At 46.4% G+C, this 125,216-nt stretch overlaps 11 protein-coding genes and 3 long non-coding RNA genes across 23 annotated transcripts; 9 read left to right on the plus strand and 5 right to left on the minus strand.

Annotated features, from left to right (window-relative positions):
- Positions 1 to 4,665: 4,665 nt before the first annotated feature.
- LOC105188775 (uncharacterized) lies at positions 4,666 to 15,765 on the minus strand (the record flags this gene model as incomplete). Its single annotated transcript, XM_083287589.1, is given in 6 exon segments — positions 4,666 to 4,797; positions 4,799 to 4,839; positions 4,842 to 4,893; positions 4,895 to 4,974; positions 5,040 to 5,329; positions 15,737 to 15,765. Coding segments are annotated over 6 exon segments (624 nt in total), but the record flags the coding sequence as incomplete, so codon positions are not given.
- Positions 15,766 to 18,118: 2,353 nt separating this feature from the next.
- LOC112588992 (uncharacterized) lies at positions 18,119 to 20,720 on the plus strand. The gene is made up of 4 exons (XR_003113161.1): positions 18,119 to 18,619; positions 19,352 to 19,521; positions 19,617 to 19,834; positions 20,260 to 20,720. It is a non-coding gene; the product is annotated as an uncharacterized LOC112588992 (long non-coding RNA).
- Positions 20,721 to 20,758: 38 nt separating this feature from the next.
- Positions 20,759 to 22,212, plus strand: LOC109504361 (uncharacterized). The gene is made up of 2 exons (XR_002163003.2): positions 20,759 to 20,971; positions 21,356 to 22,212. It is a non-coding gene; the product is annotated as an uncharacterized LOC109504361 (long non-coding RNA).
- A 719-nt stretch (positions 22,213 to 22,931) lies between these two features.
- Positions 22,932 to 24,498, minus strand: Gclm (Glutamate-cysteine ligase modifier subunit). Its single transcript, XM_011150353.3, has 6 exons — positions 24,143 to 24,498; positions 23,904 to 23,966; positions 23,708 to 23,825; positions 23,448 to 23,647; positions 23,232 to 23,346; positions 22,932 to 23,140 (listed from the first exon to the last, which is right to left on the minus strand). Exons 1-6 carry the CDS (start codon positions 24,230 to 24,232, stop codon positions 22,989 to 22,991), a joined length of 738 nt encoding a protein of 245 aa, XP_011148655.1. The 5' UTR covers positions 24,233 to 24,498; the 3' UTR covers positions 22,932 to 22,988.
- Positions 24,499 to 25,110: 612 nt separating this feature from the next.
- LOC105188735 (transmembrane protein 14C) lies at positions 25,111 to 26,132 on the plus strand. Its single transcript, XM_011150352.3, has 3 exons — positions 25,111 to 25,462; positions 25,651 to 25,840; positions 25,922 to 26,132. The coding sequence occupies exons 1-3, from the start codon at positions 25,387 to 25,389 to the stop codon at positions 25,980 to 25,982; spliced, it is 327 nt and encodes a 108-aa protein (XP_011148654.1). The 5' UTR covers positions 25,111 to 25,386; the 3' UTR covers positions 25,983 to 26,132.
- Positions 26,133 to 28,744: 2,612 nt separating this feature from the next.
- Positions 28,745 to 29,072, plus strand: LOC112588997 (uncharacterized). The gene is made up of 2 exons (XR_003113168.1): positions 28,745 to 28,780; positions 29,013 to 29,072. It is a non-coding gene; the product is annotated as an uncharacterized LOC112588997 (long non-coding RNA).
- An 8,805-nt stretch (positions 29,073 to 37,877) lies between these two features.
- LOC105185532 (lymphoid-specific helicase) lies at positions 37,878 to 42,962 on the plus strand. Its single transcript, XM_011145118.3, has 8 exons — positions 37,878 to 38,170; positions 38,638 to 38,978; positions 39,091 to 39,674; positions 39,974 to 40,632; positions 40,713 to 41,107; positions 41,194 to 41,449; positions 41,536 to 41,623; positions 41,941 to 42,962. The coding sequence occupies exons 1-8, from the start codon at positions 38,068 to 38,070 to the stop codon at positions 41,942 to 41,944; spliced, it is 2,430 nt and encodes an 809-aa protein (XP_011143420.1). The 5' UTR covers positions 37,878 to 38,067; the 3' UTR covers positions 41,945 to 42,962.
- LOC105185533 (uncharacterized protein KIAA1841 homolog) lies at positions 42,207 to 48,623 on the minus strand. Of its 2 annotated transcripts, none has more exons than XM_019842513.2 (10): positions 48,342 to 48,623; positions 47,991 to 48,074; positions 46,936 to 47,719; positions 46,484 to 46,864; positions 44,650 to 44,916; positions 44,231 to 44,525; positions 43,817 to 44,045; positions 43,389 to 43,650; positions 43,136 to 43,320; positions 42,207 to 42,370 (listed from the first exon to the last, which is right to left on the minus strand). In XM_019842513.2, the coding sequence occupies exons 2-10, from the start codon at positions 48,067 to 48,069 to the stop codon at positions 42,261 to 42,263; spliced, it is 2,592 nt and encodes an 863-aa protein (XP_019698072.1). In that variant the 5' UTR covers positions 48,070 to 48,074; positions 48,342 to 48,623; the 3' UTR covers positions 42,207 to 42,260. The 2 variants fall into 2 exon arrangements, with proteins under 2 accessions (XP_019698072.1, XP_019698071.1); XM_019842512.2 differs by having other exon boundaries at positions 47,991 to 48,126; positions 48,201 to 48,623.
- Positions 48,624 to 52,012: 3,389 nt separating this feature from the next.
- nero (deoxyhypusine hydroxylase nero) lies at positions 52,013 to 53,946 on the plus strand. 2 transcript variants are annotated; one of them, XM_011145116.3, is made up of 4 exons: positions 52,013 to 52,095; positions 52,629 to 52,959; positions 53,076 to 53,396; positions 53,472 to 53,946. In XM_011145116.3, the coding sequence occupies exons 2-4, from the start codon at positions 52,680 to 52,682 to the stop codon at positions 53,783 to 53,785; spliced, it is 915 nt and encodes a 304-aa protein (XP_011143418.1). In that variant the 5' UTR covers positions 52,013 to 52,095; positions 52,629 to 52,679; the 3' UTR covers positions 53,786 to 53,946. The 2 variants fall into 2 exon arrangements, with proteins under 2 accessions (XP_011143418.1, XP_011143417.1); XM_011145115.3 differs by having other exon boundaries at positions 52,058 to 52,445.
- Positions 53,947 to 55,590: 1,644 nt separating this feature from the next.
- On the plus strand, positions 55,591 to 97,399 carry LOC105185536 (uncharacterized). Of its 4 annotated transcripts, none has more exons than XM_025300485.1 (28): positions 55,591 to 56,255; positions 60,581 to 61,002; positions 61,422 to 61,709; positions 62,083 to 63,855; positions 70,170 to 70,334; positions 71,150 to 71,335; positions 71,878 to 72,054; positions 72,280 to 72,445; positions 73,161 to 73,272; positions 73,387 to 73,507; positions 77,899 to 77,950; positions 78,039 to 78,226; positions 78,508 to 78,698; positions 78,816 to 78,963; positions 79,410 to 79,588; positions 79,664 to 79,817; positions 80,023 to 80,234; positions 86,024 to 86,139; positions 87,274 to 87,560; positions 87,655 to 87,792; positions 88,080 to 88,529; positions 92,804 to 93,052; positions 94,125 to 94,226; positions 94,474 to 94,643; positions 95,064 to 95,259; positions 95,376 to 95,524; positions 95,775 to 95,933; positions 96,001 to 97,399. In XM_025300485.1, exons 2-28 carry the CDS (start codon positions 60,772 to 60,774, stop codon positions 96,119 to 96,121), a joined length of 6,480 nt encoding a protein of 2,159 aa, XP_025156270.1. In that variant the 5' UTR covers positions 55,591 to 56,255; positions 60,581 to 60,771; the 3' UTR covers positions 96,122 to 97,399. The 4 variants fall into 4 exon arrangements, with proteins under 4 accessions (XP_025156270.1, XP_025156271.1, XP_019698068.1 ...); XM_025300486.1 differs by having other exon boundaries at positions 55,591 to 56,145; XM_019842509.2 differs by lacking the exon at positions 87,655 to 87,792 and having other exon boundaries at positions 55,593 to 56,255.
- On the minus strand, positions 63,849 to 108,426 carry LOC105185530 (carbohydrate sulfotransferase 13). The gene is made up of 7 exons (XM_025300490.1): positions 108,393 to 108,426; positions 108,152 to 108,266; positions 66,536 to 66,828; positions 66,334 to 66,482; positions 65,902 to 66,233; positions 65,631 to 65,830; positions 63,849 to 65,455 (listed from the first exon to the last, which is right to left on the minus strand). The coding sequence occupies exons 2-7, from the start codon at positions 108,198 to 108,200 to the stop codon at positions 65,225 to 65,227; spliced, it is 1,254 nt and encodes a 417-aa protein (XP_025156275.1). The 5' UTR covers positions 108,201 to 108,266; positions 108,393 to 108,426; the 3' UTR covers positions 63,849 to 65,224.
- LOC112588999 (uncharacterized) lies at positions 98,739 to 101,361 on the plus strand. Its single transcript, XM_025300489.1, has 7 exons — positions 98,739 to 98,973; positions 99,061 to 99,308; positions 99,564 to 99,740; positions 99,806 to 100,133; positions 100,218 to 100,360; positions 100,510 to 100,634; positions 101,179 to 101,361. Exons 1-7 carry the CDS (start codon positions 98,802 to 98,804, stop codon positions 101,342 to 101,344), a joined length of 1,359 nt encoding a protein of 452 aa, XP_025156274.1. The 5' UTR covers positions 98,739 to 98,801; the 3' UTR covers positions 101,345 to 101,361.
- Positions 101,401 to 106,453, plus strand: LOC105185535 (cilia- and flagella-associated protein 70). Its single transcript, XM_025300491.1, has 11 exons — positions 101,401 to 101,535; positions 101,597 to 101,740; positions 102,034 to 102,219; positions 102,792 to 102,925; positions 103,158 to 103,312; positions 103,462 to 103,625; positions 103,972 to 104,118; positions 104,188 to 104,318; positions 104,419 to 104,539; positions 105,968 to 106,067; positions 106,236 to 106,453. Exons 2-11 carry the CDS (start codon positions 101,681 to 101,683, stop codon positions 106,343 to 106,345), a joined length of 1,308 nt encoding a protein of 435 aa, XP_025156276.1. The 5' UTR covers positions 101,401 to 101,535; positions 101,597 to 101,680; the 3' UTR covers positions 106,346 to 106,453.
- A 1,049-nt stretch (positions 108,427 to 109,475) lies between the features above and the next one.
- Positions 109,476 to 112,353, minus strand: LOC105185528 (paired amphipathic helix protein Sin3a). 5 transcript variants are annotated; one of them, XM_011145112.2, is made up of 8 exons: positions 112,157 to 112,352; positions 111,788 to 112,045; positions 111,541 to 111,708; positions 111,212 to 111,364; positions 110,882 to 111,062; positions 110,719 to 110,777; positions 110,463 to 110,553; positions 110,209 to 110,379 (listed from the first exon to the last, which is right to left on the minus strand). In XM_011145112.2, exons 3-7 carry the CDS (start codon positions 111,706 to 111,708, stop codon positions 110,512 to 110,514), a joined length of 603 nt encoding a protein of 200 aa, XP_011143414.1. In that variant the 5' UTR covers positions 111,788 to 112,045; positions 112,157 to 112,352; the 3' UTR covers positions 110,209 to 110,379; positions 110,463 to 110,511. The 5 variants fall into 5 exon arrangements, with proteins under 5 accessions (XP_011143413.1, XP_011143411.1, XP_011143412.1 ...); XM_011145113.2 differs by having other exon boundaries at positions 110,225 to 110,379; positions 110,492 to 110,553; positions 112,157 to 112,353; XM_011145111.2 differs by having other exon boundaries at positions 109,476 to 110,379; positions 110,492 to 110,553; positions 110,719 to 111,062.
- Between the last annotated feature and the right edge of the window lie 12,863 nt (positions 112,354 to 125,216).

Here is a 125,216-nt window from a genome sequence, read left to right on the forward strand (position 1 = left end):
GTAGATACATGGGTGTACCTGGCGGGAGAAGGTGCCCCGCGCGAGTAAGCGAGCGAGCGAGCGAGCGAGCGAGCGAGCGAACGAGTGCCCCCCTCGAGGCACCGCGAGCGCAGCCTCGCGGTTCCGCCCGTGCATAGGCGGCATGCATCTCTCGGAGCTCTCGCGCCATCGCCATCGCGCCAGAGCGCCAGAGCGCCAGAGCGCGGGGGAGAGGAAAATTGGCGGAAAGTGCGGGAAAAATTGGGAGATCCAGGGGCGGCGTCCCAAACCGGGAAATTGAAAGATCCGAAGGCGGCGTCGCGGCCGGCCTCCGACGGTGGTTCTCGGAGCGGCCGAGAGATATCCCGAGCGCGACGATAATTGGCCGATACGAGATTAACTGACAATCGGACGTCGAAGATATTTAGCGATCGCGCTTTTCGCACGCCTGTCGAGTGCGCTCTTTAGCGCGTTAATTATACGTTCCGGGAAAATGAAATTTCGCTGCGAAACGCGCCGCCATCAGAGAGAGGGCCGCCTCGAGCGCGCACGCTAATCATTTGGCGCGTGTAACTCAAAGCGCGCGCTCTATTGTGCGTTTCGACAGTCGATCTCCCGTAGCCTCGTATAGGTATCCGCAAATGTCATTGGAATATGAGATATTGCGAGACACGGCGGCGGCCGTTCGCACGCGGGAGCCGTCGTCGCTCGTGACGCGCGGAATGCGAGGCGCGGATTCTCGATTTTGCTTTTTAAATTTTCGTACGTCGGGGGTTCACAATGCCGCGTTACGTAATCGAAGCGCGTAGGAAGCACAGATTGATTAGCACACGAGAGGAGAAAGGTTGCGGCCATATAGATTGGCGGTGGCTCTGTGCGCGAGAATCGCGCGAGTGCGAGAGCGAGCGATCGTGCGCGCGCGCGCGCGCGCGAAGCGGAGCCGCGCGCCGAGACCACGTGGGTGTCATCACACGCGCGTGAAAAAAAAGCCGAGATTATAGACACACACTACGTACTCTCTAACACTGCCTAGGCCAGTGATTCTCAAAAGGAAGGTGCGCCGAAGGTTCGAATTCGCGGTCGCGCGAGTGCCATAAAACGAGATTCTCGCGCCTCTTCGTTGTCCCTTTGTCGCACGCTCCATTTAATTTCACCTCGTCTTAATATCCCCTGAAAGCACGCGCGCTCGCGCGCCTCCACCTCGCCGAGAGCGCGCCTACAGCCTACGGAGCGGACGCGATAGTTCGCGGAATAATCCGCGAACTAATCTGTTTTTAATACGGCGCGCAGCTCGCCCTGCGCGCCAGACAATGCCGCGCCGCGAGCAAAAAAAGTTTGAGAACCATTGGCCTAGAGTGTAAGAGGAGTGTGGGCACGCACCGCAATATCGCCAAGGGACGGTGCATAAAGGATCCCGATAGCAATGACTATAAATTCACTCTAAGCGCAGGGTCTAAATATAAACTACGTGCGCGAGAGCGGCTCCGTTGTGTTCCCGCGGAAAAATCGCATATTTATCCTACCATCCTCATTACCGTTATTATTATTATTATTATTATTATTATTATATTGTTATTATTTTCTGGTCTTTCATGATTATACGCCCTACGTGTTCCCTCCTGGTCCTGCATTAACGCGATGCACCTGCCTCGCTTTAACGCATCGTTAACATCGGACGCTTCGTTACGTCGAACTTTGTCCTGCGAAAAAGCACATACACGCGAGCAGCGACGTCCGCGGCCGCTGCGGCAAGAGAGAAAAAATTTGCGAGTTTTCGCATATTTGCACGCCCACGTGTGCGCGCGTGGAAAATTCTCAGTCTTTCTTCCTTTCTCTCTCTCTCTCTCTCTCTCTCTCTCTCTCTCTCTCTCTCTCTCTCTTTCTCTTTCTCCCTCTCTCTTCTCATCTGCCTCGCGGCAATTCTGTATCGCGCAAATGACGCTCAAAGCCAAATAACGTCGGCGAATTCGACTGAATCAATCGTCGCGAAAGCATGTCCAGAGAGAGAGAGAGAGAGAGAGAGAGAGAGAGAGAGAGAGAGAGAGAGAGAGAGAGAGAGAGAGAGAGAGAGAGAGAGAGAGAGAGAAGAGAGAGAGAGAGAGAGAGAGAGAGAGAGAGAGAGAGAGAGAGCGGCTCGCACGAGCCGCGATTTGCGTTTCCGCGCGCGCGGTGCACGTGTGCAGAGCGCGCGCGAGAGAATCCGTCTAGCGTAGCGACCGACACGCTATAGTGAATGTAAAACCGAGCGTACGAACTGAATATTTAAAAGATTATAAAGCAAGTGGCGCGCGAGAGGAGAGGATTCCGCCGGGCGATACGCCGAGTGGCCGAGTCGGTCGTAAGACTCGCTCGCAAGAGCCGGCGGCCGCGCGGCACGTCGGCACTGCCCTTTCGATAATACGATCGATATCGATCTCGATGACGTAGCCGGCTCTCGTACGCCACCTGAGCGCGCGGTGGTAACGAAAAAGAATTTCCACGAAATTCCCCGCGCGTTAATCCGTCACGCGGACAATCGCGACGGCCGAGAGCGGCCTGCAAACTGCCCGAGACCGTCGATCGTGCGCGCGCGCGCGCACGCGCTCGAGCATATTGTTGTTATTATTATCACGCGTATATCTATACGCGTGTATATTATCACGTTACCTCTCGCGAGAGGCGCCTGAAAATAGAGGCGGAACAGTAAACAGCAGTAAACGGCGGGATATATACGACATCCGAAGAACCGTAAAGTAAACTGAGAAAAACATTACGCTCGGCCGGCCGGCCGGCCGACCGTCACTCACCTGAACGCAGGTATGTATATGAAACGATATAAGTGCATTGTGCTCGTTAATGCGCCAGCGAGCGCGTAATGCTTGCGTATGCGCATAAATATTTATGCTGTTCGGCTGAACAATCCCTAAAACGAAATGAAGTCTCTATAGCCGTGACGGGAGAGAACGTCGGGTATTATCTTTGATATTCCCCTTGCGATTTCCACCCCTCCCCCTCCCCCCCCCCCCGCGATGCGTTGCCACCTCGTCGACGCGGACTTTGCTCCCTTTCGCGCTCCCTCGCGTCGCGGTCCGACTAGCGAATCTTATCTTTCCGTTCTTCTCGTCTCTCGTAACGATACCACGAATTTTATACTTTGCGTAAAAGCTGTTATTTTCTTCTGCCGTCTCAAGGTGTTTCTCTCTCTCTCTCAACAGATGTGGCTCAATCAGGCAGCTCACTTTACTTTCAATTGTCGAATATCGACAATTAAATTCGCGTTAGTCGGGCTAGTCGGACGCAAAACAATGTCGAGAATGAGGAATAAAATATGTTAACAAAATTAAGGATGCCTCTTGTTGATGCACGGAGAGTGTACCTCCCTTTTTTCACTCTGCCTCTTTTTTCGAGACGCAGAATAGCGTAAAGAGAGAGAGAGAGAGAGAGAGAGAGAGAGAGAGAGAGAGAGAGAGAGAGAGAGAGAGAGAGAGAGAGAGAAGAGTTATCACGGTCCAGCTAAAATTTACAATATTTGTCGAGACGCGTGTTTACAGTCTGGGATCGAGGTATCGAAAAGAAAGAGAAAAAGAGCTTTAAAATAAAGGGTTTTTCAGATCTAAGGCTGATACCGCACGTAACAGCCTATGCGTCCGCCTCTGCGGGCCCATTACCGCGAGCTATTACCGTCGATATTCCCGACTATCGACTGGGATCTCCGAATCCGTCCTGCGCAACGTCGCCCACGCTCTCGCTCATCGAAGCTCGCGTGTCTCTCCCGCTGACGTCCGCGACGAACGCGACTTCGGGAAAGCCGCTGATGCGTGTACGCGCCGCCAACAGCGAGGAGCGAACCGATTCAATCGATGGTGAAGCGGTAAAGAGCGTCCGCCGCCACGGAGCGAATATATTCGCGTCGTCGTGTGTTTATGCCGGCGCGTACTCGGAGCGGCAGGAGCGACAGGACGAAGGTGACATTTGTTGTATTCTAAGAACGATTCTCCCGAGAATACGAGTGGCACACGACGGAGCGCGCAAAGAATGCGATTCGATAAAGATATAGTACAAACGTCAAAAACGCGTAGCGTAGCGCGTCAGGTCGATCAACTGATAGAACCGATAGAAAAATGAAAAAAATAAAGAGGGTGAAGGGGAAGGGGAGAAAGTTTCCGCCCAGGCAGCAAATGACACACGATAAGAAACAAACGTAATCTAGCGAGAATATTAAAGCCAAATATACACACATAAATACAAGAGCGAGGCGATCAAGAGAGGTGAGTCCAAGGAGCCACCGAGAGAGCGTGAGAGAGAGAGAGAGAGAGAGAGAGAGAGAGAGAGAGAGAGAGAGAGAGAGAGAGAGAGAGAGAGAGGGAGAGAAGGGGAAGGGGAGAGAAGAAGAACGAGCAAGCGGGTGAGCGAGAAAAGGAGACGATACGCAAAGTGAGAGAGAGAAAGAGAGAGAGAGAGAGAGAGGGAGAGAGAGGGAGAGAGAGAGAGAGAGAGAGAAGGAGAAGAAAAGAGCAAGAGGAAAGACGCAGGAGCGGACGAAAGGAGAGACGACGGACTCGCTCGAGCCGAACGCGCTTCTCTCTCGCGGCCTGAGCGGAGACAGATAGACGGGGGGGAAGAGCGAGAGCTAGAGCGAGAGAGAGAGAGAGAGAGAGAGAGAGAGAGAGAGAGAGAGCGAGAGAGAGAGAGAGAGAGAGAGAGAGAGAGAGAGAAAGAAAGAGAGAGGGAGAGACAGACCGCGGCGTGCACACGGTGTGTTCCCTCTCCACCGGGTAACACACAACGTGCACGTGCATCAGGGCGTGCGCGCGTGTGCGTGTACAAAGTAGGTCCACGGAGCGGAGGAGAGACGGCGAATGAATATCGCCGTCCCCTCGCGGCCGGTGCGACCAATCCGCGCCAAGCGCGAGCTGCGTGAAGGCGGAACGCGGTACTCTTCGCGTATATCCGCGTATTTATTATTCAGTTTGCAAATACGTGGCAAAAATGATCTCTCTCCGGCGCGCTCGCTCACTCGCTCGCTCGCTCGCACGCTCGCCCGCATCGGCCGGCTGGATCTCTCGCGCGCGGCCGCGCGCACCTCTCTCTGCCGCGGCCACGGCCCGCGGAGCCGGGAGGTGGAGCCAGAAGGCAGAAGGAGCAGGGCAACGACGAGATATCGGCCGTTAATTTGTTAGAAACGCCACCGGCACGGCCGATTGCGCCGCGTGCACGCCTGCCCGAGTGCGTGCGTAAGTGCGTAAATGCGTGTGCACACGCGCACTGCAAACGCGGCGGCCAGCCCCATTTGGGGGACCCCCCGACGTTGTCGTCGTTATCGTCTGCGATGCCGCGAGACGACGAATGGACTACCGATCGGCGCCGCGTCCTTTTTTATCCTTTTTTTTTTCGTGACGTCGATTTTGCACGAGGAAATCGCGTGTTTTCGAGCAGACGCTCGCGCAATCACCGGTCCGCGAGGTGTCTTATTCATGAACGTCGTTGCGGCGCACGCAACTCGCGATAAAACGTCGTGTTAATTGGCTTGGTGCGTTAAACAACGGTGGTCGGGAGAAATCGCGTCGCCGCGCCGCGCCAGGCCGGCGCGTTCGAACGGAAAAAAGGAGCAGCGTCGGGCCGCTCGCTCTCCTCTATGCAAAACACCGCGCGTACTCGCACCGGCGTACGGTCCGTTTTTCTACGAACGCGTGTACTCGCACCATGGTCAGTTACACCTTCCCACCCGTGTTCTCCGCACGCCATAACATTTCCGCACTTTACGCTCGCGGTCGATATCATCTCTCTCTCTCACTTCTTTCGCGCTCGCCTCGCGAGCGAGCTCTTGGAAGTTCGCCTGCGTCCGGATTCCGCGCGATTTAATTGCTCGATGGTAATTACAAAATTGCGATGGCACGGCCGATCATCGCGTGTCGCTAATTTCGATGGCTCACGTGTAGACGCGGCTCACGCTGCGCGCGTGTGCTTACGAAAATGCATACGCGATGAGCGTCGTTCGTGATGAGCGTGAGAGGGAGAATCGGCACGGGCGGCACGGGCGGAAATATTAAGGAAGTCGCGCCTGGCAAGTGATACGGTCCAGCACTGGTCAGACGTACGCCGAATTCAAGCTGCGCGGACTCGCGTGAGAGACGCTCTTCCAGCTGTCAGCCCGGATTGCTGATAGCTACGATTGAGCTACGTTCGTCGACGTATAATTTCCGAGAGCTTAACAAGACGACGTTCAGAGAAGAAATTCAATCTCGACTTCTCGAATTAGATGAAGCATATTTATAATCCCGGATTGCCTTGCTTGATGATTGAAACGAGGAGATCGACGAGGAGATCATCTTGGTTATGGAATTTCCGGGAAATTAACAAGGTTTGAGAAATACATTTAGTTCTGGTCTTTTAAAAATTCACCAAGCATGATTCAAGATTAATATTTCGTTATTAACGTTTGCGAGATGGAGTATGGCAAGCTTTCGACCGCGAGATTGACAGTCGAGATAGAAGCGATTACTCAAGGCTCGACTCAATTTTCGGTCTGCCGAGATTCGTGCGTCGTCGACACCACGCTAAATCGCAATGTGCGACAGAGAGAACTGCGCGTTTCCCGCCGAGTTCCCCGTTCGTGGCGTTTAAAAAACGTACGGTTCAAAGTTCAAGGCACTTTACGCCCTACTTCCTCCGCGGCTGCTTCGTTCGAGCCGTAAAACGGCCTCTCCCCGAGGATAGGCACGAATTAGAATACCCTGGAATTCGCAAAAGTCACACTCGAGCTGGCAACCGCTTGGCGCGGGCGCAAGAGCCCGCGGTGTTTCGACCTTTTCTTTCGACACGTCTCCTTTCCTCTCTTCGCAACGGTGCGTTTTAATATACGTCCTCGTGTGCGAGGGCGTCGACGATCGCTCTATCGAGATGCTCACAGCACACCTTTGTAGCGCGGCACTTTTCTACATATGATTATCTATCTCGTCTCAGAGATATACGACTTCCTTTCCGAGGATTGCTGATTGCAAGAATTCGACATATTCCGATCTTGACTCTCTCTGTTCCGATCGATCCCAATTTTCCTCAAACTGTAATCTTCAATCTGCAGTATTGCCATCCGACTTGAATCGAGGCTTTTCAAGGAAATGCGGTTCACGATCTTTTACCGCGAATCTCCGTTTTCCCGATGCAACAAGGCGGCGCGTACGCCCCCCTCCTCCCCCCCTCTCTCTCTCTCTCTCCCTCTCTCTCTCTCTCTCTCTCTCTCTTCCGGCCACGAGGACATTAAAGGCTGATTTTCCGAGCGAGTCGTCAGGAGAGCGCGCGGCAACTTACACACTTGCGGCGCAAAACGGGAACGTTGTGAAAGCCCCGGCGCGGTGCGGTGGGTCTTCGGCCTCGTCTTCGTCCTCTCGACGCCGCCCCACGTCTCCTCGTTCCTCCGCGGCGACGACGACGGCGACGCGGCGGCGGCGGCGGCGGCGGCGGCGGCGGTGGCAGCGGCGGCGGCGACGACGGCGGCGGCGGCCCTCCTCGCTAGGAAATAAGAAATTTTCTTGAGAGATGCGAGGCTCTCTCGGCGCGAGGGAGGAGGCCTAGCCAAGCGAACATAGTTAATTTAGATTGTATCGCGTGAGAAGCAGGAAATGACGAAATATCCTGAGTGCTGACTTATACACTGCCGCCGCCGCCGCCGCCGCCGCCGCCGCCGCCTCGTGTGTGCCTGCCATCGTGCCTCCATCGCGCGCGCTGCTCCTCGACCTCAGAGCCGCGGCTCTGCTACGGCTTCGACACGCAAGGATGATACTCTGTCTCTTCTGTCCTTCTTCTCCTCCGTTTTTCTTTTCCCCCTCATCGCGCATCCTACTCCGACTAGCTACGACGCTCGAACGGTGTCGCAGCCCTTTCGACGAAAAAGAGCATCGCGCGGCCGGCGTGTCGCTTTGACGTTCAAACGTCGCGAGGATATCGAGAGGATATCGAGAGTACGACAAGAGCGCGAGATTCGACGGAGCACGACCTCAGAAACTCACTGCTTGAACTCATTTCACGCGAGAGACGTTTCAGAGACGTCGAACGTCACGCCGATCGTTGACTCACTGAGAAACTCTGCGAACGTTTCCACCCGGCGATGACTTCGCCAAGACTGACTTGTCAGTGGCGTTTTTGCAATCTTTAATATCTCTACAACGAAACTTCCTGTTTTTTGTTCGTTTCAAGTTTAGATTGGATTCGTCCGGTTTAGAGACCATTTAATTATTAGCAGATTCGAATTCCCAGCGCGAGGCGAGACGTCGCCTTTGAAACAATCGGCTTTGGCAGATCACACGGCGAGAATCGTCTCTTCAATTATCATTCCGTCGCACTCTTTCGGACTCGTCGACGCGTGTGCATTGTGAGGAATTGGGCATGGCTGTCAGACGGTCTGCCAGGTCGTACCCCGTGGAAATCTCGTCGGTGCACTAAAGGAAGTGACGCGGGAATAATTTGTCACACGTGATTGGAGACGGCGTATAATGAAGGCTCGGGTTCCGAGTACAACGCCATCGGTTGCTCGAACGCTCGACCGTACGCGAGCGCGATATTTATACTTCGGCGTGTGCATTTAACGCATTAATCATGCGAGGCACTTCTCGCGGCGATCGCGACGAGCGGTCGCTACCTTTCGCGTCACGGAGCTTCGTCGATCCGAGGAAAGAAAAAAGGAAAAATATCTTCCAACGTGAATAATCAGTTCGAGTAAACTCGCACTCGCACTTCGCGCGAGGAAGAGTAACGACGAACAAATCTGCCAATTATTATTATTATCCGCAGAAGCGCGATATTCCTCCTTCGTCCTCTCTCCCTCTCCCTTTTCTTTCTTCACCTTTACGAGCAGCGAATAATGTTAGTTTATGGTAATGTATTCGCGTGTGCAGAGGCGCGGATGCACGTACGATGATACTTCGCTGTCAGCAAGGTGTAACGAACGTCGATGCGCAAGGTCACTCCATACTTCGCTGTCACAAGGTGAATGAAGACGTTCGTCTATAAGGCGTTATAAATAGACACACGGGTACACCGTGCTTAATTCCGCGCACGAAACCGGGTTTTCTCCGTCACACTCCCATGGAGCTTGGTCACCTGGAGGAGGAGTCACTATGCCCAATTAACCCTTTGAGAACCGTACGCTCGCCGGGCATTACCGCTTCCGACGTTGCATCAGTTCTTTTTTTCGCCGTACGATTTTAGCGAGTCCGCCATCCGAATCGCGCGATGGCAGGGGAAAACATGAAGAAACAAAGGAGAGGCGGAGAGAAAGGATGCTGCGAGTGACAAGATCGCGGAGGGACTGTGAACGAAATTGTCGGTCGCTGATCGAAAATATTCCAGTCGGTGTAGCCGAAAGCGCAAAACGGCCGCTTTCGATTCGATCGCCGCTCGCCGCGTTTTCATATCAACGCGCCTCAATCGACGACGACCGCTGCAGTCGCGTGCACGCTACGATCCCATTTCTCCGCGTGAGCTCTCAACTGGAGAGCGAAGTCGGCAGCGACTGTTTAATCTCTCACCTGTGACCCAGACGGTTCGCGATACGCGTCCGCGAATGATGAACGACTCCCGATGAGAGCGTACAACACAACACGGAAAGCCGAGCGACGCGACGAGCTTTCGCGACGAGACACGAGAATCCTGCAGCCTGCGTATAATAATTCTCCCGCGTGTAATTTTCAGCGCGGCAGAAGAAAACGACTGAGAGAATGACGCGCGCTTTTCCAGCGGGGAAAGCTGTCGCGCGCGTAACGAGGAGCGAGCGAACGGCGAAAATCGAGGATAGGACGCTCGCGCTCTTGGAACGTCGGGTCCTGGAAAAACGCAGGACACGCATCTCGGCGGACGTCGGTCGTAGACCGGTGAAAGAACGGAAAAATCAGAAATGCCGGGAGAGAGAGAGGGGAGGAAGGGGGGGGATTCGCGGAGGGATGAGCCGAGCGGTTGCATGAGCGCTACCGTACGCGTCGATAATATTCCACAGGCTCATTAGCGATCCAGGAACGCCAGCACTCCTCCCCCCCGCGTGTTGGAGTAATTATCTGTTACAACGTAGCCTCGTAGGTAGGTACGGCGTATAACAGCAGATCAGCGCAACGATTAAGCTCAAAAATAGTTCATGGGAACCGCGGTAAGCTAATCTCCATCGCATTAGTGTTGTTCCATACGTATAAAATGCCTTTCCGAGGAGGAAGCAGCTGCACGCACCTTTACCGCTCGCGGGGTCATCACTTTCGAAACACTTCGCGCCTCTTCGCGCGTCCTCCGCCGAGGAGGTACCGCGCGAAATCCGCGCTCGCACCTGCAGATCACTCTCTAGTCTCGGTTTCTATCGGACCTTCGATCGTAGCGATTGCGATCCGTATTCGTCGCTCGATCAACGCCGATCGTCGACTCTTCGCGGTGATGACGCTAATTGCCGTAGCTGTGTTCGCGTCTTGATATCGCGTCTCGAGTCTGGCTTCCTGGATCCCTCCATATCGCGATATTAAATTTCCGTCTATCTCTTCTCTCCTCCCCTCTCTCTCTCTCTCTCTCTCTCTTTCTCTCTCTCTTTCTCTCTCTCTTTCAAATATTGGCCTACGAATTAATGTGAGACCCTCGGCTTGCTACCGTACGATAATCGAGATCGCGTGCACGGAATCGTGCGCGTCGTTCGGTGTCTCTCGAAATCTACGAGCGCTCCTGGTGAGACAGGTCGGGTCCACCTCGCAGCCGCGGAAAAATGACGAGTTCGCCATTGGCAATCTACCCCGGTGTACATGTCGGCGCATGCATACAGGGTGTACTATCGCGAGCCATCGCGGACCTCAAGTTAAAGTTCCAACGACAGGTCGTTCGGTCGTGCGCCGTGTACTCTTCGCGCTCTTCCTCAACCTTCAACAGCAAACCCCTCCGGTGACCTTCCAAGTCATCCGACTGGAGTATGCCAACTTCCGCTCGAAATATGCCCAGCTACCGGCGCCACCGGGGCTCGGATCGCGCCGCAGAGCGAGCTCACTCGCGACTCGAGGAAAGATCGAATCCCGTCGGGGAGCCGCCGAGACGTCTCCGCGGAGACGGAATCGGTCTCGAGGTCGGGCCGAGGGAATCATAAGTCGCTCGGCTGCGTCGCGGAACACCCTGTATAAGCTAGCTGCCGTGAGTCGTACCTCTCTACGGTACCTACCACCCGCAACCGACAACAGGCCAAGCCGGGGCAGAGTCTTAGGCCAGGCCAGGCCGAGCAAGAGTCGTGTAAGAAGGGGTTAAGAAACTCTCGAACTGAAGTGCCTACACCGGAAGCAGGGGCCTTGCTTTCTGGGCTAATAACCGTACCCACATCGACACGCGGGATCTGCGTGCGCGCGTACACGCTTAGAGGTAAGAGAGAGGGACGGAGGGCAAGAGGGGGAGAGAGAGAGAGAGAGAGAGAGAGCGAGCGTGAGAGGGTTGGAGGAGAAGAGGGAGAAGGAGAAGGAGATGGAGGAGAGGGGTCGGAAGCGATGGGAGAGAGAGGAGAGGGAGAGAGGTGTAATATAGCGCGGCGGGGCTCCTTTATGCGTGCGCGTATATACAGGTATGCGCGCACACACACACACACACACACACACACACACACACACACACACACATACACACACGAAGCAGCCCGATGACGCACACAGGTGTGCAGGGACCCCTTATCAGCATGCAAAGCTAGATTTTATGTGCGATCGAATGCCAAGCTGCGGGATTCGTACGTAAATCGCAATCGAGTTACTTGCACGCGAGCCGAGCGCCCGGGAAAATCTCGTGCGTGCGTGCGTGCGTGCGTGCGTGAGCGAACGAAAAAACCGCCCGTCGTCGCACGATATTTAGACTCGCGCGAGCGAAATCGGAAAGCGCTTTTCGCGGACGTGTTAGAGCGTTCCGAGGAGACCCAAACGGACGCGCGCTTCATTATCCGAACGAGCGAGCGGATTATCGTCGTCGCGATTAAGACGCACGCGGCCGCTTGAGCGACCGTAATGATAATTATCGCGCGTTACAATTACGATCGGCGGTTTCACCACAGCGGCGCATTGGCGGCTGCGCTGGCGCGCTTCATCTCTTCACATTTGCCTTATGCTACCATAATTATAAAATATAATTTCACGTTGTAGCAGCACGCGTAATTTTATGAAATGATGTAGCTCATAAAGCGGAGCTTCTCACCGCGAAGCGGTGAGATTGATTATCGCTCTAACAGTACGGCAGGCGAATCGGCCTCGTAAACAGATAAATCTGCAATTAAATGCGAAATTAACCTGAATACGAGGCGCACACGCGCGATTAGGCATCTCGGGGGCGAAGTAACGTTACGGGATAACAGCGGAGATCCGCGGACAAGCGACATCCGCCTCCGAGGCGTTTCGAAAGGAGGAAAATCGCGGAGCGGTGCGTCCGACTTTGCGAAGATAAAGTTCGACTTTACTGAGAGCGCGTCGCTCACGTTTGAATATTCTTCTGGACCCGTCGCGGGTCTAAAGACGTACCTCGCGCAATCAGACGTGATAACTATCCGACGGTTGCGCAACCGTTGCGGCACTCGAACGCAGCCAGTCTCCGAAGACGGCGCTTACGAGCGTTTCGCGTCGTGCGCAAATGGCGAGCGACCGACTTCGACGAGGACCGGAGTCAACCTTGGCGTATTGGCAATATTTGCTAATATCGCGAAGAATGTTGCTTACTTGCGAAAATCGCCATGTCGGGCAAGGTATTGCGCACTACTACGTGTCATGCGTACAAGTTGCGCTTATAAATTGTACGTTTGCATCGATTTTCAAATTCACCGTCCAAATGGATCGCCTGATAAGTCATTGTCGAGTTACACGTGGGCAAAAGTTCGATTTTAGCCGCAAGCTCCGCAAAAGGTAGTTCTACCGTTGAACCGGCTGAACAGCGACAGTTTGCGACAAACGTAATAATTTTATCGACCCTTCAACATTAGTATGTTAATACACGCGGAATCAATATATATACCTAACGCGACGCGCGATACCCGCCGTCGACATCCGGGTGCACGATCGCGTGCCGTTAATCCCGCGACGCAGGTTTTCGACGGAACCTCCATCGGCCGACGGGGTGCAGTTGTCAAAGGCGAGATTCGTCGGAACGGTAACGCGCTCATTGGTCCAGCGAAACCGACGTAACACCCGCTCTTATTGCGAGAACAGCTCGTTGGAGAACGAAACCCTTATCGCGCGAAACGGTACGCTATCCCGTTTTCTGCTTCCTCCGGTCTCACGCGACGAATCGCGGGCACCCATGTGTGTATGTGTGTGTGTGTCTATATGTAGACGAGCGCGCGCGCGCGCGCGTGTGTGTGTGTGTGTGTATGTACGTGGGATTAGAAGGTTTCGGCCGAGAGACGTGTCCCTATCCTTTTTTAATTCTCTTCTCTTTCGACTTCCCTCTCGTTTCTCCCTCTCTCTCTCTCTCTCTCTCTCTCTCTCGCTCTCGTCCGTCCATCATCCCCTTCCTCCGCGCGTCTTTCCCTCCTACGGCCGCTTGACACATTCGCGCGGAAAAAATGCAGCGGGGCTCTCCCGAGGCCTCTGCCGCCGTATATATAGGAAGGGAGCGGATGTCTGGTGTGTAAGGAACCGCTAAAATGGTGTTCGTTCTTATCCGAAGATCTAGAGCGGCGATGCGAAGAGAGGCACGCGGAGGGCTATACGTAAGGTAAAAGGGGGCTCATGACTGGTTGGTCGGTCGGTTGGTTGGTTGCTTGGTTGGTTGGTTGGTTGGTTGGTTGGTTGGTTACTTGCTTGGTTGTTGGTCGTCTGGTTGGGCTGGTTAGTGCCGTTACCAGAAAGAGGCCACCTAGGTTCGCAACGAGTGCTGAGTTATGCCTCGAACTTTCTTTATAATGAGACACCGGCTATGAAATGACAAACGTAATTAAAGCGAGCAGCCAGCCACCGGAGGTCAGGGATCCTCGAGGATTTTCACAATGGGAAATGTGCGTACCCGCTATCTATCTCCCTCCCTCCAATTCTCCTCTCCCGCTCTCTCTCTCTCTCTTTCTCCCTTTCCTCCTCTCGTCGTCGACGTCGTGATCTGTCTGTCTTCTACCGCGATGTCTTCATTTACACCGGAGAAACGTTACTTCGTATTTATCCTTCGTCGAGCTTATGCCGCGTGCGGATACTTTCATTCACAGGATAAAAGGCTACTTCTTCATTCGCCTTCGGATCATTGTAAAGTTCGCGCGGTTGCGCACGTTGATCGAGTGATCGACACCGCGGCATACAATGACGGTGAGAGAAAGAGAAAGAGAGAGAGAGAGAGAGAGAGAGAGAGAGAGGGACAGAGCGAGAGAAAGAGACGGAAACGATAGAGCGTAAATACGAGGGATTCGGTGTAGCGAGACTTGAACTTATGTGGGACTTTTTCGAACAATCACGAATTCAACCTTGCCCCGTTTTACGCCTCCCCGTGACACAACAATGGCAACGCAATGCTACAACACATTTCACTTTTTCGCAACGCGCGTATACCGGGGAGGGGGGGGGGCCTAAAAGTATTGCGCGATTTCCTCGGCCGCGAGAGAATTCACCTCGTACACACAATGTAGATTGGAATTGGCCATGTACCGTAAAAGACTAATTATCATCTTTCGAAACCCCGGCGCTCGTCTCGCGCCGCGAATCGACTTCTATTCATAGCCGCGAAGGGCGACTTGGCGAGCGCCGTAAACACCGAGACTACGAGCCTCTGCCTCAACAGAGAGAATTGCCTCTCTCTTTCTTTTTTTTTTCCTCCCACCTCCTCCGACAATCCTCCGGAAAAATTGATCGACGAACTCAACGGTCGGTTCGCGCGTGAACAAAAGCGGAGCTTCGAGTGATCCTCCGATCACTCGAGAGACTGATGCTAAACGATCGCCGACGATGAAATACGCTCGAGGCTGTCGGGGATCGATCAATCAATCAGAAACTCGGCAGCGCAAGTTCGTTCAGCGTACCTCGGGTGATCCGCGCGGCACGAGCGCGGCGGAACGCAAGCTCCGTCCGCTTTTTATTATATATCCGCATCCGGCGCGGCGCGGCACGCCGCGATGCATCGGCCTGACAGCCGGCCGGCAGATAAGATAGCCGGGGTATCGGAAGTCGTGTCGCGGTATCGCGCGCGCGGCCGAGCGAAATGCCGAAGCTTATTTATCGATACCCGCGTCTCCTGCGCGCGGAACGTCGCGATGGCGCGGACGGCGAATACTTTTCTGTGATTCCGCCGCGACCCTGCCTACGAGCGAGGGAGGGAGAGAGAGAGAGAGAGAGAGAGAGAGAGAGAGAGAGAGAGAGAGAGAGAGAGAGAGAGAGAGAGAGAGTGAGAGAGAGAGGGAAGGGAAGGGAGAAAAGAAAGGAGAGAGAGAGAGAGAGAGAGAGAGACCGCGTTACATTCCTACCGCGATCCTGCAGTCGGGATCCCCGGGACGACGCTTCTCTCTCGCAGCAGCAACGGCAGCAGCTTGCACCCATCGCGGCTTATTCACGCGCGCCGCGGGGGCTCGCATAAAACTGCTGCCGAGTTCGGTGGGGTCACGGGGATCACGTTAGCCGCGTGCGCGCCCGCGCGATAAAGATCTCGCGTGAATGATTGCCGATGATATTTCACTTAGGGATCGTCAAAGCCTACACGAGCAGCGGCCGAGAGCGGTCCCGATAGCGCGCTATCGGGAATTCCGTCCGGGAACCCTCGGCGAAATGTCGCGCGAGCGCGCGATTTCTCCTCTGCTCCTGCGAGCCAAGCTATCGACAGGTCGCTTTACCTTTCACGATGACCATCATACGACTGCATCTGGCAGATAGCGTCGGTTACGTTTTTCGGCGCAGGAAGTTTCTCAAAGCTCCCTCTCTCTCTCTTCCACTCTCTTCGCGACGGTGTCGAGGCGTCTGAAAAAAGATCGGGAAGATCGAGTAGGTTGCGTCGACGTCGGCCGCCATTAGTGCGACATCGGTGTCGACCAATACCAAAATGAAATACGATTTTGTGACTTCGGTGTCAACAAGTAGTGGTGACATCGAGGTTTGGACTTCTACTCCGAACGCATTACAAACGTCAAGTATACTCTGCGAATGTCGAGTTCGATCTTTCTTGCGCGAGCGTCACGTGCCACGTTTTTCTGCTCAACTTGGGATATTTGCGGGATCGATACGCGTCCGAGATCACGTCCATTTCGTAATCTTTAACGTCGTCGTTACATTGTCGTTGCGCAGGTATAACGCACGATAGAAAAGACGCGCAACGACAAGGTCGCCAAAAGTTATAGAACAGCCATGGGTCCCAGCCAATCGTCGCATCGCTTCTCCTTTCGTTACGAGAGTCGATTCGACGATACATTTAACGTCCATTGGCGGACACGGATACAAACCATACGAATACGAACCATACGAGGACAAGGAGTCTCGGAGGAACCGTTCGTCGGAGCCGCCGTTACCGCCGCGTGCATATTCCGCGTCGCCATTACGAGTGCGATTTCTCAAAGCAAGCGACCGTTGCGAGAACTCGTGCGCGCGCGACTCCGGTGGCGCCACCTCTAGCGAATTACCCGCAGATGCATGAGCGTATTACGCGCCATTACAAAAACCGCCGTCGCATACGCGAAGCGACGAGCTGATATTTATGATTGCCGCTGATGCGCGATCTCGCCGATCAGCGATCAGCATGATCAACGAGGCGACTTTGCAAGGCGGACGCGAAATCAGCTGCCGTCTCCCGATCGCCGTTCGAGTTAACTAAATGCAGCGCAGGCCGATTACTGACACGTGCTGACTATAAACTCACCGTGCTCGTCCGCGACTTCGCTGTCGACGATCGATCTCGCCACTCGCACTTCTCGCCTTCGTTGCCGTCGTCGGAACCGTCGTTCCTTTGTACTCGTTACGAAAATGGACGGTATTAACAATCCGCGATGTTACAGCAGTACGATACCTGAGCGCGGACATGTCGCAATTTCATCCTGGTCGACTGCGAACTATGCGCGTCCGTTAATGACTGACGGAAGCCTGCGTGTGCATGCGTCTGAACGGCCGGTACTTGGGGTAGTATTCACAGTCCGATCTTGCACTTAACGACGTCTTAAGCTTATCTTCAGATTCTCCGGAGCCAATTACAAATAATCCGTACAGTGGCTGGAAAAGAACTTGAAAGATCTAATTGTGCGTTACGAGTTGAGTATCACCAGCTTTTGATTGGCCACTTTTATCGATATCGTATTTATTATTTTGCATGGATCGTTACATTGATCAAAGAGCATCGAGGATAAACCAAAAATTTAAAAATAAGATCAAACTATGAACGCCAGTCGGAGATCTTTTAGCCATTCCGTCTCCTATATGTTATTTATATTTCAAGAACTGAAGTGTACTGTGAAACAATAGCCGCGTTCAGTAGAACAAAGTGATCAGAGAGCGCTTAGTGATTATTGTCTGTGATTGGAGCATTCTTTTAGATTCTTCATAGACCCAGAAATATTTACCAATCAGGAGCGAGATTCAGTGGAAAATCTAGTAATGTTGTCCAACTGTTGAGTCTGCTGAATGCAGCCCATGTATGTATGCATGATAGCTTACCAATCACGCTTGTTTATCAAGATAAACTCCTACCAATAGTGACTCTATTCCTACATTAGTAGAAAACATGGCGAATTGAGAAGAATAAGGGCCAGAGCACAGACTTCTGCATAACGCATAATACACAACGCATAAGAGAATCAACCAATCAGAGTTCTTCATTTCTGTCCTGAGGAGGGAAATGAAGAAAACTAATTGGTTTATTCTCTTATGTGTTATGTATTATGTGTTATGCAAAAGCCTGTGCTCTTGACCTTAGGGCCAGAATACAGACTTCGGGCCAAAGCACAGACTTCTGCATAACGCATAATACATAACGCATAAGAGAATAATAAAACCAATTAGTTTTCTTCATTTCCCTTCCTCCTCAGGACAAAAATGAAGAACTCTGATTGGTTGATTCTCTTATGCGTTGTGTATTATGCGTTATGAAGTCTGTGCTCTGGCCCTTCTGCATAACGCATAATCCACAACGCATAAGAGAATCAACCGATCAGAGTTCTTCATTTTTGTCCTGAGAAGGAAAATGAAGAAAACTAATTGGTTTATTCTCTTATGCGTTATGTATTATGCGTTATGCAAAAGCCTGTGCTTTGGTCCTTTGTGTAACAAAAAGCGTAATATTCTCTTCGTTACTTTCAATGCCACTTTCCTCCAGATAGCGGTTGACACGAAGCTGAACGTCCAATAGGAGGGCTCGTTTTCAAACAATAGTTGGGTTATCTCATTGGACCGGAAGTTTCATCAGCGAGCGAACTTAAAAATCCCCCACATGTTAGCCATCTTTAGCCCGGGGGTGGAGGGGATCGACGACAAGAACGACTGAGCGAGTACCGCGTCTAAGTGTACACTACCGCGATCTAATTAATGACATAATTAACCGCGAAGCGCGATTCCTCGTCACTCGGTTTTTCCCGCGTCGTTTTTCTTGCTGCTCAGCTTTATTCTCGAAGACGAGTCCCGCAACTTTGAGCAAGAAGACCAGAAAGCATACATCCTCCTAATAATTCCTACCTGCACGGCGCTCTTAGCACGTCGCGGGATATTCTCTCCCCTCGGCGCGCCGGTCGTTTCTACAGGTACGTTAAAATCGCGGCTTCTGTGTGCGTAATGCGGTGGACGCGCCTCTCGGTCGGTCGTTGGTTGTCCGACCGACTCTTGACTCGATTTCGCGACCGCAAACTCGGGAAGATATATCTCTCCCCGTGCGAGCGCCTCTCTTCTCTCGCTCCGTCCCGACGAAAGGACCTTCTCCTTCTCGCTCTCCTTTACCGCGAGGCGCTGCCTCGGATTCTCCCTTTCTCTCTCTCTCCCTCTCTCTCTCCCTCTCTCCCTCTCTCTCTCTCTCTCTCTCTGTCTCTCTCTCTCTCTCTCTCTCTCTCGCTCGTTCTCTCTCTCTCTCTCTCTCTCTCTCTCTCTCTCTCCCTTTCTCTCCCTCTTTATCCATGGGGGCCACGAGGCCCCGCCAATGGGACAGGGGGATAGCAGACCCCGTCGCGGAGACAACATAAAGATTTAAGACTGAGAGATGCGCCAATAAACATGCTGCGCCCCGGCTGCAGTCAGCTCGCGCTCTTCTCCGCGCTGCGTTCACCGCTGCTGTTCCGTTTCATTCGGTTTCCGCTCCGTTCTGTTCTGCTCGATTCTGTTCTGTTCTGTTCTGTTCTGTTCCGTTCTGTTCTGTTCTGTTCGCAGCCACCGCATATGCGCGTCGCCTGCGCGCCCGTGAGCGCTTACGCATACAGGGTGTCTCATCTTTAGCGATATTCCGCTGCTCCTCTAATTTTAAAACGACTCGTTTTTTTTTCCAGGACAGGCTGACACCCCGTTTTGATTTCTACCTATCTATCTACCTATCTATCTACTTCTGTCTTGTCTATTTATCATGACACTCTGGTGATTAACTCGAGAGAAAGATAGTCGATCGAGAAACGCGGAAAGCTCGTCACATCCCTCTGGATAGGCTCCTTAAGCGCAATTCGTAAGAATGCTTTCTCAATGTAAAGATTGATTTATTTTAGATCACTCGATCGTTATCATAAATTATTAATGGACGATCCGTCTGTCGTTTTCCAGCACGAGCTGTAATCCGAGAGAGGTGGCCTCTCCGGATAACGAGAAACGCCGGTACACCTGCCAGAGCCTGTTCCTCGACGTTCCCAGCGAACGCGCTTTCGCGCACACCGCGGAAATAAAAGCTTTCAATGCGAAAGGACGGTCGTATACCGCGAAAGTAGTAGATCGGGACGTTGGTCGAGCAAAGCGACAAGGGACTTGAGCTGGACCCACTGTCGGTGCTGCCGACTCCTCTCTCTCTCTCTCTCTCTCTCTCTCTCTCGCTCTCGCTCTCGCTCGCTCGCTCGCTCTCCCTCTGCCTCTTTCTCTGTCTTCCTCCCTCTCTTTCCGTCTTGCTCTTTCTTTCTCCCCGCGCTCCCCGACTTATTTATTCCTTTCTCCGTCGCTGGCTCCCTTTCTTCCTCGACTTCTTCTTCTTCTTCTTCATTTCTGTCCTTTTGCCCGTTTTCTGCTTCCGCAAACGACAGTCGCTTATTTATACCCCGTCTTTGCATCGCGCGCGGGACCGAGCGAGGGTGCTTTTGCGTTTGCCCGCTACTGCCGCGCGCACTAGTGTCGTTACTGTTTACTTCTCGCTTATATTAACTTGATTTTCGTATCTCTAATGTCATGTTTGTAATCCTTACCGTAAAATACGTTTCAGAAGAAAAGGGGAAACAGAAGGCGCAGCGTTTGTCGAAACTTTGGAACGCGAGGTCTCTCAGCGGCACCCTGACCCGTCCTTCTCACTCAAGACAGGTTCCTCGATCAACACGACGAATGAAGGATGCACCACGACTTCCGGATAAATCTCGACGTTTTATTTGTGCGCACAAACACACACAAGCGATCTTCCTCACGAATTATTAGATTATTGAGATCGCGAGACACGGTGCCACACAGAGGTTTACCACACGCACGCACGATATACGTGGCGCGAATACATCGCAGTGCGTGCGCTCGCGACAAAAGCGAGGAGGGTGGAGAGCCGAACAAATAAATGCTGAAAAGAGGAACAAAACCGACATTATGTGGCATTAACATACAAAGTATGTCAGACCCGCGATCCGCAGGCATAACATAGTATCGCGCGGCATACGCTCGCATACCCCGCCTGCTTTTCGCTCTTCGTCGTCGTTGTCGTCGGCGGCGGCGGCGGCGGCGGCAGCGGCGGCGGCGACAGCAGCGGCGGCGGCGACGGCCGTGAGAGCGAAAGAGGAAGGTAGAGCGAATACATACGCTGCTCTCTCACATGTGCATGCGTGCGTACCCGAAAATAAGAATAAAGGAGAAAGACGAAAGGGCGGAAGGAAGCAAAGAAGGAAGGAAGGAAAGAAGGAAGGAATAAGTCGTACCGAGATGCGAGACAGAGAAAGGTATATGAAAGAGGGTGGATATGTCGGCGATAGGCTCGTGCGACAATGAGGAAGAGGTAGTTAGGGAAAAGGGAACGTGGGGGAAGGCGAGCAGTGACGGATTTCTAAATAGTAGGCGCGCTTTTTTTTAAAGGGCACATTCAAGCTGTCGCGTCCGTGTATCGCCGATTATACCCAAATGACATAAGATGTTATAAAATCATTCAGAATGTGTTCAGGACATGCCTTGAGGGGTGTCGTAAGATGTCTTTAAGTATCCAGGATAATCTCAGGATATTTTGTGTCATCTGGATAAGCATACATCTTATATACGCACATTCGCGAAATTTGCATCGGGTTCTTTGTTGTAACAATTTTAATTTGTCATTTTAAACATTCACCAAGTCCTTGCCATTGGTGGGAAGGGGAGAAAAGGAGAGCAAGAGGCGACGTTTACGCGATTCTCCAGTCGTCTGAAGGTCCCCCATCTCCTACCGCTTCGTTGTCTCCCCCGATGTACACGTGTGTCTCTATATGTGTATGTGTGTGCGCGCCACGCGGTGCGGCTCAACGCAAAAGGGCTGCCTGGAGCGGGAGGAGAGGACGCTGGAGAGTAGTAGAACGCGCAGGAAAGGGAAAAGATCCGAGGAGGCAGCAGCAGCAGCAGTAAGCGAAGGCAAAGGGAAAAAACGAAGCGCATATATCGGGGCCGGCCTACGACGCCGACGACGACGACGACGACGACGGCGACGCCGAGGACACACACACGTGCACGCAAAACGAAGGATTCTCCTACTATGTCACCGCCGCCCTACAGGGCTCCTGATCGGCTACCGCTAGCAAGGGCCGCGAACCGCTTGAGGACCAAGCAGGACTGACCCTTTCACCCGCACTATGCTACATTATCTATTTTTATAGAATGAAACAAGTATATATTAAGGGTACCAGAATATGTAATTTCGTATTAGAAAAAAAAATGAAACACACTTAAAAGTAGAAAAAATAAGTGGGGACAAATGAAAGCTGATTACGATGCATAAAATTAGTATACCGGTTCTCATTTATTCTCATTTATTTTTTCTGCTTGTCGCAGATTCAATATTTCGAAAGCTTTCTTTCTAATTCTAATAATGTATATGTAATAAATCGAATATATTTTACCCAAAGTAACGCTAAAAGCGAAAAAATATTGTTTATATACTACTGCTCTCAAATAAATGACTACAAAATACGACAATAATATGACACAATTTGGAACAAAATGGTTTTATTTTCGTAATTTTGAATGTTTTCAAGATCACGCAAAAACATCGACTACATGAGTTATCTTGAAAACGTTCCGGTTGTAACGATCGCTCGTACCCAACGCTACCCGATCCCTTTTCGCTTTTGCGGCTTCACGTTTACCTCTATGCGTTACTACCTACTAGCGAAAATTTACACACGCATCTCAAATTGTATTTCACAATACGTTTAGAAAATGTAGCGCTTCGTGAAATTCAACTTGATTGTCTGTTTATCATAAAAAATTGGACCGAATAACTGTGCAAGCCTGTTACAAACTACTCTGTATTTGTAATTGAGAGTATACGATTTATTCCCTAAATAGGTTATAGACATGAATCTAAAAATGCTACTTGCGATCTTGCTACAAAAAGTTTATACAGGCCTTACAAAATCTCATAATCCCGTAGAAATATGTACGTTAAAATATATTAAAAATGCTAAGAATAATAAATTATAATATTATGTTTATTTCTTTACGAATCTTCCTTGCATAATCTTCAGCAAGTCATACAGAATAATTAATGCAAAATAATCACGGAAGGGTGCCCTATATATATATATATATATATATTTACTATAATATATATATATATTTACTATATAAATATATATATATATTTATATATATATATATATATATTTATTTATTATTATTATTATTTATTATTATTATTAATATATATATATATTACATATATATATTAAATTCCTCACCAATAAACAGAAATAATCTTTAGTGCTATTACTGGCGTTAAGGTTCGGCATTTAACTTATTAACACACACAAAGTACCCTTTTGATGATAAGATACCACGGCATTTGAGATGAACCTGATATCTAGTTAGCCATTGTAAACGAGCGGTATCACCAAAAATCTCTTCCAACACTTCTTGAGGAAGGATTTCTGTAAAGAAAAAGTAGCAAGGTAACAGATAAATGTTATATTTTACAAATGACTGTTTTTCAACTGGAAAACACAATTGGTAAACACTTACGACACGGGTCACTGTGTGTTAATAATTGAATGTCATTTTCCTTGGTGAATGTCTGCAAAGCTGGTGGAACAACACAACACGTGGCTAAGTTAATTTGGACAATATTTGGCTTTATCTAAAAACAACAGATAAAAATAATAGATATGGTAAATTCAATAGTAAATATATTTGAGAATGAGTTATAATGACCATGTTATACAAATAATACATTCTTACATTGGCCCATTGGAACAATTCAATGAATATGTTTGTATTAATATCACTCAAACCAACACTGGCCAGTTTGTTACTTTTCACATATTCTTCTACTACAGACCATATGCGTTTCAACGATGATAATGTATCTTCTGATTCTTCGGTACTTTTGTAAGCTATCACTAAAGATTCTATAATATCCGTATTGAGTGCCTTAAATGCTGTAACAGAATATAATGTTAGAAACACATACAGATACATTATTGCAATAATTAACACACCTTGATCCAATGCTTGTTTTAGTGAATCTTCATCAGGTGAGGGGATAAATACTTTTATAGTAATTTTCAATTCTTTTCTGTCAACGTTTTGTAGACTTATGTCCTCCTTACCATTAATCTAAAATTACAATTAATAAAAATTTCTCAAATACAAAAATATTCTTGATTACATCAAATCATTAGACTATATACATACAATTGTTGCATTATCCCCTTTGCCTTGCTTGTCATTTAGGATAATTTTCAACGCTTCGATTAACTGAAATAAATCAACGAAAAGTATATTAATGTCGCCAGATAGATTCGAAAAAATACGTCATGTACAAAACGACATAACCTTGATGATGATAAATCGATAATTTGTGCTATCGCAATGACTGTTACGTTATTAATTGTTTCGTGCCGGTAGAGAAATGTTATGCAATATTGACTAACCTCATCTGTGGAATTTTGGCTCGCCTTCTTTTTCGCCTCGCTAAGACAGAGTATATTCCCGGTGTTGATCAGCAAATCGTGGGGTACCATATTTGAAGAGTAATAATGATCTCCTCACGGCAAGATATCTTTTGACGTCTCGTTCTGACAGTCAGGGTACTTATACGCTCGTGGCAAAAAGCGACGTAAACGAACGTGACTCTCCTATTTAACCGCAAGAAAGGGACTGAAACTGCTGTACGAAGAGAAAATTCCCGAACAATTTATCAAGTCTAATCGTTGACGCGCGCGATATGTGATTACACTTCGCATTCAAGTATCCTTTATACCGATTACATCAACTTATATCATACTAGAGATTTTAGATAAATCACACGAGTGATTGTTTCCGTCATTAACGAACGCGAAAAATGCGAATTCGGCATGAGTTTCCGTAAACTTTAACGTAATGAATTTTCATAATAATGATTGACAATATTTATCGCCGTGACAGAGAGAATTTCGTGTTAAATTTCATGTGCGGTCAAAAGTCGTTAACAATATTAAAATTGATATTGCAAATATCTTATACTGGTTATAAGTGATATCAGAGTGTTAACGATCATTTTTCCAACTTGATTTTTATTTACAGCATCAAGACAAAAGCAAACGTAGAAAAATATTTTTCACACAATTTTGTTATGATAATGATGATCATCTGATGATAATGAGTATCTTATCTGATATATCCGCATAGAATGTTTCTTATAGAATTGCAATAAACATATTCTCGATCCTGCGAGAACTGTACAATTATATAATTGTAGAATTTGAAGAAATGTCACAATCATAATCATTCGAAGAAATCGATTTTAATGCCAGTATGTGATTGGTCAACAAGCGACGGATGGCATTACCAATGTCATTTTGAACAATCTTGTGTTATCGCATGTTGCTCTTTATTATTAGAAATTACACCGATTTTCGTACAGTGTATAAGAAATATATGGTATTTAATTATCATGTAGCTTCGCGTCGCATCGACAATACGTCGGTAAAAGTGCAACACGGAAAATAGGGAAAAGCTTCTTCTGTGAGTTTGCCATATCGACGTGTTTATATAATTCGTAACGCTTGTGCAAAAGGATACTCCATATCTTGCTTATCATTCCGTGCTCGTTATCGGAAAGTAGATCAATCAATAGATTCTATGCGGCACGTCGATTGTTCTGTGCTGAATCAGTGCTAAATTGGATTTTATCAAAATGACTATCGATATTCCTGCCTTTGCCTACGCCGCTGCGGTTGCTGGCGGTGGAATATTAGGTTACGTGAAATCCAGTGAGTTTATATTATTATGATGACTTTTCATTTTTTATATGTATACGTAATGTCAGCTTCCAAAGTAAAAGCTTGCGACAATTCACAGTTGAGAGTGCATCATTAGCTAAGCACAAGTGTATTGATCATATTTGTAGTGTTTTGATGTACTCACACAGAGTGTTTAAATAATGCCTGACGTTTTCCAGATTCTATTCCTTCCTTGGGAGCTGGTTTACTTTTCGGATCTGTGTTAGGATACGGAGCTTATCAAACTTCACAAGATCCTACTAATGTTGCAATTTTCTTAGGAACCAGTACAGTTCTGGGAAGTTTGATGGGATATCGATATTATAACACTGGCAAAATAATGCCAGCTGGAATGATTGCTACATTAAGGTATTTATTGTTGCTGATGTTATATGTTCTATGTCTTTACAAATTCATACTTATGTATATTAATGTTGAAATTATTTTCAGTGCTATTATGATTATAAGAACAGTTACACGGTACTTCTCACCACCATTGAAAACAGAGTAACATGTATATTCTTTAGTGTTAGAAATATTGCATTTATCAATATTAATGTTTTTAATTCTAAGAACCACAAAATAATAAATCATGAGATCATGAGAATTAATGATATATTTGAGGAAATATTATGTCAAATATACCAAAATATTATGTAAATTGTAAGTTTCTATTAAAATAAAATCCAAAAGATCCATAAAAGTTAACGGTATTGTTAAAATTGATCATCAATGTATTTGACTGGCTGTCATACAAATAACTGGACAGCTAATGACATGGTGACACTGCCGTCTTCATAGAAATAATAGAAACTGGATGCTCATTCTTTGCCTTCTTGTTTATTTTTTTCTATTGCAATATGTTACACTTTTATAAATTGTGAAGAAAGGCAAACAGCATACGGTATATGTTTTTGTGTTTGATCCGTAAGAGCTGATAAATTATTAAAAATACACTACAAGAAAGCAGTATTTCCAATATGTTACTAGATTTCATGAAATCCAATGCCAGAGAGGAACCTGAAAGCGGCCAACACGGTGTTTTCGGCGACACCGACTTTCCGCACTGGGAAAGGGCGCCATCTGCATCCATTTTGATAAGGGAACTGCGATACTACATCCACTTTCAGGACTCGGCGGTAAAATCTGCATGTGGTGGCAGTCCGTGCTACATCCACTTTCAGGCGGTTTATGTCCGTGCTACAACCACAATAGTGTACTTGACAAGCACGGTCTCGCACATTGTTACGCGTTTATAACATGAATTAACATGTTAACATGTGCAAAAAAAAAAAGAATTGACATTGTGTATGATTAATATCATGAAGATCATACGAAGTGTCCGGTAATTAGCTGCCAACTCGAAGTGTGAGGGTAGATTGGGTTGAGACAAACATAAAAGTCCCATAACGTTTTGCGAGATTCGCAATAATTATCGAGTTATTAATGACAGAAATCTGAGGAGTAGAAGCGCGCCGACATAGATGATCGGAGAAGCATTGCAGCTGCTCAGGGCAGCGATCATGAATCTTTTCCCTAGCGTGAACTAATGAAAAGTGAAAAACTTCTGTGAATTAGTGCAAAATGAAAAATTTTATACGAATTTGTGAAAAACGAAACATTTCACACGACAATTGAGTCATTCAACATGGTAGTTGCGTTCTGGATAATTCTTAGAGAATAACAAAGAAATCAAAATGATCAAAATAATAATGTCCGTGTAGTCCGAAGGATATTACATGACACGCAAAATCAATTTGATATTCAGGGTCATCGAAAAGTATCGGACCCCTCTAATATCTTCAGTTAGAATACATTTTGGAGAAAATGTCCAATAGCAAAGTTATATGGTTTCAAGCGGGGAGTGAGACGATGACCTTGACTTTGACCTTGACCATGTCCTTCAAGGTCATTTCAAGGTCAACCTTATTTTTTTAAATGGAACCCCCAACATTTTATTACATATTCTTATAGCTTATCTCGAGAGTTTTCCAAAATATTATAATAAAACATTTTTTCATTAAGTACTTTTTGAGTTATAAAGGTTTGAAGTTAACAATTTGTTAAGTGGTATGTGATTCCGGTCAGTTAAGGCAAGAGTGGTGTGTGATTCCGGCCAGTTAAGGCAAGAGTGGTGTGTGATTCCGACCAGTTAAGGCGAATTTCATTCCAATTGATCAGCTTGGGCAAAACATTCAATTGTACCAAACAATTCACAACAAATGTTCAAATTGTTGCCCTTCAACAGCCTGGCAACATGCCCATCTGTTATAAACAGCTGAAACCGCATTCCGGAACGGCGGTATTAGTTCTATCTCTCGAGTTATTCTCCCTCTTAAATCATCTAAATCTTGCTTGGTGGCATAAACTTTACTTTTCAAGTAACCCCATAAAAAGAAGTCAAGTGGGATCAAGTCCGGAGACCGAGGTGGCCACTCAATATGACCCCTTCGCCCTATTCACCTATCCTGAAAGACCTCATTCAAATATTGACGGACAATGACATTATAATGAGGTGGAGCTCCATCCTGTTGGAAATAAATTTCATCCATATTTCCACCAGCTATGTCTCGAATAGCTGGAACAATTTGTTCACGAAGCATGACTGTGTATACTTGTGCTGTCAAATTGCCTTCAATGAAGAAAGGGCTAACTGGTCTATCATTAAGAATACCAGCCCATACGTTAACTTTTTGTGGATATTGGGTATGATTGTCTCTTTTCCAGTGAGGATTAACGTCATTCCAGTATCTACAATTGTGCCTATTTACATTTCCAGTCAGTTCAAATGTTACCTTATCAGAGAAAACAATATTATTAAGTAATAGAGGATCGTCGACAATCATCTCCATCATAAGATCACAAAATTCGATACGTCTATCAAAATCGTCTTCGGACAACTCTTGGACCAAATGGAGTTTGTATGGATGCCATTTATTCAATTTCAGAATTTTACTGACAGATGCATGACCGATTTCGTGTTCTTGTGCAACGCGATTGATGGAAATGTGGGGACTTTCAACGAAAGACTGTAAAAAATCTAATGCCTTATCATTATTTGTTGCTGTTTTACGTCTACCAATCTTGGGCGGCTTTTAACGTTACCAATGTGCTCGAAACGTTGAATAGTACGGATTACAGTACTTTTGGAGATCCTATTATTTTCATTCCAAAAATTTTCATTAAATAATCGCGTTACTGTTTTATCCCTCTTTGTTGATCTCCCCATCCTCACATCATTAACAATGTTATTCGATCTCTTTCAGAAAGCTCCGCCATTCTTAATTAGAGCAAAGAAGAATTAATCAGGTAAGTGATAGGAAATTGATCTAAATAATTAAGTAGAGAAAAATACTAATTATTAAGTGTTGGTTCAACTATCGATTTGTTTATTTCAACCAGCACTAGCAAAAAGCTCGTTGAGCAACTGAAAATCTAATAGATCAATTAATAATATTTACGAAAAAATTCTGGGCTATTGGAAACAAAATGAAGATGTTTGGGACAATCAATTAAAGTGCAATGGCTTCTTTTGTTACAGAAACAATTTTTGGGGCTGTTCGTTTTCGTCCACGAGGTGACTGCTGCTCGCTAAGAAGAAAACAGCACTGTATCAAAGATTCAAATTAGTGATCCGCATTGTTTGCTCAAGAGCTTGTATTACTATTGGTGCCTGCGAGAGTGAGACAATAAAGATCGGCCCCGCCAACGCTTTCGGGCAGATTCCCGCTAACGCCTTTGGACATCACGCATTCGAGCAGCTTCTCGCGAAGGTTTCACCTTCGGGCAGTTTTCCGGCATAGCCTACTAGCATAACCGCTTGAAGCCGTACAACTTTGCTATTGGACATTTTTCCAAAATGCATTCTTACTGAAAATATTAGGGGGAGCCGACACTTTTCGATTAATGTATTTTCTTTAAACCAATTAATTGGTCTCATTATTTCGCGCACAAAAGTATTAAGGTTATGATTACTGAAAACTAAATAATATTTTACAAGATATTTTACATTTTGTGTCAAAAAATTGTTAACTTCAAACGTTTATAACTCAAAAAGTACTTAATGAAAAAATGTTTCATTATAATATTTTGGAAAGCTCTCGAGATAAGCTATAAGAATATGTAATAAAATGTTGGGAATTCCATTTAAAAAAATAAGGTTGACCTTGAAATGATCTTGAAGGACATGGTCAAGGTTAAAGTTCAGGTCATCATCTTACTCCCCGCTTGAAACCATATAACTTTGCTATTGGACATTTTCTCCAAAATGCATTCTAACTGAAGATATTAGGGGCGTCCGATACTTTTCGATAACCCTGTATATCACCGACGAAAGAAGCGCCCCCATCATAAAATGTGTGACTACTTTGTCACGCTTATATCATCAACTCCCGCATCAATCTCCCACCCTCGATAGAGTCAACGTATGATCATGCGCGAGTTAAGGCTTGTCATGCCCCGAGTGAGCCTGACGATCCCATAATTAATATACATTAATTATATGGCGAAAGTGCCACGCGAAGCACTTCCGCCTGCACCGCACGTGTTACAAGTTAAGCATCACGTCACCCAGCGGAAGTCCAAAAAAGGCAATAGGCAAAGAATGTACGGTCTGCATGGATGAAGGTCGCAAGTGGCGTGATGTTTCCGCAAAATTTGCAAGATTCCCTCGGCGACGAGTCTATAAATCGGCTGCCGTCACCGAAGGAAGAGAGGGCCAGTCCACCGGTCGACCGAACCGGACGTATCTATCTCTAAGACTACAGTTGTAGCGCGCTAGCTAGAGGGCCAAGTCAATAAGACTCCTTTTCTCAAAATAAAACTATGGTTTTATTACAAAAACCTCCTCCGCAACCACTGCCTCGTTAATTGATTCCGCAACAGGCTCTTGCAGACCAACGCGATGTCCAATGAGCGTACAGCTTTTCCGAACGTCACATCCGTCGCACGATAGATCACGTCGTCGCAAAAAAGTTGACTAGGCTGATATTACATTTGTCGTACGACAATCTTTTCGAATACGTTGATTGGTTAACAAACAGAATATTTCTAGGATTGCTTCGCGTACGTCAATCAATGTATCCGAAAAGCTTGTCGTACGACACATGTAATATTAGCCGAAAGGTCATTCTACAATACGTGTCGTAAGTTGTAAGCCGTAAGAACTGACCAATTATAACCGATTATTTTTGTAATAATCGACTATGATTCGCCAATTCTTACGACTTATAACTTACGACACGTATTGTAGAATGACTTTAAGTTTGAAGATTTGTCGCGCGCGATGAGCGATGCCGACCGAGGAGCGAGGTTGCCATTGGCGGAAACAGCATCTCGTCCCGTGCGAACCAATTAGTCTAGTTTTTCTCGTTCTGCCAAGCTTCCACAATATGTGCTCAGGACCAGACGGTTAAATTTATTATGGCAGATTATGAAGATTATGAATACCTCGACGAAAATATAGAAGCAGATATAGAAAATATAGATGTAAGTATAAATAATTATTAATTAGTTTTAGTTATGTTAGGTTAGTCACTGAATGACATCATTTGTTAAACAATAGTCATTTTAAATAAATTCTATTTATATATTAAATTTTCAGCCCAATAAATCTTTAAACTTACAAGCATTTGAAGTATTTGAAGAAATTTTAATATCAGAAGTACAAGAAAGGTCATGTTTATGGGATCACAGATTGGATATAAAAATGAGAGGAATGAACATAATACAAAAAGCTTGGGAAGAAGTGGGTCGATTTATAGTATACCTTTAGTATGTACTTAAAAAAGATTCATATTATATTTTATTCACTATTTAAATTTCTACTTTGTTGCACTTTTATTATTTTACATATAATTATCATTTTTACTTAAAAAGATACAGACCCTAATATTTGTAAAAAAAGTGGAAAAATTTACGAGATACATTTCTAAGGAAATACAAAGAAAATGATAGTTATATTGCAAGTGGTGCAGCTTTGGGGAGGGAATGCGGGAGCAGTTCCCCTAATTCCGCTCACAACAGTCCGAATGGTAGACATCCCGCACGGGTTTTTGTCGGTAAGAGTCCGACATAATCCCCGGCCCCCCAAGGGTCGGGGGTATCCACGAAGGATTTCCCCTGCGTTACCAAAAATAAAAAAGTACAGCTACAAACAAGATAAACATTTTATATTTGTATCAATTTCTCTATTATTTATTTGCGAAAGATATAATAAAAGTAAAAACTGTTTCCTTTCTCTCATTAATAATTCCATTGAAAAAATGCTGTCAATATTTTGCGTCCTATAAGCTTAGCATACATTAAGTTGTTCTGTTCTTTTTAGCTGCACTGATGCAATAAGTTAAAGCGAGAAAAATATATTTGTCTCACTCTAACTTATTGCATCAGTTCAGTAGTGCTATTAAAAAGAACAGACCAATTGAAAAGATCATCGCGTCTATGTGAAGACATGAAAAGATCTAATTTTGCGATCGTGTGTCGCGTATCGCGTGTCGCGTCGCGCATCGCGCTGGTCTGCAAGAGCCTTTATGAAGATTCAGTTTCCGCGAAAAAACTAATCGGGGGACGTTCGCAGCCGCGGTGGAATTTAACGCTCGCGTTCGCAAGGGCCTAACATTCTACTCGCGAAGGGACGCCATCGCTCCTCTTTTCACAACGGTGCGGATGTTTAACTCCTTTCTTCCTTATTTTCCGCGACAACGATACCGCGACGAGGCCCTAACGAGGCAAGTTCGTTTCCCACATAGCACGTAATATTACATAATACTACGTGCTATATGGGTTATAAACCAGCGTTTATGTCAAGAGCGCTTCTCGGGAATATTCCACTCGAGGGGTTAGTTAGCGATCGAAAATTTCCTGCGACTGGAGGCCGCTGTGATTTAAAGTTAAATTGCAGCAAGAGCATTGTTATCGGGCAGCCCTGAGATGAGCTGCTGTCATCCGTCCGTGACATCTGCCGCGTGCCTTTGCAATTATCGGCAAATTCAGTTTTCTCGCGCGATTCCAAGTGGCCATAATATATGGCTATGGCGATAATACATGGCAATATATGGCAATAATATATGGCAACAATATACGGCAACAATATATGGCAACAATATATGGAATATATTTTTCGTTACAAAAGTCAATGCAAATTTACGGCATGCACAATGTAATAATAAAAGAGCTCTCTGCGAGCATTGAGTCAAACGCTCACCGATGATGATATTGATAATGTCTCGTTGCATCCAACCAGATCCGCCAATATCCGTCCATGTCCGCTGCCGCTCTCCATGTCACGCAGCATCCATCTTGCAGCGCGTCCCACGTTGATTGCTACACTTTCACCACACTTCCGCGACACGGTCGATACGCGGTATTAAAGCGGCGATATTTGCGTCAATTAACAACGAGCGTTTTACGACATTGGTGAAAACTTTTTACGCGCTGCAAAATGGACTCTATAAACTCGATCGGCGAGGAGCAAGAACCGTGTGAAAATTTATCGATCCGACCAACGGATTTTTACAGCACTTTTCGCGATCGCGTCTGAAAAGTCGCGAAAATGCGGGAGTATCGATATCTACGAGAATATTCGCGAATACATGCGAGGAAAGATTAGACAATCAGAAACCGGTCACTCCGAAGGAGCGCAAAGAGAGAGAGAGAGAGAGAGAGAGAGAGAGAGGGAGGGAGGGAGGGAGAGAGAGAGAGAGAGAGAGAGAGAGAGAGAGAGAGAGAGAGAAAGAGAGAGAGAGCGGGGCAAAGTTTTCACGCATGATAGTTCCGTCACGACGAAGCTTACGTTCGCGATACTTTGGCGAAATGAGAATTTAAGCCTTCTTTCTAAGCGTTAGCAGCGCGGATAAAAACGCGTATTTTGATAACCGCGGTCGCGATATTCAAAGACACGCGAGCGAGGATACCTCAAGCTCGGCGTGCGCTGGCGCAATTTCTGCGCGCATTATACGCTATTCGAGACAATAGGAATCGTGATATATGGACAATATTGCCAAATAATTCTACAGCCTGTTTTGCAAATGAAAAAAAAGTAGCCAACGGTATCGGCATTTATGCATATGAATATATTTTACACGGACAATTGAATATTGTCGAATAATTGTCGTTAAATAATTCTGCGGCCCGCTTGAAAAATAAAAATAAAGCAGCTGATGACCGTATCGCGTTTGTAGATATGAATGTCTCTTATTCAGATGACTGAACATCAAAAGAGAATCATTCGGTATTTTAAATCTCGTATGTAATGCAGGATATCGATCAAGTAATCCCCTGATTGCTTCGAGCAATGTATTTTATTCAATGTCACAAACACACACATGCAAAATCCCAACATGCAAGAATCTATTTGCAATTTGCATTGACTCGAACGATATTTTATCTAGTCCCACATCGGTCATGCGGAATTTTGTTTCTCTTTTCATTTTATATTTACTCATCGAAACGACTTGCAGTCAGAGCCGGCCACGTTCCGCTTCAACTCTGTAACAAAAAATTCACATACGCTCATCAGATCAGACCAACGAGTGCGGGCGAGTAAAAGAGTAGTTTACCCTCTGCGATCGTAATTCAAATCGAGCCGGAAATTATATCCCAGCTCTAGATCGCCAAGGGTCGAGCAGAGGACTATAGTAAACTTGTAAACTTACCTTCAAGCCGACTTTGCTTGGCCCAAATCGAATCTTCCGATGCGGCATCCGCGTCCGCCGGATTGCTGTTGCTTTCCGCAACAACTGAAACTGAAAATTAATTTTCCCGGTTGATAACCTGCGGTAGAGAAAGAATATCTTTGATCGGGACGAATCGAAAATACGGAAATATCTTGGTACGGAAGTTTTATCTTTATATTTTTGTTTCAACATTGAAAATTTGAATGAGACTTGAAGCTTTCAAAAGAGCCGTTGAGGAACAAGTTGCAAAGGCAAAGACCGTAAAAGGTTGAACACAGATGTGTAGGAAACTTGTAAACTTTACTACCTTCCGATCGACTCTGCTTGGCCCGAACCGGATCCTCCGGTACGGCATCCGCATCTGCCGGATTGTTGTTGCTTTCCGCAACAACTGAAACAGAAAAATAGTTTTCCCAGTTGATAATCTGCGGTAGAGAGAGAATGTCTTTAATCGAGACAAATCGAAAATACGGAAATATTTTGATATGGGATTTTTATCTTTATATTTTTGTTCCAATATTGAAATTTTAAATGAGACATGAAGCTTTCAAGAGAGCTGATGAGGAACAAGTTGCAAAGGCAAAGATTGTAAAGAGTTGAACACAGATGTGTAGGAAACTTGTAAACTTTGCCTGTTCTGCCCGAATCGGATCCTCCGATGCGGCATCCGCGTCCGCCGGACTTGCTTCCCGCAACGTCTGGAACAAAAATTTAGCGTTCTTGGTTGGTAAGCTGCGGTAGAGAAAGAATGTTTGGTCGGGATGAGTGGAGAATATTCGCTACGATTTTTTTTCTTCATTGACATTGAAAGTCTAAATAGGACTTGGAGCTCTTGAAAGAGCTGACGAAAAAAATGACAACAAGAAACGGAGACAACAGTTGTGTGTTCTCGAAAATACTCTTTTACGAATGGACATTTAAATTTAGATGCCATAACGAAAGTAAACAGATTTGAAAGAAGCGCTGACCGAAAACAAAAAAAGTCGCAGTCTAAGAAGCGGTGATGACGCTGAATATTGTACACAAGACCGGTATATTCACACAGTTGAGAATTATTCAGAATGTTTGATTGAGAACATGATGAATTAGAAATCCGCGTTCATGGACCGTTATCCGTCCCTGTCTGGATCAATATTTCTTGTATACAATAACGCAATAAATAGATAGACAGACAGAGATTGACGAAAGTAATTGCAGATTCATAAAGTCATGATTACTAGTCGGATGATGACGGATCGTGAATGCCGAGCGCGAAATTCCGACTTCTTATTCCCGGAAAATTTGTCAAACGTCCGTTCTCGTTATCGAAGACCTCCCGCATAATAAATGATTCCACACACCTGGAAACGTGACGTATCACTGCCGGCGTCTTGCTTCCCGGCTGCTGGAGTCCTTCGGATTTCACTCGCTCACGCTTCTAATGCCGATACTCGCGATTCGACCGTGCGGTTAATCAACGCGATGCCGATTGAGTATCTCGAGGACCGACGAGATATATTTCTTTCAATTATAGACAGAAGTGACGAGCGCGTTGCGCACGGCTGCTGCTGATGGAATGAGATCGAGTACGCGAGGTGCGCGATTATTAATACAAAGGGCAAAAAGTGTCGTCGCTCGTGAGCTGATCACACAATCGGCGCGATGTAAACATTGCGGGCCTCGGCGGCGGTTGAAGCAAGAGAGACTTGCCCTTGGGCGTCTCTTCTTTTCTCGAAAGTTCCGTAACGACGAGGGGAACTTTTCGGCGAGGAGGCCTTTCAACTGTACGCGACATTGATTTACTATTTATTGATTACTGAAAATAAAGAAAATTATTCTATCGAAGCATCGGATATTTGTTAGCTTTATGTTAATTAAAGAGGAATGTGTACGATTAGAAAATGTGTTAGCAACTAATTGTACAGAGTGTCAAAGTTGTTATGACGCCGTTTTTGGAGAATAATTAAAGGTCATGGTAGTGTTAAAGAGTAGAATTTCATCCCATGCGAATTTTGTCTCGTTTTTATTAAATGTTAGATTATCCGCTGCGGACAATAACTCTTCTACTTTTCGTCTAATATAATATAATAATGATGATAAATAACATTTAATTGCATTTGTTTGGCTCTTTTTATTTCGAAAATAAAAAAGTATATTCCAGGGTGAGATTTCACCCATGACAACATCAACGTGATTTTCTTTGATGCTTTTTTTAAAAGTTCAGATATTTCGTCGACTCGCAGATCTTATAATCGAAGTTTCGTCGCATTAATTAACACGTGCTCCTCCAAGCGGATCGAATGCTCACCGACGGCCACTGTCAGTGCCACGAGCGAATGTCCGGAGCGGACGGAATGCTGAATTGAGAACCCTGTATAAAATGTCATATTTAAAAGTATTATTCGCATTCACGAGATTTCGTCGTGAATTCTGCTTTGTGGAAATCTCGGATTGGATCGCGGGCCAATACTTTTCAATGCTACGGGGAATAAAACGTGAAAATCTTGTATGCCTCTGAATCTGAAAACAATTAAGAAAAGAAATGAATACTTTTCAATGCGAAAGTTCGCATTTGAAAATTATCGATTGCGATTGAATACAAGGCATATTTGAAATGAATTGAATCCTTTTTAATGCGAAGCATTCACCACTCCCGTCTCGCATTTAGCGCAGTAAAATTTAATGGGAACTAATATTTTTCAATCCTTTTCTTCGGATCAGAAAGCAGAATTCAGACATATTCAAAATGTCAATATTTTTTAATATGTTTCAATTCGACATTTTATACAGGGAAACAGGACGAAGAGAACGGGATGCAGGCAACGATACATCATGCGTCTCCAGACGTGTCAAATCGTTTAATACACATGTGTTTATTATATATGTGTATAGAGGAGACTTTAATACAGCAACATGTATTCGAAGATTTAATATTTAATACATATTTTTATTTTTCCTGCTCCTCCCCTCTCTCTAACCCTCGCTCTTAGACCTCCGGGCATGGTCTGGCATAGAGATGGCAACTATGGTTGCAGCACGGACATAAACCGCTTGAAAGTAGATGTAGCATCGTAGTTCCCCTCTCAAAATGGATGCAGATGGCGTCCTTTCCCAGTGCAGAAAGTTAAGCCAGCGGCACACGATGCTTGTTTTCGTGCTGGATTGCTTGCTGGATGAAAATATTGCGTTCTGATTGGTGCATTTCCATCCATCTTCGGAAATGTACCAATCAGAACGCAGTATTTTTATCCAGCAAGCAATCCAGCACGAAAACAAGCACCGTGTGCCGCTGGCTTTAGTGTCGCAGAAAATGCCGTATTGGTATTGGCCGCTTTCAGGTTTCTCTCTGGTATGTAATGAGCGTTTTCCAACTAAGAAACACTTACTACGTTTATACGGCAAGGTTAATTCGGATTAGTAACAACCGTAGTTAATGAATTCTTTGATATTCGATTGGTATATTCTTTTAGATCTAAAAATATACTCTAATCGGATTCGAGATTGCACTAACTACGGTAGTTACTAAGTTGAAGTTAGAAGACGTGTAAACATAGTCATAGTGTTACACACTAGTGTTTTACTGGCTATATATTATCTACAACATCTTTTTAGATAATGCATAGCCAATAAAATATTTTTTTGTAACAGCGTTTCTTGCTGGAAAATGGCCACTGTTGATTATAGAGAGAAAATACTAAAGCCTAGAGAAAGTGCCTGTAAAAAAGTGCAAGTGAAAAGCACTGGTGTAAGTTTCGATTTCAACAGTTTTCGGCCTGTTTATTTTTGGCGGCACTATATCTGTGTGTTCATCGATTTAATTCTTGGAGAGCGTCAAGTAACGAAGTATGTACGAGTGAGCATATAAAAAAGCTCTGAACAAAAGCGAATAAAGCACGTGATATTTCGTCCAGCTGTTTCAGAGCTGTGCTCATAATAATCAAAATGGAAGATAACGGTCATACCAATTCTAATCCAAATAACACAGATTTATCAAAATTAACGTGTACTGGTTCTGGACCTGAAGATGGGTCCTCGCCGATCGCGGGTAAGTCGATATTACATATTAATACCAAAGAAGAAGGTTATTCCTGAGACATTAAAGGCATTACAAATAACAAAAAGTTAGCTTTTGTTTCCTTTTATTGTCGCATTTAGCTGGTTCTCGCCGTATAACTGGACTTGACAATGATACCGGATTTGATAATTAACTATTTTTCTTGCACGTGGAGAATATTTTGAGTAATGTTTTGTAATCGACTAAGAATTGAAGTATACGCGGTAGTCTGTAATATAAAGACTTGAGAGAATTTATTTTAATACAGAATAAATAGAGGACAGTTTGTTTATTTTCTTTCAATATAATGATACTTGAAGTGTTTGATAATAAAAGATAAATTTAAAAACAGTTTTGAAATACTTCATATATATACTATATTTCTTGTCTACCTGATAACATATATATACATTTTTTTTGTATTGTCTAATACAGTATATTGTCCTGTTTTGTTCAAGATGTACTAATTGCTAATGACGTCAAATTTAAGAATGCACCATTAGTAGTAAAAGAAAAATTAGTAGAATCAAGAAAAAGAAAGAAAATTGATTTAGAACAACAACTAGTTGAAGACAAACTTAAAGAGGAAATTAATGAGCAGAGATATAAACGACTTATGCATTTATTGAGTAAAAGTAAATTTTATTCCTCCTATATTCTGACAAAAATTGAGACATCTGCGGCAGAAGAAAAGAATAAAAATAAAAGGAAAAAAAGAGTTGTTAATGAAAATAAGAAACCATCAAAGAAAAGAACTGATATACTAAAATATGACATAAAAAAATATCTATCTGCAGATGTGAGTAACAAAAAATTTAAGTTTTTGTTATAATTGATGCATAATAAAATTCAAATATCACAATCAATTTAAGTTTGATAAATTTTTATATTTATATTGTACTTATTTATAGGTACAAATGCAAACACGAGTTGAAAACAAATTGAATTTAAGTACAGAAGAAATAGAAGAGGAGTTGCATATGGAGTCAGACAGTGAGGAGAAAAAATTTACAAATGATGTCAATATTATACTGAAATATTTTCATGGAGAATTATATGATTATCAGCAAAAGGGTTTACAATGGTTGAAAGTACTTTATGAGAATGGCATAAACGGAATTTTAGCTGATGAGATGGGTCTGGGAAAAACAGTACAAGTGATTGCTTTATTATGTCATCTTATAGAAAAGCAACAAAATGGACCTTATTTAATAATTGCACCTCTTTCAACTATACCAAATTGGATGTCAGAATTTGAAAGATTTGCTCCTGCTATCCCAGTTGTGCTATTACATGGACCAAAAGCTACACGAGAAGATATATATTCTATAATTAACAAGAAACATACAGTTGAAAGCTACAAAACTCTACCTGTTGTACTAACTACTTATGAAGTACCTATGCAAGATGTTAAATTCCTTCAGAAATATGTGTGGAGATATATTATAATAGACGAAGGACAAAGAGTCAAGAATCATAAGTGTTTCTTGCTCAAGTATATTGACATTAAAAACTTATTATGCTAATTAAAAATAAGTTACTGATAACAGGAATTATTTCCAAAATAAGACACATTTCATGAAAACCAATATCATAGAAGTTATGTCTTTATTGTTTCTAAAATTAATATTAAATTTAGTAATAACAAGTTCAATAATAATAGCTTGAATATCCTATTTCATAGATATAAGTGTCTTGGTTGGTAAATAGCTCTTTCAGTTATGCAGCTTTACATCAACTTTTATTATATGAATACATTTTCTAGAATTGTAATCATACATTTTTAATTTTTAGAGCTTTGAAATCAATAAATTCTATGAATAGACTACTGTTAACTGGAACTCCGCTTCAGAACAATTTAGCCGAGCTGTGGTCTCTTTTAAACTTTCTGCTACCAGAAATCTTTGATGATTTAGCTGTATTTGAATCATGGTTTGATGCGAGGGAATTTGTACAACAGGATGGTACCGAAAAATTTTTGAAGCAGGAAGAAGAGAAACGAGTCTTATTCTCATTACGTGAAATATTAAAACCGTTCATGTTAAGACGATTAAAATCTGATGTTTGTCTGGAAGTTCCTCCTAAGAAGGAATTGATTGTTTACGCACCGCTTACGGAACTTCAACATAATTTATATTCGGCAGTTTTAAATCGTAACATAGAAATATTGAGTAAAATCAAACAACCGGATTTAATTTTACCTTCAATTGATGGTAAAAGACCTAAAAGACGATGTTTCCTAAGAAGTAAATACGGATCTCCTGAGAACAATTTTGAAAACAAAATTGAAAGCAAATCGTTTACATGTGCGGAAACTTCGAATAGTAATAACGAAATGAAATTGACTGCAGAAGATGCTGAGTATGAAAAAGATCTATCAGAATGGAAACAGTACACTGACGTCACAGATCGCAATCGAGATTTTCTCATCAATATTCATTTTAAACATAGGAGTAAGTGTAACTTGCATTATCATACCGTTCACATGATCCACACTTGACGTTAATTTACTTGCTTTTATTTATCATTTCAGTGATAATGTACAAAAAGATCGTAAACCATCCATACTTAATTCAATGTCCGTTGGATTCAATTGGTTTGCCAAAAGTCGATGACGATTTGATCAAATCCTCCGGCAAACTTTTAGTATTAGACGCAATGCTGGCAAAGCTTAAGGCACAGGGACACAAAGTTCTATTGTTCTCGACAATGACTATGATTTTAGATATAATTGAAGATTATCTTTCGTTACGAGATTATAAATACCTCAGACTAGATGGCAACGACAATATCGAATTGAGAAAGCGGAACATTGATAATTTCAACAATAACAAAGATATATTCTTATTTCTTATATCGATTAGAGCTGGTGGGATTGGATTGAATCTAGCAGCTGCCGATACAGTTATTATATATGACAGCGATTGGGTGAGTTGAACCATTTTATTTCCGTGCGCCTTGATGTGGACGTTTCGTTCGTACTTGCTCTTTAAAAATCTCTTAAATGATTACAGAATCCACAAGTGGATATACAAGCTATGGCACGATGCCACAGAATAGGACAAACAAAACCTGTGGTTATTTACAAACTGTGCACCAAAGGCACGATCGATGAAGCGATTATAAACCGCTCTGAAAGCAAACGTATTTTAGAGAAAATGGTTATTTCGAAATATTCGGATGTACAACAATTCAGCATAAGTACGCTGTTACAGCTAAAACAATTGTTGGAGGACAAAGAATATGAAATTGTTACATCTGAGAAGGAAGGTAAAATCTTTATAATATACATATAATATAATGAATAATAATATATAATGAATTCGCTGTGATCAAAAGGTGAATTATTCTTGCAGTTTTCACAGAAGCTGAATTGAATCAATTGCTAGATAGGAGCGACTTATTAATTAATCAGCACGTTGCAAGCAATTCCACGAATTCCACGTAAGAAACGCGAAGATTCTTAGAATTCACATCTGATATTCATATTCAATAAATTCGATATTCATATTCGATAAATCAAAAACAATGTTGCGCGGGCACAACAATATTCATAGTCGATCTTATGTTTAAAATCGTCTCAAGTTTCAAAGTTTGTGCAAATCGTTTCATTGGCTATGGATAAGATTCCTACATATAAGATTCGGCAATGAATATCGTTTTAGATAACAATATGATCATATCCATATTTTATCTTGCACAAATATTTTTTGTATAATTTATCAATCTTCATACATATATTATTTATTTAATTTTTTCAGTTAAACCTATTCTATGCAGATTTAGATTACCTGCCCGTTAGATTACTATTAAACGTCATACATGATATCACGAATAACAGTCTATCTTTTTAATTCGTATAATAAATATCAAAATTTCCTAGATACAATTTAATAAAATATAATTTGATATAATTTTAATTGTATATCAGTTTCCAGATGTATTTTTAATAAGATGTATGACGTGTACATACCATGTACACGTCATACATATATACGGTCTACACGGTGTACACGTCATACATATATACGGCACATACGTGTAGTACTATACACATATGGTACAAATCCATATTTATAAATTACAATTTGTTCGATTTAATACGAGTCTTGCCGGTCAGATGATTCTTGTACTTTAAGGATTGTGATAACTGTTCACGAAACTCAGCTTCTAATTTTACGTATGTCCCACCTGTGCCAAGTACAAAATGTTAATTTCTTTTATGATAAATATTTTAATCAACATAACACTCGATTCGATAGAAAGACGTCATCGAGTAAGTAAAAGTACCGATTGTCGGACATACTCCTATACCCGAGCACATGCAAAACCTCGTAATTCTTAATCTCAAATAACTTCGTTTTATTTATGATCATGATATTAACTTTTAACTCCAACTTTTATTATTATTTATGTTATGGATACAATTGTATATTGTAATACAATTGTATTAGTTTGTGTGATGTGTCGTATTTTATATGTTGATTAAATCAGTTGTGAGCTAATTAGAAAATTATGAAAAGTCACATGCAACTATCTTCTAAAACGTATTTATAAATAAATTATAATTATGCGTATAGAACTGTCGATGAATAATTCTGTATGTATAATGATTATGTCCGGATATTTGATTGGGAAGCTATAGCTATATCGGAAGAAGTATCTCAGATTTCTTTGAATTAATGTTTTCATTCATAATTAAAAAAAATAAATATTTCTGAAATGTAACAACTTTTATATACTAATTCTTTGCATACTAATAAATTGCTACTTCAATCTTCGAGCAATACGATATAATTAATATAATATACATAATAATAATATATTATTAAGACACATGAAACATCGTGTGCTCTCATCCAGAATCTGAATGAGCAATCTGGACTTCGCCTCGTCAAATGTCCGACTATTGAGACCTTTATCTCGACCATCACGCATTATCCGAGAAGAACCTACCGATCGGCTGCTTTGTTTTATAACCGTGATGCTGCTTGCTGCAAGATCTCATGAGCGAGCTCTCCGTGAGCGTCCGTTTCGTTAGGAGCGCTATCATTTGCACTGCGGCTCTCTCCTCAAAGTCTCTCTGATTGTCCTGATTGTGCCTTACGTTCAAATTACCGCTCCAACATCTGCCGTTGCTCCTGGACGATGTGTGAACGTGTTAGAAATACCGCGCGCGGATGAACGAAGATATCTTGTAACGACCTACTTGCGACTATTCAGATGTTTCGCCTTTCTTGCCGATTGTAATGTGGACAGGACATTTGATTCCTCGCTATAATAAGACTCTTCGTCCACGCTACTGTCCTCGCACGCGGTCCCTCCGTCGTCGTCTTCGCTGTCCGTGGTTGAAGAGGCGGGAGAAGAGAGGTCGGTGGTCACAGAAATCTGCCGACGAAACTTTTGCAAGGACCTTTGCGAGTCTTGTGGTTGGAGCGATCGACGAAATCCCGAGCCACCCCAAATTCTTCCTACTCATGTGAAATATTCCAACGTTACAATGAATAATCTTTTTTCTATGTTTAAGACATGAAGGCATATCATACACAGATGATATTAAATGAACTACCAAAGCTTTAACAATTTTTTTTAACTGTACGGTATTTTAATTATTTCATATGACAGACAACGACTGACCGAGTAGACCGAGTTTCGGTCTCTGTGGCACGAGCTCGATACCGTTCCACCACATCACATCCTTGCACACCAACTTGCCCGGCCGGAGAGACGGGTCGCGTGTCACCAGTCGCGTGATCTTTTCTGGGAAGAAGAGTTGAGGCGGCTCGATAGTTATTATTTCTCTATGCGCTGTCAATATGTTCAGTATATTTAATTCCTTCTCGCTTCTTATATCCGGCAGGTGCTCCTAGAAAAAGAAAGGAAGATATAAAATCATGTACAGACAGGATCACAGACAAACCACAATATTTTTACATTTTTTGCATGTTTCCACGTTTATATATCTTCTTTTTTTTCTTAAATGTATGACAGATATATACAAGAGCGAATTCTGTTTTATATGATAATTTCATATGTAATCCTGATACCAACTTTGTATCTGCATCCTCCTTGATTTGGCAAGGCTTCAAATCTGTAAGCACGTTGACTGCAACACGGGTATCTTCCCAACGGAAAGGGCGTAGGTCTTTGTTGCTCGTTTACGAAGAACTGCGCGGGTTCCGGATGATAGCAGCACCAATCGATCTGATATATCGGGAAGTACATGTTGCATTGTTGGCAGAACAAGAAGTGGCAGTCGCCCCATAATCTCCAATAGACCTTGCGCCAAGAGCGCAATTCCGACCGCAGGCTGACGATGTAGTCGTTCAGCGTCCATGTCAAGTCCCTGCGGAATGATACTCGATGTAGTTTCTGTATCTCTCAGGTAATGATAATCTTGTTACATTAAATATTTATATACATATTACATTAGAAATAATGATAATACTTGTGCTACATTATTCGCGTACCTTACATGCTTGCTGTGGATGGCACCCTTGTTATCGATCTTCATCGCGCTCGGGACACAAGGTACAAAATCGGAAATCGATTGCACGACGTTTTTGCTGCACTTGCCGCATTTAAATAACGTGGCCAGTGAACTGTAATGGCCCTTTATATTATCCGGAGTGATTTCCACCAGCGATATGATTAATTTACAAAACAGACGGCTCTGAATTTTGTCCTTTTTGTCCTTTAACATTTCAACGTCCTCATTGGAGAATAATTCGGCCAACCTGTTTATATGATGACGATATTCAATAAAAGTACGATGAGATGGAGATTTTTGTTGCTTGTTAGTATAATAAGTAATTCTGGCAATATACAGAATGGGGGGTTATAAGTTTACAACCCGAAATGTGAAGGTAGATTGGGTTAAGATAAACATAAAAGTCCCATACCGTTTTGCGAGATTCGCAATAATTATCGAGTTATTAATGACAGAAATCTGAGGAATGGGAGCGCGCCGACATAGATGATTGGAGAAGCGTTGCAGCTACTCAAGCCACAGTGCGGTCCACTCGACCAAGCAACTGTTCGCGGCGTGCGGCGAGACGTAGCACAGTGGGAAATTTTGCTCACTTTTTGGACAAAAATCTTGTTAGAGCTCAATTCTTCATGAAATTGAATGATTTTTTTTTTTAAATACTCGTAAAGACTTATACTTTAAGCTGGTACTGCGGAAATTTAGTTATCGTTAAACCTACATTAAAGAAAGATGATCAAATGCGAATAAATCTAAAACTCATATATCAACCATATACTCTTAAATATTTAAAATGTAGAACCTTTAGCCTTAAACTCTTAAACCCAAAACGCTTTAACCCTAAGCCCTTAAACTTAAACTCTTCAACCCTAAACCCTTAAACCCTAAATTTTTATACCCAAAAAATTTTTAAGCCCTTAAATCCTTAAATCTTTGGTTAATAATAGTGGAAATCAATTCGACGGTCAAAGTAGATGGAAAATCTTCCATGCAAAACAGAGTTTTATAAGTTAGACTTAAAGATTTAGGGCTTCAGAGATTTAAGTTTAAAAGTTAAGAGGTTAAGAGTTTAGTGTATAAGGTTTAAGGGTTTAGGGTTGAAGAATTTAAGTTTAAGGGCTTAGGGTTAAAGAGTTTTGAGGGTTTAAGAGACCTTATACAATAAGCAATTAGTCAAAAGCCGTAAGCAAATTGACGAATCATATTCGATTATTTTTTTAAATTATCGACTGTGGTTGGTCAATTTGCTTACGGTTTTTTACTAATTGCTTATTGTAGAAGACTTCTAAGAGTTTAAGGCTAAAGGTTCTACGTTTTAAATATTTAAGAGTATATGGTTGATATATGAGTTTTAGGTTTACTCGCATTTGATCATCTTTCTTTAATGTAGGTTTAACGATAACTAAATTTCCGCAGTACCAGCTTAAAGTATAAGTCTTTACGAATATTTAAAAAAAAAAATCATTCAGTTTCATGAAGAATTGAGCTCTAACAAGATTTTTGTCCAAAAAGTGAGCGAAATTTCCCACTGTGCGTAGGTCCGGCGAGATAAAACAACGAATAGCAGCGCATTGTCTTTCCTCTCGCCGCGCACCGGCAACAGTTGCTGGATCAACTGGGCCGCGCTGCGGCTTAAGCAGCTGCAACGCTTCTTCAATCATCTATGCCAGCGCGCTTCCACTCTTCAGATTTCTGTCATTAATAACTCGATAATTATTGCGAATCTCGTAAAACGGTATGGGACTTTTATGTTTGTTTTAACCCAATCTACCTTCACACTTCGGGTTGTAAACTTATAACCCCCACTCTGTATATACCTTGTGAGAAGATTATCATCTAGACACGATAGGATCGTTGACGTCTTCAAAATTTCTGACATATTGTCGTGGCAATATTGAAGACAATTTTCCAGCAGTGGCTCCATTTGTAGGAAACATGCAGATACCATAATTGGAATGACATTATTGGCCTCCAAAACCGGCCATTCGGATTTCTTTATAATATCCTTTTTCACCCATCTCATCAGCCAGTCGAAAATAATAACATCACAATGTACTGATATGTCTATCTCGTCGAGTTTCTGTCCTGCTGTTACATCAGCAAAGTAACACATTTTTTGCACAAGAAGCTTCTGCGGACAACGGAAGTTTTTTCTGATGTTTTTGTCTTCGTCGCATACGTGAATTTCCACCTCATTCCTAAACCATGATAGATAGAAATTTTGTTATTATTACGATAATAGGTACCATGTAATTTTTTAAATACGTACTCCAGGGATTTTTTATTTGTCCTATTTTTTTCCTTATCTTTCTCCTTGTGAGTTAAAGTTGCAGATTTGTTTTCGACTACGTTACCTACTGAAGCACTTTTTTTAGCATCTGCAGTAACAGTGGATCTTTTAATAATAGGCTGCGACAACGAAGATTTCGGAAGCATGTACGGCAACACTGAATCTAACAGTCCTTCATGTAAGATATCCCTCAAATTTTCTTTCATGACTTTCGCTAAACCACACTCATTTTCTTCTGTATGCTCTTTAAATTGTAAGTTTTTTTCTCCTTCATTGCCAACTTGACTTTCTGACAAACATCTTCCCTCTTTAACACTATTCTCAGTTTTTACACATTCGTTTAAAGAATTTTCCATGTCATTAGATTTTTGCATAGAATCATCCTTATCAGATATCTCATAAATATTGGTATTACTAGATGTTGCTGAAAACTGTGAGCTTAATATACTTTCAGATGTACACGGACTCGTTAAATTGTTACTTGTTGTTTGCAGTGATATATCTTGTACAAGAATATTATCTTTGTTTTGTTCTTGTGTACTAATGCCACAATTATTGCTGTGTATTTTATTATCTTGATGTGTTTCAACATCTAAATTGATCTTTGCCAATTCGTGCCAGTCAATTTCACTATTTGCATTAAGTATGGTGGCCACATCTTTAAAACTGTCATTAACTTGATATGCAGTTCTCATAAATTCAAAAAATGCTCCAATTGTTAATTTTGAATGCTTCTCCTCCTGAAGGTTTCGTAACTTTTCAGCTAAATTCAAAGTGTTCATTATTACTACTGTTCATACATTTTTATACTGCGTTTCTCATGATGCAGTTTAGTCTATTTAATGCAATTCAACTTATTAATCAAATTATCTGACAACCACTCAGCAATAGTCCAAAATTCAGCAACAAAAATCACGCTAATGTGTGTAACATTATATGTGGAGATGCATAAATCATCTAAATACTTCAAATAAAAAGTGCAGCGTCCATAGTTTAATTTTTGTGCAGCCAGATACCAATATGTTTACATGTACCTTCATCACTTGTCGAAGCACATGATTTTAATATTGTGTATGCATTCAAAGCTGCATCACTACTCTTACGTGACTCCATGTTTTCTAGAATGACAAAATATTTGTAAAATTTAACTGGCTTTTGTGAGAAGATTACCTGGAACAAAAAGTTATTAACTTTTGTGTCACAAAAGTTACATAATACAGTTGTCATTAGCTTTCAGGAAGCACCTCTCAAAAAGATTAGGGATGTGTAAATATTTTACTCAAATCGCATTATAGTTTGTCCTACTGCAATATTTATTTTGCGGGCAATATGATTCATTATGAAGCCAAAGAAGCTTCCTCTTGTTCTCGCATTACTGTCATTACCGTCTTAAAGATATCATTTAAGGGTCTACAGGAGCTAGAGACAAATCCAGCGTTGACTTTGGAGGCCTCGTGCGGCGAGGTCGCGAACCAACATGTGCGGACGAGCGCAAGAGCAGGAAGGTTGGGTCAAGTCAGTTTGACAAGGACGAACAATCGATCGCGCTGTCCTTGTCTTGTCTCACTCGGGCATTTCGCCGGCCAATACACGGCGAGAAAATACTTTCCAGGCTTTTGGGCGAGTGAGCCTGTCGCAGCGACTTACGTGCAATACCATTTTAAAAATTGACCTATTTTGTCAGCTGACGTTATACATCACCGCCAAATTATTATAGCATATTCCTTTTATTATTCCCGAGATCCCCACAAAGCCAGATTTTGCAATCCGGCCATCCAAAATTTATGAAAAATAAATGAAGCGTCCGCCGTACCAAGCATCGCAGCGAATCACTCCAAAAATTATTTTACAAGATGCAAAATTTCGCCTCGTTGACGATACGTATAATTGCTAAACTGTTACAGCATCTTCCTTGAACTATCCCTGAGGACCTTACACGCGCGATGTTTCGTACGACGCAAGCTTTATTATATAATATATGATAAATTTTTGACGGCCGGATTGCAAAATCTGGCTTTGTGAGGATCTTAGGAATAGTTTTAGAGATATGCTATAACAATATGTTGATGATATATTACATCAGTGAAATAATATATCTCATTTTGTAAAATAGTATTGTACGTGATCCGTTCCGACGCTTCATATACATCTTTATTTATTTATGATACATTTTTCACGGCCTCACTGCAAAATCTGGTTTTGTAGGTTTCTCGGGGGTAGTTCAAAGAAGATGCTGTAACAATTTGGCGGTGAAACATATCGTCAACAAGGTGAAATTTTGCATCTCCTACAATGATTTTTCGACTGATTCGCTCCAACGCCTGGTACGACGGACACTTTATTTATATATTATAAATTTTTGACGACCGGACTGCAAAATCCGGCTTTGTACCGATCTCGGGAATAGTACGAAGAAGATGCTGCAACAATTTGGTAATAATATGTATCGTCAGAGACGAAATATTGCATCTCGTAAAATGATATTTTGAGTGACTCGCAGCGACGCTTGGTACGGCGAATGCTTTATTAATGTATGATAAATTTTTGACGGCCGGATTGCAAAATCTGGCTCTGTAGGTTTCTCGGGGATAGTTCAAGGAAGATACCATAATAATTTGACGGTTATATATATATTGTCAACGAGCCAATATATCTGTTCTTGTAAAATTGTATTCCGCCTGACTGGCTGCGATATTTGGTACAGCTGACGCTTTATTTATGTATAATAAATTGTTGACGGCCTATTTGTATAATCTAACTCTGTAGAGATCTCGGGAATAGTTATAGGAAGATGCTATAACAAGTTCATTGGCATATATTACAACATATATTCAACAAGGCAAAATATTGCTTCTTGTAAAATGATATTCCACCTGACTCGCTGCAACTTCTGCTACGGCTGATGCTTTATTTATATATTATAAATTTTTGACGGCCGGATTGCAAAATCTGGCTTTGTAGAGTCCTCAGGGATAGTTCAAGGAAGATGCTATAACAGTTTGGCAATTATACGAATCGTCAACAAGACGATATTTTGCATCTCGTAAATAATTTTTCGAGTGATTCGCTGCGATGCTTGGTACGGCGGACGCTTCATTTATTTTTCATAAATTATGGACAGCTGGAATGCAAAATCTGGCTCTGTAGAGACCTCGATAATAGTTCAAGGAATATTCCATATCCAATTTGGTGGTTACATATATCGTCAACGTGGCAAAATATTTTGGCCCATATTTAGAACACGCTTGTAATATGTCAGCGCGCTGTTTACCAATGAAAAGCTACGCAATATGCCTTCTGATTAGTTAACAGCGCACTAACATAGTTATAAGCATGTTCTGAATATGGGTCCTTATGTTTTAAAGTGGAAGCTGGAAGGTATTCATACACATACACACGATATACTTATGCACTGCTCATATATACGCTAATACTAATGCATTGCTCGCGCGAACGCAAGGCAAAAAGGTTAGGTCATATAGACTGCACCATAGTGCAGCTGGGCTACACTTTCCGTGTTATCTGTACCAAAGCATATTTTGCTACGCAGACATCATATTTGCTTATCAGACTTACATAGGCATCTTCCTTATATTAGTATCTAGGTCAGTACAGAGCCCGATTTTGCATTTAGGTTCTTGAAAATTTGTAATAAATGGAAATATAGGTTCGTGTTGCACCGCAGGATGCACTTTCATTCAAAATTTTTATTCGATTTTTATTTAGACCTTTTTTCCAAAAAAGCGCTTTGTACGAGCATGCGGACGTTTCTCCTGATTACAAATATCATACATATAAGTTGATTCTCTTCGTATTTTGTTCATAATTTGCAATATAATTTTGCCTAGTTCGCGGATCTCCGCGAGAAGTCTCTAGTATAGCTCCTGTAACCCTTAAATCGCTGTCATATAGACTACGTTTACACAGCCCAAAGTTTACGCCAAAGTTATAACATCGATATTATAACTACTGATGTTAGATGCCGTGTAAACGCTCCTTTACGACGAAGTTATTACATTGGCTGCGTTCAGTAGAATAAAATGATCAGTGAGCGCTTAGTGATTATTGTCTGTGATTGGAGCATTCTTTTAGATTCTTTATAGATCCAGAAGTATTTACCAATCAGGAGCGAGAATCACTAAGCGCTCGCTGATCACTTTGTTCTGCTGAACGCAGCCATTGGGTGCATTCAGTACTACAACCGCTCACTGAGCGCTAAATGAGCTCTTGCATCTGATTGGTATATATTTTTAAATCTAACTTCGACGTAACTTCAGTAAAGAAGACGTGTAAACGGACGCAGTGTAAATATGACGTATGTTGTGAAAATTGTAATACGGGTCCGAGATCAAGCAAATGATTTGGTGGTGTTAAATTCAACAAATGTTGTAATATAATTTGTTTCTGACGCTTTCGCCGTTTATCAAAATATTTCGTACATATAATATATATTGCATCGTCATATTTTCTACTATTTTCAAATATATAGCAACAAATGAGCGTACGCTTTCCATATTTTCCATGATTAATTTTTTCCAAAATTGATAACCTAAAATTTTAATTTCATTTTTAGTTAAATATTATATTTTATTATATAAATTTTACTATATAAATATATACGTATTTTATAATTTTCAAATTCATAATATAACCTAAAAGTTCACTTTATTTGTTGACTTATTTACATACTATTCTTTTTATATTCTAATTCTTTTATATTCAGATTACAATCACAATCATTTAATTTTTCGTCCTTTTATATTGGTACTAATGGAAATCCTTGACTCACTCGAAAGTTGTTAAGTTATTTCAAATAGATAAGCGTAAATGTGTAAACGCAACTCACCTTAAGTAGGAGTTATAATATTAGTGTTATTAAGTCGAAGTTAGAAGCCGTGTAAACGTAGTCATATTGAAGAATCGAGATAGTGGTACAACTCAACAACAAATGCGACATATTAATAAGAAGTGGAGGCATCAACAAGGTGGAGATTTACTAGTTCAGGCTTTACCTCATAAGATGGCACTAAAATTTCGATGCGTACATAGTGCTCTTATAGAACTTAGCATTCTATATGAATCCTCTTTCCTCTATGCACTGTTCATTAAATTTGACGTGTCGTGTCGATGTCACACGTGGTAATTTTCTCAAACACTTCTTCATTAAATGAGAATCTTTTGTTCGTCACCGTGGCGATTGGGTGTGGTTCCTGCAACTACGCATATTTTTGATCTTAGGGACTGCGTACGCGTTGCCCTGTTTCTCTTTTATGTCCCAAATCCTTGTGATTAGCGTAGAAGGAGTGTAATAACTCTGCTCAGAGCCATATATTGAATGAATGAATTAATTCATTAAATGAGTGTTGGGATAAGTAATTTTCCTGCTACGTGATTGATATATTGTTAGAGGATTTATCACGTTATACCCACTTTACACATGACGTTAGGACCAAAAATCACCTGATTAAAAGTTTCAGTCGAATCGATAGGTTATTTATCAAATTATTTACTCAATGTTTTTCGTCCATATACTGATATTAACTAATGCTAACTTTCTCTCTCTCTCTCTCTCTCTTTCTCTCTTTCTCTCTCTCTCTCTCTCTCTCTCTCTCTTTCTCTCTCTCTCTCTCCTTCACTCTACTTCAGTAATATATATTATTTATTTATTTCAGGTTTTCTTGATAGAACAAGGCAGATAGTAATAAACTCATTTTCTACTGACAATGGCGCCAGCAAGTGAGGATGATATTTTAACCATAGGCAGTGTTCTGAATGATTCTGCTAAACCTCTCACAGAACGATTCCAAGCTTTGTTCGCATTGAAAGATATTGGTGGTGCAACAGCCATAAATCAGATTCATGCTTGTTTCAAAGATCAGTCTGCATTGTTGAAGCATGAGTTGGCTTATTGTTTGGGTCAGATGCAAGATGCTGCAGCCATTAGTATCTTAACCAGTGTCCTGGAGGATTTGTCGCAAGAGCCAATAGTACGTCACGAAGCAGGTATGTGTTTATATAAATTTGTTAGTAACTTATTTGTTAATAACTTTCTAGTTATTTGCTAAAACAATTAATATACAGACAAATGATGGGAATGAAGAATATTCACCTTTTTTCAGGAGAGGCATTGGGTGCTATTGGTGAGCCTACTGTGATTCCACTACTAGAAAAATACAGCAAAGATCCTATACCTGAAGTAGCAGAGACCTGTGAGTTGGCATTAAGCCGATTTAGGTGGTTGGAGTCCAACAGTAATACAGAGGACTCACAGAAGAACTCATACTGGACTGTTGATCCTGCACCACCTGCCGAAATAACAGATGTGGATGTCCTGAGGGAGATCCTGTTGGACCAAAGTGAATCGCTGTTCAATAGATATAGGGCAATGTTCTCGTTGAGAAATCTGGGTACCACAGAGAGCATTCTCATCCTCACTGAAGGTAGTTTAGAGATGTCAGAGGTGCAACTATTGTGCGAATATCTATCAATTCAATTAATTTTGTTTCTTGACGAAGGTTTGAAAGTGGGCAGCGCCTTGTTCAAGCACGAAGTGGCCTTCGTATTGGGGCAACTTCAGCGGAAGGCGTCTGTGCCGGGACTGCAAGCGTCGTTGGAGGACACGGACGAGAACGAGATGGTCAGGCACGAGTGCGCGGAGGCCTTGGGCTCTATCGCCACTCCCGAGTGCTACGAGATATTGAACAAATACCTGAACGATAGCAACAGAGTTGTCCGCGAGAGCTGCGTGATTGCCTTGGACATGTGCGAGTATGAGAATGATATGGAATTACAATACACGAACATGTTCGCCAAGCTTTCTTGCACGTAAAGCTCTCTTCAGCGTAACGTTCGTCTTCGGCATGCGCTTGTCTCCGCTGAAAAAGAAGAAAAATGCAGATCACTCTTTCAGCACCCATGTACAAGTTTCCACACGTCCAACCGGAAACGTTCCAGTGAAACATTGAATAACGAATCGATATATTCCGCATACTTGAAAAAGTCTCTGTCTCTTTCTTCTCCTCGCTTCACCTCCCGTCTGCGGTCCCGTTTGCGATCGACCATCAATTTTGTAATTCCCGATCCCTCTCTTCTCCCTGTAAGGATTCATGATTTCAGCGATCATAGATCACACGATTCAGCGGCGTTGATCCCTTCCGCACGAGTCTCGGTATTAGCGCCTCTAAACGAATTTTTCGACTTTCAACGAACTCGGCATATTCGACGTGTGATTTATTAAATCTTTGTTACTACGTTGTAAATTATATGTACGTATTTTTATAAGAAACTATAAATTACGACTCTAATGACTTCAACGATACAGCCATCCTACGGAAGGGGTAGGTAGCCGTATATTAATAATCGCCATGCGACTGATTAACTCGCGACGAATCGCGGTGGATGGGAGTGTGCATTTCGTCGTCATCACGTGAGACATTTCTTTTCCGAGGAAACGGTAAAACTGCTGAGATCGGATCGCGCGGCCGATGTATGCGGGCAACACACCGCGCTAATAGCGAATGAGCTGCGATAAGGCCCGCGACGCGAACGAGGCATATTCCCGCTGAGATCGATCGATCAACCGTGGTTCCCCCTCTTACCTCCGCGACCCAACGTTGTTCGCCGTGGACTTGATTCAATCCGATTCAAATTTCCCCTCTAATCACGCGCCCCCGCGAGTACGAGCGCCGGCTATACCCGCGGTGGCGGTTGGCTTTCGAAGTCGGCATTCGCGGTTTCATGAATATCGCGTGTTACCGCGCGCGCTCGTTGGCATACATTCGTAGCTTCTCACGGAGACAAACCCCCCTCTGCGTCTCGCCTTTCGATCAAAATCAGGATTTTTGTCCATCACCGTCGAGTCGAGAGAACCCGAAGAAATTGGACACGTCAAAAGGCGCAAAAAGATTCACCTGAAGGGGAATAATTCAACTCTAATAATAAGGAAACAATTCATTGAAATTGGTCATTGTATTCTAGAAATAATTGATTTCTACAATTCGTTTTTAAGATCATTCAACTTGAAAAGTGTGAGACGTGTTGAGAGAAAAATATATGCCTGCAAAGTAGCACTTGCGTTCGACTTGGAAAATGTTCCTCTTGTTCTAATAAATCAAATGATAAGGCAGTTGCAAGTAAATCACGCAGTTATTTGTTCATCATTATCAGCAAAAGGGACGTTTCTTCAGATTGCTTCGCAGCTCTGCTCATTCGAGCGCCAAGGTCATCTTGTCTCCTCCTTCAACGCATTTTGCAAGAATTCTGAGCGTGCATCTTGCATCTTCCGAACAGAATAGAAGAATTGCCTCTCTTCTCGGGTCATTCATATTCGTCACACCGTGCGCTTTGTAAAAGAGAGCTCATCGCGAGAGCAGAAATGCCGTTCCCGGCTCGGCAAGAGGCTTGACTCGGCTTGAATAATGTAGCGCTTAATCAGTACTTAATCAGTTCCTAAAGGGGAGAGAGATTGACGTCCTGTAAATATTGGATAAACGGGCACAGTTTACCTTCGGCGGACCTTCGGCGTCACGGCTGTACACGCGCGAGGCTATAAACTCTTCGGATGAGACCTTCGGTTATTACTACCTGAACGTAGAATAGACCTGCGAGGTCCTCTCGCGCAGGAGGACGCGCGGCCGATCTCTTGAAATCGCTTCTCGCGGTTCCTGGGATCGGGAAAGTTGCTTTCGAAAAGCGATTCGCGTTGCTCAAGAAGTAGCGAGTCCGTTCGAGTCTGTTCATCAAATCGCGAGAGCGAAATATCTCACATCGCGGCTCTCCGATCTCCCTGCTTCTTTTTCTTATCGATTCTTAGCGATTAGAGCGGCCATTAACGCGACCGGAAACGATCGCGAGATCGGCGTCGGCGAAAATATTCGTCTCCTCTCATTTTCGTTGTTTCTCCGTTTTTTCTTTTTTTTTTTGCCTGTTCGAAGAGTCTCACCTCGGGAGGGACGGTGCCGCTGTATTCCTCGAGTTTGCTCTGTCAAGGTGCTCGCGGGCCTACGCTCGCTCTAAAGTATAAGACGATTCTCGCCCGAGGAGGGGAGGGGGACGTACGGGGTGGTCGATATTAACTGCGAAGCACCTTTCGCGGAGAAGGCGGGTGGCGCGAACACTCCAGTCACATGCCGTTCGCGGTCGAGTGCGCTCGTCGTCGTCGGGACCCGCGTCCTTCCGCGTCCTTTCGCGGTAAGTTGCCGTCCGCCGCAAAGTATCAATCGCTCATCATGCGACGGAAAACATCCGGGCTCTGCTGAGCGCCAGACGTTTCGCTCGCGCGTCGCCGCGGCTTTCGCACAGTAAGCTCTCTATCTCGGAATATTAATTGTTTCGCCATGCATACACAACTCACGACAGGGAAAACTAAGGAAGAGAGATAGAAACGTGCTGCGTTTGCGGCGAAAATCTCGCGAGAGTCGAGCGATCTCGCGGGGGAAACTCGCGGCCGCGAAGAGTCGCGCGTGTGCAAATCCGAAATTTCTCGACCGGAGGATGCCTCCTTTCCTTGTACTCGACACGCGCGTGCGGTGACGTTGGCTGGAATTTTAATGCCAGATATTGACCTCCGCTGTATGGCCGTGTTAATTGACACGTTGAATGTCGCGACGGTCACCGGCGACCGGCACTGATAGCACCCCCGCGCGCAACACGCACGTTCACACGGGGAAAAATTCCCGTCGGCTCGTGCAAGGCAATGCGAACGGATAGGAATTCGAGGACGCGCGGTGTCTTCGTGGCCGACAAGATTCCCGTTTGTATGCTCGATTTAGAGAAATTTGCTTGAGAAAACGGAGAGAGCGGAGCGACTGAGATCGAAATCCTCCTGGCCGGTCGCGAGACGAGCCGGTCGTTCTTCCCGACGTAGAAACGTCCCGTAGGACTCCGACAAGGTTACGATTTCCTTTTATGAACGTATGTGTTAACCCTTTAACGCCCGAGTTTTTTATAAGTGTTTTAAGAATAAAATTTGAGTTTTTTCGAACTGAGACTATAAGTAGTGATAACCATAAAAAATATCAGAATTTTATATCTACGAAAAACTACCTTTCCAAGCAGAAACTATCCCCAGAAGCGAAAAATACGCCTGATCGATTAAATTTTTTTTTTAGTTTTAATAATTTCATATCATACCTAATGGTTGGAAAAATTCCTCGAAACATAAAACTCATATTCAGAACGTGATTTTTATTTACCTGAAATGGAATTGCATAAAGCATCGAGAGATGCAGAGGGGAATTTTACAGGTTTTGCAAATTATTTTTGTCCTGCTTTGTTTCCCTTTAGAGCTGCACAATTGACAACGTTTTTTATTGTTTTCCTTAACAGGCATGTGCTTGTTGTAATACTTCCTGATGTCTTCGGTCATCTTCAGTTTCTTATTGTCAAAGTGGACTGGCCGCCCCATGTTATCACTAAAACTGAGTTAAAAACAGACTAAACCGAATCTACATACAATCTATATGAAACATTTTTTAGAAGAAAAATTTATCTTTACAGTGGTGCAAAGAAAACAAAAATATCTCCTTTTTTGACTAAGTTATGGATTCTTAAATGCGTTTCTGTAACTATAATTGCAGTAAAAACTATAATTATCAGTAGGCGTTAAAGGGTTAAGATGAAGGCACAGAAAAGAGGTGAAAACAGAGAGAGAGAGAGAGAGAGAGAGAAAGAGAGAGAAGCGCGAAGGTCGAAGATTCTTCAAGCATTGACCGTGGTTGACATTAGAGAGCTTCGGCCCAGGCGCCATTTTCAAACCCCAGCGTATTCTTTTAACCGATTGTAATTACATTTGTCATCCGGAGCAAAACTCGCGGAGAAGAAGACAAAGCGCGAGTCGAGACTCGCGCTTCACTCCTGCGAGGCGACTCGTGCATTCGGCCGTCAATGTGTCAAGTTCGCGAGACCCGATCGATCCTCCTCGTTCATCACTCATAACAGCTGACTATCCTGATCATCGTTCATGAAATTTCACACATTAATGAAGCGCGAGACGTGTCGTCATCTTGGTCCACATACGAGTCCTGTGCGAGTTCTCTACGAAGGATCATCCCTGCGACTTCGACGGTGCGCGGCGTCTGCTCAAGGAACATACGTACGTTTCGCCGGCAGGTTATGCAATTGCGTTTCGTGCGCGCTACTTTTACGCGGGCTTTGTGCGAAAGATCCGGCGATAATGAACCCACGACTTCGCTAAGCGCTGTCGCCGTCTTGAGAAATCGCGGCGCGTCGCGCTTTTTCAACGCGGTAGCTCGCTCGAGCGCTCGGCGCTTTCCCGGCGATCGGGCCGTTCGATTTTCGCGCGAAGCAGGCTTGCGAAGTAACGGGTGTTGCTTAGGTCGCTTACACCTCTTTGCAAGTCACTCTCCTCTCCGTAACAAGCCAATAATGCCGTTACTCGTTTTTTCATTAACTGCGATAACATATTTGCATGTTTTACGTGATAACGGTAACGAATACATCGTCACTTGTTGTCTCGTACATGCGCGACGTGCATTCACACGAATCGACAGCGAGTCGTAAGGAAAGGTATCCGCGATAACGGCAACGAGTGCACAAACGGTAATTTTTCTCCTAATGAGTAACGGCAAAGAGTTACATATTCCAACAAGTAATATTAATCAATCAGTTTCAAACAGCAACTTCTCCCGTCTTCGTAGCGCTTTTGTTACCATCGCTTTTTCTCTCGCTGATACATCTGCATTTTGCGGTCAATGGCGGCGAACGCAATCGTCACTTCTTGCCGCTCTACACGTGTGGAAGGGCGATAGCGAACTGTAAAAAAAGAATCTTTGAAGAGTTGTAGCAGCAGTTGTAGCGATTCGTCATTTCTATTCGTCTTTTTAAAGCGACTAACATTAACGACTATCGAGCGACGAGCTGCTTTTCCAAAGCACCATCCCTAGTAGCACATATTGTTGGGCCAATATTGGCTACAACTGGGGCCCCTAATATTGGCCAATGTAACCCCAATGTAAGTCAATATTGGTACAACAATACTATGCAATATCGGTGATATATTGTAATTTGATATCTAACCAATATTGGTTCTATATTGAGATACATTGGGCCAATGTAGCCCCAATATAAGTCAATATTGGTATAACAATGCTATGCAATATTCGCGATATATTATAATTTAATGTCTAAGCAATATTGGCTGTATATTGGGATACATTGGGCCAATGTAACCTCAATTTATGTCACCGTAGCCAATGTAACACCAATGTAACGCCAATGAAGTGTGCTACTAGGGATTTTGCTCGCAAGGCATATTACGATTTTCACGGCTGGCCCAGCCTCCCCTTCACCTGGCGAGGGGACATCGAACATGCATCGCGTCCGTCCGGTAATCCTTGCGCGCGGCAGGACTGGAGCTGTCGGCCTCGACGGCTGTCTCCTTTCGTAATCCGTCGATCGCATTGCAGTCGTCGCTGACGTGCCGGAAGCAAAACATACGTCAATCATCCAGCGGTGTACATATCTCCGTCGGGAGAAGTCGTAGACCCCGCTCGCGCTCGCGAAGCTACGGGCGGTTGTGACGTGGACGTGGACGCGTAAGGCGGAAAAGCGCGCGCGACTTCCATCGAATATACTTATACCGGGATGCAATATTCAAGCGCGGCTCGCGATTAGACACGAGTCATGTAACTCGTGCCTCCGCCGCCTCGTGGCTTCTCGCTCTTGACGTCACAGGGTGATCCGATATGCCCGCAGTGGCGACTCGTGTGTGTGTGTGAGTGTGTGTGTTTGTGTGTGCACAAAGGAAGCGTAGCTTCACCAGCGACACGTTCAGTTCGATCTGCATTCGCTGCTTGAATTAACGGCTTACGCTCGGGGCCGATTCCACCTTTCGTTTCGTGCGCTCGAATCGTCGTCGTCGTCGTCGGAAGTCCGCGAAATTACGCTTTCCGCCGATTCTTCCATGCTGGCTAAACGATTCCGGCATTACGTGTCGATCCTTGCAGTCGGAGTGTTTCCATGTTGGCATGCCCGGTCTTTGCAATTCTAGTTAGTTAATATTGTAGAAGAAATCGATTCGACTTCGTCTCTCGCCCGTATCGCGCTGTTATTATCCTTATTAACGCAGCGCCCTGGCCGCTCTCGAGCTTCTTCGTCTGAAGCGGCTTCCGGAACTCGCGGGCGACGCTGCGTCCTTCGGGGCGTCTTGGACGTGCGGGCTCGCGAGTGGAGTTCCTTTTTTTATTATCACTGACCACCGACATATGCAAGCGTCCTTCGCCATTTTTCATAAACTTCGGATGTTGCTAAATATAAGACGCGTGTTTTTTCATATGCACTTTTTCGCAAGTATGAAGCTTGAAACAACCCCTCGATAGAATCGATTGCCAAAGCAATCCTCCCGAGCCGGGAAGCACACGAGGAAACGTTCGAACAATTTCCCGACGAAAGTTTCGTGACATTCAGCCTTCTTCAACATCGCATTAAAATTTTTCACAAGTTGAGAATTTGTTGAAACAAGTTGAGAGAGTTGAAGAATGATCCTTTTCTTCATTTTAAGATATCGAATTAATTTTTTCCCCGCCTACCCTCACCTCGTGAACACTTTTCCTGCCAGCGTGGTGACCGCGATATCTAGCAACCGGCCTTTTGCCGAAACTTACAGTTACAGTTTCGGGCTCCCAGCGAAGGGCTGAAGGCTCGCCGACACCTACATCGTCTTTTTTTGTGCGATCGTCAGCTCAGCACGCGCGCCAGCAGTCCACGCCATTGATGAGCGAGCAGCAGCCGAGACGGCGATCGCGGCGGATCATGAAGGACAACCGGTGGTTCCCGAAGGACGAGAAGTAGGGGGACATGTCCCGCTGCTTGTCGTCATCTATGACAGGATCGACAGACACGGGGCCGCTGCAGCCCCAGGAAGATCCGGCGCCGCTGCCAGCCCAACCGTCGACCTTCGAGCGACCGGGGTCGGAGGACAGTTCGTTGGCTCGGCGGGGACGTCGTCGGCATCAGCCGCGACGTAAAATGACGTCCGCACCGGCGTCTGGGCAGACGATACAGCTGACTCCGCTCTGGGAACATGTGGTACGCCGCTGATCTTGCTCGACTCTTGCGAGCGTCTCTTCACCTTTGTGCAGCACCCGAGAACCCTTCGCTTCCTAGTTGTTCAGTCTCCAACGAACGAGCTTACTCGCGAGATTGTCACGTTGATCGCCATACTGATTTTATGCGGGAGCCCCACCGGGTCCCACCAAGTTCTCCGTGCGTTTCGTGCTTTGATGCTTCATTCTTCTCCTCGATTTATACTCTTCTAAATTCTTAGCGGAGCAACGTCTAATCAAATAAACAACACCGCAAATGGGTCCCTGTGGGAACTCACGCCCAGATATGATGCTCAACGTGTCTGCGGGGTGTTGCAAACGAGAAAAGCCCAAGTGTGAAATCCTCAAGTTCAGATCTGAAAGGACAAATTCTGAGACGCGTCCGACGTCCGTCTGGTCCAGGTGCGCACACGTAGGTTTCCATCCGAGGTCGACACGCAGGCCACCTTCGTCGAGATCTCCGAGAGACTTCGGGATCCGGAATGGGAGGTACGCCAGCACGCCCTGCGGGTGCTGATGGACGTGCTGCCGACTCTCAATACCGATGTCGTCGACAAGGTCATGCAACCAGTGGTGCCGGAGCTGATAAATAACTTGGGACACCCAGCGCCGGCGGTTCGTAAGGGCGCTTTGGATACGCTGAGGGTGTACCTCGTCCACAGCCCCAGCAGGGACAGCATGGTGAAAAATGTAAACGTCCGTAGCGCGTTCTCAGAGATTCTCCCTCGCTTGCTGAGAAAATATGTAGTTTTGCGTCTCTTCTCTAAAATACCAAACGGGTGAACGTTGCGATCGGCAGCATGACGCTACAGCTTTCTACTCGGTCAGATCAAACAACAATTAATTCCACTAACAAGGACAACAAAGCGAATGGATGTTGGCCCTCCTTCTTATTCCGATTGAATAATTAACCGCATCTGAAAAATCGAGGTTCATTTATTTGCGGTATCTGCCGTTCGTCAAGCGTGTCTTTTGCGATTAATTCAACGATTAATTAATTTTTTGTTCGGTACCTGAAGATGAACGCGGCATTCAGCATCCCGGTTAATCCCGTTTCCCGCAGATCCTGCACGACGGCCTAAACCGACCGGACGCCCACAATCCGTTCCAAACGAACGTGACGACGGGCGTGATCCTGAGCGCGCCTCTGTTGCTCTTCCCATCTTCGGACAGCCCGGCGCCGACGAGCCAAGTTCTCAAGGACGCCACGGTCGCCTTCGCGTCGCGCTTGGTGCAAGTGCCGCACCAGGAGGCTGTGCTCAAGTCGCTCATGAAGATCCGCGACGCGGTCGGCGAGGAGGAGTTCAACGGCTACTTGGTCGACTACGACGACAATATGAAGAAGAACATCGAGCTCTTGTCCAAGATCTACAACATCAGGCCGGGTAAGAGGAAGCAACGGCGGCAACACGCGACGGACATCATGAAGGCCGACAAGGAGCGCGCGAATCTCGACAAATCTCACTGGGATAGCGACAGCGACACCTCCGGCATCGCCGAGGAGGAGGACGAGACCCCGAATGGCGCCGCGCCACCGGGTAGGGTCGTCTTGGAGACGGAAATCAAGTTCAACGAGGAGACCGCCATCACGATGACGATCTTGGAGGAGAAGGACGACGAGGACGATAGCGAAGAAGATGGAAGCGGCCGCAAAAACGTCGAGGGCGAGGCCGCCGCCGCTGCCGCCGCCGCCGCTGCGACTGCGGAGGACGTCTCCGCGGACCCGTCCTCGGAGGACAAGCGGAAGACGCCCAGGCGGGTGCACTTCGGCGGCGAGATCGTGAAGCTGAGAACCCCCGACAGCGACGAGACCGAGTCGCTCGAGATCGCCACACCGAAGACGCGAATTCCACTCCCCGTGTCGCCGGCCACGAAGATGCCGGAGAGGGTCCGACGGCGGCCATGGTCGCAGCCGTGCAGTCCTCACGCGGAGAAGCGGAGCTCGAAGCGGGCTTCCAGGTCGGCCTCCAGCAGCCCCAAGAGAGAGACGTATACGCACAACGCGCAGCTCAGCCCGAAGAAGAGCATCCTCGCGCGGACCAACAGCTCCGGGCCCATCATCGTCGTCGAGCCCGCGATCGAGGAGACGAAGAACGCCAGGAGTCCTGTGAAGGAGCGGAGAAACGGGGAGAGCACGGTCCCAGAAGCCGAGGGTCTTCGGGAGATCGGCGAGACGTTCATCAAGGATCAGGTCGCTCCTCAAGTGATCTCTTCATCGCCGAGGCAGGGCGAGAGGAGTCGCGCCAGGATCGCCAACGACGAAGCGTTTCGACCTGCGATAGCAGGAGACCCTTCGAAGGCGTCTTCAGCGGGCGAGCGGATCGAAGAGGCTGGCGATCGCGCGAACGTGGTCGACTTGAACGAGCACGACGTGGTTGAAGCTTCCTCGAAACAGGAAAAAGATCGCGCACCGACGGAGACGTCGAGTCCATCACAGAGGTCGCACAAGGGGAACAGAGAGAATCCCCAGGTGGGTGACGGCGTTTTCGGTTTGGAAGAGCGGAAAGCGGGGAGCGACTTCTTCGACGAGGTCAAGAGCAACGTCCACGACTTTGCGTTCGGCTCGCCGGTGCACGAGTGCGACGCGCGGTTCGACCGGTTGGTCGGTGGTGACTTCGTCGACGAGCAGGTCGCTGGGCTGATCACGGAGGTCCACGCGGCCCTGGAAGGCGACGGCGAGCGGAAAGGACGCGGCCAGCGTGACAGGAAGAACCTGCCTGAGACGAACGGAAGTGTTACCTGCAGCAGCAGTGAAGGCGAGGGTAAGCCGCAGGAGCCCAACTGGGAGGAACTGGGCCTGGTCGGTCAAGAGGTCTTGGACGACCTGCACAACAAGGTGAGGACGTTGAAAAGCAAGTTGGTCCAAGTTGGAGAAAGTTGAACCAACATAAAAATGTTGGAACCGCGCGCGGAGTTTCGTCGAAATAATTAAAAGGACAGTTTGTCGTGCGCAACCCTGTTTGAATCCCCACACTTCCACATTCTGAATTTTTATCCGACTACTACGAATATCAAATTCGGTTCTGTCGCTGTTTCTTTGAAATTTATGCGGATCTTAGAAGAATCCACAGAGAAGAGCCCTCGCCAATTTTCATGGGCTTTGAATATATTTCAAAGCGATAAAATAAGAGATACACGTTTTTCTTCGCTTGCTTGTACATTCAGGGCTTGGAGCAATATCCTTCGAAGGAGTCCCGGTAAAATGGGCGTGTATTTTCGAAATCGTGGGATGCATGAAGAAACGAATATTTTATGGAAAAGTTTTATTTTCGGTACTCTCTTTACAACTGTTTAGATTTTTCAAAATAAGTCTCCTTATAGCCGTGCAACGACACACCTAAAGCACGATGAGCGACATCCCCGAGTGTTTTCTTGTCAGACAAGTCTTCCTCGAATTGACGTCTCGCGGAGTTACTTACGTTGCCTTCGCGCACGATCAGCGATCTTATCTAGAAGCTAGCCGCTTAATCCAACTCACGGAACGGTTTAGCGCGTCAGCGGTTTATCCGGCTGACGCTAATTCGATGTATCGCCAAGCTGGGGAAAATCGAGATACGACACGACTAGGTCGCCGAAGAGGCGGCGCCGGTGTTTCTGTATCAAGCACGTCGTCCATAGGAATTCGTGCGAACACAATTCGGGACTATTTCTGGTGCACGCCAGGGTAATGTCCCGTTTCTCGGTGGATACCCCTTCACCTCCTTTCGCCCCTCAATGTGACGATTAATGCTTTACGTTTGGAGACCCTTGACTTTAAGACAAACCGGTCCCTCCGATACATTACGGTGAGAAGTAGGTCGATCGATTTTCGTCGACAAAAGTTCGTCGCGTGACGTAACGCGATTTAAGCTCCATCAATTATCAGGATTACGTGTACGCGTGTTTGTGTGTACGGGCCTTAACATATATTTCTTTTTTTCCTCTTTGCTCTTTCTCTTTCTTTCGTTTTTTCGCTTTTTCCCCTCTTTTATCTCAAACGCAAAGCACCCATTTCTGCGCAGTGTTTCTCATCTGTCGTTCATCTGCGTTCTCGATTCGGTGTCGCGTTGAGTTGTGTCGGGAAATTGTGCGGCACGAATCGCCATGACGAAGAGAGAGAGAGAGAGAGAGAGAGAGAGGAGAAAAGAGAGAAAGAACGAATCCTGCTGAGCGATGTCGTCGTCGTCGTCGTTAATCGTCGTTTCACGGCTCGATCGGTTCTCCGATTAATAGACAGACGTGGCGTACTCGTAATAGACATCGGCCGAGTAATTGAAAAGCTCAAAGTCCAGCCTCAGCTTCTCGTGCAACCTCCGCACCATTGTCTTAGTCAGCTGACTGAAGTAGACTCGGGACGCGTTCGCCTGGCTGTTACTGTGCCTCCATCTGGGCCTGATCTTGTCCTGCAAGCCCAACTTGTTGATCGCATACACCTGATCTCGCCACAGCGTTTCCACCTGCGAGAAGTTCATTTTCCTTTGAGTCTAAACCCTCTTTCGAAGACAAATAACGAAGCTCGAGCAGCTTTCGAGTCGGCTTCGAGGACGTTTCGCTCGCTTCAAGCGGGAACCAAGATCCGAAAGGTTCCAAGACTCGAGTTCCCGAGGGAATCGCGCAATTTTCGATACTGACCTTCGCGATGATGTCGTATCTGACGAGGCACGGCGTGCAATAGAGATAATACGGCATCCAGTGGTCGTCGCCGTAACCGCCGAGATCGGTGTCGATGATGTAGTTGACGAACTCACGGAAGGTCGGCTCCACGCCGGCCGGCGGCGGTGCGCCTTCGCGCCGGATCACCTGGTCCGCTCGCGGCTGGACGAAATCCTTACCTGGAACAATCGGTCGCATTGTCGCTGGCGAGATGGTCGCAGCGGCTGGTCGATGCTTCCTCGTGACTCACCGCGATACTTGCTCACGATCTTGGCCCCGTACTTGCGGTAGAAGTGCAGCGTCCCGTGCTCCCGCCCAGCTACGGAGTTCTCCAGCTTGTCGCGATAGGCGCTCAACAGCCTCTCGAACGGGTGCCGCACGACCAGCAGCTTCCAGCTGGCCTTCAGCACCTGAGCGGCTTCGGGGTAATCGAGTTCCGGTATCACTCTCCTGGCGACGGTCGATAGCTGCTCTTTTCCGTTATTTAGCGTCTCCTCGGGTACATTCATTAATAAACAGAGATTATAGAGCCAGGTCGTGGTGCCGGCTTTGTACACCGGGCAGTACGATATGTTGTGTGCTCTGCGCAGGGGAATCGTCAGTCTTATCTATAAGAGACCTCGGCCGGGCTGCGATCTCATCGCTGGCTGGCCGCCGTCTAAAAAGGCTTTTCTCCACGTACCTGTCCATGTAGAAGACCATGTACTGAGGCGCAGGCGGATGCTTGAACGGCGAGTCCTCCGCGAGTTTCCGGTAGAATCCCAAGTTGTACTTCTTGCACACTCTGTCCACGTTCAACGACCGCCGGGTGTTGTCCGCCTCGGCTTCGATCTGCAAGGAATCGTCGTCGAGAAATCGCCCATGCCTTGTCGTTGTCAGCTCACCATCAGCCTACGCGCATCGTTGTCGACTGGAAGAGGCTTGCTTTCATCTCCGATCACGAAGAGAGACAGTCTCAGAGTCAAGAGCACGGCTCCCAAGCAGATGACCAGCTGCAGTACCCGGAGGATCGCGCGTTTCCGTGGCCGCGTCATGCTCCTAGGAGTGTTTCCTTTTGCTCGCAATTCAATCGACGCTGGAATTTTCTGAGGCCTCGTGGAACACAAGTGGACTGTCTTCACCTTGCCACCGAGCCATCGACCGACCGGTTCCCCGCTTTCTCGTGACAGTGGTGGATCTAGAACATCGTCAGCCCCGAGCAATCGAATCGTCGATCGATTGTGAACGCACGTTTTTGACAATCGGGTCTGGTTTGTTGTTCGCAACAAGCTAAAGGGAGAAACTCTCTCAGACTGATCGTCGGTTGAGGAATGAAGATTCCAGCATCAGTCGGATCTATTCAGTCAATCGCTCGTAGCGATTACAGTAAACATCAACCAACAGTATGATTGCATTAATATTATTTTATTACGTTAATATTAATATAATTATAATGTTGATTTAACGCTCCCTTCAGCTGGTGTCCACCTGGTGAGAATAGCCTCAATCGAGTTTCAACGCAGCTGAGTGTTCATAGGCGACTGTTTCTGGGATTTATCTTCCGTGTATTCGCGCCACGTATCACCTCTTGTTTCTTAAATTCGTCTCTAGCTGTCGTCTAGCTTTTAACGTCAGCTGTGACGTTCGAAGGACGATAGAGGCGCGATCTTCCCGTCCGCGATGGCATTTAAATTAATTAATCCTGCAAAGGACGACGAATGTTGAGATATCATTTGAAGCGGTGTTAACGAGACAGTTGGCAGCGAGCGAATCGATGCAACGTAGCCGACGACTGAGTCCACTCCTGGACTCCGAGTGGGGAACGTCACGGCCGAGGAGGCCCAGATCCTCTCCGCATGTTAATTCCGTTAGCTCAGCTGTTCAAACCGTTCGCTCCATCGTTCGATGAAGTTTCACGAGCGGAGCGGCCGCCGAGTGCTGGCTTCTTGATTTGAGTGAATTTTCATGGAAGTTATCGCACCGGCCGACGAGTCGATTTTCGACGACCTGCTGTAGATTGATCGATCGAATCGAATAGAAGCGTGTCGTTCATCGTGTCGCGCTTTGTTGCTTCACGATGGTGAACGTTCGCTCCGATGTATGTACGTGTTCACCAGCGGCGTTAATTTCGAATATTAATTCCAGTATCTCTGGTACCATCTGGCCACCCGAGCGTCCTTCAGCCATCACCCGGGGAATTGCCAAATTACCTCGCTTATCGAGTTACTCGAGTAACCCAATCATTTCTCGTTATTTCCTCTCGTGTATTCTTCGGGTCTCTCTGTGCGCAAGAATACTAAGGCGAGGTCAGCAAAAAGTAGACAAAATAAAACATAAATGTAAGGCTCTGGGATCGATTAATAATAATCAATCTGATAAGAGCCATATGTCGGCCTCTTGGTGCGAAATAAGGTTTCATAGGGGAAAGAGGAGATCGTTGTGAGTGCTGATATGAAAAATATTGTAATATCTTCATACCCCGTACTCGGGTTCGTGAACAACACTCGCGAGGGTTTTGCCACCCAGATATTGTAGCCGATATAAAAATACCGTTGTGTGTATCGACGGCACCAGCACGTACGTACGTACGGCCTGCAACTGCAACGATCACCGGGTGCGCCGTATGTTCATTCAGTGTAACTTCAAGGTTACCGCACCTAGACCTTTTTATGATTGCACGTGCGACCCCGCCGACGCGTCCGCGAGGAGCCCGTGAAAATAAATACGCCGCGATCGATTTTCGCAAAACGTTCGCCGCAATCTCTGTTGGTAGGAATATATATATACATACACACACACACACATATATATATGTGTTATATATATATATTTCGCGTTCGACTCCTTCCGTAGCGTTGTATTTACACTGCATGATTGATCTATGATGCCACCTGCAGTTTCCGCCGCACCTGCGGCACCGTCGCGCGACTTCCTCCAGTACTTCTTTGCCTCGCATTCTTCCTCAAATGCGCGAAATCGATCTCCCTCGTGGCGAATATCTAAGTCATTATTTGCCGTCTATGAGTTTACGAATTGATAACAGAATTGAGACGAATTTTTTTCCCTCCCAAGAGAATTTATTTGGTTTCTTAATTTAAGTTGATTGAAGTCGTTTAACCATTTTTTTTTTTCTTTTTCGTGAGCGGTCGCCGATACTTCGCCTTCGGTCAGAGTGAATGAGGACGCGATATTCTTCGAGAGATCTTAATATATTATTCCATATATTAAGATATTTAGCGGTCGCCGATACTTCGCCTTCGGCCAGAGCGAATAAGAACGCGATATTCTTCGAGAGATCTTAATATTATTATTCCACATAATAAGATATTTAACAAACCAACCTCTCTTGACGCTAATTTACGCGAAGCTCCTCGTGCTTTGTCAAATTGTTACGTCGCTTTTTCAAATGGCCGGAATAAAAGCAGTTTTATGCGCTCTTGCCGTGCGACGCGTGCGGACCGGAGCGACTGCGGTGATATCACGCCCGCGTATGAATATTCCCGCGTTAGAAAAACGCCAGGAGATTTCCCTCACGCGGATCGTTATGCGACCGGGTGTGCGTGGGAGCTCGGGAAAGGCGGGAAAGGGGGGAGGGAAGAGGGAAACGTACGGCCAACACGATGGCAAGTCGCAAGAAAATAATTAGGCACGTGTTGCGTGCCACGTCGGTCCAGGTAGGCGTCATTCTCGTGTATATGCAAATCAGCCGGCAATTGTACCGCCATTTACCTACCGGCTCGAGCGCAATTTTCAAACTGTTCTCCGCGATTCATCGTAGTGCAAGCGGCGTCGGACGCACCGTCGCTGGCCGTTTCAAGTCCGCGGCAAGTACATTTATTCGCCGCGAACCTGGCGGACCGAGGACGCGTAGAGAGAGAGAGAGAGAGAGAGGGCATTGCGAAGAAAGGAGGTGTATCCTGAAGGACGACTGTCCAGGGTGCATTCTCGGAGGGCCGAAAAGTCAGAGACGCGACGGCGATGGGAACACACACGGCGAGAATATGGATGCCGCCGGTGCATTGCGTTCGGTCCCTCGCTGCAGCGATCGATAACGCAGTCGACTCGTGAATTTCCAGCGACATTGTCCCCTCCTGATCCCTTTGCCGAGTCCCCATTATTATCTAATAATAATATCAGTTGAGAGGGCTCGAGGGGTCGCTTCCCCTAACTAAACTTCTCTTGCGGCCCTTGCGAGGAGGGTTCCTCGAGTAAGCCCTGCCAACGAAATTAAGAGAAATGGATCGTCCGAGGATTAGGATTTTCTGGAAAATCTCAGGGGTACGAAACATGCGTGTAAAATATTATTTTGTGACGTCCGCCGAACGGAGCGCGGAGAAAGTCGGAGGTCCGCAGCAGAGTCGAGACGGAAGTCTCGCGATTCCGAATGAGTCACGGTGGCGACTTTGCGAGATGCGGCTCGTTCTTATCACACGCGTAATTACCGGCAGGTCCGCCGATAGTCACGCGAATAAGAACGCGCGGACGGCGCATCGCTCTAATTCCGCAATCCCTTATCATCAAGCGTTGTCACTTTTGCAGGACGACTGGCGAGCGCGCGTGAGAGCCTTAGAGAGAGTCGCGTCGGCCCTGCGGACGTCCTCGGCCCTGATCGCGATAGAGTCGCGATTAGGATCGCTCTTGCATGCGGTGCTCGGCGGCGAAAGGAGCTGCCGGGTGGCCGCCGCCGGTTTAGCGGTGGCGAAGGTAAGCTCATAACTCGTAGCCCCAGAGATCGTCGTAAATGCGCCGAAATCTCGGCCATTTTATCGCGAGGATAACGCCGTGCCCCCGACACTGTTCATTACGTAATAATGCTTTACGCGACGAGCGTGTGTGTGAGCGCGTGTCTCTAAGCTTCTTGAAGTCTCATTCGGGATCAGGAGAAATTCACTCGGAGCGCCAGTGAAACTGTCGCAACTCTCTCAGAGTCTCGAAAGTGAGTGATTTCACTTGATGAAACTTAAGCTCACATTCTGAACTCTCTTTTATCGTTAAAAGTGACTGTAAAAGTAAGCTTCCTGATGCTTCCTGATTGGTTGTAAGCCACTTTTGGAGTCACTTTTAGTGATAAAAGAGAATCCAGAATATGGACCTTAGAAAGCACCGCAGACATGTGCGCGAAAAGTGCCTGTTAATTTGAACACATTGCTTGCTTCGCGTCGGTAAACAAAATGAGATATAAAAGTCTCCCTGCAACTCGCGCTCGGGAAAGAACTTTACCAAGCGGTGCTTCCGGATAGAACTTGCGCGCCATCGATATCCGCGTTTTCCGCGAACACTTATCGAGTTAAGAGTTCGAAGTGAGTAGTAGCAAGGGCACCTATAACGGGTTTCCGTTCCAAGTTGCGCAGGAGAGAGGCACTTTTAATCGCTGAGCGAAAGTGTACCTTGTTATTTTTTCCGTAATGCCAAAGGCTCACGGCGTATTGCGTAGCTGAGCCAGCTGTTGCTCGAGCTGCAGGTGCTACAGCCCGCGCCTCCTACGCGTATTCTCAATCGAACTGCCTCGCATTCCTCAGGTAGTTGTGGCTGATGTCTCGGAGGACGCGCTCAGGAGGAAACTGCCGCAATTAGCATGGGGACTCGCCAGACAAGGTGGTCCGGCCGCGGCGCAGCTCGCTAGGATCGCGATGCTCAGGCTCAAGCCCGGTCTGCTCCTGGAGCAGCTGCTGCAGCCGCACTGCCTGTGCGCCAGGAACGCCAAGGTGACGCCGAGGATCTCGGAGAAGATATTATACTTTTTTGAACACACACGAGAATTCTTTTCTCCCAGTTTTAGCATTTTTTATTTCTAAATTTAATTTAAAAATTAATTTCTAAATTAATTTTATTGCTAAATTATTTATAAATAAAAAAATGCTAAAGCTGGAAGAAAATTCGAAAGAAATTCTAAAATAAATTTTCTACCAATCTTTTGCGATTTTTCCTCGGTGATTGGTTGATGTTCTATCGCTAAATTTAATTTCCTGCCGATTTTCCGTGCAAATTTAATTTTTATGGTGAATTAGAAACTCTACTTCTAATGATAGATTTTAGTTTCTGGAAGAATAGCAACATGAAACAAGAGGAAAGAATCAAGGAATAGTTATTGAGGCAAAATGTCGATGTTTCTCAGAGTTTGTAAGAATAATAACTTTTTGTTGATGAAAATTTCTGAAAAAATAACGAAAAACGCGAGCGAGGCACACACATGAAGTTACACTAGTCGCGCAGGCTATTCATGTCAAGTTTGGTCATTTCTTCGTAGACACGGGAGAACGCGCTGCAGCTGCTGATCTTCTCGCTGGTGACGTTTCCGAGCACAGAGTTCAAGCTAGAAACCGTGGCCAACCGCGTGGCGACGATGGTCGCGGATCGTCGACGCAGAGTGCGCCAAGCCGCTCTCGACACCTTGGCCGTTTTGGCGCAAATCTACGACCCCGAGGTGCGTCGCTCGAGACAGGCGAAAACTTGCGAAACCTGGTGAAATCTTTGACATTGTTCCGAAAGGAGGAAAGAAATTACCAAGATTGCCGGATGAAAAAGAATCAGATTCACTTCACATTTCAGTTTACCTCATCAGCAAGAGGAGCAACTTGATGCTAATCAGGTTGCGTCTTTTCCTGATGAAGTGTTACGTTATTCTGAACCGTTGATATTGTCCTCGCAGGAGGTCCTGGCGGCGGGCAAACGAGCAGGCGACGGAAGCCCTGACGCCGAGGCAATGTTGGCCGCGATCAGAGCTCGGCTGGCCAGGAAGTCGCTGCCGCTGGTGTCGGCCGACGGCCTCGTGGTGTACGGTTTGCAAATTTCACCGACTGTTCAGATTGCTACTGGTAATAACAACCGGGAATAAGCGAGCAAAGCATAACGCACTCGCGGTAGAATCTCGTCGCGATCGGAAAAGGCAGCTCCTCCTCTCGGGAGCGTCGTGGCGGAAATCCTCCCTCCGTCGGTGCTCGTTCCTTACAAACGGAGAGAACTTCGCCGTGAAAGATTGATCAATTCAAATGTCTGAACGAGACCTTCATGATCCGTCGAGGTCCAGTTCTCTCGCGTGTTCGCGCCACCTGCGCAGTGCAAAGTCAGAAGTAGAAGTATTCGCAGATATCCGCAGGCCCTCATTTTCTACATTCGGAGGCAACCTCGTATCCGGCCGCGGTATCGCGTGACGTTTCGGAGTAAACGGCGAAATTTGATGTTACAGTTACTTGCACATGTATCATACCGCCTGTTCTCTTTGACTACATATGCGTTGCCTCTACCTCTTCCTTGTCCGAAATGTCGCATCCGTAGAAAATATGCATCGTCTCGAAGGAAAAAAAGCGAAATTTGAAATCAAATTTGCCGAAAGATTACATTTGCCCGGAAATCGTGTCATTTTCGGAACTTGAAGATTTTCATTCTTTAGAGTACATCACACCTGTCTCGCTTTCGTTTTACGGGTGCCGCGAACTGTGCAGCCAAAGAGAAGAGAATTCTGACTCGAATTTCTACGGAGATTCGTGAGATTCTGTAAGATTCTTCACGAGAGAATTTCAATCTGTGCAGGTCCCGATGTCGATTGGATCGTGGCAGGAAGCGGCTCGGTTTCGCCAGGCACTGGTCGCACCAGAGGTCAAATCATCGCCACGTCCAGGTCGGCGCAGGGAAGAGCGTCCAGGTAGGGCTCGGATCGCCTTTCGCGAAAATTTGCAATCTCCGCAAATCTTTTGGAAAAATGTCCGATTTTCTCGTCACGATGTATTCAATTAACGTGTCGCACGGATTGTTTCAGGAACGTCAACAACCGCGAAAGCCCGTGGACAGAGAGACCTAATCTCGTCGCGCTCGGCGTCGGCTTGCAGTCCAAGAACGAACAACCGCTGGCTTGGCAGATATTGCGTTCGCAGAGTAACGTAAGGCCGATTTTTCACTCTTTCATCATTATCGCCAAGATACACTTGTTGTAGCTTCCTTCAATTTCTGCCATGTTCTTTGAGTACGTTTAGTACAGAAGTCTAGGATCTATCGGTAGAGTTGATCTCGCTTAGAAACACAATTCGTAAATCGACAAGCTCGACGACCCGTGAGACAGCGAACGTGTGTTTCGGCTGGAGAAAGAGAGCTGGAGACTTTTTTTATCAGTCTCTCCCAAAGCCTCCAAATTGCGCGGTCGATACGCGATCGTCGCGATAAGCGCGATTTTCTGCCGCGGCGAAATTCCATAATGCGAATGCATAAATGTTTAAGCGTCCCTTCGTGCGGTAAATGATATCTAGATTGATACGTTATTAATGACTCTCCGCCGACTGTAACGGACGGATTATTTTATATATACATGTGACGCGCTCTTCTCTCTCTCCCTTTCTCGATTTGTCATTAAATACGGCGTAAAAATTGCCGTATGTTGTCTTTTTCTTTGATGTTATTGTCGTTACTCATACGAGATACAAGTTTTGCAATGCAAATGCAGAAATACAGTGGCGTGCAAAACTTTTGAGCCACACAATTATTATTATATATTCATTTCATAATAAGCGCTAAAAACTTTACACGTATATATATATATATATAAACAAAATGTATTTATTTGTCCTACAATTATATAAACTTTACAAACTCTTAATAATTCTAAATACTTTATTTTTACACAATGTCTTATTACAAACAGTGCAAAAGTATTGCGCCAAAAAGTTTTCTTATACATAAGAAAAGTATATTATTGAAAAATAATAACAGAAAATGTTGTCAACGTTTTTTTAAACTTAATACTTTGTTGCCATGCCTTTAGAAGCAATCACTGCAGCACAACGGCGAGGCATTGATGCTATTAAATTAGAGATGCGATCTTGAGGTAAATTTTGCCATTGAGTTTGCAAATCTTGCCACAATTCAGCTTTATTGGAGTGTTTTTTATTTCCTGTACGTAGTTTGAGTTCTTGCCACAAATGCTCAATAGGATTCAAGTCCGACGATTGCGAGGGCCAGTCAAGAACTCGCAATTTTTTCGCGATGAAAAATTCTTTTATCAGTTTTGATGAATGTTTGGGATCGTTATCTTGTTGGAAAATCCAACCACGTGGCATGTTTCGAGTTACATATGACAGCATATGCTGTATCAATATATCTCGATACATTATAGTGTCCATAGTACCTGTGATCTCAACCAATGGACCAACTCTATTATAAGAAAATGATCCCTAAACCACCACATTACCTCCACCATGTTTTACGGTAAGAATTTGATATCTTGAGTTATATCTTGTGCCTGTTGGACGTCGTATATACTTTCTACCGTCACTTCCGAATAACTGAAACTTTGACTCGTCAGAGAAAAGTACTTTTCGCCAATCAACTTCAGTCAAATGTTCAAATTTCCTTGCAAAATCTAATCGAGCTTTCTTATTAGGACTATAAATAAGTTTCCGCCGTTTTCTATCAAAAATTAGGAATTTATTGTGAAAGAACGGTACATTACGTTTTATTCAAAGTATTGTCCATCACTAGCCACTACTTTTTCCCATCTTTCTGGCAGCATTCGGATACCACGTCGGAAGAACTCTTCATCTTTTGAGGCTATCCACGAATCGTGGCCTCAAAAGATATCCACGAACCCAATGTTTAGTATCTTCATATGATGTAAAGCGCTGCTTAGACAGGCCATGTGCCATCGACCGGAACAAGTGATAATCGGAAGGGGCAATGTCTGGTGAATACGGCGGGTGGGGTAGGACTTCCCAATTAAGTGTTTCCAAATAGGTTTTGACCGATTTTGCAACAGCGTGGCGGAGCGTTGTTATGTAGGAAAATAATTTTGTCGTGTCTGGAGTAGTAATGGGCGCGTTTTACCTTGAGTGCTCGGCTCAATCTCATTAATTGTGTTCGGTAGAGAGCTCCAGTAATGGTTTCGCTCGGTTTGAGCAACTCATAATACACGACACCAAGCTGATCCCACCAAATACACAGCATGAGTTTTTTCGACGTTGAAGCATGGCCAGGTGGTCCCCATGATTTTCTCTTCTTTGGGTTATCGTAGTGGATCCATTTCTCATCACCAATGACTATACGATGCAAAAAACCCTTTCTTTTATGCCTGGCAAGCAACATTTCACATGTGCAAAATCGGCGTTCAACGTCTCTCGGCTTCAGTTCATATGGAACCTAATTTCTTTGTTTTTGAATCATTCCCAACGACTTTAAACGATGTGAAATTGCTTGTTGAGTCACTTCTAATGTAAGTGCAAGTTCTTCTTGCGTTTGGCACGAATCTTCCTCCAATAATGCTTCCAATTCCGTGTCTTCGTACATTTTCGGCCTTTCATTATGTTCTTTGTCTTCCACGTCAAACTCACCGTTTTTAAACTTTTGAAACCACTCACGACAACTTCTCTCACTTGAAGCAGTCTCACCATATGCTTCTACAAGCAATCGATGCGCCTCAGCTGCAGATTTCTTCAAATTAAAGAAGTAAATCAAAAGTTCCCGCAAATGACGCTTATTCGGCACAAAACTTGACATTTTCGCACGAAAAAAATTATGTGATGCTGATACGGAGTCACTAATACTTCAAGGTTATGTTGTTACCAGATGTCCAAACTTACGATATTACGTTTTACATCTGACAATTTCAACATAACCTTCTGGTGGGGCCATCTTTTGTCAAACGGCGGAAACTTATTTGTACTTCTAATATTTTTTGTACTAATTAATGGTTTTTTTTTACATCAGCACGTCCTAAAAGTCTTACTTCCTTTAAACGTCGAGATATTGTACTTCGACTAATATCAGCAAGATTTTCTTCTCGTAGTTTTCGAGAAATATCCATGGCAGTTTTTCTAACATCTGCTATCGACTTTCTTTTAATCATTTTATCGACGTGCTTTGTAGTTTTGCGAGGTCTACCGTTTCGTGATTTATCAGCTAGAGAGTTCGTCAACTTATATTTAGCAATAATCCTATTTACAATATTTTTATCAATTAATAAGCAATTAGCAATTTCACGAGAAACCTTTCTTTGTTGAGAAAGATTAATCACGGCTTCGTGTAATTGAAGGCTTGTATGTTTCGGCATTGCGGTAGACAATAGACTGAACTTAATTAAAGCAAATATTTACGAAGGAGTTTCATAAGAAACGTAAACAAATCGGGCTCATAAAGTCACAACAAGAATATGGCTCAATACTTTTGAATACATGTAAATATTATATGACTAAATAATTAGAAACTATGTAATTTCAAAATTTTGTAACTGTACTATTATTTGTAAGAATGTTATGTCAACTATTTTATATAATTAATTTTTAGAGCAAATCAATATATTATCATGTATCTTAAAAAGACATTATGGCTCGAAACTTTTGCACGTCACTGTATCATACACTCGACAAAGTAGAAAGCGGAAACGTGATGGTGATATATTTTCTCTCTCTCTCTCTCTCTCTCTCTCTCTCTCTCTCTCTCTTTCTCTTTCATTTATTTTGCATATCTCCGTGACCCTTCATAATTATTCGTAAAGTGTGAATAGAGTAAGGAGCATTAAACACGGAAGGCATTACTCTGCGTGATTTTATGACATAACGTTTTCGCGATTTGCATTTTACCGCCGGAGTTAACAAGAATTCCATGTGGACGGCCGTTGAGTTTCGTAAGATCATCGGTATGCTTGAAGTGAAACGTAAAATGTTGCCAAGATCTCGTGCAATTTAGCATTTTGCAGCGATAAAATTACTGGAAGAAAGGTTTTCAGCATCTTTTTTCCTCAATGACTTTCGCAATAACTTTCTGCCGTGCCAACCAAAAAATACATTTCTCAGTCATTCTCGAAAGATAATTTTCCTCTTTGTCGCGAATCAGTTGCTTCATCAGAGCACGTAATAAACGACGACGCCTCGCGCAATCGCGAAAATCTCGCGTTTATCTTTCTCGGCTAATGGACGGGACGCTACGAGGCGACTGCCGAAAGGGCCAACAATATATCAAACGTCGGGTACGTTCTGAAGTTTATCGTAAATAAGTAAAGGTGTCGCGCGACCTTTCTTCCACTGACTGTTCACGCGGAGCTCGTCTGTTTCCGAATTGAACTCAGTGATAAGCTGCCATGTGAAATGCGACACGAGGTTATCCGCTTCAATTTTCCTCTCCCGACATTCCGCAACACGAGCGTTCGCGTTTCCGTCGAGAATCAAATCCCCCAGCGATTTGTACGCACGTCAAGTGTCACGGTATTTGTTGAGGAATATTAAAGGTTAGAGCAATCGTGCGCGATCGACGAGCGAGCTCGGCGAGTAAGTGTCTGTTTCTGTTGCAGGATGACAATGACAGTGAGATAACGGGATCGAACGGACGAAACGCAAATGCGGGTAAGTGTGATTTCTCTGCCCTCTCATTTCCTATTCAGCTCGACTCGTAATGGCGGCCTCGTAATGACGAATTTCGGCGTTTTTCCAGGATTGCCTTCGAACTTCGCTCTGAGATTCGGGGACCAACTGCGATCGTCATCCTACGCGTCGTCGTCGTCGTCGTCGCACGATCCCGTCGGGACGGACTCCAAGAATCCCAAGGAGATCCTCGACAACAATTTCGAGCAGAAAATCGCGCGGAGTCGCAAAGACCTTAATGAAATCGCTAAGGAAAAGGCAAGGCGACGATATATTCATCTGTTATAGGCTAATTCTTTGATTTTCTCTTTTATATCGCTTTCGGATCGGATGGACATTTTTTTTCATTTCTTGTTACAGAAATCTCCGTTTTATTATTTCTTATCATCTCGGAGAAATTTCTCTTTTATCATTTCTTACCACTCTGTTGTCATGTTTTACTATTATTTTCCCAATGTTGTTATCGGTATGGTAGCGTTTGTCGACTAATTATAAAATGAAGAGAAACATGATGCGAGGCACTGAACGCATCTTTTCAGGACGCAGCTGTCAAGGGAGACTCGAAGATCCCGGTGTTACTGACACGTGAGCGTCACAAGGTAACGACGGAGAATCGCGAGAAGAATCCCGCCAATCTGGAACACGTCGGGCCGAATTCGCGAAGGCAGGCGAAGGACGCGCTGGACAGCAACCGAAATCGGATAAATTCGCGGCCGGAGAACAATGTCGGGTGAGCGTGTCGCGCGTCGCGAGCGCGGATCTATCTCCACTTTTAATTAAGCCGATCTCACGACCTCGATCATCGAGCGCTTGATCTCTGACGCTGGTATTTTCATTCACGATGCAGATCATACGCGAGCACGTACCAACGGCGGAAGCGGCTTCAGCGAGAGGAGGCGAGCCAGTTTCTGAATCACACCTTCGACTCGCACTTCGGCAGTTACCGCTCGTCCTCCTACGCGAGAGCCTTGGGCACCACGAGCAGAGAGTACAACGTAAGCGACTTGATGAACTCGGAAGCTCCGAACGACGTCGATAACGACTCGCTTTCTCTCGCCGAGATTTAACCGCATGAATACGTCGGCGCGCGCGCGCGTAACGCACCCCGATCTTTCACTTCGAGTTCGCGCATTTTTGCCCAAAACTCTCTCGATTCCACTTTACACGCCCGCCACCGGCGTCAAGCAAGCGTGACAATTTGCTTTCGCTTAAGTGAGCGAAGTCAATCGGCAAGAAACGGCCAATAAAACGGCCACGAAAGTTGACGGCTACGACTGACTTTCATCGCGGTGATGAGAAAGTCTCTTTTACGTAATTACATGAAAATAAATGCAATGTAATTTGCGAGGAGAATCCCCCGAAGAAGCCGCGGTAGTGCCAATGATGGTTCCAAATTGTCACACACATACACACATATACACACGCGAACCATTTTCTCCAGGACGCCGCTGAGAGCAGGGAGGCGATCTTCTCGGACGACAATTCGCATTACTACGGCAGATTCGTGGATAACGACACATTCACGAATAAGAACGAGAGTTCAGATTACGGAGGAGGAGGAGGAGGAGGGCGCCAACGATCGTTACCCAGAAACATGCAACAGCAAACGCTCGTCGAAACGTGAGTCTCCGAAAATAGCGCTCTCCCGTTTTTGTCGGCGAGATTTTCTCCCTCGTCACTTAATTGATCCTGCAGTTACAGCTCGATTCACGAGCGGCAGGAGAAGCTGATGGACAGGAACGCGTACCGACCATTGCGGACCGCCCCGAGTCCGCTGAGCCGCGTGCCCCGGGAATTTCCAAATTTCGACTCGCAAGTTGCGGATAACGAGGGGAATGCGATGTTCCGGGTGAGTAGATTGTCTCTCGTCTTACATCCCCTTCTTCTCTCTCCCTCTTTTTTTTTTTCTACAAAATCGACTGCGGAAGAGGACGAAAAATCCGAGTGAGAAATGCTACTTTCCCTCTCCGTGCAACTTTTCAACGAACGTTCAGTCGATCGGAGCCCCGCGTGCAGATCGTTGCTAACGCAAAGACAAATGAAAATCCTTACAGTCCAGGGAAGGTAGAACGAAGGACGCGCAGCAAAGGACCGAGGCGGATCCGACGTCGTCGGATTTGCGGGAGAACGGGCGGCCCTTCCCGGAAAATTTCGCCGATCCTCATCGGAGGAGGCTGCGGTCGCTGTCGCCGTCGCAGCTCCACCGATCGAGGCAGTTCATCAGGCTGACTTCCGGCAGGTATCACACCGCGTCGATGTACGACATGTAAGTTGTTACGATTATCGTTGAGACACACGTAGCTCGAGAGCGAAACTCGACATCGGCAGGTCCTCCCCCTCTCCCCCCCGCACGCCCGGCCGGACTTTCTTCCTCTCGCGACTCCAGACCGATCGATTCCGGCCTAAAATAACCGCGGGCAAAATGTCGCGTATCGATCACGTGAGATAATATGCAGAAAAGTCGTGCGCCAACAGGCGTCGGCCAGGTCGGGCTTATCCGAATTGAATCCCGGCCGGAAAAACGGCCGGCTTGATGAACAAGTTGAGAGAAAACGCGTTACCGACAACGACCTCTCGCGCCACGATTATTCTCGAAATTCTCGAGAGAAACAAAGTAGCGCACGCGCGCGCGTGCGAAAACTCAGAGGCAGAGAGAAAGAGAGAAGGATATTAATTGTCAGGACGTAATACACACAGTAATAAACACAGCTGAGACGACAATTAAGAGCGGGCGAGCGATAGCTGCAATAGCGGCCGGGAGGTACGTGACCTCGTATTTCGCTTAATCTCGATCTCGTCACGTGACACACATTATTATTCTTAACACACTTAACGGCGACGTAATAAGATTCAGATCGTCGATTCCAGGTCGGCGAAACTGCCTCGCATGTTTCCGCGATTTTCAAGTCCGATAAAGCCGCGCGCACACGCCCACACAGCAGACGTGTACGTTCCCTCCCTCTCTCTTCCCCCGATCGCCGATTTAATAAATTTATAAAAACCCCCGTCGCGCTGTCGGTCGAGATTCACGACGGAGCCAAGGGATGTGTCGGCTCAATATTTGAACTGGCGCGACTCGGCGAGCTCGTCAAGTGCGCTCGCCATTGCAAAAATTTTTAACCGCTCGGCAACCGAATCGGCCGATCGATAGAAAAATACAGTTTTACTGTGTCTGTACGACCGGCGTGGGCGATTGCATAAAAGGCGCTTCGATCGGCAGACGCGCGCGCGCGCGAAAATTACACGGCCCTCGAAATTCAGCACCCTGGAGGTTACATACGCGGGCATTAACGGCGGACATATGGCGTGTGTGTGTGTGTGCATGTGCTGTGTGTGCACGTGGCGTGTAACATGCGGGACTATTGTATATTGTCGAAACGCCTTACGCTATTGTCCATTCCTCCTCGCCTCCTGAATATTTAAACACTGAGCCGGCACGCAGCCACTGATCGCCGTTCGGCGTTGCCTGTTCGGCGATATTCACCCCACGACCGCGAATATATCGTACTTGCCGTATAAAAATCACATTTCCCAGCAGTTTTAACAAGAGCCAAGTGCCGCTTTTGAAGTTTAAGTAAAACAACAGCGAATCGCGCGATTTCACGCTGTGTGCGTCAAAGTACATTTTGTTTCCTACGAATCTAAGGATCGAGACGTTCGACATCAGCAAAGAATTTTCATCAATAAATTTACGGTTTACTTTATTTATTTAACTCAGGCACTATAAAATCAGCAGGCTTGGTGCTTGGTTTAATTAAAACACAGTTTTAAGTCCTGTGGTTATCTCTAAAGCTTTGTATTTAATTCGTTACAGTCTCATTTTTAGAGCTCATATATGTTTAATTACGTTTACTTTTTAATATGCTAAATATTTTGCAGGGTGTACGGTATAAAAGTTTTTGATCGATTTATGTATTTGCGTTGAATATTGTCGAAGCTTTGAGGAGGTTGAATTGGAGTGACGTTTAATCCGACAAGTATATCGGAGAGGGTTCAAGAAATTGCGAACGAAAACACTTAGCGTATTAGAAAATAACACAAATCGCCCTGATAAGGCAATAATAAGAATTACATCAGCAATGGTCGACTCTTGCTGAGCCTGTTAATATTTCATGTGATTAAAAGTTCAGCAATTAATTTTATATTCGCGTGCTTCGCACGCGAGATACTTTGCCGAGGTTGCGAAAAACGATTTCTCGGAACTACTACACCAGTCCACGGGTGACTCACGGCTACTTCTTCAGCGTAAAACTTGTTCGTCGGATTTTCGCCAAGGAGAGAAACCGTATGACCAGACGATGAGGCGACCGGGAATTTCGCACGAGTGAGCCGGCAATTCGAATTTTCGCCGAAGCAAGAATTCATTACGAGTATATACACGGTAAAACTCAAGCTTCCGCGGGCTTGATAAGATCAGCAATTTATTACGTCGACGTATCGAAGAAACGAGGAACGATCGGAATAAAAATTCCAAGACGATGTTAGGAGGAACGCGAAGGAGGAAAGCGACAAACGCAGTTGGCACCTGCCTCAACCTTCTTTAACCGCGTTTCACCTGGCTCGCATGACTCGAACCGGCTAACCCTTCTTTCGTGACCGCGCGGGGAAAAGCGAGTCAGGTCAGTGCGGCTTATAAGCCGTCCGAGGTAGACTCGAAACGGGACTGTCGGGTGTCGTTGGTAGCTTAGAAGATCAGAACGCGAAAGAAGAATTGCGCGTTTCCAAACGGCGGAATTGGAAGGTGAAGAGAAACTCAATCGCGAAGAGAATTTTTCTCTGCGAAACTAAATTTGATATCAGATTACTTCGAAGAACAAGAATCAATTCAAGTGAACATTGCTTTCTGCAAAAAAAAAACTACTTGATGGGCGAGACGTCTTGCAGAGCAAACGTAGGACAACGAAAAATGTGGAAAAATTACACAGCAATTTCCCGGAGCGAAATGAAGACAAGTCGTCTTTTCCACTCCCGATTCATACCCTGAGGCCGTCTACCCGTCTAGACGTCATCGTCTCCTCGTCTGCCACGAAGAGCGTCGTGTGGGACGCGAGGTCAATGAGTACAAACTCTTATCGTCTCTCTCACCGTCCTCCTACATTCGAAAAGAATAAAAGCACAACACGACTTGCGGGGGCGAACGGACACGGCGCGTCGTGGCGCGACGACGACGACGACGTCGGCGACGTGGGGGGTGGCGACGGCGGTGGTGGCGGCGGCGGTGGAGGCGGTACCGGTCAGCAGCGGCCGGGATCCTCGGCGTCCTACGTGCCACAGTCGTGCGTACGTCGTCGATTGTCGCGAGCGCGGTGTCCTCGCAAATGATGCCTCCTCCTCAGCTACCGCTGCTTCTCCCCGTTCATCGCGACGAAGGCTTTGTCGTCGCGGCGACGACGAGCGCTCGCGGGCTCTCGTGCTCGAGCTAGTGCCCGGAATTCACCCCCGTCTGCCTTCGATCCTCGAGCGAGGCAGCCTCCCTCACGGACGTGTCGCCGAGTGCGTCGTGTGTGCGTCACCGAGTGCGTTGTGCGTATCGACGACACGTGCTTCCACGAGCGGCTCAGTTCGTCCTTGAAAACTCGCCTGCCTCCTAGGGCAGCCAGCAGCGGCGCGATGAGCGTGAATCCCGATCGAATCGCCGCTGCTCGGACTCGGATTGAGCGCGCACGGACTTCTCGCACGGCCCACGGCAGCTGTAGGATAATTGCGCGAGTTCGATCGCGCGCGAACAATGTTCCGCGATGTTGCGCTAAGTAATTCAACGACTGTCAGATCGCCGAGGGTAAAGTCGGCGAAGTCGACGGCGCGGCGGGCAACGAGAGCGAGAAGTATAGTTCCTCGCGAGACCGAAGAACTCGCGACACACGCACACGTCAGTGGCTGAGAGCGGGTGTGTGTGTGTCGATGTGTGCGCGAAGGTGACGCAGGAACAAATAAGGGACCCAGCATGGCACAGGTGAGGGCGATCCGCAGCGGGGCTCGGCCATTAAGAGCGCGTCGCCTGTTCGAGGAACTCCGACTTCCTCGGACACCTGATCGATAAATGCAATCAACAGCCGGCGATCAGCAGCCGCGCGAGCGCGCGAACGCCTACGTGTCGCTCGCGCACGCACATCGATTATTTCGCACATTCCGCCGCGCGTCGAGCGGGCTCGGCCGTGCTCTGGAATTGTTATTGGCATCGATCGCCGATTCTCCGCCGACACTCCGGTGCTCGCGCACTCGTGTTCCCTTCGTCACCAGCCGAAGATCCCGGAAGGTCGAGGCAACATCGCCCGCGAGCTTCGCCGCGAGTTTCACCTTCCTTCTCTCCTCCCCTCCCCCCGCTTCCTCGTGAGTCTCATCGTTGCATTGATAATATTGGTATATTGGCCGTCTTGTCTTGTCGAGTACCGCTCTTGGCATTTTGCGATTGTTGACTGACGGTTTGTCGGTTTTGCTTCCCCCTTTCGCGATAACCGACCCGTTGTTTCTTAATCCTCGACGACCGCTCGCGAGAAGAGGTGCAGTGATAACGGACAAGGTAACCAGCTGAAGATTAGCGGGAAAATCCACCGAGGGACGGAGAATGGATCGCCGTCGTGTTGTTGACGAAGCCAAGCTATCCTTAACCCTCCCGCCTATCAGTTGGCGTTTAATTGATACACCGATGGTACTGATGCACTGCTGATCGCCCGTCACTCTTCGCACACATACGATACCTCAACAACAAGCCGCTCGCGAGCGAAGAGGAAGAGGAGATCGACGAGTCCGCTTCGCTGAGGCGAGGTCAGCTTCTCTCGCCTAGCCTGGCAGGAAGGCTGGATTTCTCGTCGCGAGCGTTTCATCGTCCGTCCAGGACGTTGCCCGCTGAGTTGGATCGCACAAACGATGAAGCCGCGCTCGCCGGGGACGATCGGTTCATCGCAATCGCCGCGGTCGCGAGCGCGAACTCCCGAGCGGAAGGTCCGCTGAAGCGCGCGCCAGCAAGATGATCTTCAAGTCCTGCGCCTGGCCGAGCGAGGCGAAAGAGGCCGGCGGAGGAGCGCCGTCGGCGGGCCGGGCCGAGCGCAAGATCGCACACGCCGTCCTCCGTTGCTGCCCTTGCGTCTTCCGCTGTAGGAAGTCCGTCGGCGTCAGCCGCGAAGAGGAGGACGACGACGGCGGCGCCAACGACGACGACGACGACGGCGCGTCCGTCTCGACCGTCATCACCACGGCGACCGCGACGCCGGTCATCGCCTTGAGGCTGAACGACACGGTGTACGTTGTAGACTCCGACTCCGTCAAGCGTGGGTCGATATTTTGTCCGACGATTTTCGGGGCAACAGAGAGAGAGAGAAAGAGAGATGGAGGGAGAAGGAAAGAGAGAGAGAGAGAGAGAGAGAGAGAGAGAGAGAGAGAGAGAGAGAGAGAAAGGAGACCACGCGACTCGTTGAAAATTGTAACGTTAAATAATTGTCGATACGCAAAGTACCACGAAGGTGTCTGAGACGCGGTGACATGGAGATCGACCGTGCTCGTCAGCATCGTCTGGTGATGTTGGTCACCGCACAAGGAGACGAAAGATCAGTTCAATTAATGCGTCGATCAGCGACGAGAACGAACGCGCTTTGTTCGGAGAAGGCGGAATTTCTGACTTCTGGAAGGCCGAGTACGGCTCGCGCGAGGCAGAAATTCCGATTCTTCTGGGAATATCGACTCGAGATCCACTCGGGGAGGGGGGAGGGCGCCTGTCGATCTCGAGGGCGATGTGAAGGGGGTGTAACTTCTTAAGCAACTTTATCGCGTTGAAAGTGCAAGGACGCCTCAGCCTTGCACTTGAGCCGTCACTGCTGTGCTGTTTTATTTGAGTCATTGACAGTTAGCCGCATAGTGGGTGGTTGTCGCGAGCGAACCCGATGACACGCATTTAAAGCGCAGCCCGGAGCTCTGGAAACGTCATTTCGCGGCCGCACTCTGCCGCGATTTCGGCGACGTCGCTGAAATGTTAATGTCGCGTCGTAGGCCAGGCCGGAATGTTGCATGCGCGCCGCTGCGAGAGGAACTTTCGACTCGATTTCTGTTTTTGCATTTCAGCGACAAAGCGACGGTGAACGAGGAGGAGTACAATGCGCGGAACAAGCGCCACTTCTCGCCCGAGACGAGGAGTTACAACGTGCAAACCTCGAACAAGGAGGAGTCTCGGTATCAAGGTATCCTATCTCCATCGAGAACGTCATCTTCTGTTGCGAGAACGAGAAAACACGAAGAGATGCAACAGGAACACGCAACCCCGCGTCGTTCGACGCTGAAAAGAAATGGATTTTTTTCGTCGAATCAAGTTTGACATTTTATCAACTCGCGTCGTCGTCGTGTATTTCATTCGTGCATTTCTCATGAGAGAAACGGTGAAAAAGGAATCGCAAAGTATTTCTTTTAGAATTTCTTTTAGATGGAGTATTCGTAGACAATAAAACGATATATTTGCACGGGGAGAAAAAGTTTCGTTGAATCAACATGCCGAATCAATTGCAATTTTGCCGAACCAAATTCGATCGCAAGAATCAGGAGAATTCCGTTTTCTCCTCTTTCAATTGATCTAAAAATCAACACTAAAACTAGATTGTGGGCCGTGTGAGACGAACGAAAAAAAATATAGAGAGAGAGAGAATTTAATATTCAAATTCCTCGCTGTTTTTTTTTTCTTTTCCACAAAAAGGGGCTCTTTGCGATTTCTTTTCGCCGCCTCACCCGCAGAAGGTAGACGCAGAAACAAAACGCCCGGCGAACTTGTCTTTCCCACACCAAGTTTTGGTGCGACCAAGTCCGCGTGGTGCGGGTGATTCCGCGTCTCGATTCCTCCGTCTCGCGTCCGGAAAATCGAAATCGAATCCTGGATACCGCCGAGACTCGCAGAGATGCCGAATGAACCGTGAGAGACTTTCGGCTGGCGCGAATGCCGACAGTAGCTGAAGTGGAGCGAGAGGTTCTTCACCTCGCGCATGCATATACGTAGAGCTTAGGCGAGCCGACGCGCCACGGTGATCAATATTCCGCTAGTCAAGTCCGAGGTACGCGATCGAGTCTCGCGTTGTATCGCGCGAGAACACTCGGATCGATGCTTCACGCGTCCGTCTGAGAGTCGCTCCTCTGCAAATCCGGCGATTCTAGTCAGCTTCCGCGACGTCTCTTCAGCGGAGAGACGCGAGATCCGATCGTCTTCCGCGCTGGTTCATCGAAGCGTCGAACGACGATTCTCACACACCCACCCATACATACACACACACACACATATTGCCCGACGTGTAAGTACGTGCTCTCAAGTGCTCCTTCAACGCCATTCTTAGAGTTTCTACGTTCCTTCTCAGTCAGCGAACGCATTCGCGAACCCACCAGAAGCGCGAGCAGTTCGTCGTCGGACGCTTCCAGGAGCGATCGGCAAGACGCTCTCGCGGAGAACCGAGACGCGAGATCACTGCGAGATCGCGCCAACGATAGCAACAACAACAATAATGACGACGACGACGGCAGCCGATTGTCGAGCCCGCGCAGCCAGTACGCCGACCCGGCGTTCGACATCATCACGCAGCAGGCGACGAGTCGTCCGATTCACGACGACGTCGACTCCTTTTTCGTAAGAACTTTCCGAAACTATGTCTTCCTGAGAGCATGCCGATTATCTACCAATAAACCCGATACCTGCATACCACGATATTTTACGTATACAGGGTGGCCCATTGTACACAGGGAACAATAGTTTAGTGATAGATTTTTTCACGTATTTGGAGTCGTTACTTCTACGGCGCAAATTTGACGGGAGCCCATCGTTTGACGCAACATTTTATTTTCCAACGTTAAATACTACGGTAATTAAACGACAGACTTGAATTGCGCTCGAAAGTAAACAGCGTCCGCTCAATACTCGAGTTCATTGGAAAAATTCCGTTTCTTCTATTATTTTTCATTTTTTCTTCTTCCGTCTGACTGAAGAGTGAGAAAGCCGATTGATCCGGAGGGAGAGACGCTGTCGCGTATTAGCGGTAAAATAATAAATAAATAAATAAATAAAAATGTATCCGATGCGCGTAAGGACTTTATAGAATTCAAGTGGCAAGTCCCGAATGGCAAATCTAACTCGTGGCGATCGTTTCAGACGGCGACGGACGACAGCAGCAAGGTCGAAGGGCCGATCGAAGGGGCGAGCGCGCTGATCGGGGGGGATGAGGCGTCGAAGGAATGGAGCAGCGAGGACGAGACGAAGCCGACGGGCCGACTCGGTGCGATCTCGAGGCACTCAGAACACGGCGAATCGGTCGCGATTGAGGACGAGAACTGCAACGGGAGCACAACCGGCAGCAGCTCCGGCTTTCCTGAGCAGCTGGAGAACCGGTCGCCGAGCGCGAGAAGGATCGCGAACGAACGGATCCTGCCCTACGACGAGCCGAAGGTGTCCAAGGAGTCGCTGCAGGCCACCAGCGCCCCGCGGACTGCGAGCCCCAACAAGTCCGAGTCCCTGTATCAGTCACCGAATCACAGCACTCGTCATTCGTCGCTCGCCAGCTCGCCGTCCAAGCGGATCTCCCGCTGCGGCTCGCGCAACTTGGTCAGTAAACGCGACGGGACTGCTGCGGAAATTTGGAGATGACGAATTTCCGGGATTTCTGTGAACTCGGAAATCCGATTAAGAATAAGCAGAATTGATTCAAAATAGTCTCCCGGGCTCATCTGGTTATTCGAATAGCGGATAAATGTGATACTTTAAATTCGAGTTATTTCGGGGGTACAGTTGAAATATAAAATTCGAATCCGAGTCTGAATCCGAATCTGATCTAAATTCGTACCACAATCAGAAACCTGATAGATACATTTGCAGCAACTTATTATAAATGCTTCTCGAGATTTGACAATCAAATAGATATCTTTTATTTTTTTAACTGCAATTTGACAGTTTAACACATAAATAAGCATAATCTGAGATAATTATATTTATTTACTAGGTGTACAATTTTGCTTCCGCCGTTTTTTTTCCGAAATTCGAGGCTTTATTGTAAAAAACTGGTTATACATTTATGATTCAAAGTATTGTCCATCGCTGGCCACTACTTTCTCCCATCTTTCGGGCAGCGTACGAATCCCGCGTTGAAAAAAAACTGGTCATCTTTTGAAGCGACTCACGAATCGATCCAATTTCTTACTTCTTCATAAGACCGGAAGTGCTGGTCAACCAGGTCGTGCGTGTGCCATTGATCGAAACAAATGATAGTCAGAGGGAGCAACGTCTGGAGAATACGGCGGGTGGGGTGGGACTTCCCATTTCAACGTTTCCAAGTATGTCTTGACCACTTTCGCAACATGGGGTCGAGCATTGTCATGCTGCAAAATCACTTTATCGTGTCTCTCGTTGTATCGCGGCCGTTCGTCTTTCAATGCTCGGCTCAAATGCATTAATTGCGTTCGATAACGATCGCCTGTGATTGTTTCAGTCGGTTTTAACAGCTCATAATACACTACGCCGAGCTGGTCTCATCAAATACAGAGCATGACCTTGAAGCCGTGAATATTCGGTTTGGCCGTCGACGTGGATATGCCCATGATTTTCTGCGCTTGGGGTTATCGTAATGAACCCATTTTTCGTCCTCAGTCACAATGCGATGCAGAAATCCCTTCCGTCTTTGCCTTTCAAGCAACTGTTCACAAGCGAACAAACGCCGTTCAACATCTCTCGGTTTCAACTCGGTACGGCACCCAATTTCCTTGCTTCTGAATCATTCCCATGTCTTTGAGGCGTTTTGAAATTGCTTGTTGAGTCACTCCCAATGATCGTGCCAATTCTTCTTGACTTTGACACGAGTCTTCATTAAGTAATGCCTCCAATTCTGCATCTTCGAAAACCTTCTCTCTTCCACCGCTATGCCGGTCTTCGACGTGAAAATCACCGTTCTTGAAGCGTTGAAACCACTCACGACACGTTCTTTCACTAATAGCGGCCTCACCATAAGTATTTGAAAGCATTCGATGAGCCTCAGCCGCAGATTTCTTCATATTGAAGCAGAAAATTAAAACCTCCCGCAAATGACGAGAATTTGGCTCGTAAACTGACATTTTCAATCGAGAATAACTTTATGATGCAGACACAAATCGACTAATGTTTTTATGGGGTTATGTTGACAGATGCCCAAGTTTATTGCATGACGTCTATCATCTATTTATTTCGACCACTACTTACCGCTAAAGCCATTTATAGGAAAACGGCGGAAGCAAAGTTGTACACCTAATATATATTTGAATAACAATTATCTCGGATAATTTTGTTATTAAATTGATCCATTCTTTTTCTATTATCTGTTCTGCGACGTTTTTCACCAAGTAAATCCGTCCATGTTTCGTGCAAGATTTCCACGTCGCATGAAATTCCGCCGGTAGCGAAATCCGCGGGTCCGAGCCGCCCGAAGCGACTAATTAGAAAACAGACTCTCGCTAATGATTGGGCGCCTTGGGTACGGAGACGGCCGTACCACCGTTTCTCCCAAGTGTCGCCAAACCCTCCGCCGGCGGATCGCAACTCCCGATTTCGCCCCGTGCGGGACCGACTGGCTCGACGTGATTTCAGTCGGAGGTGGGCGGGTTCGTTGAATAAGTCTCGTCGCGAAATTAGGAACTCGTTCGGCTGTTTGTTACGAACATGCAAGTATATTCTATATGATACAGCTGTTACGAACTGAACGGCTAATTCCGTCCGTCCGATTGTAATCACAAAAAGTATGTCCGGCTGTAAGCCGTTCGAGTAAGTCGACGGATTCTCCGTCCGACGGATTTCGCTAATAATCGTAATCGCCAAGATTTTCGTTGGATCTCGACCGCACCAAAAGTTCCCGACGGAACGCGCACTCTACCAGCCCGTGTACGCGCTCGTGACCGGCTCGTGCGCGTAGCGTGCGTCGGGGCACGTTCTTTTCCTGCGTTATCAAAAAAAAAAAAAGTCGCGACTTTTTCTTTTTCTTTTTGATAACGCAGGAGAAACCCGTCATGGGTACCCTCCGCCCCCTGGGAGGGGCAGAGGGTTATGTGAGACTCTTACTCACTAAAACTCCTGCGGGATGTCTACCAGTCGGACCGAGATGGGGGGAGTCAGGGGAACTGCGCCAGCATTCCTTCCCCGACACCGTGGCCCCAGGGCTCTAACGAAGCCCAAGTACCGCGCCCGTGTGGATCCTCTCCAGGAAGAGGGTCCGGGCGCGGTGCCCCGGTCGGCATGCCGATCAGGTTGGCCTTCCGGTACTTTACGGGAGAGAGGGAGGGAGACACCCACCCTCCTCGAGGAGTGATTTCACTCCGGAGGGGGGCGGGGGAACGAGACCCTTTTCCAGAGGGCCTCGTTCCCCCCTACCCTACCTCGCCGACGCCCGGGGAAGGGCGAGGGGGGGGCTTACACCCCTTCCCCCGACGACCCTCCCCCGCGCGTCCGCATCGCGACGCGCGACTAGCTAGGCCGACTCTAATTGTCGTTCGTCGCCGAGGCCGGGCCAGGGATCTCCCTCGCCAAGACTTCGCGCGGACTACCGGGACCGGGATGCGGCCCTTCGCAACAATACGCATTAGGAAGACCGGCCCGGCCACGGCCGGCTACTCCCTGGCGGCGCGTCTTCCGACTTCGCGAGGTGCGTAGAACGTGGAGAGCTGACGCTGCGGCTTCCATCATCCGGACGACGTCCCCGAGATCGTCCGCTCGTCGTCGGTCTCTCGCCCGCTTCGCCGTTCGCTCGCTCGGGTCGAGATCCAAAAAGGAATAGGCCGAATCCTTTCGGCTTCCGCATGGCTATCGGCTCGGAGGTCCCCCACTCGCGGGAGCTCCCAGGGAGCCTTGCGCGGTCCGGTGGCCGTGCCCCGTCGCCCCGCCGAATCTTCTCGCTTCTGCTAGCTGTCGGCCGCGGTTCTTCGCTGTTTCGCTCCTCGACCACCGACGAACGTAGTAGACTCTTGGTGGCTTCCACCCGAAACCTCTCAGAAGGGGGTTCGGGGGTCCACGGTCTCTCCGCCACTCGTTTCAGCACGCCACAATCGCCGGGAAAAATCCCGGTATTTTCTAATATTCGTTCGGGACTCGCGGTCGCCCCGCTCACACGGACGTTCCGACGCTACATCGACGGATTGGTACCACTTAGTCGCTCTGTAACAGGCGCCTCAGGCTGCCTGGTTACAGGTTACAGTTCCTTTTATATAATTTAAATTCAAGTTTAAATCTGAATTTGGTCAAGTTCAAATTTAAATCTGAAATCCGCTTCTCGACATTCAGATCTCAATTTTGAAGCCAAATCTCTTATTATAGTTTAAACTTTGATCCGAATAGAGTGATTTTGATTTTCCAAATTGAAGCCGATCTCCAACTTTCGGATAGTTAGATATTCGGATATTTGAAAGTAATTGTTTGACTTTAATATAAAAGTCTGTGGTCGAAAAAACAAATTAAACAAATAGGAAAAAGGAAACAAGGCGGCTAATTGAATATATATAGAGTGTCTCATTTTATATCAATCTGGGCCCGTGGTTATTTCGATCGAGAATTGGTCAGAAAGCGGAGAAAACAGGCTAAAAATTCTTGAGCTAAAGCTAAAGAAACATGTTCACGAGACGATATTGGTTCGGATCAATCGAGTAGATTTGTAAAACAGGCCGAAAATTCTCCCTTTGCATTCTTAATTAATTAACCAGAATAGCCACAAGAAGAAGACTGGGAGTCTTGAAGCGCATCGATCTAATGCAATTCTCACCGATGTGTGGTGGCAATTTTCGCGGTGTTCTACCCTTCCTAACACTCGCGCGGATCCTTGGGAATCCCTGAGTATCTCTAATCGTCATCCTTTTTGGTCAACATGTTAGCCGTTCGAGCATCAGAACGGGGAGTCCAGGGATTCCAGCGAGGAGAGATTAGTCGCTTCCATAGTACTTGACGAGGATGCTTCCATTCGATCGTTGGACCCCGGTCGTCCGCAGATCGACGGCGGTATGACCGACACACCGGCGATTATCATCGCGTCGCGGCCGCATTCTCACGAGACCATCGAATACGTGGAGAACGCGAGGAACGTCGAGAACGCGAGCGTGCTCAATAGAAATAATACTGAAGAGGTGAGAGACGCAAGTACACAGTGGGGCTGGCGACTCGTCAAGTTCCGTTTGTAAGCGAGGGCGTATAAAGTCAAATCTGAAGGCGGGTCTCCGAGAGGCGGCGAGTAAAGGAAAAGGGAAAGAATCATAAGGATCGCAGAAACGAATTCGGGAAACGGATTCGGGAAACGAAAAACAAAGGCTATAAGATTAGATATACAGGGTGTCCCATTTTAAAGGACCCACTCAAACATCTCAGAAACACTGCGTTAAATCGAAAAATGCTTAAGACAAAAGTTGTTTAGCTTGAAGAGGGGGGGGGGGCATAGAACAGCGATAGCATTCTGTTTATAGATGGCTCCATTTTCGAGACATTTACTGATTATCAGTTTTCTTAAATGGAAATCCAAATTTTTTATTTTATCATCTTTTTCTACTTAATTATTTATTTAAACAACTTTTGTCTGAAACTTTTTTTATTTCCTTAATATATATTTGAGAGTGTTTAAGGGAAACTTGGTAACTTTTTCAACATTTACCTTACGATATCTTGTTAACTATTCGTCGAAAGAAAAAATAGTATTAGACTTTTTTACTTTATTTACTATCAAGAATATACTACTATAATAGTGCCCTAACTTTTATTAATTTAATAATTTTGAAATTTCCAAAGGTCGGTAAGATATGTCCCCTATGTCCCCCTTAACGTAGTGTTTCTAAGATATTTGAGTGGGTCCTTTAAAATGGGACATCCTGTCCACAATCGTCACAAAGCGTGAGCGTGGTTCTCCAAAAATGTTCGAAAGCTTCTTTTTCCGCCCGAAGATTACAGCGTTTATATTTCATAATTCCACAACTCTCTATTGGTCCACGTCTCCTTTAGCTTGGAATACGTCTCATCATCGCAAATTTAAACATTAACGCGAGACCGCTGTCACGCAACACTCTTTTTGCAGGCGATGAGTGCACGCCGAAATGTTTTCCGCTTTCGCTGATCCGTCTCCGCACGCACCTAACATTTGTTTTCGTGTTATCGCCGTGTTGTCTGCTTACACTGCTTGATATTAAAAATGTGTAATCGTGGTGCTTTCAGTCCACGGAGGAAGAGTCCAGCGTGAACGACACTCTGGAGGACCGACAGAGCAAGGACAGCGCGAGCGAAACGAACACGGAGCCAGGAATATTGAAGATCGAGGTACGAGAAATTGACTCAAGCCACAGCGATCTTGATCAGTTCTGACAGTTGTCGAATCTTGAATTACTGCACAGAATTCAGAATTCTCTTCTTAAAGCATGCAACATTTTTTACCCCTTTCTGTGATAAGAAATAAAAGTGCCGACGAAGACACTTGAGAATGACGAATTTCACACGAGCGACTAAATGTTTTCCATGTCGCTATGAGTTGAAAGCTCACGTGTCGCGATGATCCTTTCCTGTACAGCCTCAGTCCATGGACATTATCGAGTCGCGCAGAAAAATCGCTTCGAAAGTACCGGTCCGCGACGCTGGCAGATATCGAGCGCTTTCCATGAAGAAAGCCGCGGAGAAGCCCTCGGAGAAGTCCAAGCGGATGGTGCAGCAGTGCTTCGCGCAGCTTGAGAGTAAAGACTGGTAAGACGCTACAGATCGCTAACTTTGCCGATTGAAGCGAGAACTGACGAGTGCCATGAAAGAAGAAAAGGGCGGTGTACTAGGTGGCGACGGAACCGCCGTGCGTTCGGGACCTGCATCTTATTTTCGTTCCGAAGAGAGAAAAATATCGAGAGCGCGGTAGTCGCTAGACCGGGAATCGAACCTGAGGGGGTCTTTCCGCTCGCCGGACGACTGCTCTAGACCACTGAGCTATCTGACGCTCCACGCTCACGACACTCTCCTCTCCCTAGATAACATTGAGAGATGTCGTTCGGAAGCGTTTCTAGTGCTATCCCCGAGCGCACGGCGACTACAGAGAGAGGCATTATTACTTGTACCTAGTGGTACAAGCTGGTGGTCTCTCAAAGTCAAAGGTTGCAAAGAGTGACTGGGTTTCAGGGAAGTAACGACGAAAGGCTTGAAGTCCCTGTCTCAAATCGCGAAGCAGTCTCCGGAGTACCTGGACGTCCTCTCGGTTGGAACGATAGCGCGGCTTCTGGGACGACACGTGAGAAATCTCCGCTCGCAAGTGGCGCGAGCCGCTTGTCTCGCCGCCGGTGATGTCTTCAGCTCGCAGATTCGGGGCATCGATCAGGTGGGTGTCAGGAATGTGCTTCACTTATTCTCCGAAGGGAGAATCGACTGGTGGAGTTCTTTCGCTCGATATGTATATTTCTCGTGGGAAATTGATTTCTCCTCCTTCGCCTGCAGGATCTGGATGAGATAGCGGGTCCGCTGCTCCACCGAACGGCCGATACGAATCGATTTCTCCGTGCGGATTGCAACGCGGCTCTGGATCAGATGGTGCAACATCTGCCGCCTCATAAAACCATCGGTGTGATCGTATTGCGAGGAGCGAGGCGAGTTGCGGATTTTCAGAGAATATTCTCATCTACGGGGTGTCCGACAATTAATCGCTCGTATTCGCGTTCGCTCATTAATTTCTTTTTATCAATTTCCTTAAGAACTGCATTTTGTGTCCACATTGCTAGACATGCTAGAAGACCTTCTTGTCCGTTTGATCTTTGTTGCACGAGCGACGACGATTAGCAGACATCCCACGTATACCTTGTATTGCGCGTAGCTCACTTGCCAATTGTTCCGCCGCAGCCATCAAAACGCTATCGTTCGCGCAACGACCGCGCGACTGTTGTCAGACATCACCGACCGCATCGGGCCCGACCACGTGATGATCCTGCCGCGCGACGTGAAGGATAAGTTGCTGAACAGCGGTGCGAGACTGTTGATGGACGGGAATCTGGACGCGAGGTAAGCGAGCCCGTTGCGCCATCGCCGGCGCATCATCGAGAGTAATCGAGGGAAATCGCATGCGCAGGAATCACTCCAAGAGGATGTTCCGGCGGTTGACCCGCTGCGAAGGCTTCCGCAAAGCGCTGACGGACGCCGTGCCCGAGACGACGTTACGACACATCGACAAAACCATGAAGACCCTCTAACCGAGACGGACTGGTCGGGCGATTTTATAGTCAGTTTAACGTAGTGCGATTTAACCCCGCCGTCGTCGCCGTCGCCGCCGCCGTCGCTTGGACCACCCCAGAAGATTGCTCCGTCGCGGACGACGTTCGACGACCCGGTCGTCTAAAGAATCGACTTACGATCAAGATTCAGACGAGAATTTTCTATACCGAGAAAAATGCCAGACAGGCGCTCGCAATTAGCCTCTCCCCTCTCCACCCCCCTGCGCGCCGTGAATATTCTCCCACCGAGGATGAAATGCAACGAAAGGACGATTCCAGTGAAACGCACGTCGGAGGCGACGTGCGACGACGAAGGAGGCGAGAGACTCGCTGCTCGGCCTGCGTCGATCCTGTTGCTTTTTCTTCTTTTCTTCTTCAATTCTTGTTTTCCTCATCGACGTTTTGATACTCGACAACTTTAATATACACGCATGTACGAACGCGGGCGTTAAGGTCGACATGCTTCTTCCTCGTCGCGCACCTCGACGAGCACAACACGGGGGAATTGTTCCTCCGAGAGAAACGGGACAGAGGAAAACGAAACGGAAGGAGCTTTCCGACGAATCGGCCGGAAGACAGGTATCGTCGTCGTCGTATCGTAGGCGCGTTTCGAGGCGCAACGGGAAGAAAGTGTGTCAATGTTTATACGACACTCGCGCTCGTGCATGCATCTTTTTATACGGTTGTGTAAAGGAGCCGCACTTGGGTGCAAGTGCGCGCGGTGAACATGTAGTAGTGCCTTCTCACACATCGGTGACCGCATCGCGAATCTCCGGACTCGCTCGCACAAAAGGGAACCCGCGACCCACCAACGTTCGCGGCACGGTCCCGCAGAGTCGAAATCTCGAATTCGGAATTCGGAAACTGTTCCCGCTCCTTAAATCTCGGCACGTGTTTTTTCCTTTTTTTTTTCTCTCGGGACGCGACGCATGCCCGCGAAATATCGCCGATACGCTCGACGACGGCTTACGTTGTTGTCTTCACCAACTCTACACCGACGAGTTGCAGGAAGAGAAAATCAGTGGACGGATCTCTTTCTCCAAAAGGGAGGCAAAAGAGCTCGAGATCGCTCGCTGACGGCGATGATTCCGTATCTCGGAATCGACGATCAGCTTCCGTCAGTCTGAAAACACAGAGACTGGAGAGAGAACGTCAGCGCGAGAGTGTGTCCTCGTAAATTTTTATATAGATTAAATATCTCGAGTGTGATGACAGTTTAACATTTGCGAGACAGAGGGAAAGAGAGAGAGAGAGAGAGAGAGAGAGAGAGAGAGAGAGAGAGAGAGAGAGAGAGAGAGAGAGAGAGAGAGAGATAAAAAATTACCACACAGGCAAACCGGGCATATACGACTTTAATTTTCAAACCTTAAATTTTTTAATTTTAAACCTTTAGAATTGTATATTTGGAGAACGACTCATATATTTATACAAATATATATATGAAAAAAATAATGATTTATACGCATACATATACCGAACGAGAATAATTGCTTATTACCGAAGGCACACGTATATATATTATTATTGATAAATAAAATTAATGTTGTTATATATCACAGTGGTATATTTTGACTTTCCCGCTAGCGCGCGAGTACAGACAGCATCCATCAATTTGCTAATAATGCTCCACAGTATTGGACGACAGATTCTTGGCTAATGGTTCGTAACCATTAGCACTCGCTGGCTCTGTTGGCAACGTCTGACTATCCTATGTCGGTATTCGCGTCAAGTCTCGAACAATATATCTTGCTTACGTAATCAACACACGAAACAGTTCTTTCGCTTGAAGTGGGAGCCTCAGTGAACAATTGCAAGTGAAATCGCGATTCCCGTCGTTTGCGGGGCGAACCACGACGGCTATTTTGTCAAGCTCTCACAGAAGGATATTGAAGTACCGAGTATCCGTTTACAGGTAGAAAAGTCAGCGAACGAGCGAGGATATTTCCCAATGGAACAGACCGTCGCTGAAGACGCGTCGATTGAGAGAAGCGTCAGAATAATCGTGGACTCCATCGAAAATATCGTAAGTCTCCGTCGTGTGATCGAACAATTTCGCAATCGTGAGAGAACAATTATGCTTTGTATTGTTACTTACTCTTCTCTTCCTTTCTTATGTCCAATAAAGGTATTGTTATTATTATTAATTATCTTTTGTGGGAAAGACTGTAAAGGAAGAAACTGCACTATCGTTCATCATGATACACGATAACGCAGTGCTCGGGGAGAGTAATCCTGTTATCGTCGCTCCTGGTTTCAAAGAATCCTTGCAAATTTACAACGTCAAGTTCGCCGTCGAACTTCCACTTATGATCGAGGATCGTGGCAGCGTAGATTCATTAATATCGACGCCGGTCTTAAGTAAATTACCTTCATATACGATGATGTATTATCGCACATGTTTGACCTCCTACCTAGCTTGGCAAAGTTATTTTCGAGAGGCAAGTTTTACTCTAACGAGTTAAACTTCGTTCAATGTTTTGGAGACCTCTTTCCTCACATTTCACAAAGTAACAACTATATTCATTACCGTTAATAATAATTGCAAGATATAATTTTGTTGCTTTTATCTTCATTAAAAAAAAAAGGGGGTCAGATTGTTAAGGAAAAAATTGACTTGCAACGATAACGAAGATTGTTCAAATAATATTACGTCTCTCGTATGTTTGCTGTCCCACTAGTCAAGGTGACATGCGCTGCTTCAAATCAGCCCGATTCCTTCAGATCAACCACAGAATCCAAGAGGAAGGCGAGATTGAGCGCTCAGAGACAGGCGGCAGCCTCGTTAAGCATAATTGGTTTCTGCAGTCTCGATTTAATGCCGATATTGCTGGGTATTGTTCAGATAATCACGTTGAACTGGAAAAAGTGAGATTTCTAAAGTATCTTTCACGCAAGTGTCATTTCAATCTCGTTGTCAGGTGAGAGATCGCACACCGAGAGACTGATCGTGGAGACGGCGAGTCTCGCGCTCGATGCGAATGCGATCTCGTGGCAGAATCTACCCGTGCTAACCGTAACGATAACCTACGACGATGCTGAGATATTCCCCGCGGATGCGAAAATCAACTTTCTGAGCGTTACCGTCGAGAGTATCCATAATCCGCCGGCTTTCTTCGCCGAGGACGAGGAGTACCGAGCTGGCACGATAGTGTACGTCGATAATGAGGTATATATCGCGTTTCTCTAAATAATTTATCGATTTTTATTTATTCGTCTGTGGTCTATTATTCCTTACGGGAGACGTCCCGTCAGTGCAAAACGTCAAACAATCGCAAGAGAAAAAAAGAGAGTGCGAAGAGAAACAGAAAAAAAAAAGAAACAAACAGAGAAAGAAATGAGAGGAAATAAAAAAAGAGAGAAAATCCATGGCAAGCACGTCTCTTAAATATCGCAGAGAAGAACTTTCGTTCTTTTGCCACAGTCTCCGGAGAATCTGATATTCAGAAATGGTATGTGGACCAAGTGTCGCAGTACGGAGAAAACCAAACGATGGCAGAGCCTGTCGAAGCTGCAAAGTCGCGCCAGATTGTCCAAGTACAAGCTCAACCGCGATTATACAGATATAAAAGATACTCTCAGCGTGAAACTCAACTTAGAGGTAGGTACTCTCCCGTAGAGAGTGCAGAACTTCCGCAAAATTGAGGATTATCGTGCAACTTGCAGGACAAAGCGCTGAGGGACGAGCCGAGGATCGAGTGGAATTCTATGAATCGTAAAGTGATATACGACGCGGGCTTGCTGATGATGCAGAAGCACATTAACGAGTACATATTCTTGAAAAAAAAACTTCTCGAGTGGCGACGGCCAGCGGAAGTTCGCGGCGTCGTCATCACAAAGCATCTTCTTCACAGGTACAAATATTGGCCCTTTCAATTTCTGACGGTCGAGAAAAGCTCGGAGGACGACGAAGTTGAATCGAAGACGGAACGACCGGCCAAACGTCGGCTTTACCAATGTTACATTGACATGTCGGAACTGCTTCTGCCGGGAAGTAAGCGCGTTAATGAAATGTAATAAATAAATAAGATAGATCTTTGGAAAATACGTTTCTCTCGCACGAACGTTTTCTCCGTAGAAACGAGTACTCGCGTAGTGGCGCAATTGCACTCACACGGTCCGTCCGACATGCTGGAGAAAACCGGTTTGGAGAGAAACATTTTTGTGGATCCTCGGAACGAAGATTTGGGGGAGCGAGAACGGAAGAATCATGCGCTTGAGGTGAGCCGAGTGTGGTGTCGGCATTTGCAAATTTCCGCTGCAAATATCTGTAATTTATTTTCGCGACGTTTCGTGTATGTGTGTGTGTGTGTGTTTTCAGAATTGACATTAACGTAATTAAAGTTCTTTGTCATTATTATTTCGCACAGATTGTGGACGCTGAGCGAAGTGCTCCGTTAATTTCGGAAAACGGAGAGCCCGTTTTTGTCATAATTGAAATTATGCTTTATTACCCAATTATTCCTCGCAGATTCGAAGCCGAATTTTCAGACATGTAAGTATCGGCTGAGTTGAGACCTAATTTCGGGTTAAATAAATGTGATATCTAATTTTGGAGGGATGGTTCATGCGGAACAGAATGTGTTCATGCGGAACAGAAAATTACAATAGGGTTAATATGACGTTAATGGGGTTAAAATCTCGAGAGGACGGTTAAAAATTCACTTTTCGACCACGCTTCGGTAATGTTCCCGTTATTTCGATATTATTTTAACGTGATTTCCTATTCTGCCTGGATGGATGCATTTTATATAATGAAAGTACGAAAAAAATTTTTACATTCTTTGCTTCTTTGAATTATTGTTACCTAACAAAATTATTCTCACAGATATTGTTAGTATTTATGGAAAAATATAGTGTCATTTTTTACTGACTTTTTGTCTATTGTGAACTACCTTGTAATCTAACGAGGAAAGGAGAATGTGCATTATTATTTTATTACAATACATAAATTAAAACGTTAATTATACGTATTTATAAAATGTTACCCCGTCTTCTCTCATGGATTTCTTTCAGTCTGATTCGACTTATTTTGTCAGGATCGAAGAAATGATGATTCTGCGACCACCGAAACCTCGTTACGTTTATTCTGGCGACATGGCGGAGGAACAGTACGAAGCTTGTATTCGGAAACTGGTGGAAATTCTCACGGAGAGTTATCGGGTATATACTGAACTTCTCGTGCCGCGCGTATCCGGACGCTGAAAGCTAATTATTCACGTCTAATATATTCCGTATCGCAAACTAAACTCTCGCGAAGTGCGACCTTCTTTTCGTCTCAGGACTTTCGCGAGGAACAGAAACGAGAAAAGTTGTCCGCGTCGCAAAGTCGTGAGAACGATTCCACTGTCGAAGAGACAGAGGATACCGAGAAGTACTGTTTCACTCCTGAACAGGTGCGACAATCTTTATCGACGACGTGGTATTGTGTTCAGGCTCATTGTGCGATCTTTTCAGGACGAGTTGACCTGCTTCACGCAATATCTCTACAAAACTGGCGATTACCTGCACGTACGGAGCACCCTGAAGGCAAAAGTGATCATGTTGCTGGACCAGAAATTCGAAAAGCACGTGAGCAACGTGGAGTCCGTCGAGAGCCAGGTTCGTCGTTCAGTTGTGGGAAATATCCGCTAGAGATTAATTAACAAGACCTATAAGAGCTTGCGATGTCGGGAGCGAATAATTTTTTTGCGGCAGGATAATAGCTTCTACGAATAGCTGAGCCTTGTAATTAATTTGTAGTTTGTCGAATATCACGAGAACCCGAATATACCCTTTCTCGTCCTCACTCCTCGAAATATCCGCTCTGGGATTGACGCCGGCTTTTAAGCGTGGATTCATTTATGTGTTTACGTCCCGATCGCACTCGCCCAAGTCGCGATTTGTATCCACAGAATTTCGTAGCATCCACGTATACGTATCTCGTCGAGCGGATGCACTCAGCTCTTAATAAAATCGTGGAGAGTCGTCTCACGAGCGATTATTCGCCGAGGATCACAATCTGCCCGAATTTGTATTTCTACGCCGAGGAAGCTCACGAATTAGGACACACGGACGACGCGAGGCGACATCATCAGGCCGTACGTGTGATGTCGAAGCTCTGCAGGATGTCAGCGAGTTGGTGGTTTAACTCAAAGGAGGATGATTCCACGTGAAGAAATAAGACGAAAATTTAGGATGACATTTCTTTTATTTAGTGATTCATTAATTTGCAATATCATCAACCAGCAATTGGCTCACATCATTATTTTTGAAGTAAAATCTTTTTCTTGCATTTTCGGATGCTTATTTTCTCATGCGAAATCATTTTTTCGGATTGTACCACCAATTTTATAACATCTTGTATGTTATTATATTGGGTGCCGTTTTGATTTTCGTTGGTTGTACGACAATTTAGCCGCTGATCGAATTAGGGGGAGGAAGAGTAAAATTCACACACACACACACACACACACATACTTTCATTGGCTCTCTATTGGCGCTGCAGTCGATTTTTCAGATGCAATTAATCGTCACTTGTACGTAACTTAAGGCTTAATGACACGTGGTAATATCACAGCGAGTCGGTCACCGGCGATCATCACACGGCATCACTGAACGTGTTAACGGGCGTTATCGGACATGTTACACGCGAAAGCGATTCTTTTCACAGGCAATCGCCGCTGGCGAGAAGAATCCCGTCGCGTGGATCAAATACGCGATCTTCCATTTGAAAGTCGGCGATGTGGAGCGCGCGAAAGAATGCAGCCGCGAGGCGATTCTTTCGGACAGACGGGACAAAATTGCGTACGTGAGATCATGTGGAATGTATGTTTCTTTTTTTTTCTTATTTCGGAACAACAAACAGTTCCGAGACACGGAGACATTACACAGAGAGAACCGATGAAAAGCGCCGACGGATACAAGGATATTTCAAATTACATTTTTTATTGTATCCTCCTATTGTAAGCGACGATGAGAGATACGTGCAAAATCGTTCGCGCAAAATGTCGTTATTAATATCTCCGTTCGTACACAGTTTATCGATGTACGGATTAATCCTCGCCGGGGAGCGGAATTATCGAGAGGCCGAGGTCTTCCTGAGGATCGTCACGGACTTGTATCCGCGGTTCCTCGAGGGCTGGGTCAATCTGCATCTGTTTTACATTCGCACGGACCACTGTCCAGGTTCAGGTAAGAACGCGCTCGACGGCCATTTCAGCTCGGCTTTGCAATCGAATACGAAAACCTAACCTAACCGGGGAGCGTTTCGCTCTCTCCCTTTCTTTGTCTCTCTCTCTCTCTCTCTCTCTCTCTCTCTCTCTCTCTCTCTCTCGTCGCAGGAACAGATACCACTTTGCGAATTGCGAGGAAGTGCCTGGAAGACGCGGACGGAGGGACGGAGGTCTCGGGTGACGATCCGCTCGCATGGACGACGATTTATTGTCCGCGCGACAGCGTGTACACGATCGCCGCCACGTTCTTGTTGAAGCTGCATCTTTGCGACGTAATGCGCTTGGCGCCTTGGAAAATTGGGATTATGAATACGCTTCGTTTGAAGCTTCGGAGCGTGATACGGAGTCGAACGAGGAAATCATGAATATTCGGAATTAATTACGAAAGAAATCAGTTACAGATAAATTGGCTATAAAGAAAATTAGTCACAGAAACCGCTGAATAAGTTACAAGCAAAGTTAGCTATAAATACAGGAACCTCGATACTTGGAATGCTCGAAGCTTCGAGTGCGTCAAATAGCGCGCTGTCTCTGGTCTCCCGATATGTTCCCAACGATTAAATAGCCGTAATGGAATTTAGCAGAATGTAATCATCGTCACGCTCGGTGTTTGTGCAGTTTGCCGGTATCGCGTTGGCGGAGGAGATGTCTCGCGTAGGCAGAGCTACTCATGTCTTGTATTATCTGGCGGTGCAGCATTACGTGTCGCGCCGATACGAGAACGCTTTGTCGCATTTGCAAGAAGCCAGACGCACTTACGGAATGGTTGGTCGATTACTATCACCGTCCCAACGTGGCGCAGCTAAATTCTATAAATGTCCCTTGTGCTCTCAGGACTATTCGATAAGCGGCCTGATGGGGCACTGTCACTTCCAACGGGGCGATTTCGAGGAAGCCGTACGTTGCTACGAATTCGCCAGCACGGTGTCCAGCAGACCCGGCGATTTGCATCTGGTGCGGACAAGGTAAAGCCCGTTAGCGAAAAAAAAAAAGAAAAAAAACAGCGAGAAAAAGGATCCTCGAGTGTCTCGCGGCCGTTGACGTCGACATTGTGTGATGCGACAGGATGGGACTGTGCTACGAGGATGCCGGTGATTATGAGCGCGCGTTAAGAGCCTTCCTCGGCGCGTGCGACACTTCGCCGACGGCGGAGACGTGGCTCGGCGCGGGGGTCGCGTTTTACGAGGTGAGTTCGATCGCGATCGAGACTCTCTCGCGCAAAGAGAGACGTTTGCATAACAACCGCTTCAGCTGCGGCGCTTCGCGGAAGCCGAGGTGGCACTGACGGAGGCTAACGAGCTCGACAATCGCAACGTGACCGTCTGGAGGTACCTGTGCCTGTTGAACGCGTCTCTGCAACGGCGCGACGAGTTCGAGCAGTGTTACAGACAAATCGCTCGAGTGAGAAGCCATTAGAAAGTCCGACGTTTTTTCGTCGCCACCGCGCCGGCGCCGCGTTCGCGTGTGAGACACGTCGTTGTCGTTTGCAGGACAATGCGGATTTCTCCGTGGAAAAACGAACGCTCAGACCGCGGAGAGAATCGACGTCCGCGCCGGTCGCGCTCTAGATGCCGCCTGGCTCGCCCGCGTATAAGTTCCCGTTTTAATTCGGACGCTCGGTCAGTCGCGCACTCGCAGCGGACCGCGATGAAATCAGCGGTGAGTCGCCGGCTGGTGGATATCTCATTGGCGGATTTGTGTTTCATTCATTGTTGCGTCCGTCGCAATTCATCGCCAAGATTGCGAAGCCAAGTGTCGAAAGCTTTGGGCCGCTAAGAGCACTATGGGAGAATCCTACATCAAGTCTAGTTACAAAGATTACGAATTCTTTTCCGCCGCAAATGTGCGGGGCCATATGCGGACAAATTTTGTGTAGTTTATGTAGAATTTACATACAGGGTGCTAAATTTCAAACGTAACAGGTAAAAAATCTCGAAAACTGTGATAGATGTTAAAAAAAGCTAAAACACCATGTTCCATGATTTCGAAGGGGAAAGAGAATGGCATTATCAGTTTTTTATTTGGAGGGCATTTTCAAAAGGTCGACAGTTGAAGGTCGACTTAATTTTTCAAAATAGAAAGTCCAATTTTTTATTAAATCTTCTTTTTCTACCAATTAATTTTAACAACTTTTGTTTGAAACATTTTTTTATTTGCCTAATATTTTTTGAAATGGTACTTAAGGAAAATTTGCTTTTTCAACATTTGGTCATTCAACATTCCACATTTCAACAGGCAAATAAAAAAGTGTTTCAGACAAAAGTTGTTAAAATTGATTGGTAGAAAAAGAAGATACAATAAAAAATTGGACTTTCTATTTTAAAAAGTTAAGTCGACCTTCAACTGTCGACCTTGAAAATGCCCTCCAAATGAAAAACTGATAATGCCATTCTCTTTCCCCTTCGAAATCATGGAACCATGGTGTTTTAGCTTCTTTTAATACCTATCATAGATTTCGAGATTTTTTTACCTGCTACGTTTGAAATTTAGCAACCTGTATAATTTGCATACAACTTATATATAGCTCATATATATAACTTGAGACCAAACTTGTAAGTATCACACAATCTTTTTATCGGTACATCTATATGTACGGACTAATATTTCGTTGCAGTGCGCTCTGCTCCTTCTTATTTTGCTCCAAGCGATGTTTGCAACCATCAGCTGCGACAGGCGCTCAAGCGAAGACTCCCGATATCGAATCGTAAAAGAAGGTAACGTCGCTTCCGGCAGTGCGGCAGTAGTTGTTCCCGGGTACGAAGACGTCGAAATCTCGACGTCATTGCCGTTCTAAATACACGGATGCTAGATAGTACGCAAAATAATCGCGGTATCGCGGTGTGCACACGTTGAAAGAGTGCGCGGTTGCTGTTTGTTCGCAGATGAAATTCCACGTGTCAAGATAAAGGTGTTTCGTAAACCCACAGAGGAAGCAGACGGCGAGTCGTTCGCTACTTGGGGATATTGGATCAAGCAGCCCAATAGAAGGTGACGTCGACAGGAGATGCGAAATATCGATAGAAAATGAGATGTAAAATCGATAAGCGATAATGCCCGAGTCAAGCGAAATAAAGAATTTTCGTAATCCGCAACCTGCAAAGCACAACTTGTTTTACACAGCTTTACGCGTCGCCGAATCTCTACTTGCGGTAGTTGCAACAAGTCGACGAAGAAACACAGCGTCTACGCGGCTCTACGCGTGTTGGAGTGTCAATAACGAAAGTTTCCAAAGACCGAAGACAATGCATTAATAGATGGGATTTTTCTCGCAACGTCTGTGAATCGAATCTGAAGGGAAAGTCATGAAGTATCGTGCTGCTCGCATCGACGTCGCTTTGCGACTTGCGAATTAGGAGCCGCGTGAAGCGAACGCGAGAGGCTCGCTTTGTCAAGCACATGGTCGAGCACGTGCTCAGGCGATGCGCGCGCACGCGCGCACGCGCGCGTGATGAATGAGTGGGGCGACGACCGCATGGCGCGTGAGGTGAGCACGTGCTGTGCGGTATAGGTCCGGGTTGCGTAGCGTAGTAATTTTGGCGGTCTCGCTCCCGCTTCGGAGTAGGGCGAGAAAGAGAGAGAGAGAGAGAGAGAGAGAGAGCAGGATGCCATTGAAGGCGAGTAAGGACGACGAGCAAGGAGCGGTCTACAGAACGCGGCTCGATAGGATCGACGATATTTTCGCTTCCAGGCGTCGTGGAAACTTCTGCACGAACTCGTTGGGAATCGTTGAGCATGGTGTACGGCTGTTATGTGGACTGTATTTTATCTATATATGTAGTAAAATTATTTATAATGAAAATAGATATATTCACGTGAATTTCGAAGAGAGCGTTGGAGGTGATGAGAGTCACGACAGATTCGGTTAGCGGGAGTGGAGGTAATCGACGATGACAGGTCAATAGCGTTTTCAAGAAGGGCTTCAGTAGCCGAAGATGATCCAAAAGTCGGGAAGTAGACGGCGAACAGCTACAGATCAGGAGCGTTGACGGTAAAGGTGGCAGGAAACGCTGCAGGTCTGGGCGTCAAGAAGTAAGGCGGCGGACAGCCACCGGTCAGGAGCGCCGACGGAGGAGGCGGCGGGAGCCGCTGAAGTTCTAGGAGTCGAGAAGCGAGGCGGCGGACAGCCGCAGGTCAGGAGCACCGACGGAGGAGGCGGCGGGAGCCGCTGAAGATCCAGGCGTTGTGAAGGGAGGCGGCGGACAGCCGCAGGTTAGGAGCGCCGATGGAGGAGGCGGCGGCGGGAGTCGTTGAAGATCCAGGCGTCGTGAAGGAAGGCGGCGGACAACCGCAGGTCAGGAGCGCCGATAAAGGATGCGGCGGGAGTCGTTGAAGATGGTGTCGTAAAGGGAGGCGGTGGGAACTGTGAACAGAAACCTGGCGCACGAAGCGCAATGCTTGGTACACAAGGCGCAATGTCCTGGCGCTAGAAGCGCAATGTCCTGGCAATTGAAATACATTAATAAACTTGACTAAATATCACGTACTCGATAAAAGACCTTTATCCAGCAAGAGCAGGAAGAAGAACGAATAATTGATAGTTTGTTACAGCGAGAGTTGCCCCTCGCAATCGACTCGAACCAGCTTTTTCTTTTCTTTTTTTAAACGCGCGGGATCGTGACCTCCTTCGCTGCCGCTACTCACTTTCCAACAACGGCTATTCCACCGTGCAATTCATCGCCGATATTTAAATACAAATATTGATCCTTTGCCATCGTAATTTATCGCCTTTTATTCCAGTCGCTCGGTTTTCGATCGCGATGAATCAAGAAAAAATGTACAAACGATCAGTGAAACTCACCTTCAAAATGACTCTGCTCGGCCTTCCTCTGGATCCTTCGGTGCGGCATCGGCGTCCGTCGAAACTGCGTCCCGGTGTAACCGCAGCTATCGCGTGGCCGCAAACTCCAGCAGATCTGTAACAAAAAGCGAGTTTCCTCTTTAGTGTTACAGCGACAAATGCGCCCCGCATCAAGAGTACGAAGACTCGAGACTACAAATTAGCTTCTTCAACTTAACCAAGTTAACCAATAAAAGTTTACCTTTAAAGACCATGAAACACTGCTATTGCTTAAGATGCTCCGGATCGTCGCACACACACACACACACACACACACACACACACACACATGCACGAATATTCACGTTACACGCGCGCGTATACTGTGAGCGTATACTTCACTCGAGCGTGAAAATTCGGAAATTATTACGCGCGGCGATCCGCCGATCCGTCCGCCGCCCCGGCGTAAACAATAATGGAAGCGGTCGCGGCAGTTGCGTACTTAGGAACATGTTGTTATCAAAATGGCGCGACCTTGTCCCGCCGGAACGCGTCTTAGAGAGCCCGTAACATTGTATAAAATTTACCTTTTTAAACAAAAAGATAAAAAGGGGCGCCAAGTACATGCGCAACACGTATTGTGTTATTTTTAAAAATTTCAAATTATTTTCTTTCAAGTTGTATATGTAACATAAAATTTTACAAGTAAAATTTATAACTATGATAAAACTCTACAACATTAGTTTGCAAAAGAAATGATATAAACGGCAATGTTTACCACTGTTTTTACTACTGTGCATCGTACCGCAACATCTGAGCGTGTTATTTAAGCGTGTAATTTAATGTAAATTATTTAATAATTCATAACAGTTCTGTAACTCCAATTACATGTGGTGATAATTAAGAATATTCATGAAATATTGATTAATAAAAATAATGAAAAAGATTCATGAAATATTAACAGAAACATTGAGTACATTGCCTATTTGTGTACGCAAGTGTAGAAGTGAGGATACAATCAATTACGGATGTTCGTCATAGCCGAATATGGGATTTCGAAATAAGTGACTTTGTTACATTCAACTTGTATTATATATTCGAGGAGAGAGACCGCGAATGGTAGAAATTAAGTTTGCAATAGTTTGTAATATTGTTAGAATTTATAGAGTAACTAACGGGGCCAAGGAAGTTAGATTATAGATTGTACTTTTAGCATATAACCGTGTTGGTTACGAAAATACATCGCGTCCAGTTTGATACCCAACACCAATTGTATTGCAGTTTGTATATTGTTGTATTTAATAAATTGATGTTTTTGTATAACAATATTTTTTAAACATGTTAATATTATGAAACATTCATTTATTACGCTGCTGATACACACGCAATATTATCCAATCAAATATGTACGACCTACATTCGCGAGCATATCGTAATTTCAGCGGCAGTGTTGTCAACAATTTAAACGTAAATTAGTATTTTTCAGATAAGTGCCGTATACAAATGTGCATTTTTGAGTTGATTATTTTACAATTACACATGCCGCGTTTTATAAAGTTTAATATAATCCCTGCAGTAATCAATGAGACTCGCGTAAATCTAACCAAAATTCCTCAATTATTAGGATCATGTCTTATTTTTTCATAGGAACATTCTGTACATTGCCTATTTGTACATAATATTTTACATTGTTTAGAATAAAGTGATACTATAGTCATGTTATAGTTTTCACTAGTTTAGAAGGCATCAATCACGTAGTTTAAATAATTACCTAAGTATTTATTGCAAAAAATATAACATCGTTATATTTTTAGCGGCACTAAATTAATTTTCGTCATGATATAAAAAGCGCATTCTTTGAACATTATGTGTCTGATTAATATTGCGTTTCACTTTAAAATTGGATTCGGTGCTTAAAGGCAACGAATAATTTTATATAATTTCTTAAGTAGTGCTAATATTGATTACAATCATGCAATCCACTGCGCGCAGAGAAAAAGAAATAGAGAGAGACGTCGAACGTGTAGGCGACTCTTGGCAATGTTTTTCTTTTTACTTCATTTATAAAATTTTTCAAACTCGTCTTGCAAATCTTTATGATTTTCCAGAAGTTGCATAACATCTCTGTATACCTTCATCCGTGCCTCTTTCAATTCAGCCGTTCCATGCTTACCCTTTTGCTTAACTGCATACCCGCTCAATATCTTTGCGAAACATTCGTACTTTTCTGGTTGGTTGCAGAAGCGATACTAAAAGGTAATAAATATAACACACGTTAAGCTTTCGTCGATCCCTTCGCTGTTTTATGTAACTGTTCACGATTGTATAATACCTTTACTTTGTCTATATAATCCAACGTACTTTGGAGATTTATGTAAGTTTCACTTTTTTTGGCATCGTACGTTGCACCACTCTCTTGACTTCTGCAAGTAATTGAATAGTTGCTTAAGATACCGTTCGCCAAAATACGACTTGCCTGGCTTATAATCACCGCGGATGTAATTGTAAAAATATCGAGATGATATATGAATGTGTCGTCGTGCGTTATTCTGCTCGAAAACTCGCGACCTAACGAGAAATACACTTACTTTTGCATCGTTTGTGTTGTTTGCATTGTTTGCATGGTTTGCGAAACTGGTGGTTCCTCCTTAAATTGAACGCGTGAGTGAATCATGATGAATTCGGCAATTTTCTTCAGATCACAATCCTGCGATAGCACAGGGCTGTGAATAGAGTCTCGTGGTTGCATACCGGTAATACGTCTTCCGTCACTCAGCATCACTTCTATTTTGCACTGCGTAATAAAGATATTGAGGCAAACGATGAGCTCAGGATAAGCCTTGAACATGTGAATCGCTTGGGTCATGAAAGACGGGAGGTTTAAGCGCTTCTCATAAAGACTCTTCAAAATTATAATAAAGTCTTCGTACACCTGCGAAAGGAAACATCAAAGTGATAGACGTCAGGCGTTTCTGGTTCCTTTTATCCTCTTTGTCGTTTAAAGATAAAGATGATTGCTGCAATTCTTTAACATTCTCATAGCTATAAATTGTAGACTACATTACTAATTCCGCTAATCACCTGTCGTTTATTGATAAATGTCTGTTCCACCTCTTCCATGTAGTTTAAAATACTTTCCTTATCTGTAGAGAGCAAATTTGAGAAGTCACTTGAACTGTTGAAACTAGGATCGTACTGAAGGGATGTAGGCGCCTTCACGTTAGTTAAATGCACCTGCACAACGAATCAAAAGTGTAACCCTGTTGATTAGAAAAATTCGCAAGTTTCTCGTATTTATATATTAACATTAAGAAAGGAAGAGAAAGAGAAAAAGAGAGAGAGAGAGAGAGAGAGAGAGAGAGAGAGAGTCCTTTTATATTTTCATAGAAAAAAGAATAAACAATACGTACTTTAACCGTTATTATCGATTGCTGCTGCATGTGTGTTTGAATCTCCGAATCTGACACAAGCTGGCAATCCATGTTATGATCACTATCTGCTTCAATGTGCAAGTCATTGTTGTTATTTACGCTGTCGTCGTTACGCGTAACACCGGATCCTTCTTCAGAGGCACTCATCTAACGTGATAAGACACATTGACGAATGATTCTTATTGTTTATCACTATTATTACTGATATTTATAAATGATTACTCACTTTGACCCACGCCGTCGATAACAATCGCGTTAACAGACTATTGTTAGGCTTTGGCAGATTAAATGGTACAGCTTTTGAAATTTTTCTAGCTGCGTCAGATCGAATCGGGCAGATGCGACAATGCTGATTCCACCGTTAATTTCAACTGTTATTTTAAACCATTACATGTACCATCTCATGGGTCGCTTGCTGCATTTAGCGATAAGTGCTTGAATTTAATGGTCGCTAGTGCTGGTAGGATGCTACGTTTCGTCGAACCTAACCAGACACATTGAATTCCGTTACATTTGTAAGCACGTTCAATGTGATCTTAATTGCAAATCGCGTTGGATGTATACCGCAAGTAGAACAGATTTACACAGCACTCACGTGTACTGCGGTGGTGTACAATTCCAGCCCCAAAAAGAATCAGAGGAAAGAACAATGCGTCGGACGCCGGCACGACTTAATAAAATTCTTTATACATATACATATACATGTAGGTGTATATTTCATGATGGTCCCAGAGAGCACTGAGGAGATATTTGGAAGTGTGTTTGCTCGTCTCTCTCGGTAGTTGTTGTCAAACTGAATTATATCCTTGAGGATACGATAACTATGAATATTCGTTACCAATTAGAACGCGTTTCGAAAGCGTCGCGCATGGTATTATTCCTATTCCATATTCGACGACCGTTCGAAAGGTGACTGAGAAGGCATTCAGGAGCTGGAAGGTGTTTATGTGCGTGTATCATGTTGACTGAGTTGTGTCTGAAGGTACGAACGAATTTGCTACCAGATAGGATATTTCAAATATCCGTCCATGAAATTTTTAATGGACGTTATTAACTTTTACCGAAGAAGTAGAGCTAATGGAGCGACAGCTAATGGGAGGAGGATAAAATTTACAAGATCTTATTACCACCATTACCAGCGGCTGAATAATATAATTAATGGTCCGAGGAAGCGGCATCATAAACAACGTGTTCTTTCACCTCGCCACATGTATACGTATTTATTGTAAAATGTACAGATAAAATAAATGAATCCTGTATATGATATTCGACGTTATCTTGTGACTTGTGATGATTTATGATTTATATATCACTAATATAAATGATAATAATATAATTCATGCTACATGTAGTTAATAAAATAAATCATGCTTACAACATATAAGATATCGGCTTCGCTTTATTACGTAAACTATTTATTCGCTACAAGATCTAACAAAGTTTTTCAGCTGTTACAATAAATTTTCTTCCTCCGTGAATTCTCGTATTCGCGCTCGGTGCATTTTATCAGAAAATTAACAAGTATAAAAAGAGGGAGGAAGCCGATAATTATAATGATATTCAGAATGTATAATTTCTCATATTCGAGTAATGTACCCTATCAGGGTGCTGTAGGGAATACAATGTAAGAGGTGAGAGGTTATTACGCACAATACTAGATGGCATAGTGCGCCTGTAGAAAGCGTTGCGACCCTCGTTCTCTTTCTGGCTGTTCCATGACGACCGGCTCGTGGGTCGTGAAGAGATTGGAGCTTCATCTATGGATGTGATCGATCTCGATTGATCTCGAAACGCGAGATACTTTTTTCCTCTTTTTTTCCGAAGAGAAAACTAGTTTCAAACTTTTTCGAGATTGAAAAATCTGTAGAATGTGAATGAATTGGTAACGGAGTAAGTTTAAGACACTCTGAAAACGGCATGGGGATACTTTTGGAAGGATCTTTCGGTCGCCTTTGAAAATATGATGAATCCTGCGGAACAGTGCGTGCCGTTCAATTTTGAAAATTTACCAATCGCCAGGATGACACTTGTTTATTCCCAATAATTCGAACGCGTAATACGGCTTAAATTTCCCACGATAAAGAGATTACGAATATTCCAGATTAATTTCGTTACATATTTACGTCAATGTAGAAATTCATATTGCAGAAACGGGCGACGTCACAAAGTATAAATCCACATTTGTGTCGGTTAACTTTGTGCATTCGTGCCGAGCGATTATCAGGGTGGCTCGCTCGCGAGATCGATCGACGTCAACGAATCGACAGGATCTCCATATCCTGTCCGCCGAATTCTTTATCATGTCATTCGAGCGAAGAAGGAGGAAGAGAGACGTCGGGGACGCGTCTACCCCAGCACCAAGAATATAAGCTTTGCGTCACAGGGAAGACGACGTACAATTACCGCGAACGTAAAAACCGCAGGAACAGTCGTCGTCGCAGAGGCCGTCGTCGAATCGACCCCTTCGCGCGTCGAATCGACTGGATTCCCGCCGCCCGCGTAGAGTCGTCATCTCTCGGATGATCCTTGCGCGAGACGCGCCGCATTCGGGCCGGACGCGCGCTCTGTGTGTCGGTAGCACACTGTGTCAGTGTCGTTCCGGAGACTGCGCAGCATCCCCCGCGGATAAAAGCGCGGACCACGCAGGATCTCGCGGTGGCGCGAGGAAGGGATGCGATAGGGGTGGCATTTCGCCTTTTAATCCGTGGGTGTAGCGCCGTGGTGGGGTTGCGCGGTCGCAACCCTCCCGCCGCTGGCATCTCTTCTCGCCGAGCCGCTTCCACCCCTCTGCGGCGCACTCGCAACCCCTTCCCGCGGTCCGTTCGCCTTCCACCCCGCCGACAGTCTTCCCCCTTCCCCATGTCGCGAACACACCACCCACCACCATCGGCGACCCTCCCGCCGCTTCGTCTGTCGTTTCGACGTCCTCTCTCACACCCTTCGTCTTCTCGCCAGGCGGGGGTCGCTACCGGTCTCCTTCTAGTGACTTTCGTCGTCCGGGGTCGCGTGACACGTGCGTGAGAAAATACCGGTCTTTCGCGGTCTCGGTGCCGATCGCGATCGTCGGTGGCCGTCGGAACCGGTTGCAGCCCCGGACCGGAGTGTTTCTTTGTCGCAGTGTGCGTCGACCTCGCGAAATCGCCGCCGAGGGTCGCGCGCGAAAGGATCGACGGCGATCGTTGACCGGGTGACGCTTGCTGGGCGGCCGACGACGTCGTGCTTCGTGTGACACTGGCGGCGAAACGTCGCGCTTGGTGATCCATCGATCCATCGTGACGAAGAGGCGGCCAGAGACGAGTGAGCAAGAGAGAGAGAGAGAGAGAAACGACGAGAAGGATCGTGCGCGGATCGTAAGCGCACACTCGTTGATCTACCGTCGCGCGCGCGATTGTGTCGACGCGAAGTAAGGGAGTGAAAGTCCGCGATGCGGCGGCTCGTGGTATCCTGTTGAGACCCGATTGACTCCGCGAAGTCACCTTCCAAGCGCTTCCGCTCGCCGACACGAGCTTTAACGGCCTGTATCGCCGTTCTCCGATTGTCGTAAGTGTGTAACGATGCAGCGATCACGGCGAAAGTTCTCGACGCGAGCGGCGTTCCATCTGGTGCGCTCTCGACAGCTCCCACTGTCGTCGTCGTCGTCGTCGTCGTCGTCGTCGTCGTCGGGATCCCTTTTCCTATCCGCTCCGAAGATTTAGATCGCCGACGGCGGAGGGAAGAGGGCAAGGCGAGCGAGAGCCGCTCCTTTTCATTCGTTGCGTCGAGCGACGCGTCTCTCGAAGAGAGTCGGAGGTCGTTTCCTCGCATTGTGCCGTTACAGCCTTAACAGCTATCGTCATTACGCTCGCGTTGGCGGGACGTCGTTTAACATTTCCGCTCCCCTCGCCCTCCTCTTTCGGTTGCGCGCTCCGCGAGCGGAGAGCCGCGCGCGCGGGTCCGCTCGCGATCGCCGTTCCCTTCCGTCCGAATTTCTCGCGTACGTTTCATCGCGTCGGTGAAGAATAGAAGTGCCGAGCGATTACGCCAACCCCCCTTCGCCGCACGGCAGGACGGACCGGACGGACGGCCGCGTGACGTCCATGCACGAGAATATTTCGGGCTGATCTCGCGGGTCCGCATCATTAATTCAGAGCGATCCCTCGAAAATAAAGCGTCCATCCGCGGACCCCGATGAACTATAAACAGCCCTAGATCTAGGAAGCGAGGCGGCGCTCCATAATTAGATCTGGTCCAATGCGATTTCCCCGTCTTCTGAAACCGAGGCGATACCAAACAGTCTAAACGGGGTGTCGTCGTCGTCGTCGTCGTCGTCGTCGTCGTCGTCGTGGTGGTCGTTGTCGTGAAGGAAAGGGGTGGTCTCGCGGTTGCCGTAATCGCATAACACAACATTGGCGGAAGCGTCGCTTGGAATTGGATCGTCTTTCCGCGGTCGCAATACGATCGCGAGGAGGGGCGCGAGAGGAGAAAAGTGCCGACGAGAGGAAGAGAGAGAGAGAGAGAGAGAGAGAGAGAGAGAGAGAGTTTAGTTGGGCTGTTAGCGCGATTCCTTACAACGGTTATTTTAATTGGACAGAATTCGCGTAACGCCGAACTTCCGGCAGAAATTGTGCGAAATTCCGTTCGCCGTTTTCGCGCAGCGCGCGCTCGCAACTCAGCCGACTTTCTTTTCTCGACGGTCACACGAATTCGGTCAAGTTATTTAAATAGACTCCTTCTTGTGTCAACTTGTGCACTTCTAAGTTGTAAAAAAGCTACACATATTCTTGCACAAGTATACTTCTTAATATATACGTATATATTCACAAATTTGTATAATTTTAAATTATCGTTGCGTGTTTATGCACCATGGCCGCAATTACAATTTCTTTTTTCGGTCCCTTTTAAATAATTACATCTTGTTGCGTTCCCGTTGCTTGAACCACAACGAGACATAAAAGTTGTCATACGTTTTAAAGTAGAAAAATTCCAACAGCGTAGCGCGAAACGCTACACTGTTTGTCGGAATTACCGAATCGCTCGTCGATAATAATTTTATCCGTCCGTTACTTTAATCTCCTTCGACGCGACGTCGTGCACAAAGTTCCATGTTCAAAGAGACGATCGTGCGAGAGACTCTTCCCTTCTTTCACTCGCACAGTCATCTTCCCCCAGCCAAAGCCGCAACGGAGCTTTCTCAAATAGCCGTGGCTCCGGGCTCGGTTACACGCGAATCCTTTGTAACCAGCGATCCGATCGATCGGTAAAACCGCCGATTCGATCGGCGGTTCGGGGATACGAGAGAAAGATGAGGGGCCGATGAGACGGTGGCTTTAATTAATGCCTTCCTAATCAGGCCGCTGCAATCGAATACGCCGTATCGACGTTCACGTCAAATCGTTCACGATCACCGTTCGTTGCGCCAGACACACGCAGTCGTGAAAACAGCGCGACAAGAAGACAAATTGAAAAAGAGAAGGAGCAAAGAGAAAGAGAGAGAGAGAGAGAGAGAGAGAGAGAGACGCGAGAGAAGCTCGTCGAGGAACACGCAGAGCATCGTCGCGCGAAGATCGCGCTGATCCACAAATGACCTTTAATCAAACGCGAGCCTGAGCCTCGGGGATTCCGATTGGATAAGCGACCGTTCGGAAAATTGGTCGTCCGAATGGATAATACGGCGCGCGCAAAACCGGAAACGAGAGACCCATCGCCGCGCGTTCGCTTCGAATTTGACGGAGAAAAAATCGCAGCGCGATTAAACGCGCGCGCGCGCGTTCTCGGCAGAAACGGAGAGAAATGTGCAGCGACCGGAGGGAATTTCGCGCGAATCCAACGTCGCCCAAAGCCCGAATCGGCGTTTCCGCCATGTCGACGCCGGCTTCAGCGAGCAGCGGTGACTCACGTCGTCGTCGAGGCGCGCGCGTACGCTGGCAGTTTATGATAATATTTAATCCGGTTATAGGCGCGTGAGGAGAATATAGAACGCGACGGCGACTCGTCGCGCTCGGACGGGCCTCGTGGTGCTCGGTGGTGGTCAGTCGATGTTCCGTTCGGCCGTTCCGCGGCTGCCGCCGCCGTCGTCGTCGTCGTCGTCGAGTCGCCGATAATCCAGTTACAGCCGAGCCGCGAACGCGCTACAACGGCCTGTCTCTTCGCGTCCGCATCTTTCGAGTTTCGCGTTTCGCGTTTCGCAGTCTGTCTCGCAGGCCGTGGCCGGGATATATCCTCTCGGAGATTCTCCCGCACCATGTCGCCGCCACTACCGTCGTCGTCGTCGACGACGATCGGCTCTGCCTGGCGTCGTCGCGCGAGTTAACGTGCGTCGTGCACGTCGGCTCGCTCGTCCGCTTTCTCGTTCGTTCGCCGCGTTCGTTAATGCGATTGCCCAGCGACGTGTCAGCCACATTGGTCGGCCGATGTGCGTCGCCCATTCATCTGTATCGCACGTCGATGTCATTCATCGGCGTGACTTCCTCCAAGCGGCAGCGACGCCAAGCCCGCAGCAGCGGAAGATCGTTCCCTCGCGCGAAGCGACGTCTCGCGCGTTATCCGCCATCGGCGATCGAACATCATCCCCGGATAAGTGGCCGCGCGATCGTCTATCGGCGTAGGACGTAGCTCTCTCTCTCTCTCTCTCTCTCTCTCTCTCTCGCTCGCTCTTCACTGCGGCTCTCCCGCGCTTCGTCGGATGGGCGGGGGGCGGGGAGGGGGATTTCGTTCTCTCCTCACGCTCAAAGAAAATCGAACATCCGCCGGGAGCATTATTCATCTCGCATCGCATCACACGCACTCCCGTCTCCGGTCTCCGTGACATGTGCACTCCTGTGCGTAGCATACACCTGGGAGATCGTGGGCGTCGAAGTATCCGCGAGTCGTCGCGCAGCGCTGAGACCGACTTATCCGGCTTTTCTCTGTCTGACCCTTATTACACGCGCGAAGTCGCTCGTTCCTCCACTACTGCTGCTACGCGGGGACGCGCGACGTCTCTTATTCCGTCGCCGACAGATCGAACATCTCAAAAGGTTACGCAGCCGCAACATCCGCGCCCGGATCGGGGGAGATATCGAAGTCGCCGCGCGTAGAATTTTGTCGTACGCTCGGCGCAACCGCGACGCCCCTGAGTATGCTTCGCGCAGCTTCTTACCTTAAACATCCTTCTTTCAGGACGTCCTTTCTCTCGGGAATCGTCGACGTTTCCGGCGCTTTCAGCCCTGGATAATAAACACGCAGTTGCGCACAGAAAAATACACGCTGCTTTCGAGCGAAGGTCTCTCGTGTGCCTCGAGTATCCCGTGAGTTTATGGCGAGCGTCCGCTCGCCATAACGAGTTTGTCACGAGCGTCAAATTTGCCGGAAACCCGTTTGAGATCCGTCAGCGAGTTTATAACACGCTTCGATCACACGAACGTCGAGTTGAGACAAGAGCTTGCATCGTTTCCTGCGTAGCGCGTGCGAGCCCCTTACAGTCCTCCTCGACAAGGGAATAAATTCTCCTTTGTCGAGGTCGCGCTCGACAATGAGCTTCACCCGAGCGACAATATCTTGAAACTATCAGCGAGAAAGTACCCTCCGCCGAAGATAACCATTACTCGGAGGAAGAAAAGTCAACCGAATAATCGCTTCTCTCCACGGCAGAATGATATCTTTCTCTGTGCAGCTGGGCAAACGTCATTGACTCACTCGAGCCTGTCGCCGGAAGTTTTCGACGCTTCGCCGGGCGAACGGAGATATCCATTCCTGTTTTCTCGTAGCCGGTAGGTTGTCGCCGTTTACAAGCTTGTACATACAAGCCCGAGCGAAGTCACAGTGCCCGCGGAACAGAGTGTTACCGCATCGTCCGTGGCGCGTAAAACGTGTTCGAAAGTCCGTCGCAGCGCGCGCTTCAGTCGCGCAAGCATCGCTCGCCGGCCGGCCGGGCCGGCGCGGCGGCCGCGTTCCGATCGAAAAAAGCGCGCGCGCGTACGAAAAGTTCGTTAATCGCGAGTGACCGCACCGCCCGCATCTCTCTCATCGCTCGGACCGTCGCGGTGATGTTGCAGAATTCGGAAAGTGCCGTCTCATTGTCACGGGACTCTTAACCTCTCGTCGTTGAAGCTCGCAAACGGTAAGAGCCACGGTGGAACCGCTGGAAAGTAACGAAGAACGACCGAAGAAGGCGCGCAGCCTGACCTAACCTAGGTTAACCTAACCCTAGCAAACTCCGGCTAGCGGATCGTTCGAAAACAATGTTCTCGTTAACGTAACTTGCGAATATCAGCTTACCGGCTTTACGAACGTTCGTCAGCGGAGGCGACCGGTCGGCTGGTGGAAGTCGATCGCCGGGCGATCGGCGGAGGGAAGAGGAAGCAGTCCGTGAGTCACGAGCGGAGGGTAAATCGGTGGGGACGAAGCGAGTAGTCGGTAGTTCGAAGGGGAAGAAAACGGTGCGACGCTCTACAGGGTGTCCGAATATCGTTGCCATCGATCCGCTAGGGACCGACCGGGGGCGTTCCGCGTTCTCTTGCCAGCGGCGAGTCCGCTCCGTTGTCGGTCGCGTGAATTCGCAGGCGAACGACGGGTTCGCGTGCGCGATGCGCGCGTGGACGCGGCCAGTGATGCACGTTGACGTCCGCGTGGTCGGCCGCCGCGGCTCGTTGAACTGATACCGCGGGCGGGGGGGGAGGGGGGAAGGAGCCGGCCCGGCGGTTCCGACAACGAGCTGTCATCCCCGTCGGGTCGCGCCGTGTCGGCTGTCGCGCGAGTGATCACGCGGGTGAGAAGCGTCGCCGGACGTCGAGCGTCGAAGGATGGAGAGGAACCGATGGTGCGGGGGCTCGCAGAAGCGTCGAAGGACAGGACTCCTCGCGTCCTCGTGCGTCTCCACCTGAGGCACAGATGCGACGACGTGCCGTGTCATGCCGAGCGGTCAGATGCGAAGCCGTCGATTGATCGCGCGAGAGTGAGCCGAGCGCCGCTGTGCGCTGCTGAGCTCCGACGCTCAGCGGACGCCTCGTGGAAGTTTGTTAATTTGTAAGCGGACGGCGACACGCGGAGTGCTTCGTACTTCAAGTGGCCGGCCGGTCTCTGGCCGGCGTCGGTCTTCCGCGGAACTTCTCTGCGGTCCGGCTCGATCGCAGCTGCGTGAAAGGGGCGGGATTTTGCGGGAACACGCGACGGGAGAACGCGCGAGTGTTAGAAGAGCAAGTGCGAGAGAGAGAGAGAGAGAGAGAGAGAGAGTGAGAAGAGCATCGAAGCATCCGCCGCGGACGAGTTCTGAAATTGTCGGGTAATCGCGCTCGCCTCAACTCTGCCGGAACCGTCGACGAAACTCGAAAAGTGCGTATCGAGGACGAGGGAGAGGGAGAGGTGGAGGGAGATACTTATCATACATCAAGAGGGGACGGGAAGTCCAATTTCAACTTGAGCCGGGCATCCAGCAAAGTAGCCAGTACGTCGCGCGGGAATTTCGTAGGGGCGCAAGAGTGCCGCGAGTGAGGGAGTGAGTGAGTGAGTAAGTGAAGTGAGTCAAAATCGAGAGTCGAATCGGAGGTCGATAGTGATCGAGGGAGCGGGACAAGTCGAACCAACCGTGCGCGGCGGAGGAGCCTGCGGTTAGGTTAGGTTAGGTTAGGTGACAATCGATCGGCGGAATCGATCGAGCCTCAAAACGCCGCCCAACGAAGCGACCGCGTCGGGGAACGCGTGGAGGGCGAGAAAGAGATACCCCGAAGAGCCGACGAGCGGGAAAAAGAGTGCGGACGAGAGACGAGAGGTCTCACGTACACTTGCGTCTTGCACTCTCGCGGGAAATCAGTGGCCGCGACGAGGAGGAGGCAGGGAGGAACTCGAGACACCGCCACCTGTTTCTTTGTCAGCGGGGTGGCCGATAAATTGATAACGAGTTAATATCGTCGCAACCGTCGCGGGAACGAAGTTCGAGATCCGCGAGTCCAGGTGAGTCGAGACTCGGGGGGAGAAGGGGGCGTTCTTCCCTGAGAGAGAGAGAGAGAGAGAGAGAGAGAGAGAGAGAGAGAGAGAGAGAGAGAGGCAGGGAGGGAGAGGAAAAGAGCGAAGAAAGGAAGGAACCCGCCGACGCGTTCGTTGTGTCGAATCGCACGCTGGAGAGCGATCCTCAAGTTTCATGGCGGATCTACCGACGTTCCGCCTCGCGCCGTTTGCTGATCGAGGAGGAGCGGCTCGATCGTTGGGCGAACACGAGCGGCGCCGGCGACGACCACGAGCGGATTACGCGCGCGCGGGCACAACGGCCGGCGCGCGTTGTTTCAGTTCCGGCGCGATAGGAAATCAGCTGATTGGCCGATAAGAGTGCGAGAGATTATATAAAGCGAGAGCCGAGGAGAGCGAGATCAGAAGGTTACGCGCGACGCGAAGATCAAGCCGGCGTCGAGGGAAAGAGTGAGTGAGTGAGTGAGTGCGCGAGTGTGGGCCGAAGGGAGGTGCGGGGAGCATCGGTGCGACGTGCCGCGTCGTTAGAAGGGAAACGGTTCGCCGTGGATTCGTCCTCGTCGCTCTCCCTGTCTGCTGCCCTCTTCTCCCTTGGGAACTTTGAGCGCGGCGATCTATAGCCGCGCGCCGCCCTTTAAGGTGGCTTAAAGGATATCACGAGAGAGACCCAGGATGCGAGCCGGCCCCCGCGGTGCCGTTGGGGGAATCAGACCCTTTATCGGGAACAGGGAGAAATGAAGTTATCAGTGTCGGCTTACACAGCCCAGGCCAGTGCTCACAAGAATCTCTGCAGTTATCAGCAACAGCGGAGCTACGGGGCTACCAATCAGGCGTCCACGGCCCGGACCCCCTCAGACCTCGCGACGGTCCTTCCTACCCTCAAGGTTAGTATGCTCTAGTCGACAGCACTCTTCACGTTTTATCCCGGATTTTTCCGACCAAGCATCTGCGGGTCATTCGAGCCGGAATACTCGATTCTTTAAATTTTTCCCAGTGAAATTCCACGCGGAAAACGAAGCAAAGGACTCCTCTCATATCCGAGATCGCTCATACATAAATTGATTTGTTGCACTCTGTGTCTCGTATCGAGCGAATATTCTCGCTGGAAACACAACGACAAGGTTTCTGATAGACACGAGTCGAGATACAACATTACCTTGATTATTTGAGAGCGGTAAGAAGAAGGATACGTGAAATATACATCGAATATTTCTTCTTTGTTTATACGCGAGACTTCATGTTTTATATTAGAAATATCACGAGCAATTCGAGTAGTAGATTGTGCAAAATCAGTCGAGTCATGCGCTTACTAGTTCAATTTTAGGTGTGAGTGTATATGTAACCCAACGAGCGATTACCGCCAAGCACGAAGTAGGGTCAAGTGGAATTTTATTCTGAGAAATTTAAAGAACACTACAAAATTCTTACAGCGACGCCAAGTTTCTCGGTTTCTTTCCTTTTACGATCGTTAAACAATTTCATTTTATCCCGCTCGAGCGGGATCTTCGGGCGAACCATCGAACGCGTTTTCCGTCCACGGGTTCTTCCGAACGATTTGAAGAGGATTTGTGGGAAGCGATGCATAGGCTGTCGGTAGTTCTCTCTCGCTCGGTGGTTTTTTGTACCTCCGGGCGATCCAGCTTGATCGATTGTTGATCTCAGAAAAACGCAAAACAAGTCGACCGTTGGTCGAAAGCCGCTCACTCACCGGGGAAATGTCGCATCAAGAACGCGTATGGTTCTCTTCGATGTGCTTTCAGAGCTGGTTTTCTCCATAATCTCTCTCCAGTGCGCGAATAAGATATATGAATACCGAGCCAAGCGTGAAGAACATGCACATGCACATACACACCCACGTACATACATGTTACATGCGCACATGACACACACACACACACACACACACACACACACACACACACACACACATATATATATACGTGCACATAGATACATACATACACATACGTGTACGTAAACACACATACACAGGTTGAGAATGAAATTTTATTGCGATCATACGTTATAACTCGAGACATACACACGCGCTTCCACGTTAGTGCAATTTATCGTTCTACGTTCATTTCTCGTACCTCACTTGTTGAGAGTAATATCACAGCAAAATATCGGATATATGTGTATACATATATATATACAGCATTATAGCTGATTTAGTGCCTAGTTAACGGGTTAAGTGCTGAAATTTCGTGCGCCAACTTAACCGGAAGTTTAATTGACAATTAGTGCTATCGTAATTGCTGTTGGCGCAACGAAATATTTGGACTCGAGCCAGGGGATTGGATTTAATTGCTAATTAACAGACGACAGGGCAGGATTGCAGATGGGGATGAGGGGGGAGGGGGGAGAGAGATCAATCGATAATAATCGGCCACGATTGAAGGATATGATGCTTAATTTGTATTGTTTCTTCTGTGTGTGAATGCAGCTCTGAATGTCGCAACATAGGGACGAGAGCGCGCGGTCGAAAAAACAGCGCACTAGAAAATGTCGAAAAGACAGCCGGTGGTTCGTATATCGCTCCCCGTAAGTGTCATCAAGTATTATCTTCTTTGAGTACTCGCAGGAGCGCGGCTTGCGTTGTGCCTGGAAAGTACACGTCCCAACACAATAAACAACGCACACACACGTTCGATTGCTCTCTTTTTATCGACCTGTCTTAACCTTGATAATTATCGCACGAAAAACGTCCAGTACGTACATGTATATATTCGCACACACACATAAACAAACAGCCAGCAGTCCAGCATTTATTTATCAGTGATTGTCTCTCTTCTTCGTCCGTAAAGCTACTTTGAAGCGCCCGATATTTTCGCGACGGAATCCCGGATAAAATTCTACCCTTATTTCACAATCGTACTCGCAAGGCGACGCGCACAAGATCGCGGGGGTGAATTTTATTCCGCGTTCCGTTCCGAATCATAGATCATGCGCTGAGACTGGTACGGAACTTGCGTAGAGACTTGCGTCTTAAGTATTTACTTGAGTATGTGCTGTCGTTTTGATATATTTGATTGTCGCCTGTCGGCATTGGTAAACATTTTTCCGTCCACCCCTGCTTGGTTCTTGCTCCTGCTCCCCTTTCTATGAGCATTGTCTGATCTAGAAATCCCTTGCCCCGATTCTCATCTTGATATCTGTTGTAAATAGCGTGTATAATTTATACATACCGCATTTCGGTAAGTACAAAAGCCGTCCGTCCGTCGAATATTGTACGTTTTAGCACTCAACCGAGACTTTACGCACTCTTCCACCCTCCTTCATTATTCGGATTAATTTTCTCTCTCTCTCTCTCTCTCTTTCTCTCCTCTCTCTCTCTCTCTCTCTCTCTCTCTCTCTCTCTCTCTCTCTCTCTCTCTCTCCTCTCCTCTCTCTCTCCCCCTCTCTCCCCCTCTCCTCTCTCTCCCCCCTCTCTCCCCCCTCTCTCCCCCTCTCCTCTCTCCCTCTCTCTCTCTCCCCCTCTCTCTCTCCCTCTCTCCCTCTCCCTCTCTCTCTCTCCCTCTCTCCCCCTCCCTCTCTCTCTCTCCTCCCTCTCTCTCTCTCCCTCTCCCCCAAAGAGGGGGGAGAAAAGATAGCAAGAGAAGAGGGAGTGGGAGGAGAGAGAGGGAAGAGGAGAAGAGACGAGGAGAGAGGAGAGAGGGAGAGAGAGAGAGGGGAGAGAGGAGAGAGGGAGAGAGAGGAGGGAGAGAGAGAGGGAGAGAAGAGAGAGAGGGGGAAGA

Source organism: Harpegnathos saltator, unplaced genomic scaffold (genome assembly GCF_003227715.2).
Source record: "Harpegnathos saltator strain DR-91 unplaced genomic scaffold, Hsal_v8.6 scaffold37, whole genome shotgun sequence".
In the NCBI taxonomy this organism is placed as follows: Eukaryota; Metazoa; Arthropoda; class Insecta; order Hymenoptera; family Formicidae; genus Harpegnathos; species Harpegnathos saltator.

Bases quoted from the DNA above. Each gene is read 5' to 3' on its own strand.
- Gclm (XM_011150353.3), bottom strand. From the start codon at position 24,232: ATGGTACCCCACGATTTGCTGATCAACACCGGGAATATACTCTGTCTT. The intron at 23,826-23,903 runs GTATGTATATAG...TTGTAATTTTAG, and splicing joins AAGGGGATAATGCAACAATT to ATTAATGGTAAGGAGGACAT. The intron at 23,347-23,447 runs GTAAGAATGTAT...TGTTGTTTTTAG, and splicing joins AATTGTTCCAATGGGCCAAT to ATAAAGCCAAATATTGTCCA.
- LOC105188735 (XM_011150352.3), top strand. From the start codon at position 25,387: ATGACTATCGATATTCCTGCCTTTGCCTACGCCGCTGCGGTTGCTGGC. The intron at 25,463-25,650 runs GTGAGTTTATAT...GACGTTTTCCAG, and splicing joins ATTAGGTTACGTGAAATCCA to ATTCTATTCCTTCCTTGGGA. The intron at 25,841-25,921 runs GTATTTATTGTT...AATTATTTTCAG, and splicing joins GGAATGATTGCTACATTAAG to TGCTATTATGATTATAAGAA.
- LOC105185532 (XM_011145118.3), top strand. From the start codon at position 38,068: ATGGAAGATAACGGTCATACCAATTCTAATCCAAATAACACAGATTTA. The intron at 39,675-39,973 runs GTATATTGACAT...TTTAATTTTTAG, and splicing joins CATAAGTGTTTCTTGCTCAA to AGCTTTGAAATCAATAAATT. The intron at 41,108-41,193 runs GTGAGTTGAACC...AAATGATTACAG, and splicing joins TTATATATGACAGCGATTGG to AATCCACAAGTGGATATACA.
- LOC105185533 (XM_019842513.2), bottom strand. From the start codon at position 48,069: ATGGAGTCACGTAAGAGTAGTGATGCAGCTTTGAATGCATACACAATA. The intron at 46,865-46,935 runs GTACGTATTTAA...ATCATGGTTTAG, and splicing joins ACAAATAAAAAATCCCTGGA to GAATGAGGTGGAAATTCACG. The intron at 44,526-44,649 runs GTACGCGAATAA...ATCATTCCGCAG, and splicing joins ATCCACAGCAAGCATGTAAG to GGACTTGACATGGACGCTGA.
- nero (XM_011145116.3), top strand. From the start codon at position 52,680: ATGGCGCCAGCAAGTGAGGATGATATTTTAACCATAGGCAGTGTTCTG. The intron at 52,960-53,075 runs GTATGTGTTTAT...ACCTTTTTTCAG, and splicing joins AATAGTACGTCACGAAGCAG to GAGAGGCATTGGGTGCTATT. The intron at 53,397-53,471 runs GTAGTTTAGAGA...TTCTTGACGAAG, and splicing joins CATTCTCATCCTCACTGAAG to GTTTGAAAGTGGGCAGCGCC.
- LOC105185536 (XM_025300485.1), top strand. From the start codon at position 60,772: ATGTCCCGCTGCTTGTCGTCATCTATGACAGGATCGACAGACACGGGG. The intron at 72,055-72,279 runs GTGCGTCGCTCG...TTGTCCTCGCAG, and splicing joins CGCAAATCTACGACCCCGAG to GAGGTCCTGGCGGCGGGCAA. The intron at 79,818-80,022 runs GTGAGTAGATTG...AAATCCTTACAG, and splicing joins AGGGGAATGCGATGTTCCGG to TCCAGGGAAGGTAGAACGAA.
- LOC112588999 (XM_025300489.1), top strand. From the start codon at position 98,802: ATGTTTGCTGTCCCACTAGTCAAGGTGACATGCGCTGCTTCAAATCAG. The intron at 99,309-99,563 runs GTATATATCGCG...CTTTTGCCACAG, and splicing joins TAGTGTACGTCGATAATGAG to TCTCCGGAGAATCTGATATT. The intron at 100,361-100,509 runs GTGAGCCGAGTG...TATTTCGCACAG, and splicing joins GGAAGAATCATGCGCTTGAG to ATTGTGGACGCTGAGCGAAG.
- LOC105185535 (XM_025300491.1), top strand. From the start codon at position 101,681: ATGTTGCTGGACCAGAAATTCGAAAAGCACGTGAGCAACGTGGAGTCC. The intron at 104,119-104,187 runs GTTGGTCGATTA...TTGTGCTCTCAG, and splicing joins CCAGACGCACTTACGGAATG to GACTATTCGATAAGCGGCCT. The intron at 106,068-106,235 runs GTAACGTCGCTT...GTTTGTTCGCAG, and splicing joins ATATCGAATCGTAAAAGAAG to ATGAAATTCCACGTGTCAAG.
- LOC105185530 (XM_025300490.1), bottom strand. From the start codon at position 108,200: ATGCCGCACCGAAGGATCCAGAGGAAGGCCGAGCAGAGTCATTTTGAA. The intron at 66,829-108,151 runs GTGAGTTTCACT...ACGATGTTCTAG, and splicing joins CGAGCAGAGTCATTTTGAAG to ATCCACCACTGTCACGAGAA. The intron at 65,831-65,901 runs GTGAGTCACGAG...CGATTGTTCCAG, and splicing joins GATCGTGAGCAAGTATCGCG to GTAAGGATTTCGTCCAGCCG.
- LOC105185528 (XM_011145109.3), bottom strand. From the start codon at position 111,708: ATGAGTGCCTCTGAAGAAGGATCCGGTGTTACGCGTAACGACGACAGC. The intron at 111,063-111,211 runs GTGATTAGCGGA...TTCCTTTCGCAG, and splicing joins CATTTATCAATAAACGACAG to GTGTACGAAGACTTTATTAT. The intron at 110,554-110,718 runs GTAAGTGTATTT...AATTACTTGCAG, and splicing joins ACAACACAAACGATGCAAAA to AAGTCAAGAGAGTGGTGCAA.